Source organism: Neltuma alba, unplaced genomic scaffold (genome assembly GCF_004799145.2).
Source record: "Neltuma alba isolate B1F8T4 unplaced genomic scaffold, ASM479914v2 tig00012763_pilon, whole genome shotgun sequence".
Classification (NCBI taxonomy): Eukaryota; Viridiplantae; Streptophyta; class Magnoliopsida; order Fabales; family Fabaceae; genus Neltuma; species Neltuma alba.
Genome location: NW_021637174.1, coordinates 12,552 through 151,615, shown reverse-complemented (window position 1 = coordinate 151,615; position 139,064 = coordinate 12,552). Strand labels below are relative to the sequence as shown.

Genomic DNA, 139,064 nt, shown 5'->3' with positions numbered 1-139,064 from the left:
GTTGATGCACTTGCAAAATAAAAACAGGCCATACTTTACCGTATTTTTTTCTTTTTCCACTTTACTCTATGAGAAAATTGAAAATAAAGACCTCTAAATATATAAAATTATGATTTGCGACTCTCAATTTGAAAAATAGCAAATAAGGACCTGGTCTCATTTCTGTAAATATGAAATCATGATAAAATGTCCGAAATACCCTTTAGTCAAAGGACAAGTTGAATATGAGAAATAACAACTTCACTTTAACGAATGACACTTTCACTAAACCAAATTATAACTTGATTAAGGATGTCAAATGACAAATTGATTATAAGAAATGACAAGTTCACTTTAGTGAATGACAATTTTAGTAAACCAAATTACAATGTGGCTGAAAGATATTTCAGATATTTCACTCACATTTCATATTTGTAAAAGTAAAACCTGATCCTTATTTGCTATTTTTCCAATTTAAAGTCTTAAATCATAATTTTACATATTAGGGGGTCTTTATTTGTAATTTTGTCTTACTCTATTTTGATTTCACATTGTTTGTGTTATCCTTCGCCCTCTAATACATTACTCATTATTAATTACTAATCAATTATTAATCAACGTATTGGCAAAAAAAAAAAAACAATTATTAATCACCGCGTGAACGGAAATATCGAGCGGGATGCACGGTGGGATGCTTTGCAGTAACGGAAACAGCACAAATCAGTATTCAGTGCCATTTGCGTTTCTGTCTCTTCTGTTGACGGAGGTACTGATACTTCTCTGGCTTACAAATTCATTCGCTCTTTCTTAAATTCTCGGTATTCTGCTTGTCTGGTTTAAGTGCAGGGTGAATTCTTCTGACCAAAAGTAAATAATCAGATAAAGTGATTGAGTCAACGCAGATGAGCAATTGTCCCCCCATATTGTTGAGTTTAAGCTGCACAATTCATTTTATTTTCTATCTCAGTTTTGATTCTTTCTGGTGATTAAAGTCTGGGAATTTGCTTTTGGGTTTCATACTTTAGTGTGAATTCTTTCTGGGTTCATCCTTAAGTTCAACGTGACTTCTTCTGTCCGAGAAAATGTCATCAAATAAAGTGATTTAGTCAATGCAGATGAGCAATTTCCCTCCCGGATCGCAGAGTTTGGGTTGCATAGTTCTTTTGTATTTTCTACTTCGGTTTTGATTCTTTTCGGTGATTACTTTTCGCGAATGTACTGACTAGCCACTGGGGAGCTCCATTGGTAGGGTCGCACGTTCAACTTCTCTGATCAGGTAGATATTGGGAATCTCTAGAGGTGCCAATGTTTGAGCTTTGATGCAGGGCTTCTAACAGTATAATGTTTTAATTTAAAAATACTTCTTTTATTTTGAAAATGATCGTCATGAATCTGAGTGTATCTGTTCTTTCCCACTTATCAGCTATAATCTTGAAGCTAAAGTTCCAGGACGTAGCCTGAAAAGTTCAAAAAGATTCGGAAATCCGTAGTTTAGGCATGGCAAATAATTGTCCAATAGAGCAGCCCCTGGTGGAGGAACTTACTTTTCCTGAAGCTCCATTCAAGAGTTGCCATGCATCTACGATTGTTGAGGTCAAGGAATAGTTAAAAAAACACAAGCGAGTAGCGTTTTTCTCAAACAAATTACGGAATTTTGTGGGCATTGAATTGAATTATATCATGTTTGATTTGGCAGGTTGAGAAGGATCATTTCCTGGTTGCCTATTTTGGGGGCACGTCAGAGGGGGCCCCTGATGTCAAAATATGGTTGCAGACTTACAAAGTAATTGTAAACAAAGCTCCTTCTCTCTTTGTTTTTTCCGATTATGCTCTCGATTGAGTCTCAAGCTAGCGTCACCAAGCTCGACAAGCTTCTATCTTTAAATCCATAGAAATTGATTATTCCCATGCGGCCGTGCTAATTCTGGTTTCTAATTTGTATTCTTTTAATAAAAAAAAGTAAAACCTTGTCTCTCTATCTTAGAGAGGAAAACTTCAGCAAATTTATGGATCCTCAAATTCATAGGATCCAATTCTTCATGTTTTTGTCATAATCTACTGTCAGAATTACTGGTATAGTTTTCTTTTCCTTTTTTCTTTCCCCTTTTATACTGCTTAATCGTCTATCTGCTTTGCAAGCAAAGTCAGCATGATATAGGAAAGTTTAATCTGAAAGATCAGACATTGAATTCATCTTCATTTTAAAAGTAAATTCAATGTTGTTTTCTGTCTGTTTTGCGGAGACTGAAGACATCTTGATTACAAAAGCAGTGATATTCCTGCTTCCCTTGTCTTATCATAAATTTTTGAATGGATCATTAACTTTCTAAATGCAAATTTGTTGGGCAGAATGGCAGATGGCATCCACCTGTAATCGCAGATGAACAACCAAATGTTCCTATGTGGAACCCTGTACTGTTCAAGCTCCCATCAGACGAGATACTGCTATTCTACAAAATAGGCCAAGAAGTTCAAAAGTAAATTCTAACCTTTATGATCTTATCAGATCATTTTCCCCCTTCTGTTTAAGCAGTCATTGAGGCCACTACTCCACAGTGGAAACTTTATATTTGTCAAAGTTTATTATTAAAACAATTTCTCAGTGTTAACCAAAAAGACAATTTCTAAGAATGACAGATAAAACAATTAAACAGACATACTGGATAACTGCATATTAAATAGTAACTCATTGTAAAAGACATTCAGAGTTCTAGATATAACAAAGGAAGACTCAATCAGTTATGATCCCCTTGCACATAACAATGTAGAAGTTATTTCACTTTTAAGTTTGCTACTTGTTCCCTTCTTGCATATGAATGATATGATGGAAGGAATGGGCTTATTTAATGTCAGATGGAGTGGATTTATGAAAAGGTCGTATGATAAAGGCATCACCTGGACAGAAAGAGAACAACTTCCTCCTGGCATATTAGGACCAATAAAGAATAAGGTAAAACTGAAGCTATTTTATTGTAATGTGTTTTGAATTCATGGGCATCACTATTTATTTGGCATGTTCTGAAGTCTTATTATTACTATTTCTCAGCCCATTTTGCTGGACAATGGCCATTTACTTTGTGGATCATCTGTTGAGAGCTGGAACTCCTGGGGTGCATGGATGGAGGTTTTAACTTCTGAACAAGCGCATCTTAGTTGAGCTTCTGATTGAAAAATCGGCTGAAACTTTATTATTGTTGTATAAAACAGGTCACTACAGATTTTGGTCGGTCATGGACGAAGTATGGCCCAATTTACATTGAAAACAATCCCCTGAGTGTAATTCAACCAGTACCTTATCAGACTTCAAATGGGGCAATACGAGTTTTACTACGATCCTTTGATGGCATTGGTAGAGTGTGTATGTCAGAATCTTCTGATGGTGGCAAGACTTGGGGATATGCAAAACCCACTAAGCTCCCAAACCCGAATGCAGGTCAAGTTCATCTATTTAGTTTCTTAATCTATTTAATCCTGAGGTTCATCACTTCAACTTTTAGGCATTCCTTCGTGTTTTTTTGAAGGTTAGCAAGTAAGACCTTCCTTGATCTTCGTCAAAACCTGATGATCTAGTGGCTTATCTCTTAAAATTTGTTTTTCTAGGCATTGACGGCGTTAAGCTGCGAGATGGCCGTTTGTTGCTTGCTTACAATACAGTTTCAAGGGGTGTATTGAAGGTTGCCCTTTCTGAAGATGATGGTGATTCTTGGCGTGAAGCTCTTACGTTGGAGAATAACTTGGGAATGGAGTTCTCTTATCCTGCTGTTATCCAGGCCAGTGATGGACGTGTGCACATCACGTATACTTATAACAGGACACAAATTAAGGTATATATCGCCTTCTTCTAATTTGAGTTCTATGTCTGTGTGTGTGTACCCAACTATAAATAAGGACTAACCTCCTCATTTTTCGTTGTTGGCAGCGTGTTGTTCTTGAGCTAAAGTGACGTGGGTTCGTGAATTAAATTATCTCGAACGGCAAATGATGTTTCTGGTCATTCTAAGTTAATTATAATTAATGACCTTAAATTTTGAAATTTTCAAGAAAAGATCAAGGTTCTTTGTTGTAATTGAAGTATTTTGAGTGAAATTTTTCAATAATGATGTTTGATTTTTGTTTTTTGTTTTGAGGACTTATTTTTGGATATTTTCATTACTAATCCTTGATATTATCAGTAGTTCAGTGCTCATTCGTTAAAGAATAATCTGGAAGATCTGAGCTTGAAGCCTCACAAACAAGTGAAGAATAATCTGAAACTTGGTGGACGATGGGGTCTCTTTTAGTGTTTATCTTCAAACGGATTTTCCTCACAGCAGTTCCTCTTGTTTTCTCACAAATTTCCGGTTTCCAATTTTGCGTATTCATGGAATAGAACTACAGTAGTACTATATCCTGCACAGATTTTGCCTTATTTTGTTATGTTTCAAACGGAATGAAAATTAACCCGTGGCTGGTCTCGTCCACTTGAATGGGTAAAATTAAATGTGGATGGGGCAGTCATTGCTCATTCGAGTGATGCTGGATGTGGTGGAGCGATAAGGAACCATAACGGTGAATGGCTTGTGGGGTTCTCTTGTAAGATTGTAAAATGCAGTGTTATAGATGCCGAAACATGGGCTATATTCAAGGGCTTGAGCTTGGCCTTGGATTATGGATTTAAACAGATCATTCTGGAATCTGATGCTAAAGGACTCATTGAGATGCTGACATCAAAGGAGATTACTTTAAATAGCAGCCTTATGATACTGCGAATTCAGGATTTATTAAAGCGAAGTTGGGAAGTCCATCTGAGATATACAAGTCGAGACAGTAATGGTGTAGCAGATAGTTTAGCCAAGAAAGGAATTTCCACTTCAACTGTTTTTGATATGTGCCCTCCTGAATTGAGGGTCATTGTGGACAAGGAGAGCTTGGGATCTAGTCCCCATCTAGCTTGGGATTTACAAAACGAACTCCTCCATATATTATCTCGTATACCGTAAAAGTACTTTTAAAATTATGATTTTTTTTGTTACTTTTAAAATTATGATTTGGTTTGCATCTAAACACTCTTAATCTTACTCTGGACGTGGCCCCCTCTTATATCCTAAAAAAAAAAAAAACATATATTATCCGTTGTGCGGATGAGCAAGAATTTAATTCCTCTCCAGGGAGAGATGGATAAATTTAATCATAGAAACACCTGAAAAATTTAGCTTAAAACTGTTTTAAATCCTACATATAAAAAAAGTTAGTTGAAAGAATTGATTTAGTTCTAGGACTTTAATTCACCCAGTCTTTTAAATTTATAACTTTCTTTCTAAATTATTTATATTATCACGTGTTAAAACAAAATTTTTTATCAATATAATAATTTTCAATACAAGTGATTGAAGGTGTATTATAGAAAAATATATAATTTTTATAAGCAACAAATTTAATCCTAAATATAAAAATTAGTTGAAAGAACTGATTTAGTTTTAAGACTGTAATTCACCTTATCTTTTAAATTTATAACTTTCTTTCTAAATTATTTATATTATCACATGTTAAAAGAAAATTTTTTTATCAATATAATAATTTTGGATACAATTGATTGAAGGTGTATTATAGAGAAATTATAATTTTTACAAATAACTAATTTTATTAATATTTATAAATTAGTTATCTAATTTTTAAAATAATAAAATGGGAACAATGAAAGTAATGACTCCATCTCACGGAAAAATTAATTAAAAGAAGAAAATGCCAAGTCTTTACTTCAAAGTTCAAAGCCATTTAAGAAGCATGTAAATGTATCCCTATCGAATGCGGGCATATTCAGTAATGGAAGGCAACCGTTAGCTTATGTAGCGAACCACATGGCTAAAAGATGTATGATAAGTTTCTGAACTTGGAATGTTTAGCTTCTTCTTTTCTTTTTCTTTTTTTTTTCTTTTTTAATTTTATTTTGAAAAAATCGCAAGAAAAGACCATCAAAATGAAAAAATTGCAAACAAAACTCATGACGATATTAATATAAGTTTTGGGTGTAATTTTTTTATTTCAGTGACTTTTTTTTTTTGCGATTTTCTCTTTTATTTTTCTGGCATATATGGGATAGACAAGAACCACTTCAACTAGCAGACAACAGACAGAAATCAACGGCAGATGATAGCCGGTGAACAATTCAACGGATGACACTGGGTCAACTAACTCGACTCGCTTGAACTCAAATGAGCTATTTTCCTTTCGACGAGTAACAGTTTGGAAATCAGTGGAGATAGTAGCAGCACAATGACCTCTCTTCTCTCTTCTTCTGTCCATTTTCTGTTTTTGATATCTGTTATCATCGACAGGACCTACTCATTCTCACGGTTCGTATTCTTCTTAGCTCTTTCGCATTCCCCTTTCACTATTTTGTTCTTTCGTGTTTTTGATGTTTTTAATGGTGGGTTCTGTTTATTTTCAAACAAAATCCTCGGTGCCTCAGTCAATGAGCTTCTATAAGTATACTACCATAACACTATAATGTATAGTATACGTGATATGTCTGATTCTACTGGCTGTTCTTTTTGTTCCCTACTTTTCCTGTTATTATTATGAGCTAAAAATCGGAAGAAAATTCTGCAGGGCGAAATCGACAACTTCAGAAGCACTTGGGTTAAATGGACTAGTGTTAGAGGAGTTCACCTTTCCTGCAAAATCAACTCCTTTCAACAGTTGCCATGCTTCTACCATTGTTGAGGTAGTAAAATACAATAAGCGATTGTTCTTTTTCTTCTTATTTTGTTTTTTTATTTCATAACCCCTTTCGTTGGGGAAAGCTAAGTATTCATTTCGTCATTTAACTTTTTACGTAGGATTTCAATTTCATCCCTTAACTTTAAAAAGTATACTTTTAGTCCTTTGATCCTAAAATTGTTAGTCTTAAATAATGAATTTTTGTAACAATCATGATTATTTTGAAAATTAAACTTAATATTATAATATTTAGTAATGTTTTATCAACGTTTAAGAGCTCAATATCATTGTTTTTTGTTTGCAGTTCTAAGGTTAGAAGACTAAAGTTTACTTTTTAAAGTTAAGGGACTAAAATGAAACCTTATGTAAAGTTAAAAAACCAAAAATATACTTTAGCCAATAAAAAAAATACCGTCATCAAAATGTGAGACTATGAGTTTCTTTTATTTTCTCAGGTTAGAAAGGGTCATTTTTGGTTGCCTACTATGGTGGCACAACAGAGGGAGCACCTGATGTCAAAATATGGCTGCAGACTCACAAGGTAACCCAGTCCTTCAATTTATAGGAAACTGGGAATCCTTCAATTTGGTGCCATTTGAAAACTAAATCTTATGGATTTTGCGAAAAGGTGTTTGCTGTTTTATTTTTGGGCCCTCCTAAGGAATTGATGTTACTTAGCTTTAAAGTTTTCATTGGTAACTCTAGTTTGTGAGATCATTTGGTGGGCAGAATGGCAGATGGAAACCACCTGTAATTGCTGATGAAGAACCAAATGTTCCAATGTGGAACCCTGTGCTATTTAAACTTCCATCAAATGTGTTGCTGCTATTCTACAGGATAGGCTTAGATGTTCAAAAGTAAAGTTTCTGACTTACTATCTCCTTAGATGGCAACATATAGTTATGAAAAATAGCGCAAGTTTCTCTATAAAATGCTTAATTTTCTTTTCTGTTGGGGTTGACATGCTTCCAAAAGGGCTTTTGACCTAGTATTGAATTTTTAGTTTTCCCTTCTAATGGGCAGAATTGGCTTATTTGAGTTCAGATGGAGTGGATTCATGAAACGTTCATATGATAAAGGCGTCACGTGGACAGAAAGAGAACAGCTTCCTCCTGGTATTTTAGGACCTATAAAGAATAAGGTAATAAAACAAATACCAACGAACTCTATTTTATCTTTTCTTCAAGTTTAAAATTCATGGGTTTGACAAATTTATCTCTAGCAAGTGCTGAATTCTGACCACTATTTTCCCAGCCTCTCTTACTGGAAAATGGTCTCATGCTTTGTGGGTCATCTGTTGAAAGCTGGAACTCTTGGGGTGCATGGGCAGAGGTATTGACTCTTAAACAGAACTGATCTCGATTGACCAGTTGATTTAACTGCTCCACAATATGTTAGATGCTTGACATTTATTTAGCTTCTTGCATGGGATATAGGTAACAACAGACTTCGGTAGAACATGGAGAAAATATGGACCAATTTGCATTGAAAATAAACCTCTTAGTGTGATTCAACCAGTGCCTTACCAAACTGCCAGAGGAACCTTGCGAGTCCTGCTTCGATCCTTTACCGGCATTGGCAGAGTCTATATGTCAGAATCCTTTGACAACGGCAAGACTTGGGGATATGCAAAACCTACTCAGCTCCTAAACCCAAATTCAGGTTCTACATTATAGGCTCCGCAATATTTGTGAGAGATATCAATAAAATTACTTTGTGAAGAAGTCCTTGACATTGGCATGACTGTATTTGACCGAATTTCAGAAAAAAGCTAATTGTAATTTTTGTTCTAACTACTAATCTTTCTGATATCCTCATGTTAAATGAAGTTAGGTGAATGATTCATGAATAGTTTTATTATAATCTCTAACATTGTGCATTTCATGAATCTCTTTCACTAGGTATTGATGGGGTTAAGCTGAGGAACGGCCATCTATTGCTTGTGTACAACACCATTTCTAGGGGTGTGCTTAAGGTTGCCCAGTCTGAAGATGATGGAGATTCCTGGGATGAGGTTCTTACACTGGAGGATACCTTGGGAATGGAATACTCGTATCCTGCTGTTATCCAATCTACTGATGGACTTGTGCATATCACCTATACATATAACAGGACACAAATTAAGGCACATCAATCTCAAATCTTTGATGTAGTTTGGTCTACTTTCATGCATTTCTTTTATTCACTAATGCTTCTTGTCCTTTCTTTCATTTGGACAGCATGTTGTTCTTCGGCCGAACTGATGCAGAGCAACCTGTTTCAGATAAGCAGGGACCAACAAACCCTCCTGCAGCACTTAGACCAGAAATAAAGGGTTGTGCTCCCAATTGAATCCTTTGATTTTTTTTTTTTTGGGGTAATTTTTGGCTCCACCTAAAATTTTGAATTTAATTATTAATTTGATGTAAGTGCTTGTTGAAGGAACATCGCTTACAACCGTTGTTACCTTTGGTTGTGTTGGGGACATGGAAATTTTGCAGTCAAAATAGAAAGAATCTATAAATGGATCTTTATGAGAGTCTCATGACCATGCTTGCAAGAGACTAGTCATAATTACACGCGCCCATAGAAGCACAATGGGAATTATTGTTACTTTTTTTTTTACCTGTATTTTTACTTATTATTTAGGGATGTAATTAGTTTTTTTTTCCCCATTAATTTTCGTGGGATTGAAACTAAAAGTTTACAGATGTAATTACAAGTTGTTCATTAGCAAAATCTTTACGAAAAAGAATTTGAATCCACAACTTTGTGAATTATAAGTCAAATTCTTATGACCTGGACTAATCTTTATTGGTGGATTGAAGCCAGTTTCTTTTTCTCTTCTTTTTTTCTTTTTTTGTTTTGGTTACAGATTGAAGTGGTTTTGTTTTTTGGGTATTTGAAGCGAAACAAAATCCTTATGAGTTGCCATCTTGCACACTAATGGGCTTTTATATCTTTGAAGGCCTACTTCTTTTAAGATCCAATTGCCATTAGCCAGGCTCCTTATGACGTCTGCAAGACCGGCATGGGCCCACGTGAGGCCCAATTACTTCAGGGGCAAAAACCAAAAGGAACAAACTCTGACATTTCGGAGGCATACTGTCAACATTTAAGACGAATATAGTGGACCAATGTTTCTTGCCCTACAGTGTCGTATAAAAATCATCAACAATCATCTCCTTACTTTTTTTTAATATTGCATGTATTTTTTCTTTCTTGTTTTATACTTTCATCCTCAAGTTGACTAAAATTTTCAAAACATTTTGTTTGTGTTCCTTAATTCCCAATCTTTTCTAACAAACAAAGCTAATCATTAGCTCATAATTATAAATTTGTCAAACAGACCATTAGCTTAAACACTTGAGCACTTGAAAATCGAATGATTCTATAACTGCAAACTTCGAAATAGATGAAGTTAATCAAAATCCAAAATCACAAAATGATAATGTGAGGGTGACTTATGAACATCAATTAAAGTCAATAGTACAAGACCAATACATATTCAGCCCCAGCAGGAAAAGGGCGCCAAATTCTGGTGTTTGCTCTTCTTCTGAAAGCATAATGTCACACACCAACTCACTTCACTTTAATTCATATTGGATCAGTACATGCTTCTTGTTCTTCTTCTCCTTGCTCTTTAAAATGGGAACGGTTTAACAAAGAAGAAAAAGTCAAGGGCATGGTACACATGACAGCATACATGCATGAGCCTATTACTATAGACTTATCATTATGATAGTTGTTCAAATAGAAAACTGTGGGTTTTGACCAAAAAATAGAAAACTGTGGGGATGGAAAAAAAAAAAAAAGAGTCTCTTACAGTGTACCTCTGTGTCTCTTTTCTGTCTCTCTAATCTCACTTTCTTATATCTCAGGCCCTGAATGACTTTACACGATTCCCTCCTCCTCTACTTCTCCTTCTTCTGCCTCTAATGTTCCTCAATCTTCTCACCTTTCATCATTATCCATGTTGTTATTTTCTTACACTTAATTATTTATCTCACAATAGAATTTACACCTGAAACTACAGCATGCAACTTAAAGTTTCCCACTGAGTTTAAGTTTGGGCGTGTCAAAGAAATGGTCTTCATTTTCTACGACAGCCTTAATTTTATCACACACGAAGCTAGATAAATTTTAGAAACAGTTCGCAATGGAGAATATATATATATATATATATATAGATGCATTTTTTGCCTGGAAAGTGACAAAATATCATTTTTCTAATAAGTTCACAGAGACAATCATGCGAACCAATAGGATTTATTTGAGATTTACATATGTGCATACGAAGAGGCAATAACAGATATCAGAACCAGAAGGGTGGGAAGAAATTTGGAAGAAGCTGGTCTGAATCAATATATAGATTGAAAGTGAGATGAGATTTGGTGGTTTAAGAAGTGACAAATACAAAGCATAGCAAGTAGAAACTGTTTATATCATTTTAGAAACGGCAAGAGAATACTGAACAGTGAATGAACATTAATTTTCTGAGAAGTTTCCTGATTGATGCCGCTGTGTCAAGTTATAATAGTCTTCCATATATTGATGATGTTGAATAATATACTCCTCCGCTCCTAAATGTAAGACCCTTATACTAGTGTGTATAAGGGTCTTACATTTAGGACCGGAGGAGTACTATTTATCAGTTGTGTTTTATGCAGAATATAATCCTTTAATATCTATCACAAAATCATAAACACATGTGGTTGTTATAACGCTATCATTTATTGCCCTAAGGACAGGAAACTGCATACTTCACATGGGGATTATTGATAAATATTTTATTCGAGAAATTAGATGTTTTATTAACAAGAAAAATGAAAAATGAAAAATGGATATAGGACCACCTTGAAGGTGACATTCTAACCAATGAGCTAATCACTTCGGATAATTTCTTGGCAAATAAACCTCATTTACGAACCCCTGAAGATCTGTACCACCTTTTTTTTTATTGAAATCAAAACAAAAGTTGTGTTTTGCTAACTAGGCCACGCGATAAAACATTTGTGTCTCCTAACAGCATATATAAAAATATGTAATATATATATTCTCATCACAAAGTTTAATTGAAGCAAAATTTAAGCCTCAAATTCTGGTGGTCTTTCATTTGAAAACTTGACATATTTGTAACAATGCTGGTGCAAGTTGGCCCTATTGGTCAAGGATTCAGGAAAAGCTCCCACCTCATTCATACATGTAGATTCAGATATCTTAAAATCATCCAAAGTCTTATTTGAGGGGCGATAACTTCACAAAAAGATTCTAATTCTATCTCTGGTTCTTAATATAAGATATAATCATTTAAGGACAAGAGGTAATAACATTTAGGGATTAATGAATAGCTACAATGAGATGAAAATTATACCATTTAAGATTATGAAGTAATATAATCTCATGGGTTTGTATATCCATAACATGCCAGTAGCATCATGTCCTGTGGAATTGGAGATGCACATCTCCTTCCTGCCATTTTTTGTCAAAAAATATTAGGTGGTGCGTAAAAATCTGATAAAGTAACAGCATAATATTTAATATGAATTTAACTATAGGAAAACACATTTGCATGTAAGAAATAATAATTTATTATATGTACTGGTTATACAAAATAAGAACAAAAGCAAATTATGGAGGCTGGCTGCAATATTTAATATGATTGGAAGACAAAGTTATGGATGCTGTCCATGTCAAAGGTCCGGTGCTACTAAATATGCCACCTAAATCCATAGATGCATTCGACCCAGTTGGAGATCAGATAACTAAGTAAGAAGGGGGTGGGGGAGAGAGAGAGGGAGAGAGGGAGAGATGACAAAACAAGCAATTATGAAATTAGTTGAAACTGTGTTGGTACACATATTGTATATTCAATGCATTTCCAATTTCTGTAGGTCCTTAAGATGAATAAGGCGACAATGATATGTCCCTCTTCAAAGTAAATTTATATACATAGGGCCTACATATATACTAGATAAACATGACCATATATAATGTCACTTAGTTTATTACTTTCTCCACTAAATGCTAATCTCAGATATTCTAATGCGCGTACATCAGATCAGTCCCAATCTTAGCTCAAGACACACTTTACTGTTCATAGTTGTATTTTGATTCAGTTATACGCATCACTGAATAATTGGAACAAAAGAAATATCCAATTAATAACAAATTATTCTTCGAGTCTCACTATTTGACATATATAAAAATTTAGAGTCGTACCTGAGGAATTGCTTAAGAAACACTACTGTGCCTGAAAAGCTACGTGCATGCACATTTTGGGTTGCTTTTACTATTGATGTTTGCGATAATGATGAACATATTTAAAGGAAAAAAGATTAAGACACAGTAGAAAGTGAAAGTTGCACGGTGAATATACGACCGGTGATTAAATAAAAGGAGGGTTTTTTTTGGGGGGGGGGGTTACTGTATCGTACAATAATGACTAGGTATATATGAATTAGGGTAGGGTCCTTGAAGGGATATATGTGTGGGAATCTGAGAGATTGCTCATAACTTAAATGTAATCACAGTGATTAAAACATGGCTTTAAGGGATATTAAGTGAATCTGATTACAAGTTCTGAAAAGATAATTACGTAGGCATGCTTGCTTTATTCATCATCAACGTGGGAAAGCCAGGGGAAGCTTTTAGGTTAATCTTGTGGGGTGGAAAGCTAGAAAGCAAAGCTTGTGTGTAAAGTAGGCTTGGGGGTTGGGGGGATTGACAAAATTCAACAACATTAATAAGTGGGAAGAGAGAAAATAAATGGGGAAAAAAAAAAAGTAGCTTTTCATGTGTGGCTTCATCTAAGTGGGATTTTCTATTGTTAGAAACGCTTTAAGGATTCGACATATAAACTTGGGGGGAAAAGGGGCTTAAAAAGTTAAAAAGAATATTATAATGAGGAAGGTGTGGCTACTTTTTAGAAGCAAAAGAAGCTTTTTGAGATGGGAATTTGGCATCTTCTCATCGTCCCCTCTGTGGAGAAATTTAGCATAAGTGAATATAATTAGTTGGGCAAATAATATTAAGAGTTGAGATGGGGCGGTGCCTGCCTTGTCACCCTAATCAGCTAAAAAGCTTTGGCTAGGCTTTTGCTTTTGTTAATGAAAATACAAGTCATATCATGCTCTACTATAAAAGCTGAAAACCAAGGTTGTCTTGCCAGGCATCTTTATCTCAGGGAATTTCATGCGTGGAACAATTCAAATCTCAAAAAAAAAAAATTCAATATCAAATCTCCAATTTACATTTTCATAAAAACACATCATATCAAATAATTGGTCTATAAAAGTTTCGTTATAAAAACCGTCTAATAAGCTGCCAACAACTCGAGTAATAAGAACAAAAATAATAACCGTCAAATATGTTATTTTGTTGCAGGAGCAATGGTCAAATTTTCGATAAAAAAGTAAGTACATGTATTGTGCAACCAGGGTCTTTAGTAAAAACTCGAAGCAACTATATATATAAATATATATATATATATATATATATATAGTCCACGCTTTATTTTGGGAATTAAGTGCAGATATAATTTATTTTAACACCATAAAAAATAAACTTAAATGAAATGAATAGTACAGGTCATAGTACTCAGAATAATGAGTTAGCATTACTAAAAGCTTTAATAATTGTAGAAGCTGCCGAATGATGACAAGATACAGCATTCACTAAGAGTCCATTCAATCACTATCTTGCATATATATGCGTTTAATCAGCAGCGCATTTGCACTAAAAGGCTCCCTAATCAATTGAGGATTGAACAACAAGCAAATATATTTACATGCATATGCTTGCTTTTTATTCAACATTATTTAGTGCTTCCCTTTTTTATGGCTAAACAATACTCCCTCCGTTCCTTATTATAAGAGACATTTGATGTTTATGGCATGTTCCTATCTATAAGAGACACTTAAAAGTTGTCTCTACTTTTTTGTGTTAATTTCTTATTTTACCCATATTTATTGTCTCCAACTCACACTCTCTCTCCTTCCCACTTCTCTTTCTTTTAATAAGTTACCATTGTTCTCTTTTATGTTCTCTCTCCTTATTAATGAGGGCATTTTTGAAAAAAAATTTATACTTTTTACACATTGATTGTTCTTAACTAATTTTAACTGTTTTTTTTATCAACGTAATTCGGTTATTCGTCTCTTATAATAAGGAACGGAGGGAGTATTAAACACATACTATCGTCAACTCCTTTCTTTCTTTCTTTTTCCCTTTCTTTCTTGAAGAAGCTTTAATTAATTAAAAATACATACAAACACATCTAGCTATAATCTAGAAAGATGGTATATGGTGTGAGTGAGTGGCTAGAATATTTCTTTTGAAGGAAGTAAGACTATAAGAAAAAAAATATATATATATATATATATATTATGTACATGATGTTGAAACTTTTTTCCAGTGGCTTCTTTTCTAAAAGGAAATGATGGTACAATTCTTCTACTGAAAAAAGGGGAACCAACGGTCTACTTTTTGCTTGATTGATGCTCTCTGCTATTGTACCCATCGATTTCATCTCTTGAAAAAGCAACATCACTTTCTTTTATTCTAAACTTAGAGAGCAAAAAGAAAAAAAGTTTGTGGGGTTTGCCAAGAAGAAGAAGGGAAAAAGTTGAGAGCATGAGAGAGAGCTTATGAGCATCCATAAAATAAAGTCTATATTGTTTGCTTGGAATACAAGAAGCTACCAAAAGCTTTAATTTTTACTGAGAAATATATCATATCGGATCCCTCCCGTCAATATTTCTTCATCCCCAGCTGTGTTATTTGTGTTTGCTTAAACTTTGACCTTTGATGGCATGATTATGTGTATATATGTATGCTCTATAATTATATCCGATCCCTCTCTCTCTCTCTATATATATATATAGTTATATATGTGCAACAAAAAGCAAGCTTAGCTTCGTGGGGGTGTGGCTTGCAATAGTGAAAAGTGTTCTGGGACCTTATTAAGACCTTTTGCCTCATTATATATTTATATATTCCTTCATCAATGCATTTGCCTTTGTGGGTGTGACCTTTTTATTTGTCATGGTTTGATCAGTATTGTGTTTCTCGTCTTGGGTTCGCATAATTTTGATTATGGAAGTGGTCCCAGAAGAAAAATATACATTTTTCACACTGTGAGGGATCAATATATAGTGGCGTTGAAGCTAACGTAACTTAGGCGTGCATCCTTCTTATCTCTATTAATATGTGTTCAGTTAAAGTAGATTGATCTTGTGGAAATTAATCTTTAAAATTATCAAAATAGATAACAAAATCCAAACTTGTAACGATATGAAATTTAAAAAAAAAAAAAAAACAGAGAGAGAGAATATTTTATGTTGCGTGAGGGTTTAGAGTCTAGAGAAGCACGGGATGAAATCTAGGAGTTAACTTTTGACACAAACCAAAAGGTAAAATAAAGTATTGGAAAAATTGGGGAAGTCCCAATTGAAAATTTTATTAAGGAGTAATTGTTAAATATTTATATGTAGAAATTAGTACCCTTAAAATTTTATGCACACAAAATACTGACGATCTTATTTAAATTCTCGCGCTAATACAATTTTGAATAGAGTTTTTTTTTTCTTAATTTTTTCTAAAATATTTCGAATTCTCCTGTGGATGGTTGAAATTTTGAGACATGATGGTTCAACCTAGATCTGAAAATTTGTCCTTGTAAAAAAAATATATGCAGAGGGTAAACTGTCATAAATTTATTGAAATTAGGCTAAATAACTTCTAATCTTTAACTTCTCTATAACCTTTGTCCCTAAAATCGTATTGTCATCTTGGAGCTTCATATTTACTAATTACTTCCTTCCATAATAAAATCCCAATCTCATTATGTAATACTCCTTCGGTCCTAAATATAAGACCCTTATACTAGTGAGTATAAAGATTTTATATTTAGGACCGGATGAGTATTATGTATAAGAGTTGACTGGAAAATGAACTTGAGACCAAAAATTTTGATAGAGACTTCTGAAATAGTATCAGACATTTTTTTTCCATCAGACTTCAAAAAGTTTGGCTTATAAATTTACTCAGATAATTATATAATATATTTATGGGGCCAAATTTTCAAAGCTTGATTCCTTTTTTTGGACAGAAAGATCCTTGTGATTGAATCAAATAGTCTAAATAAGTATTCAATTGTGGGAGGAAAAAAGAGTGTCCTTGAAATCATTATAGCTTCTCTATTATTGGTGGGGGATGGAGATAGATTTTGAAAATTTTTATCTTATGAAGAAACCAACTACAAATTAAAGTAAAAACACTTTTTGATAATCATGCTCTAAGGTCAAATGATTCTCTCTCTCTCACAGAGAGAGAGAGAGAGGTAAATCAATCTTGAATCTAAGGAAGAGGGAAGAAATGAAGGAAAGGAGATGGTGCTAAAAGGAAAGGAAAAAAAGTTAAAACCAATCAAGAAGGATTAAAGTGCTAGCTGATGAAGTCACCTAAAGTTTTTTTTCCTTTTTAACGGAGAACATAAGTATGCATCATGCTTACGGTATACTCCATCCAATTCTAAATATAAAACCTAATTAATTAATTCATAAAAATTAAGAAAATTGATTTTTTTATCACACAATCATTATGTGTCATTCTCTCTAAAATATACCTCTTTTAATGATAAATGAGAATATTAAACGTGAGAGAAAAAATTAGAAAAATATGAAAATATTAAGAGTAATACAAAAGAAAAATATGGTTCATTGAATGAATCTAAGATCTAACGGCTAAAAAAGGGTCAATCTAATAATTATACAGTACATGATATATGCTAATTGTTAGGCCAAAATTCTCTCATTCAATGAATAAAGTCAAAAAATCACATTTTAATTAAATAGAAAACAAGCATAGAGTTTTTGACGGGAAACGAACTGATCCAAAATCCATAATGACTAACGCATAGATTTGTCTAAAAACGAATGAATAGTGAAGAAAGTGATAGAGATAGAATAGATAGATTGGTCACAGGTGCTTATGAGAGGCAATGAGACGTAGCCAAGTTTTCTATTGTCAATATAAAGAATGATGGCTTCTTCTTTGTTTTTTCCCCCAAGCGAAAGTTGATTACTAGCTAATTAAAATGGTCATTTTGACGACGTTTAAGACTAATATTGTTAATTACGAGTCAAAACAGACTTCAATTTTGGATTCTTTACATACACTGTTGTTTCTTTTTTTTCTTCTTTTTTTGCTTTCATTGCCCCTCCCCCAACTCGGCCTTTCTTGATGACCTTTATCTAACTTGCCTTATTTAGAACATGTTTTAGCATATTAAATTGTATTAAAAAGAAATAAATCGTACAGTGTTGAGTAGCTAAAACATAGTAAAATACTATAACATTGGGTGGACATATCCCTCTATTTTCATCATCCTTCCATTATACTAGTATTAAGGCTGGGAACATTCTTTGCATAGCTTAGTTAGACTAATCCACTCTCATTTTATGTTGCGCAACCTAAGACTTATTTGAAATGATATATAAATAATTTTTCAATCATAATTTATAAAATATAAGATAAATAAACTAAACATTTTGCTTCGACTCACATAAACATAAACATGCCGATTCATCCTGGCTCCAGAGAAGCCTGCAGATTTTAAAGCTGCAGGATGATGCATGTAAATAAATTAAACGACGTCGTATTGGCTCAGCGCGGAGGAGAGAAGTAGAGAATGGGGGACACGTGGAGGGGAGTGAGGGGGGTGAGGAAGAGACAAAGATGGATGGGGATGGGGTTGGGGTACAGGAGAAAGAGGGAAAGAGAAGTATCGTAATAAATGCTCAAAGCTGAAGCTTGATTTTTCTCTCTTGGTCCCCGCAAAAGCAAAGAACCCCAGTTTCACGCCTCAGCTTTTCTCTTTTATTATTTACCCACCGCCGAACCCCGCCTCATTCATTCACTGTCATCTTTATCTTCTCTCCCCTTATTTTTCTTGCCATATTTTCCACCTATTTTTATCTCAATTAATTACTTCTCTTTTTTATTTTTTTTACCCACTCGTTCTATTTATCAAGCTGAAAAATATTTCCGGATGTGGCCTATAAATCTCAACCCATTTTTGCATAAGTGTGAATAGAGTTGGAAATAATTGCATGAGACGAAAGAAACAAGGAAGAGAAGAGGAGTGTGTGAAAAAGAGACAAGGAAAGGAAAGAGGGGGGGGGAGTGGGTGCGTGAAAAGGCAGAAGTAGTTGTTGGGGAACTCGAAAAACGCGTAAAAGGCAAGTGATGAAGCAAGCAAAGGAACCTTTCTCTCTGCTACACATATCGCAACAAGAGGGCGTGCGTTACCAAAAGCTCCCCTCATCATGCCCTCTCCTTTTTCCTCTCCTCTCTCTCTTTCATATAAAGTTGGGAATCCCAAAAGTCATTACCATCTTCTATTTCTGCCTTTCCCTTTAACCCTCCCACTTCTCATTATTATTTTGCTTAATCCCCACACCCACAATTATCCCATTATTATATATTTCTCCCCATAATCTCCTCTATCATTAGCCTCCTATCACTCCTCATCATTCCTTCTTCTCCCACCCATCTCCCTTTTGTTTTCGGCTCCCTCACTCAAATCCCATTCCAAAGTGATTCTTGTGTGCAAAGGATGTTCCTTCGTGTACGTGCAATTATTGACTATGACTGTTTTTGTCCTTTTTCCCCCCTCTTTTCCTTCCATTAAATTAAACTCTTTAATTTAATGCAACATTGCATTGCGCCTAAGAATATACCCTTTGCCTCTTCTCTTATGCCTTTTAGCGTGTGCCTATTAGCCTCCAACGCTAATTTATCAATGAATTGAGGGTTTGACGGATTGGAACTCAGGATTTTGGCCTTGTAACTAGTATCCCATTAGACTTCACTATTAATTATTAAAAAAAAAATGTGGACTAATCACCCAGAAAAGTACACGTGTAGTCACCACTTTATACTTGTTTATTTGTGAACTAAAGATATCTAATCCCACCTGTCACATGTTGTTCGTGGATCACAGCTTTTACAGTTGTTCCTGAATAATACATGATGCTACGTACAGACTTCATAAATATATATAGATATAATTAAAACAATAAGAATAATTCTTATCTTATCCCATTAGATGGGAAATGCGTTACTTGTATGAATCGTAAAATGTCATTATATTATGTCAATAATCAAATATTTGAATAAATTCTTAATTAAAAGATCTTTGTTAGACTTTACCATTTTCTATTTTTTTTAAAATTTTCCTTAACTTTACCAGCACCGATCCTGCAGTAAAATGCTAAATTTTGTTCACATTGTCAAGGTATCAAATCCTCCAAGTGACAAGTTCAAACCCTCTTGTCCGACATTGAATAGCTTGTATAATAGAAGAGACAGGGCTTTTTTTCCTTCTTTTTTTTTTTGTGCTGCGGATTCTACAATAATTTATTTATTACAAATTAAAAAAAATTCAAATAAATTAGCCCCTCTCTAATTCTTGATATAGAAACTTAAAAAAATACAAAATCAATCACATGAGTCTTTTAAAGAGATCATATCAAGTTTGTTTCAATTGATTAATTTATTTAGTTTTTTAAATTTATTTAAATTAATTAATTAACTCTTATAGTAAAGGTATGATAAAATTAATATTAAAATGAGGGTGGGTGTGTACATGGAAAAGGAAGTTAAATTTGGGGGCAATGAAATTAATGAAAGGGCGTAATTGGACGGCTGAAAATTGAGAGAGGGGTTAGGCCATAACCATTTTCTCTCTGGCATTTAATTTAATGCCATCTTCCTTTTCCTCCTCTCACGCCTTATCTTGACTCAACCACTTCCGCAACTGTTTTTCTTTCTCTTCTTCTGCTTTTCTACTAATTAATAAAATAATAATTCTTTCGATTCTATATATAAGTTTTAAATAATCGAACGATATTTTATGAACTAACAGTTAAAATTTATTAAAAATAATAAATAAGTTATAAATATAATTTTTTAAAATTTGTTCTTATTTATTAAGAAAATAAATGGGAGAGTTAATAACTAAAATAATAATAATAAAGAATATATGAGAGTAATATTAGTGATAGAGAGTACTAAATTTAGTCAACTAAGAACAAAATAAAAAAAGAGTAATAAATACTTAGATAAACTAAAAAATAAAGCTTATATTTTAAATCAGACCTCTTTCAAAAATGAAACTTGTACATATGATAAGAGGAAGTATCATGTCCAAAAATAATCATAATAAAATAATAAAATCCTCCTCCAAGTCAAATGCAAACACTCGTTAATTAACGATCATTATGATGTGTCTCTGCCGATCACTAAATATATGCCACTTGTAGACATCATGTTTTGCTGCATTATTGGACGCGCACCCTTGGCTAGTTACTACCATCTAATTCGTGCAATGTTTTTAAGGCATGTTTGGTTGCAACGAGATGGCACATATAACTAACAGAAGTTGAGTCTAACAGAAAGGGTTAATTTCTCATAACGTGATAAACTAATATTTGAATCCCTCCGGTTTGGAAAGAGCTACTTACATTTAGTACTCGACAGTACCTCGAATAGAATTGCCTTCAATAAAAAGATATATGTGTTTATAAAAAAAAAAAAAAGAAGATGACATATATACTCCTCTAATCTTATTTATAAGTCACTTCTAACGTATTTCACATAGACTAAAAAAAATCTTAAACTTCATTAATTCTCATTTAAAATTTAATAACTTTTCAACTTTATACCTATTTAATGTAAATTATACCTCATGTAAATAAAGTCAATAATAAATGAAGGGTAAAAGTATACAACTATACAAAAAAATTTCTTTTAATGCCCTATAAATAGGACCAAAAGATATCTTGTTTATCTTCCCTATAAATAAGACCAGAAAAATATATTAAAAGCTTTTATATTGTCACGCTAACCATGTACATTTCTTATAAATAACTAATTTTAAATTAATTATTCATAATCTCTATAAATTAGTTATACAGTTCTTACCGTTCTATATCCAACATTGAAGAGAGTATATAACATGATGGTGAGTACATCATCCGGGCTTGTTGAAGGCCATTATAGTCCTTTTCTTAACCTTATATTTGTTTTAATCTAAACAGGAAAATAAATCATGTAACGTGGTCAACTAAATGAAATTAGGTAGTAGTCATTATATTGCATTGTATTTCCTTGCCTCTATCTGCTGGCAGGCAATCAAATGGCCCCTAAATTAAATTTTATGTCATCTCATTATCTAAAATACTTATAAAATTCTAAATGTAAGATCCATTTTATAGTTGAAGTGAAATTATAGGGATTGCAAAGTAATTTTTCCAAGTCCTTATAGATTTTTACCTCTTTTTATTAGGTATTTATAATTTCATCACATATATTCGTCATTTGTTGATTTGTAAGAGAAACCGCGTTGATGACGGATAGTGTGACTGTATTTCAACATACACTTGAATCAATTTTAACTACATGGATATAAATAAAATCAAAATCAATTATATTACGCACCACATCAATACAAAGAGACGGTTATGAGCATAATAATCTTTTATTTTTATATTGATAATAAATGCATTTAATTCCATCATTAAAAGAACCTTCTCATTTGGTATTTCTCGTCTACTTACACATTACTCAATCAATATTTACATTAATCACAATTAACAAATAGTTTATAATTGAGAAAATTATAAGAACACAATAAAAAATATAAAAAATACAGGAATTTAAATAAAAATCATGTGAAGTTAATAAGAGCTCCGGAATTAATTTTTTTCAATAAATTAAACCAAATTAAATTAAAAATTCAGTAAATTTCAAAATGGTTTGACACACACACACACACACAAACACTTATTTCCTGTACAAAGATGGGGACGTGGTTTTGGGGTTAGGAAGCAGAAGTCAAAGAGTAATGTGAAATCCGTTGGATGAGTGACAATTAGAGATTAGTCCCCTTTTCCGAAAACCGGCAAAGTCTCATTAATGCCACTAACTAGACATCCACCCAACCCAACCCGTGAGAACAACTAAATTAAGGGATCATTCTGGAATCAGCGCATCTGATTATGACCCTCCCCCTATTTCTGCTTATATCCCTTCGCCCACCCCCTCTCGTTTTTCCTTTTTTTTTGGTAAAGTTGCAGTATCTCTATCATTAAAAAAAAACAATAAATACTACTCCTCCTGTCCTTAATATAGGACCTAAGTCTTGAGTTTATTTTGGTCTTAAATATAAGATTAATTTCTTATATTTATCAATTTTCTCTAAATTACTTCTATAGATGATCCATCAACCATAATCAAGTAGAAGAAGGAGAGGGGGTATTAAAAAAGATGATTATGGTGTTTTAGGAAAAATATGTCACTTTTCTTATAATTAACCAACTTACCTAACTTCTTTAATCTAATCAAATTAATTAAATGGGTCTTATATTAAGAACAGGAAGAGTATAACTTTATTTCATGCTTACGTTTTAATATCCAACTACTCAACTAAAAAATGGATTTAACTGGTAACGAATAATTATAGTATTTAATCCACTATAGAGTGTGAAAAAGTAAACAAATCTAATCTATAATAAAATATACAACCATTCAAAGATCACTAAAATCCCTCCACTTATATATATCATAAAAAAATTTTATGTAGTATTTAATGAGTTATTCCAAAAATACACTTTTGACCACATTCCAATAGATTATGATAGTATTTAATGATAACATTTGTCATAGCCGTTTGATTCAACTGATATTTAGTGCTTTTTTAAATTTTATTTAAGTATATATGAGGTTGTGGGTTCCAAGCCTAATATGTGTGTTAGTTCTTTCCATCAAATAAAAATGACAAAAAAATTAATAATAATACTTGTTGAAATAAAAATGGAAAGTTATTCTAATAAGCTAATTAGAAGCAACTTATAAATATGTAAGACTTCAAGGGAGTAAATTTAGATTCCAGTATTATTAACGCCAATTGTCGTCACTCTTTCAAAAATGATTCCCATGTTTACATGCATTTAATTTCAAAACTTTGTGTAAGTCAGTCATAATTAAAACTAATCATACTTTTTTAACGTAAGACTCCATGTAACATATAAAATACGGGTCTACTGAGTATTCAAATTATTAGATATAGAAATAATATTTCTGATAAACACAGAATTTAAGAAATATTTCTTGACTATTAAAATTTAATTTAATATTGAAGATAGGAAATCAATATAAAATAAAATCCCATGGAATACCAAAAGTTTGCTTATTAATTAGTTTTAAGCGGGTCAAATGTGAGAATTCGCCTGAACAGTTTTTCTCTTAAAAAAAAGAAGAAAAGAGGTAAAGAAAGTAATAAAACCAAGGTCAAAAAAAAAAAGAGAAAGTAATAAAACTTTTTAACAGTTTTAATACTATAATATTTGAATATACAGAGAGAGAAAGGGGGGGATAATAGGAAAAGGAGTGTCCTTTATTGAAGCGGGAATGGTAAGTTGCCAAACGATCACGTACTGCAAAGATTAGAGAAAAAGCAAGAGAGAGAAAAATATTAAAAAGTAAGTTCTGTGTATGAAAAGGTGAAAGTCGTGCGATGCCTTTTGCAGCTGTTGCGTGTTAAAAGCACAATATTGGTTTCAAAGGCAACTCTCTCTCTCTCTCTCTGTCCTTCTGGTCTCTCCTGCGCGTGCTCCTCAATCTCCCTCCTCTCCCTTGCCGTCTTCCCCAGCTTCCTCTGCGCGCGTCGTCCTCCTACTCTTTTTTTTTAAAAAAAAAAAAAATTCATTACAATCTTAAGCAAACAAAAAACAAAACAAAAAACAAGTGAGAGATTAAAAAGGGAGTCAATCCAAAGACCACACACTCTCTCTCCCATCATCATCTTCTTTTCACATCTCTTTCTCTCCCTAAAACCACATGTCTCTCTCCCTCTCTCTTCATTATCTCCAATCTAATCTGTTGAGTCGAGACAAATTCCGCTTTACCTTTTATTCTTTTAAAATAAATTGGTGGACTATATTTTATTATATATAAAAGAATTAAAGAAAACATGACACAAAAAGGAGAGCAGATTGCTCTGCCCAGAGGGCTTTTTCCAGAAATCCTTGCAACTGGTAGTACTTTCATCAATCAATTCTCTGTTCACTAGAAATTCTCTCATCCTCCCTGTCTTTCTTTCTCTTGCCAAGGAAAGAGAGCCCCTTTTTACTTTTTCCCCCCAAAAAAATTTTGTTCTTCTTGCGCCTGTAATTATAATACACCATTAGCTGTGGATTAACCTTTTTCCAATTTTCACCACCCTTCAATTCTCTTTACCCTTTCCCGCGGTGATTTGTCTCGCGATATTTCTACATTTATTCCGACGTAGAGATATAAAGTAGAGAAACGAGAGAGAGAGAGAGAAGCAGTGGGGATGATCTTGTGAAAGAGGGGATCTGAAGTTTCCTTTTCGCTTTGAATTCTCAACTAGTTTTTTGGGGTCACACGCCTGGGCGGAGGGAAAGTAGATCCCATAGGAAAGAAACCTAAAGGAGATAAGCTATTACTTTCGTGATTTTGTTTGTGTTTGTAAAAGCTTCTCCGTGATTTGTTTTGCCAGCCTTGAAAATGCGATTTTGTCTATATTATCGAAATGTTGTTATCTTCTTCTCCCCCCATTAATCTCGTTTTCTGGCTGGTGGGCTTTTTAGCTCAGAAGTGTGAATTTCACACATTCGTAGCTTTTTCCATAAAGTCAAGTACCCCAGAAAGCCAAGCCGAATCCATAAGATTCATTTCCGGGTTCCTTCTTCTTTTCTTCTTCTCTTCTTCTTCTCCTCCTCCTTTTTTAATACCAGACAAACTATTTATCGTCTTCCCACATAAATTTTTCCTCTGATTTCGGTTTTTCCCGACCGGAGACTTTAGATTCTTCACAATTCTGATTGTGAAATGAGAGCCGGTCTTAGCACGATCCAGCAAACCCTAACGCCTGAGGCGGCGAGTGTTCTTAATCATTCGATCGCCGAAGCCGGCCGTCGGAACCATGGCCAGACGACGCCGCTTCATGTGGCGGCAACACTTTTGGCCTCACCGTCTGGCTTCCTTCGCCAGGCCTGTATAAAATCGCATCCCAATTCGTCTCATCCTCTTCAGTGCAGAGCCCTCGAGCTCTGCTTCAGCGTCGCGCTAGAGCGCTTACCGACGGCTCAGAACATGAGTCCCGACATGAAGCCTCCGATTTCCAATGCTTTAATGGCTGCGCTGAAGCGAGCTCAAGCTCACCAACGCCGTGGTTGCCCCGAGCAGCAGCAACAACCTCTTCTTGCCGTGAAAGTTGAACTTGAACAGCTTATCATATCCATACTCGATGACCCCAGCGTCAGTAGAGTCATGAGAGAAGCGAGCTTTTCCAGCCCGGCGGTGAAAGCCACGATTGAACAGTCGCTGAATTCGTCATCGCCGGCGGTCAATTCAAGTCCGATCGGATTGGGATTCCGGCCCACGGCTGTCACACCAGTTCCGACAGGGGCACCAGGTCGGAATTTATATCTAAATCCGAGACTTCAACAGGGGAGTTCCGTCCAATTGGGACAGCAAAGGGGTGAAGAAGTGAAACGGATTATCGATATACTGTTGAAAGCCAAGAAGAGGAATCCAGTGTTAGTTGGAGAATCAGAGCCAGAGGCTGTGATAAGAGAATTATTGAGGAGAATTGAGAGTAAGGAACTGGGCGAGGGACCTTTTTCCAGTGTTCATGTGATTTATTTGGAGAAGGAGCTTCCTTCCGATAGAGCTCAAATCCCTGCAAAGATTAAGGAATTGGGAGATTTAATTGAGACCAGAATGGGGAATTCAAGTACTGGTTCTGTTCTCGTTAATTTGGGTAACCTGAAGTGGCTAGTTGAGCAATCTGTGGATTTCGGAGTTTCTGGTTTGAGCAATATGCAGCAACAGGCACTTACAGAGGCTGGGCGTGCTTCGGTTTCAGAGATGGGTAGATTGGTGACGAAGTTTGGAGAAGGTGCTTCAGGTCGTCTTTGGTTGTTGGGAACTGCTACTTGTGAAACTTACTTGAGGTGTCAGGTTTATCATCCTTCCATGGAAAATGATTGGGATTTGCAGGCTGTGCCTATCACCACTAAAGCCCCTCTTCCGGGCATATTTCCGAGGTATTTCTTCCTTCTTTTCTACCTCAAATAAAGCTTAGATTTCCGAGGTCTTGTGGAACTATGAAGTGTTCTTCATTTAATCTCATCTGACACGTAAATTCTGTTCAGAATTTTAATTCTTGTTGATCAAAAACTTGGTCAATTTGGAGTTTTAGATGTTTAAGGCTTGTTAGTTAGTACTCTAATGATTTATCCACCCTCATGTATTCTGTTTAGGATGTAGAAGGATGAACGACATCTAGCTTGCTTCTCTCTCTATTCATGCTGTTTGAGTGAAAACTGAAGCCTTAGCGTTACAAAAATGGTATTTCTGTGTAATCATTTTTCATTTTCTGATGATTGTAGGATTGGGACCAACGGCATTCTTGGTAGCTCGCTGGAGTCTTTGTCCCCTTTAAAGGGCTTTCCATCAACTGCAATGACACAGCCTAAGCGTGTCTCGGAGAATGTAGATCCCGCTCGTAGGCCAACTTGTTGCCCACAGTGTATGCAAAGCTGCGAGAAAGAAGTGGCAGATACGGTGAAAGAGATTGAGAAATCTGATTCTGAGGTCAAAGCCGAGGCTGCTCGGCCACCACTTCCACAATGGTTGCAGAATGCTAAAACAAGCAATGATCAGACTCAGGTAAATCATCATCAAATGAGCCAATTGTTGCTTCCCTTTATTTGGGCAGGTCTCAGGAGATATAGATGGCTTAACTGTTTATTTTCGATTTGTCTCTAATAGAGTAATAGCCAAGAAGTGGTGAAGAAGAAGGCTCAGGAACTGCAGAAGAAATGGCATGATTCTTGCTTGCAATTACATCCTAAGTTTCATCAGCAACAAAACCTCAGTTCAGATAGAATGACTCCCTCTCCTTTCCCAATTGTGGGTCTGTACAATCCCAACTTGATGGGGCGCCAACTTCAACCCAAATCGCCTCTCAACAAAAATCTGGAAAGCTCTCTGCAGTTGAGCTCAAGTCCAAGGCCGATTCAGCCATTGGAACGGGCAGCCACTCCCCCCAGAAGTCCAGTAACGACAGATCTTGCCCTTGGGCAAACAAAGTCTGCCGATAACACTCCTGAACAAAATCACAAAGAGCAAGCAAAGGATTTCTTGGGCTGCATGTCTTCTGAGTCACAGGACAAGTTCAGTGAATTACAGAGCAAGAAACTACTTGATGCCGACTCCTTCAAGAAGCTCCTCAAAGGTCTCACTGACAAGGTATGTTGGCAGCATGATGCAGCATCTGCTGTGGCCACAACCGTGACCCAATGTAAAACGGGCAATGGGAAAAGGCGCGGTGGTGGCTCAAAGGGTGACATATGGTTACTTTTCATGGGTCCAGACAGAGTAGGGAAGAAGAAGATGGCAGGAGCTCTTTCCGAGCTGGTTTCTGGGTCCAATCCAATAATAATCTCTCTTAAACCACGAGGTGGGGATGATGGAGAATTATCAGATGTCCATCGTCGTGGTAAAACCGCACTTGATCGAATTGCAGACGCCATTCGAAGGAATCCGTTTTCTGTCATCATGCTTGAGGACATTGATGAAGCAGATTTAGTCCTTCGTGGGAGCATAAAACGAGCCATGGAACGAGGTCGCTTCTCTGATTCTTATGGCCGTGAAATTAGTGTGGGCAATGTTTTGTTCATCCTCACCGCAAATTGGTTGCCCGAAAACCTCAAATATCTGTCCACTGGCAATTCACTTGACGAAGAAAAGCTTACAAATCTGGCAAAAGGCAATTGGCAATTACGACTATCATTATCCAAAAGAACATCAAAACGCAGACCCAGTTGGGTTTCTGATGAAGACAGATCCACAAAACCCCGGAAGGAGATAAACGCCGGTTTAGCTTTTGATCTAAATGAGACCGCAGATGCAGAGGAAGACAGGGCAGATGGATCACTCAATTCCAGTGATCTCACAGTAGATCACGAAGAGAACCGAGTCCTTCATCATAGTCTAAGATCACCAACCATAACCCACGACCTGCTGGATGCGGTAGACGATGCCATTGTATTCAAGCCGGTGGATTTCGGCCTGATTCGCCGGAGTTTCTCAGAGACCATCACGAAGAGATTTTCTGTGATCCTCGGGGGTGGGATGTCACTGGAAGTCCAAGAGGAGGCGCTGGGAAAGATCACGGGCGGTGTGTGGTTAGGCCAAACGAGCATAGATGAATGGATAGAGAAAGTTTTGGTTCCGAGCTTTCATCAGCTGAAATCAAGCATGAATGGCGAGGAATCTTTTGTTGTCAGGCTTGAAGATGACGGAGATTCTGATACTCAGAGCTCGGAACATAGGCTGCCGACCAGTGTGAGACTGGTGGGTGCGGAAGGAAAATGAGGCGGGGACAAGAAGGGAATAATGTGTTTTTAGTCTGGGTAGAGATGTAAATAGCCACTTTTGGGGGAGGGGTAAAGTCAAAGACGGTTAGAAGGATAACAGTGAAAGAGAGAAAACCGTTAGGGAAAAATGGGGAACTCGAGGGATGTTCTAGAAAAAGGAGGGAAAAAAAAAGGTGATATATTAAATTGTTAAGTTTTGCGTAAAGTTATTGTAATTTTATAATCATCATAGGTATTTAATTATCAATTAAACGGATAATGATTTTGAATAAGATGACGGGGGGGCATTCCTGTCTTCGCGTTTATTCATTACTTTGAGGATACGCGTATGCCAGCTGCATTGTTATGTTTCCCAATCTTGTGGCTTCATTTTCTTCCCCTCGAGATTAGTCAGTTTAAAGTACCACAATTAGATATGAAAATGAAAGAATTGTTATGAAGTTCTAACTAAAAAAATAAGTATTCCAAAATTTTAATGATAAGAAACCAGCACGTTTTAAAACAGTAAATAACAACTGTTTATTTGTTATTAAAATTTACTAATTTTTTGGGACCTTATTGTAAATCATATCATTTCAACTTAATACTCAATTGTGGCTTGTCAAAAAAATGCAAACAATGGTTGGGAGGGTGTGTGTGTTCTCTGCTCTCTAGTGCTCTCAAGTATATCAAGTTCTTCCCTTCAGCCTCTGGTCCAAAAAAAAAAACAGAGTATATCAAGCTCTATTGTTAATGGAGGATAACCGTCATAATTCATTGAGAAAACAAATACGGAGATACCAATAATAAAAATAACTTGTATGTTCATATTAATAGAGAAAATAAATAGTACTTAATATAAGATTTAAATAATTAATTTGACTAGATTAAGGATGCTAGTTAAATTAATTAATATGATATATTTTTTTTAAAGTACCATAACTATCTTTCTTAATTCTTTTTCTCTTTTCCCTACTTGATTATTATCGACAAACTGTCAATACGATTAATTTGAGAAAAATTAATAAACATATGAAGTAGGTTTTATATACAAGACCCATTAACCTTCAAGTTAGGTCCTATATTAAGGACCGAAAGAGTATTTTGTTCGGCCTAATGTTATATAACCGTGTTAATTTTTTTTTTTGGCTGCTCATTCTATCTCACCCTTGCACTCTCTAAAAATAAAAATATTTTTGAACAAAAATAAATCCATTTCATGCATTTATTTTTAACTAATTTTAATCCGTTTTAATTTTAACTGATTGAGCAAGAAGCAATGATAAGACAGAACGAGGAATTTAGGGGTTTGGTTAGGAGCGGGGGAAAGAGGCCAGGTCAGCAGTGAGAGTATGTTACGTAAAAGAGGGTTTGGCGTGGGAAAGTGAGAAAGAAAGAAATGAATAAAACGGATTTTGATTAGTTTTGCATTGCTGTGTTGCTGTGTGGCCGTGATTCCACGTGCCATGCCATCCCCTTTCCCCTTTTTCTGCCTTTTTCTCTTTCCCATAATCTGTGACACAATATTAAAAAAAAAATTTAGATAAAAATCAAATCATATTTTTCAACGTGTTTTTATAATTTACGAAATAAATATATAGAAAAATTTATCTCATTTTATGAAAAAATATTTTTTAAAAAACACTTTTAAATCTAAAAAGCACTTTCAAGTGTCCACAACTCATACAAAAACTTATGAGATAAGATTGAATTTTTACCCAATTTTAAAACTCTTAATTGTTGCTAGCTCCAACCTTTTTATAAGTTACAAATAGCTGCATTATATAAATAAAAAAATTAGTTAAAATACGTTGAAGAGAATTAAATATGTAAGATTTTTTTAAACATGCTTTTATTTACAGAGAGGAAAAGTGAGCAGAACGAATAAATGAGAATAAAAATTTAAAAAAATATATACCAGAAAAAGATAACAAAAGAGAATAGAGCAGGAGATAGAATAAATAATTAATAAATAAAAAATAAAAAACATGTTAAATAATAGTCAGATGTCTCTAAAATATAGTAGCTTATAAAGAGATTAGGTTAATTTTTTTAAAAAAAAATTTATATAACAACATTATTATACATAGCAATTATTCAGTTATTAAATTTAGAAATGGAGCTGAAATTTAATTAAAAGTGGCTTAGAAAAACAATATATTATGTGCATTGCATGATAATTTTATACTTTGATGGATAGTAGCATATATCCCCTACTTCCCTATTAATTATTTTTTTGGGTACTAGGCATGCCATCTAATTTGTGATTTAATAATAATAATAATATAAACGTGAATCTGTTTTATTCCGTCTCGTACATTCATATCAACTGGATCCATGTGGGACAACTCAACCGGCCAAAAACATTGAATGTTTTTTTTTTTTTCCGGCCTCTTCATGAGCAAGGAAATTAATATCACTAACAGCTGGGTCATGTGACAATGACTCTAATTTCCTCCACATAAAATTGAATATATTACAGATTTTATGGATGAAAAAAAATTATATTTAGATGAATTGTTTTTAAATATAAAAAGTATTTTTTATAAGTCAATAAATGTGCAAATAATAATATGATTTTTTTTTGCCAACAATAATAATATGATAATATGTTTGGAAGAAAGGACAAGTGCGGAACAGGAAAGTGAAGTGACCAAAACCAAGACAAATGCGGATGCTTCCTGTCCACTTTACATTCAATTCATTCACATGCGCACACTACTTTTTTAGGTACCACAAATCTTTTATATAATTGATATTCTTATTAAAGTATTAATTATTATTAAATTTTTGGTAGAAGAATAACACACGAATATTTTACTAACAATATATAACCGTTTTTACCTTAAAAAAAAATCAGACACATATATCACATATGTTGTATTATTATTTAAATGTTTCAATAATAAATATATACAAGTGGATTTTACATTAGTTTTCCCTTATTGATAACCTTGGCAGCTGTTGACTTTTCTTGACCTCTAATTTCTTCAACCTCTTGCACGTGTCCCCATTTATTTATTCTTTTTCTCTATACCTTCATGTGTCCTCATAGTCTAGCCACACAAAAATTTCCATCCATGCTCACAGATATTTCATTCCAGCCACACACACACAAGCATATTCTTCTGGTTCACAAGGCAGACAGAGTTTTTTTTCCCTTAATACAAGCCACCTCATTAAATTTATTATATGATTCTATAATTTTACCCATAATTTATTATTTTGTAGACTGTCATTTTCAATATATATTAAACAGGAATAAAATTAAAGAATTATTAAATTTTGAGACGGAATTCAGGTGATTTAAAATCTTTCTTAATTTCAGTAAAATATGTTCATGAACAATGCTTAATTGACTGATGCTAGAAAAAGGAAAAAATAAATATGTATAGAGCTTATTAGTTTATGGGAGTTTCAAAGTAGTATATGGAAAATACGACCTTGATAAGGAATTGATCATCAATGAGCACGTAATTGTGTAGTACAAGTTAATTAAAGATAACTTAATCTTAGGTTATATAATGTGGTGTCAAGAGAATAACGTTCATCGTTTTCATTTTAGGTACATTGTATATTGTGACTTCTAGGCGAATACACAAATTTTAATCTGCAATTACTTGTACGCGAAACATATTGTAAGATCTAATTATGAAGCAATACAATGCAAGTCACTTTCAACATACTACCTGAGCTAATTAACTAATTTGAGAAAATTAAAGAAATAAGTTAGGTTAATTATATGTAATAAATATGTATTGTCTTTACTAAAATATCCTTGCTAATCAAGTATATTGGTTAGAACTACTATTGTTAGAAGGACTATCTTAGAAAAAAATATATAAATATGATAGATAAAGTCGATTAGGATCTTATATTTAGGACCAAAATAAAAATCAAACAAAATCTAATATTAAGAACTGGAGGTAGTATTTTACATAAACCAAGAAAAATTTTACATTTTATTCATTCTCATTTAAAATTCAACAACTTTCAAATTTTATCTTTATTTAATATCCATTATACCTCATGCAAACAAGGTCAACACAATAATAAATAAAAGGTAAAATTGTACATCCATACCAAAAAATTCTCTCAATACCCTTTGAAAAACCAAAAAGTATCTTTTGTCACTGCCCTATAAATAAGACCAGAGGAGTAATTGTTAGTATTCAACTACATACAAAAATGAATAAATAAACAATGCTTTTCCACACGCACACATATATGAACATAAAATAGTTTTAACATTATTTGATGGAAATTAAAGGTAGGGTGATTAATTAACAAGGAAAGGTTATTGAAATTGGAATAATAATCATTTAATCCGAGTTTCGAAATACGACCGGAGGAGTAATTGTTAGCATTCAACTACACACAAAAATAAATAAATAAATAATGCTTTTCCACATACACACATGTATGAACATAAAATAGTTTTAACATTATTCGATGGAAATTAAAACTAGGGTAATTAATTAACTAACAAGGACAGGTTATTCGAGATTGGAATAATAATCATTCAATCCGACTTTCAGGAAATGTGATGAACGCACGGACTAGTGGACTACACAGTAAAGCTTGCTGACTGCTAATTAATGGTACATTTCATTTTCTGAATAAAAATTCAGTTGATTAATTTTTGTATATGGGACTTGTCCAATTAATTGTGAGTTTCTAATTTCTATGGCTAAATAGAGCATTGTGCCCGGATAAATTAAATGGGGTGGATCCCATATCATAATTCATTACTCCGTATCCTGTTCGTATCATTTATTACATGTCGTGCCTCATGTGTGGGTTTGTGTGTCACAAACACTGGCTCACGATCTAGGGAAAAAAATGAAAACATAAATAGACTCATTTTAAAAAATGGTCAAAGTTTGAACAAAAAAGAAAAAAGAAAAATTACAATAAAGTCTCATAAAAAAAATAATTATTAAAAAGTCTTAATAATAATCTCAACAATTTATAATAACAAGTCTTATAGTGAGAATGATAACTTTTAAGATTTGTTTTTTAATTATTTTTTTAATTTGAGACTTCGTTAAAATTCTCAAAAAAAAAAAAGGTCAAGTAAATTTTATATTCATAAACTATTTGCCCCCAAATCCTACGTGTCGGTAAGTAAAAAAATTGGGGTAAGGTACGAATTTTCTCACAAAATTTAAAATCATAATAATGTTGTTTCATATTGTTTTAAAAAAATAACATTGACTATTAAAATAGTAACATTAAATATTATCATTTTAATGGTAAGAGACAATATTACTATAATTTTAAATCTTTGAAGGATAAATTTGCATTTAAAAAAATTTCAGATGCCTAATGTTTTAAAGTGAAAACTTTCAGAATAAAATTACATCTTAAACCAAAAAAATTAGTTGGAGGCAGCAAACATGCAAAACATGCAATAAAGAAAACTAAAAAATACTCTTATTTATTGAGAGAGTGTAAGAGAGAGAACTATCATATGAACAGTTTATCTTGATAAAATGTAATGACATTAATATGAGTAATTAAATGGAGTAAAATGAGAAATTAACAAAAACATTGGAGACAGTCTATAAATATCTCTTGCAAATAAAAATAAGTCATACTCAAAAATTATCTCTTATTAAAAAAAAACCGAGGAGGGACTAATTAAAAAATGTATCAATTTGTTCCCATATGCAAGTTATTTATACCTCATTCTCCTAAAACACAAAAATCATTGAATTGATAAAATTTTTCATACTTGTCCTTATTAAAGAAAAGGCGTTAAAGAAAGTATAGGGCTAAGGTGCGCCCAACACTCTGAATTATTTACTCAGGTGTGTTCAGTGGTTTAAAGTAATTTTGGGTGCATCCAGTATCCTAAACTAATTAAAATAGTGCGTCCATATTTCAGGCTAACAAAAATGATATGTTTAACTATTACTTTCCTGACTCGGCTTAAAGTTGACCCCAAATACTCTAAATGATAGACATATGGACATTTGATATGTATTATTCTTACTCAAAATTGAATTTATTTCCTTCCTCTTCTTCTAAATAAATTGTCTTTTGAGTAAAAATAATACACATCGGATGCCTATGTGTCTACTATGTAGAATATCTGGGGTCAACTTTAAGCTGAGTCAGAAAAGTAACAGTTAAACATAACATTTCTGTTAGCCTGGGATATGGACGCACCATTTTAATTAGTTTAGGACACTGGATACACCCAAAATTACTTTAGGCCATTGGACACACCTGGGTAAATAGTTCGGGGTGCTGGGGGCACCTTAACCCGAAAGTATATTGCATATTTTTTTCTCATACATATTTTTATTATATTCAATAAGTATAAAGTTAAAAAAATGTCATTAATTACTCTACAAATAACTTATGCTCCCTCCAGTTCAAAATATAAACTAAACTTTATCTATTTATATTTATCAAGAAATTAGTTAAAATTAGTTTTAAATAATAAATATGTAAGGTATATATATTTTTAAATATGTCTCTGTTAATGAAGAGAATATATGAGACAAAATTAAAAAAACTCATTAAATACTTAGATAAAAATAAATATTATCTTATAAAAAAACCAAACCCTTCCAATAAAATTTAGTTTATGTTTTGAACCGAGTATTTAAGAACATATTTTTTTCTATGAGCAACTTATGTATAAAAACAAAGTGATGGTTAATACTCTTCCGGTTCTAAATATAATATTTTTATACACATTAATATAAAGATCTTATATTTAGGATCAGAAAAGTATTATATTTAACAATTTAATTTGTGCTTTAAATTGAAATACAAATTAAATTGGGGTGGCAGTTAAAGATGGAGGATGGTTGTTAGGAACAAAATAATGTAATAAAAAGGGCGGGGAAAGCAACAGTTAGAAGAGAGGAAAAAGGCGGTGTCTTGTCATTTACCGAAGAATCCTTCTTCCCTCTTTCCGCCTTTATGCTTCTGTCTCTTTCCTATCGTCTTCTTCCTAACCTTTCTCCTTTCCACACAAATTCCCAAACCGCACCCTCCCTTTTTACTCTTTCTGTAATTTTCCCTTTTCACAATTAATATCTAGCTCTATCCTCGTCCATAATATTCTTATAATCCTATGTATAAGTTATTTTTAATATGTTTTACATAGATAAAAAAATCTTAAATTTTATTAAATCTTATTTAAAATTTAGCAAAATTTTAATCTTATCCTTATTTAATATATATTATATTTCGTATAAATAAAGTCAATATAATAATAAATAAAGAATAAAATAATATATTCAGATACAAAATTTCTCTTAGTACCTTGTAAATATGAATAAAAAATGTCTTCTAGTTCTATTCTTCTATAAATAGAACAAGAGGAGTAGCACGTAGGACACTTTTTAGAAATAAATTTTAATCCACAAAGAGTTATTAATCAATATTTTATAATTTTACTCTTATTTATTGATGATATAAATGCATTGGATATGGACAGAAAGAAAGGAGTGGTGCCGGATACATTTCAATATACGTAAGGCTGAAATTTTTATAATTTGAGGCGGATTCAATAAGTTAATATTCCTTTTTAGATTTTGGTGAAACGATTGAAAATGACTGATATTTTGAATGAGAAGAAGCATATTAAAGTTGAGCATTATTAAACGTAATTAAATAAAATTCTCCCCACGTTAATCTTTTGATTAACTGCTTCTTTACACAAATGATGAAACCCAACAAGCGTATGTGAGTCCAATACTGTTCCTGTTTTCGTCGTCATGTGTTTTCCTTCCTTTTGATTGTAGTAAGAGGTGACGTAGCTATTAAAATAAAATATCAGTTTACCAAAACCATTACATATATAATCTTGTATGAGTGTCCATCTATTCGCTAGAATTTATAATTACTGACCAAACCTGTCGTCAGTTACGTTTTTGCTGTTGAAATATATATATATATATATATATATATATTGTACTTTGATTTGTATTTTGAGGATTTGACATCATGTGAGAAGAGGTGGGTAGTTAAAATAGTAAACTACGAAACGTGAATTAAGATTAAGAAATAGTATGTCGTGAAAGCCAACATGCTTTTTATATAAACATGAATAATTTGTGTATGTAATTATATATTAGTGGAGGAATTGTCAAGGGAATCTTGAAAGGTCTTACAAGCATAAGGAATCAAATAAAAGCATAATTGACAAAATAAAAGGTGCATGACTTTGGACGCATAATAAGATAAGCTACCTTTATGCCAAAAAGCAAACAATAATTTAAAGGTAAAAACAATTCGTTCTTGGCGGCAACTCCCACTTGCAAATATGTTTATTTGTCTCTCTCAATTTCTTTTGGCGTTTAGTAGTAAATAATCATTTTTTTATATGTGGTGACTACGCACGACCCGTTTTATATCATACTATATATATGCATATATATATTTTTTAAAAAAAGTCGATGCATTATTCATTAGTCATAAGAAACGTACGGCTTTTAATTAACTTTTGACCTAAATTTTGATCGCCGAATGATTTATATGACAAAATATCAGTGCAGGCAGAATTTGAATGGGGGCTATTTTATATTAAATTTAAGTCGTCCATATTTCTATAATTATTTTCCCATTAAATTTGTAATAAAATATTTATCTCTGATTTTTTTTATTTATATACTTCACGTATCATTTATTACAAAATCCAAAGTGGCTTAAAAGAACATTAAAATTAGTTTAAAATAAAAAATATATAGAAAATATATTTTTTCCTCAAATATACCCTTGTTTATAAAGGAATAAATATATAAGAGAGAGTAATAATTAAAACAATAATAAAAGAGAATATATTGAAAAATTAATTAAGAATAAGATTAGTAAAAATGCATTTAATGTTTAAAGAATATTAAAGTGGATTTTTTTTTGGCCAACAACACCAAAGCGGATCTTATAAAAGAATGGAGCAATTAAAAATTTTGGATCTAACAAAAAGGAAGGGAGTATGAATATTCTTGACAATACAATTGTTTAATTATGTAATATCGAATATTATACAATTACCCTGCGACATTATTCACTTTTTGGTAACATAAAAAGTTGAAATCGATTTCATGCAAGTGAAAAAGTTAAAGCTGGGAATGAGCGTGCATGTGAATGCTTTGTTGAATCTATTTATCCTCCACGCTTATTCCTCAAAAGTACGCGAAGAATCTTCAGATAAACTCAGGATGATGAACATATACATCGTCGTTTTCACTTTTTACCAGAAGAATAATAATGCCATTATTTATTATGCTCTATAATATATGATCGGAATCCGAGGCATCATTTTATTTTTGTCTGATTTCACTGCAGTTACGTTATAGTGATATACCACCTGAAATCTGATCTTATGTTCCCTAATAAGCTCTTCTTCTTCTTTTTTGGTAATAGCACTATTTTAATGCTTCAAAACTGTTGATGAAATCCAAATCAAATAACACTCTTTCCCTACTGGCCAATTCTATTTCAATTTCACCACTTCAGTTCTATATATGTACAGTTATAATGAGGAAAAATTAATCTAAACATTCATCATATAGTTTCATCTTAATCAGATTCCTGCAATTTCTTTTTTCACTAATCACCTGAAATTATACGGACCTTATTAAATATCAGGTGAAACAATAGGAATTTGATGAAAAGAAGAAAAAACTACAGAACTTTGGTTAAAAATCAGGTAAAATTAATTACAGTCACGTAGATTAATTTTCACACACACATATACACTACTTAATTCCAAAAATAACATTAGACCTTGAATAGGTTGAATCGTAAAGATGTAAAACTTTTTATAATAGCGAAAATGTTTTTTTGTATTCATGACACTTGCGTTCAAAAGAAGCAAATGTAGAATCACTTAGAGCATGTTTGGATCTCAATTCGTAGTGCCAAAAACTCATTGGGAAGAGTGAAATTGAGGTTGCAAATTAAATTGGACAAAAATTGTTATTTGGCTGAGCTAGCTTTTCTAACCAATTTCTGGCCTTCAACTTCAATTGGACTCAACGGAAAAAAATCTGACTTTTCAAACTGCAGTTTCAAACAGTAATTATTAAAAATGAACATCTCATATTTACCCTCACATTTTTTTCTTTGTTTCATCTCCTTCATTAGCATAATAAGTTTTTATTTAGACCAAATAAATTTTAATTTATATTCATGTTTGTCTATTATGTATATTTAATTAATTATCTATAATATGTTTTTAAATTTTTCTTCGTAAAAAATATTTTTATTTTATCATAATAATTTAACGTATTTTTTTAAATATTATCACATTAAAAACATAAAATTTATAACACTATTATTCAATAAAATCTATATCCTTTTTAGTCATTTTGTAACTAAATTAACTTTTTTATTAATTATCTAAACAACTTTTAATTTTTTTCAATTGACTTTTTAAAAAATACCTATCCAAACATATCCCGACTGACAGCTAGAAATCAGTTTTGACCAATACAAATCCAAACATACTCTTAGAGATTATCGGATAAATTGTACTCTTAGATCTGAGTCGTGTGTGTGAAAGAGGGATAGACGAGGAATAAAAGAAAAACGCGTAAATATAATGAATGAAGTGGGCGGCCAAATGAGTTAATAATGTAATTGGCAGGGCATTAAAGAGGCTGGCAGGTTTCAAATTGTCTTGAAGAAGAGGAGAAGATGGATTTGGGTTTCGTTGTCAAAGAAAGAAACGCGTTTTTGATTGATTGAATTTGAGCGAATGAATGAAGAAGTGTGCATGAATGAATCACATATCTGTCACTTCGAAACCAACTTCAGTATCAGCAGCAGTAAAATCTAAACCATTTCAAATTAATCTTAATAATTTAGATTTAAAATTTTTAACTAATAATTTTTTAAAAAAACTTATAATTAAGAGAATATATTTATTTTAAATTATGTACTTATTAAAAAATATCTTTTTAAAAATAAAAATATTAAATATCAAATTTTAATTATTCATATTAAATTTAAATAGTTAAGATTTAATAAATCTCGTAGCACTTCATAATATTACGATGAGCATTAAAACTGTTCATGACTCCTCTTTTCTCTTTTCTTGTCTTCTTTTCATCTATAAAGTCAATAAATTAGTAATTGCAAGACGTGGCTGAGCCTTCCATGACGTGGCCTTCCATTATGCCCTGTCGGCGCCTCCCCTCTCTCTATCTCATCTCCTCCCTCCTCAACATTCTTCCCTTCCCTCATGTCAACATTATTCTTCTCCTTCGTATTCACATTTACCGTGGGATTGTTAATTTAAATGAATATTCATCGGCATTTAGATCATGCCAAAAAAAGTTTCTTAGAATATAGGAGCTTATGCCTCCTAATATGTTGTCATTACCCAGACATCGAATTTTTCGACTATTTCTCCTTCTCTTTTTGAGAGATGTATTTGTTGTGCACTAGAGTTATACCAGTCTAAGAGTCTCTTTGGGATAACAGTAAAAATCATTTATAAGTACGTTTCATGTAAATTGAGATAAAACTCTTTTCACATATTTATCTCGTATTTTGTAAATCACGATTGAAAAGCTACTTATAAGTTATTCCAAACAGACACTAAATCTTCTGTGATGGGTTTTGATATTGTTTTAAGTTCTGATAGCCTCTTCAATATTATTTAGGTTTAAGCAGTATAAACTGTGTGTGTGATTGGAACGAATCCAAACTCAATACATTCTCTCTCTTATCCCTTCATTTTTCTTCACACACACATATGAAAAATGATGAAGATTTGGTTTGTTTATATTCTAAACTAAAGGCACTCACAAGATTGAACTAGTTTAGAAAATGCATGAGCTGGAAATTAATAATGAATAATTCATGACATCATACTTATGAGAGTCGGTTTCTGAATTTTGTTAAAATTGAGTGTGGGGGATATGATGTAATAAGACGATAATAATTATTTAATCGCACTTGTGAACAAAAATGATGATCCCAGAGGTGACCTAATTTTTATACAATCTCCTTTCCAACAGTTTCCATCACTTCCATATTATTAAAGAGGGTTTTTGGCACTAGTGGCTGCTGCTTGACTTTACCTTCAACAATTTCCCATGGTCCATTTCAACCACTTAGTATAACAAAAATTGGGGGGAAGAAAAGAAAAGAAAGACAACTCGCGAAGACAAAGAAGAAGTGGATCCACGCGTGATGAAATAATGAATCATTACTTTTTATTTGTTTTTTGTTTTTCTTAAACAGACTAAAAGTTGATGGAGACGGCTTACCCATGTTCTGCCTTTTAAGTGTACTGTGTTGCAGGTCATTTATATATCTGTCATGATTTGATTTATTTATAAACGAAAACAAAAAAAAACTTAAAAAAAATTGTAAATAAAAACTCTCTAATATGTAAAATTATAATTGAGGATCCTGAATTTGAAAAACAGCAATTAAGGATTGGATCTTACTTTTGTAAATATGAAATATGGGTAAAATATCTGAAATGCCTTTTAGTCAAATTATGATTTGATCCGCTAAAGTGAACTTATCATTTCTCATAGTCAACTCGTTATTTGATATACTTTTAACTAAGTTGCTATTTGGTCTACTAAAATTATCATTTACTAAAGTAAATTTGTCATTTTCTATAGTTAACTTGTTATTTGACTGATAGGAATTTCAGACATTACACCATGATTTCACATTTACAAAAATAGAATCGGGTTTTTATTTGTTATTTTTCAAATTAAAAGTCCCAAATCATAATTTTACATATTAGAGGGTCTTTATTTGTAATTTTCTAAAAACTTATATCCTTTCAACCTAGGAAATAATTTAAACTCATAAATGATATAGCTTTCAAAAACCAGATATTTATTAGTAATAACTTAAGAATCATGCAATGGATACTTCACACGCTTTCACTAATGAATGATGATTGTGTTACTAGTCAACTACAAAAATCAACTTTCCCTAAAGTTGCTTGGAAATATCGTTCAATAAGTCATCTGCACATAGTCAAAGCTTTCCCATTAATTTAGCTGTACACTTTAATTTGATCCAAATTAAATACTCCTCCGATTTTTAATATATGACCTAATTGTTGGGTTGGTTTTAATCTTAAATATAAAATCTGTATTTATCAATTTTCTCTAAATTACCCATATGGATACACCCTCAACCATAATCAAATAGAAAAAGAAGATGAGGTATTAAGAAAAATGATTATGGTATTTTAGGAAAAACATGTCACATTTCTTATAATTAACTAACACACCTAACTTTCTTAATCTAATCAAATTAGTTAAATGGGTCTTATATTAAAGATCAGAGGAGTATACTTTTCGTATCCTATTTATAAGTCATTTTCAATATATTTCATACAGACTAAGAAAAATCTTAAATTTCATTAACTTTTATTTAAAATTCAACAATCTTTTAATTTTATCTCTATTTAATATACATTATACTTCATATAAACATAGTCAATACAATAATAAAGAAAAGTTAAAATTGTTTATCCACATAAAAAATTTCTCTCAATTCCTAAATTAATTAAGTTAGTTATTTATAATAAATAAGTGTTTTTTTAAAATATCTTTGTTAATCATACGTATTAGCTAGAAACTATTATTTAATGAAACATTTAACATGTGCAACTACTATAATGATCATCTTAAAAAAATAGATAGATAAAAAAATAAAATAAATTATAATCTTATATTTAAAACTAAATTGAATACCAAACTAACTTTTAAACCAAAAATCGAATGCGAAGACAAAAGGGCAATGGTAGTTGAGCAGGCTGTTAACATGCTCTCCTTGTGCTTAGCTCTTGTACCGTTGTTAAAAGCAGATCAGAATCCATAGTCATCGTCCCAACACCGACTGATGATAACTTTTTTAACACCCATATTTTGTTTTTAATACTTTTTTTAAGGTAAAATAAAGGTAACTTTACAATGAGCCGGAGACTAATTCTTTTTGGATTTAGAGCTGTTAAAGAATAGGCCTCCTAACAAATATTTTCTGAAATTTAAACTTGTATTCTTTTTTTTATAGAGATAAGACTACTATTACTTCAACCAATAGTTTATTGGTATTTTTAAATACATTTTAACTATACAACCATGATTAAAAAAAGCTTATACATATTCTATGTTCTTCAATGGAGTCAATTCATTAAGAGGTTTTTTGGTGTATTCTGGTGTATCATTCTTCTTCTTGGCACAACCTTGCTAAGAAAGAGATATAAACCCTATGATCCAGATTGGTATAACACATTAAAAATGAGAGGGTAAAAATTGAGGCTGGGGTTGAAAAGAAAATATTAAAAAGTATTTAATATGAATAATTTTTTATTATATAGGATTAAACAATCTCATATAGATGAGATTAAAAAATACCACGTCCTCTTATGATATTGTCTAATCTGATAGTATTTCTTAATTATATATATAAATTTGTCTAATTCTAGATAACAAATAATTATTCATATTCAATAATCTTTTAACATATTTTTTAAATTTTAATCCCAATCCTTATTTTTTATTTTTAATATTTCGGACTGTATGTGTTTCGGGTTATAGCTAAAGCTTCTGCCTATAAAGGCTAGGGATTGTGTTGGAAGCAACACTGAGCATACAATGAATCAACTTTTTTGCTGTCTCACCCCCTCAAAAGGCATCATCCTGACACCCACCTGAAGCTATGCTCCTCCCCACTTCCTAAATTAGCCCCCCTTTTTTTATTTATATCTATTTTTTAATCTTACTACTCTTCCGGTTCTTAATATAAGACCCAATTTTTGAGTTGGTTTTGATCCTAAATATAAGACCTATTTTTCATATTTATCAATTTTCTCTAAATTACTCCTATAGATACTCTCTCACCCATAATCAAGTAGAAGAGAGAGATGGGGTATTAAGAAAGATGATTATGGTATTTTGGGAAAAATGTGTCACTTTTTTTATAATTAACTAACTTATCTAACTTCCTTAATCTAATCAAATTAGTTAAATGGGTCTTATATTAAGGATCGGAGGAGTATTACATAAAAGGTAAGCAGCTTTTGTTGGGGCACTCGCCCGATATTATTCTTCACCCTCCTTTGTTACTTCACCAGACCGACGTTATCTATCCCTTCGCTCTTTATTATTCATTTCTTGCAAATATTACTTCATCTGGGGATAAAGTTATTCATTGCCCAAATTATTCATTTTAATAAGGCAGGTTTCTATGGGCTTTTAAAAATCCCTTAAAAAGCCAGTTCAACAGTCTAAAAGCTAATTTGAGTTAAAAAAATTATTATGTCCAGATTGGCATAGGAAACAAAAGAATTTCGTTCAGGGTTAGACTTGAAATCTCATTTAAAACTTTTGAGAATTACAAAAGTTAAATGGGTATTCAAACAACCTTTTTTTAGCAAAATTTATGATTGACTTTTATTTTAATTTTATATAATACAATTATAATAAAATTTATTTTTATAAACGTTATTCCAAATAACCTCTCAACTAAGAAAGGTTGTGCGTGTTTGTGTGAAGTACATAAAATGGGTTTGTTTTTTTAAATGATCTTATGTATGCGGACTTCATTTGAGTTAGTGGGTAATATTGAATATTATATAATACTATTACTTTTATATAAAGAAAATGAAGGAATATCGGATGAGAATGGAGGAGAACAAGTAGATGACACAGAAAGGACATGGCTTTTGATAAGTTTCTCGTCTTTTGGTAGAAATGCAGGCTTTTATAGCCCCATGCTTACCTGTTCCCCCTATGCCACTTTACATACACAAAAATATATATATGTATATGCTTTGCTAAATTAACAATTTAATCGGCTTATTTTTTTTTGTCGTTCACTTGACCTTTTTTGATTCTTCAAAGTTGATGAGTAAAAGTGGGACCCCATGGTTGCACGTCTCGCCATTGAAAGTGACTTTTTTTCTGATCAAAACTACTCCACAATTGACCACCCCTTTAACCCAAAAAAAAAAAACCGAAAGAAACTTAATTCTAAAAAGTTTAACTTTTGCATGTGTAGTAGGTACGGCATGCTTGTCATCATTTTTATAATGTAATTTTGCATCTGCATGACATCATTATCATTATTATGGTAATTTTATATTTCGGGAGATAATTATGACCACTTTGATTATCTCGCAAGTTAGAAATCAAGCATCACGACCAACAACTCTTGCATGTGACAAGCAGCCACAATTGTGTATCTTCAGCTTCAAAGTTGCCTGCTTGTTTGGTTGCTTCTTTTCCAATTCAAACTTCATCTTATTATAATATTCCTATATATCACCCTAAAAAGGCAAAAGGCATAGAATAATAATATTATTATTATAATAATAATAATTAAAGGGCAAAGCTATATATAGCAGAAGTTGATGATGCACATATGACGAGAGGAGGATATTGGGGGAAGGCGACAAGAGGGAAAGGAACATGCACAAACTTCCCTGCACTATCCCATCTTGATAGACTCGAATTAATTAAATTCAGTATTATCTCTGATCTCACCACCCACCAAGTTTTGGCCTTTTTTAATTCAAGAGAAATAAAAGTGCTCAGAAGATGGCATGCCAAAAAGCGGAAGATTTTTTCTTTCTTAAAATGAGAATCTAATAAAACGATGCGTGTCAGAAAGAGGCAGCCTTCTAAAGCTGGCAAACTTGACCATATATGTAGGTTTGGAGTTGGATTGGATGCCACGCAGGTTCATGTTGTCCCATCTTTCTTCAACGTTGGAATCTCTCTTCTTCTATCAATGAGGTTGGTTCTAACACACCAAAAAAAAAACAAAGTAGTTACTTGTAACACAACCAACCAAGATTCAAATCCCTAATATAAAAAATATTTATATTTAATATCTGATAATATTTTAAATAGGATTGATTTCAATAGAATTTTTTTTAATGTTTGATTGTTTGTCTTTTCATAAGAAGATGTCTATGTATGCTTATTAAAAACGGATTTTTATTTTTGGTCTTCATTAACCCTTTTAATATAAATTTGAACCAACTCTCTTGTCACTTACAGTGGCCACATTCTTTTTGTCTCAAGGCTCTCGAGCTTACTCTTTTTTACAGTTGTTTTTGTCTTTTTGATTGATTACTCAATGCATATAAATATATATATATATATAAAATATGCCGACATAGTCGACATATTACTCCTCCAGTTCTCCATGCAGAACATAATTATTGAATTAATTTTGGTTCTAAATGTAAAGTCTATTTTTTTATTTATCAATTTTTTCTAAATTAATCTTACTGACACTTCCTCAACTATGATCAAGTAGGAGAGAGAAAGAGAATATTAACAAAGATGATTATGATGTTTAAAAAAATATATTATATTTTTTATAATTAATTAATTTATCTAATTTTTTTAATGTAATCAAATTAGTTAAATTTATCTTACATTATGAGTGGGAAGAGTATTTTTTTCTTCTTGTTTTGTGGCTGCAAACACCTAATAAAAGCTTGGCCAAGCCCATACTGGTGGTGTTCAAGGAAGTGTGGCCTTGTGAGCCCATTCAAGGCCCATATTTGTTAAATTGGGCCAATGAGGGTTACCAAACACATTTCGGGCATTTTCATTTTTGAAAGCCCATGATGTTCTCTCTGGATCTAAGTCCAACAAGCCAGATATGCTTTAACATTTTAGATACAAAGGCGGGCCGAGTGATGAGGGTGAGACCGATGATGTGAGGTACAAATAAATACTGAAAGTTTTTGGGGAAAAAAAGAACAGAAGTTTGAAAAAGGTTTTAAATAATGAAATAAATACTGGTTTAAAACACTTAATTAAAATATTATAATCTAATATATTCCTCCCGTCCTTGATATAAGACCCATTTAACTAATTTGATTAGATTAAGAAAGTTAGGTAAGTTAGTTAATTATAAAAAACGTGACACATTTTTCTTAAAACATCATAATCATCTTTCTTAATACCTCATCTCCTCATTTATTTGATTATGACTAAGGGAGTATCTATAGGGATAATTTAGAGAAAATTAATAAATATGAGAAATAGGTCTTATATTTATGACCAAAACCAATTTAATAATTGAATCCTATATTGAGGACGGAAGAGCAGTAAAATATACTGCAAAAAAAAATATTTCATTAATGGTTGCAAAGATTAAAAATAAAACTAAATATATCGAGTAGTGTTGGGCCAAAAAAAAAATATATTGACAATAATATCTCAGATTTGACTAACACTACAAAATGAGTATTGAGGGAAAAACACAATTTAACACCAAAAAAGTTACATCTTAAATCATAAGCAAGCTTTGCATATTCAATTCCATGTTTCTATTAACCAGAATTAACATGATTTTAAAATTATATATATTGTCAAAATGCGTTATTTGTTTTCTATGCGTAATATATAATTACATATATTATGACGATCGTTGTATTATTCAATTATCATTTTCTTTTCTTGGAGAGGACGGATTCGTGATACAGCACATCCACAAGCCAAGGGAAGCGAGCTTCGAGATAAAAATGGTGATAACGGTCGGAGAAGCTTCTCTTTCTCCCCTCTGTTACAGTCGTCTCCACTGCAAAAACTCTTATAGATTCAGAAGTTGCTTCGCCCGAGCTAGTATCTCTATCCAGAGAAGACCCAACAACACTCACTCGTGGAATCCTGGGCACCTCTCAACCAGGTAGGTGCACTGTGCCCATACGTCCCTCTCCTTCCCCTCAGGAGTAATCATTTCAGCTTTACCGATAAGGTTTTTGAAATGTGTATCCGTCATTTAACTAACTGTGTAACTGATTCATAAAGCTGGTGAGGGAAGATTCCATTCCACTGGACCAGTTCCCCCTCCCCCTTTTTTGGGTTTTTAATGTTTCTTTATACGCCGAAATTGAGCTTGAGTGTATTCATCTTGTTAAATTGGATGGATCTCTCGAAGAGACCGGTTTGTAAAGGGTGACTGAGTTTCCAACTGTGCATAATTGAGCGGTTGGTATCAAGCATAACTGGAATTTAGCTCTCACACGAAGTAACAATTTAGCAAAAGGTGTACAGCGGCTGAGCATGTGCTAGTTTGCATTTCCAATCAAACAGGTCTAATTCAGTGTGGTAGAGTGAACCAATATAAGCTGGAGATATATTTCAGAAGCTAATATGATTTTTCAATGTGTTCAGCTGAGTATTAGTGCAATATGGCTAATGTGTAGTAAGGGAGACACTACCTTCGTTACTCTGGTCGGAGGTCTGGTGTTAATATGGATAACAACCATAAAATTCTTTTTGGCATTGTTTTATTAACTGTAGCTATTTTAACGCAATTTTGTTGACTCTAATTTTATGCAGCAATGACGCAGCAAATTTTGATCCCTTGGGTATTAACTCGGATTTATCTTCTGCTCTGAATTCTTCTTGGGAAAATTTGGTGTGCCTGTTTTCACAAACGTTTCAGAGTTCTTCGAGTACTGAAAAGGGAAAACCTAACTCTTCCAGAGGTGTAGCAGGTTTCTTTCTTGACTTTAATCATTAAGCAGGTTGCATTTGTGTTCAAGCTTACGTCTTTTAGCTAGTAATTAGCACAATTTGTCATTGGCAGCTGCAATAGAGGATAGTTCAATTGATTTTGGGGACTTCTTCAAAGGTCCATTACCAGGAAAATTTCTCAAGCTTTTAGGACTTCTTGCTTTGTCTAGGCTCGGTGTATACATACCACTGGGTGGGGTTAATAGGGATGCTTTTGTTGGCAATTTGGACCAGAACAGTTTATTAAGCACTCTGGACTCTTTTTCTGGTGGAGGTATTGGCAGACTTGGGGTATGCTCCCTTGGCATTGTCCCCTTCATTAACGCCCAAATCGTGTTTCAACTTCTTGCACAAGTATATCCCAAGCTGCAAGATCTTCAAAAAAGAGAAGGTGAGGCAGGAAGAAAGAAAGTTCTTCAGTACACACGATATGCCTCAGTTGGATTCGCTGTTGTACAGGTCAGGAACTTATAGTATAAAATTGTATGCCAATTTTGGACCTTTATTTCATCATAAATAAATAACCGACTGCTTTCCTACTAAAATTCCTTAGTATATAAAAAATGTAAGTGGGACATTTATGATCATCCAAAGGAAAATTATCAGGACTATACTTGAGAGAATGACTCTTGATTTCTACTAATCATGACATGACCAAAACAGCAGGTGCACAAAGGATAATTTGAATTTGTAAATAGGATAAAATAGCACAGTGAAAAGTAAGAAGATACACTGAGGATCTTTTTTCCCCCCCATTTGATCGTTCAGCCTTTATAGTTGTCCCCTTATATGCCAGGGTGAATCTGGTAGTATAAGGAGATAATCGTTTTGTCAGTGCCATATTTAGCCTAGCTTTCTTATTTTTGTCCTGATATGCTTCCCTTTACTTTCTTTACAGGCAATCGGTCAAGTACTATACCTACGTCCTTATGTCAATGACTTCAGTGCACAGTGGGTTCTATCTTCTGTTGTCTTATTGACTCTTGGATCTGTATTTACAACATATATTGGTGAGCGAATTTCGGACCTAAAACTTGGGAATGGCACATCGCTTTTGATATTCACAAACATTATCTCCTACTTGCCTGCCTCGTTTGGAAGGACATTTGTACAAGCATTTAATGATGCTAACTACGTTGGACTCATCACCTTGATTGTGTCCTTCTTTTTGTTGGTTCTTGGTATTGTTTATGTTCAGGTAAATATCAGTTATATTGTTAGATGTTAAGTACTTCAAGGCAGTAAATAAATTTTTACAATTGGTTTCAAACATGGCTTTTCAGGAAGCAGAGAGAAAGATTCCTCTTAACTATGCTTCAAGATACACAAGCAGAAGCAGAGGACTTGATAAATCTGCTTACCTACCCTTTAAGGTTTTCCTCTTTCCCCAACTTCTTCTATCGAGTCCCATAACTAATTATCTAATTATATATCATCTAATATATTTGGTTATTCATGAAACTTGTTCCTTGTAATCATTTATGCTTCAAACTATGAATCTTTTGCCCATAAAGAGCTAAGCTCACTAATTTAGATTGTCTTGTTTGTGCCTTTTTGATTGTCAGGTAAATAGTTCTGGAGTGATGCCGATCATATTTTCTACGTCATCATTAGCCCTTCCTGGTACTTTGGCACGTTTCACTGGCATAAATGCTCTGAAGAAAGCTGCACTGGCTTTGAATCCTGGGGGTATGTGGTGCTTATATCTTTTGGCTGTCGCCATTATACAGAACTGGGATTTAGTGCATTATCAAGCGGAGATTACACACACACACACACTAATTAGGATGCATAGACATAGCAAGGCCTTGGCCTTGCTGTTGGCGTCAAATTGATGTAATTAAAGTCCTATCAAGTTCTGTTGCCCTAATATTTGACTGGATATTAATCTGCAGGTTCCTTCTATCTGCCAATGAACATCCTTTTAATAGGATTCTTCAACTATTATTACACTTTCCTACAACTGGACCCTGATGATTTGAGCGAACAATTGAAACGTCAAGGTGCATCAATTCCACTTGTCCGACCAGGAAGAACTACAGCCCTCTTTATCAAAACAGTAACTTTCTGCCTTATCTGGTTTCACTTTCCATTATAACTATACTGATAGATCTCTCTGCTTTACTTAAATTATTTTGAAAGAAATGCGCCGTAGCATGCCAAGAAGCTTTAAGTTTGTACTGGTTACTGTTGATGCAAACTGGTCAGATTTTGTGTTTAAACTAAACTGATATAAAAGATTGCCTGCTAATAACATCTCATTAGCCAAAAACTCTATACAATCCTATCCTACATATGATTCCCGTATTTCCGTTTAACTAGCCTCAACCCCCTTGTAAACACATGGAATGTAGAAAAAATAACTTACCACAATAATTAATAATAAAGGTACTTCCGTTCTACTTTTATAATGATGATTCTAGTCATATCACTATGAAAATCAAAGTTGAAACTATCACTGATCAAAGTTCTTGCATTTGTCCTAGCTGGCAACTGTTAACTTTATAGCTGCCTTTTTATGAATAACGAATGAGCATTCTGCCCTTGAATCTAAACAGAGGAGTGAATCAGAATAACAACCTTCTACTAATAAATGCTTGGCTTGGGGAACTAAGAATGTCATCAGTAAACAAATTCATGTATACTTTAATCATATCGCTGGTTCTGTGAAAAATTAGCTCAAGCACCTATGCGTCCGCCATATTCCTTGCAGCATAATACTTCAATGCCTCAGAAGATAATGTTCTGACGTTTATGAACTGGCTAAGTTTTGACTTGAAACGCTGATGTTAACGAAAACTCTGTTAGATTCATTTTGCCTTTTTTGGGTGAACATCGTTTTACAGTCTTTTAATATATGTTTGGAACAGGTTCTTAGTCGAATATCAGTTCTCGGTTCAACATTTCTGGCGATTTTAGCTGCCGGACCAGCTGTTGTTGAGCAGGTTACGCACCTGACTGCATTCAGGGGATTTGCTGGAACATCTATTCTTATTCTTGTTGGTTGTGCGACAGACACAGCAAGAAAAGTTGAAGCAGAGATTATATCCCAGAAGTACAAGAACATAGAATTCTATGACTTCGACAAGTATTGACCAAGAAAAAAGAATTGTTTGTGACTGAAAACACGGAGGTACGACACATGAACTTGCAAAAAGATATGCTCTTTGATTTAGGCTTGTAAATAATGCTGTAGAGCAGGCAGGCGTCATCTTTTTGATACTTTTTTTCTTGGTAACTTTGGTTCCTTTTCAATTTACAACGATGGTAACCAGAAAGGTAAAAAGAATATCTTCTCCAGAGATTGATCATAAAATCGATCATGTTGCGCATCCTTGTTGCATTAATAACCACCAACATAAAGCATAAAATCTTATAGATGATGTTAGAATTCGTTGCTTATGGCCAGACTGACCTAACGATCCTTGACGAGATCGTTGCATTGTGAGGAATTGGGGAGCTATCATTCGATTATTATTATTATTTGAAAATTTTTTATTCCTTTTTTAATTCTTACTAATATTATTAATGATTAATAACATAAACGAAATACAAATCATAACACCTTTCTAGAAGTTTATTTATGCCTTTTAGGTTGGATTAATTAGATAATAGAATTAATAACGTTATTGGTGTTTTTTTCTTATTATTACCTCCTGTCCTTAATGTAAGATCTTGTTTAACTTTTATTTTGGTTCTAAATATAAAACTCTAATCCATTTTGTCTCATATTTATGCTTTTTTCCCCCTCAAATAGTCTTTCTAATAATGATGGTTCTAGCTAATATACTTAATTAGGAAGGATATCTTAGGAAAGGCAATATTTATTTATTACAAATAATTATATTAACTTATTTCTTTAATCTCCTCAAATCAGTCAACTAGTTCTTATAATTAAGACCGGAGGTAGTATCATTTAAGCAAGAATCTCGGTCAAGAATATAGATTTATTCTAAAATCACAGCCCTCGAAGCGGGCACTTTTGTTAAGATTACAACAATCCCAATTAATATGACAATTATATCATAAAAAATATTTGATGAGTTTTCAGAGACACGCTCATTTGGCCCTTGCGAGAACTAGCTGACAAGTTTGAAATGTAAAGGTTCTTTCTTTTAAAAAGAACATCGAGCAACTAACAGGGATTGGATCTAACAGAAAGAGCTAGTTCCTCACAACGTGGCAAACTAAAGTTTAAATCTCCACTTAAAGATGCACTCACATTTAGTGCCCGACAATACCTCGAATAAGATTGTCTCAACTAGAAAGTAGTTAAGTATTATTCCTCTTATCTTTAATGTATGATTTAATTATTGAGTTAATTTTGATTCTAAATGTAAGATCTATTTATCATATTTATCAATTTTTTCTCAATTATACTTATTAATACTTCCTCAATCATAATCAAATAGAGAGAGAGAGAGAAAAAAATATTGAGAAAGATAATTATAATATTTTAAGAAAAACATGTCATATTTTGTATAATTAACTAGCTTATCTAATTATCTTAATCTAATTAAATTAGCTAAATAGGTTCTTGATAAAAAAATGTCTTCTTGAAAGTCGATGAATGAGATCAAGGAGACGAGAAAAACAGGGAAGGAAGTTATTTACGGTTTGCACAATGACTCAGCATGCTGATGAAGATTAAATAACGTGCTAGTGTTCATGCACCAGCAAAGAAATTAACAGAGAACCGCCAAGTCTGCCTCCCCATTTACCTGCTTCCCTAAATTCAAGATATATTTACAAGTATCAGCAATCAATACCGACGCAAAGTTGTAAAAGGGTAAGCAGGGTTCATGTGAACAATAGGAATCATTATCCCAGGGAAAGGGTAGCAGCATGCTTCTGTATAGACTTAGCTAGTCATCATCAGCTTCAGAAGTAAAGTCAGGTTCTTCAGGCTTTTGTAGTTTTGGCAGGTCATCTTTAATCTTAAGAGCTCCCCTTCTTGTGTTTGCAGCAAACCTTGACGCAAGTAAAGTGACCCCAAGGTTTAATTTAGTTTGAGAACAATTTGAATCGGCAGGACTTTCATCCCCGTGTTCTCTCTCATTGGCCACATTTGAATCCATAGTGAAGGATTCCCTAAAAGCAATATCTTTGGCAGACATCCGTTTCTTATATCGGTGCCATGCAGCCTGTATGAAGCAGGCTGCCCAAGTCCTCCAGTGATGGGAATAGAACCGGAACGTGTGCTGCAGCTTCTTGCTGTGGAGGCGCCTAAATTGATTCGCCACAAACTTGAGGTCTTCAGCCCGGAGAGCAAAAGCTTCAACCTCGGTAAGAGATTTAAGAGTCCTGGTTGAAGAAGGCAGGTTCACGGTTGATTTTGGAAGCAATGCCCAAGCAAGTAACTCCTCGCCACAAAAATCTCCAGGTCTCAATATGATTGAGTTGAAGAAACCACTCCGACCCCCATTTGTAGTAGAACTATCTAGTCTACCTCTAATAATAAAGAGCATTTCCGTCACAGGGTCTCCCTCTCGAACAATGTAGGTTCCCTGAGTGCTCAGAAAGGATTCCAGCCGCTCACATATTGCATCTAGCAGCGGATCATCCATCTGTGAGAAGAAGGGAACCTGAAAATCAAAAGGGTGGGATAAGTGTTTATATGAGCACCATTCGAGCCAAGCTGCTCACTCAAATCATCATGTGTTGAAAGTAACATTGTGTGGCCAGTTACGGGACTCTGGTCGTCAGTTAGTATGAAATGGCAGTAGTAAGAAAACTGGAAATCGTTTTTTGTTGGGAAGAGAACTGGAAATCCACAGATATCTGAGGATCAATTATGCTCCAGGGAATATTTTTATAAACATAGGCATAAGCAAAGGTTTTTCAAAACACCATCCGGTGTGGCTTGGCTACAATTTCATGAACCCTCATACTAAGAATTTGGATGGCCTATCATAGTTCGTAAGAAATAAGAGTAAAATATGTCTTGGATAGCAGAAATCATACTCGTCGAACAAGGTCTAAGAACAGGTGGCGTTGGATATCACGACGAAGATCAGCAGGTAATCCACGTAGAATTGTTTCTTCATCAACTCCTCGTGTTGCAAGCCACTTATACTGAACAAATCGTCGAACACGTCGTTTCAAATCTTCAGGTAGTTGGCGATGTCTCATCCATTCTTCAGTGTCTCTTCGCTTGAGCCTCCACTCCTCACGCCTTATGGTGGTTGACTGCAAATATGTCTACACCAAAGAAATAACCACAAATACAGCCATACTATTAATGATAACGACATGTTACAGTTATGATACAAGAAGGTAGCTAATTATTTTAAATACACTAGTCTAATGGCCTATTTGTCCTCAAGTGACGCAAGAATTACACAGATCACACAGTAAATCAGAGAGCCATTGAGATTGAGAAAAGATAGGACACTGGTTTGGTCAGGAATAACAAGAAACAAACATATTTTAATACTCAAGCGCAATCAGTGATTTTTTTTTTTTAAAATATGAATCAAGCCAAAATTATAATCAGTCAGAAAGTACAACAGAGAAATTCATTGAAGTTTCACATGGTTTGAATAATAATTAGAGTACATAAAGGAATTTTTTTCCCCAAAAACACAACTCAAATACCTGCATGTTCCCAATCAAATGGGAAAACAACACAAGACCCAGGATGGCAATCAGAATAGAAAATGATGTCTCGCCCATAAAAGTGCTCGTCTCTAAGTTCTGCCCATAAGAACTGAAATAAAACCAATAGGACTAATTAATAATATCTACCATTTCCCTGCCATGGACAAGTTAAGTCTCACATTCTGCTATCCAGAGTCAGCATTTTATAGTTGAAGACATTTTTAATTTCTCAAGGAAAATAAAAATTCACAGAAATAAGAATAAGTGAGGGGTCGTATTTTTGCCACTTCTACCCCCCCTTTTATTTTGGAGGGTTTGGGGGAAGTAATGACCAGTATGTAACGTGGCATTGGCCTATTCAAACAGCACCGAATTTATTAAATTTAAATCTAATGCCATTTGAATAAAAAAGTGCCACTGCCGCCTGTGGAATTGCTTAGAAAATGCAACATGTAATGACTAAGCTTCAAGACGTGAAGAACTAACATGAATTATTGAAATGCACCATTTACAAAATCATTTTCCATTTCTGTTGGAATGGAAATATTGATTCATACCTAAGTTGCTGCAAACCCCACCATAAACAATAGAAATACTTTGACATGAAGTTTGTGGAGACAACATGTTTTGACACTGCAGATTCGAATATGCCAAAAGCAAAAAGTTTTTTGCTGGGATCGCAGTTGTTGAACACACTTGTAACATTTGCCCATATTTTGCGCTGCTCACGGTTAAGAGAATCACAGTCCAGGTAAACAAAGCAATCTTTAGGACTAGAATCCTTTTTGCAAAAAGATTTCCAACAATAGGTATAACGGTCCACTGATAGAAGATACCATGCCGCTCCTGAAACCTGCAACAGAAATAAAGGCGTACATTTGGTGAGGCAGAAATTTAAAACTACTCCATATGATTATATGAGTTGCAAAAGTGCAAAGTAGTTGCCAAAAATTCATACATGACTGGCCAGCATATACAAAAGCAGATTATACGCAGCTCCCGCCCATGCAGTCTTTGTAACCACTCCAGTTGCTTTAATTATTTCAGAACTGAGTGGAAAGATCAAATACAATCTTGGAACATATTGGAGCAGAACAATCAATGCCAGAGCATTATTATTCTGATCAGCAAGAGGGCTTCTTGTTGCGGGTATAATAAACCAAATGAGCATCTGGAAAAGAAAATTGCCATCAGCTAGGATCTCTCTGTCTCACATGGTAAAAGATTTCTGAAACAACTCAGACACTCCAGGTTTGTAACTATAGCATAGCACATAGAAATTAAATAGGTGAAAACCGCGCCTTGGGAAAATCATTTGACTAATGAGGTAACTATACCATGTAAAGATGCCATCTTAAGCCAACACTGAAAATAAAAAGCATACGGCATGTAGAAATAGATGAAAGTTTCACTATGCAGAGTGGCAAAGTGCTCAATGCATTCCCAACTGTAGTTCTGTACAGGAAAGAAATGGATAAATTTTGGCCTGTTCAACTTTATTTATCCCATTCATTCATAAGAATTGGGGGTACTGTGACATCTCTACAACTAACGTGACTAGAAAACTCCTTCTATTTTCTGAAGGTGCTGTTCTGCCAAGTCTTTCTCCAAATCACTTTACTTTCATTTCTCTCCGTAAATCAAAATTGCCAGATGCGTTTATAGGAGATTTATATTGAATATAAGACCATACTTGGGGAAGAGGCAGAGTAGCAATAAAATCAATGAAGAAATCGGATCTGATATATCTTCTTGCAATTTTCTTTGGGTCTGTGACAAGTTCACCCCGACCAAATACCCGCGAGCTAGGTGCCACATATGCTGTCCGGAACTTAATTATCAAGTGTAATAGATAAAAAAAGTCTGTGACGGTCCGTAAAAAGGTCACAGCAATCCGTAAATTCAGGTCTGTCCTCACACATGAAGACCTTGCAAGTCGGCTCACGCTGGGCAAGTAAAGATACAACGGGTCTACAAAAAGAGCCATCAAGCACGAAACTATGAAGACCCGGTTCCATTTCAACACAATCTCACTAGATGGATCCAGTATCCTTTTGCGCCATGGTTCGGGGTCCTCCGGAAACACCTTAGATCCCCCAACTTTAAATGTTTCAACCAATCTATTCTTCCCCCACGTTAGTGCATTGTCTTGCTTTAGCGAGGAAGCCGACGAAACACTGTATCCAGATGATGGCTTTTCCAGCGTTGAAAGTTCAGTTCCTCGCCACAGTGGTTCCTCTTCCTTATGATTTTTACCATCCGAGAAGAATCTATAAATTAAATTTAAAAAATACGTTAACGCAGCGTCAAGATGTTTACAAATATAAGAACAATAAAAGCCAACATTGATTATCATCATCGTCAAATAAATGAAAGAACTTGGTTAAGATTCATCATGGAGTTGATTGAGGAAGCAACGAGCTTTCAAATTCAAATGACTGCCTTTCAGCAGAATACAACACAGCTCGACTAGGTCAAACTATCATAGTGATGACATCATTTTTCAAGTCTTTTTTTAATCATTCAACTATAATAATAATCACTGAATCTAGAATTTCAAAATTCAATCGACTCTAGCTAAGCAGAGATCAGTTGAATCCGCCGGGACCCAACACGACCCTTGCCCTCTTCTGAATTCTAAAAATAGGGAGCACGCAGAGAATCAATGGATGTCCTCAGAAAATGGTTCCAGACATCAATTCAAGCATGGAGTACCTGACAATTTTCCCCTTCTCGAATTCCATATGACGGAGAAAGTTGAAATTGGATCCTCTAAAACCCTAACATCGACAATCTTCACTCCGTTCTTGAATCTTCCTGTCTTTGACTTGAAGCGAAGCCGGAGCTGAAGCTCACAGAATCCCCGGGGGGGGGGGGGAGATCAGAAGTGAAGGCTGCGGCGGTAGGTGCAGATTCGAGTGGGAACTGCGCAAGTCCAGTGGTGTCCGGGGTTGTTCACTGGGGCGGTGTTGAGAAAGAACCAACCAATCCGCACATGACGGGACGAGTCAACAATGGTTGACTTCGTTGCAGCGTCACTCACACGCGCTACAGTGGGCCGCACAACAAGACACAACTCACACAAGCAACGCACAACATGAAGGCACGCAAAGGAATTGTTAAGTTTAAAAATTGTGAATGTTGTGAGAGATCCTCGCCGGTGCCAGTTACCAACATTAACGTCCACATGTGCGCTTCTTCAAGGCCAAGCAATCTTCTATGGATGGGGACAAACGACAATCTTCTGTGAAATTAACAACAAGCAGAATCATATTTAAGTCTCAAGTGTTTAAAAAGGGAATCAAATAAAGAGCGTTCAGAATCTTTCTTATTCAGGTTTTATAATCTGATGGCATAAATCTTTCGGTAAATAAAAGGTTGCAAATCGGATCACATTTGTTATCTTATGCTTTTAGTATCCATCCCTTTAAATTAAAGGGGGGGGGTTCCTTCCTCTTAAGCTTAGTTGTCTCACCCATTCCAAATTTCCAATGTATCACATGCATTATAGAGATCTGTGAAGATAGTGAAAACAAGTAGGAAATTCCCAGAGGGGTATCCGGAAGCTGGAAGAAAGGTGCAACTAGTGAGATAAAAACCTTCAACTTGGTAATGAAGTTTTTGCTTTGAAGCTGTGTGTTGGGGTTTAATTGCTAAAAACTGAGCAACTTAAATGAGATTGGTTACAGCAAAGTATGGTGTGGGAGATGAGATTCATCCTAAGAAACACGAGCTCCTTTTTCTAGTGAGATTGGTTGATGGTAAATAGTTAAATGTTGATGTAATCTGTTCAGAGTTGCTGCTACGTACAAAACTCATCAGCTTGGAGGTCACTTTTCATGGGGAATGGATCTTAGTTTTTCTGAAGTTGTATTTTAATAATAAAGTATATGTATTTTTCACTTAACTTTTATATAGTGAAAAATAATAATGCCCTTCTCAATTGACGGCTAAAGAAAAACTGGTCATTGTAACAATCTATAATAATGCCCTTCTCAATTAATGCCCATAAAATTAGATTTATCAAAAAAAATATCAGAGGGAATACAAAGAATTTAAGGGTGTTTGGATTCAAGTTTGACCCCAAAAGCAACTTCGGGTGTTTGGCACCCCTAAAAATGCTTCTCAGAAGTACTTTTTCGCAAAACGGGTAAACTCCTCACATATTTATCGTAAACCGTAAAAACACTTTGAACATGGTTTGGTTCCATCCAAAACCCCCGAACTACACCGCAAAAAACAACTTCTGACTATTTCTCTTGTTTGGATCCACAATTGTCTAAGAAGCCCTTTTTCTCTTCTATATCGCACGTGGAGCAGAAGCCACAAAAGTAGCTTTTCCGATGCATCATGATGCGGTAACATCATGAGCTCCTTAAATTTGTTACCTACCCAAGTTGCCCTTCTACTAAGACAGGATGAAAATTAACAACCTTTTTCTGCAAATGATTATGAGACACACTCTGTTTTTCTTCGCGGGGTAGAAGCAAAAGAATCTCAAATACATGGTGGGTTTGTGAAATTATGAGATGCTGAGATGGGGAGAAGCCATGAATGATTATTGTTGCTGTCATCACGATGAATTAACAAGGCAAGGTTGGAGGGGCGGAGAAGGTAGACAGTGGAGTGAGGAGAATTGATTAGAGATTTTGGGGTTAAAAAAAAAAGCCAAACCTTCTTTATTTTCTGTTAAGATATCTTTGTTTTTATTTCATTATCTAAAATCTTATATTCAAATAAGTTAGTCCAAATTACTCATCCAAATAAGTTTTAGCTACTCAAACTGACTTCTTTGTAAAAACTAATCCAAACATAAATCATTTTATATTACCTGACTTTTATCAATCTGACTTCTGTAAAAATCAGATTACAAAAAAAGTTACTTCTCTGTTATTAATCCAGACACACCCTAAACTTCATGAGCTTCTCTCTCTTTGGTTTGCGTAAATGGATTTGGTGGGTCATAATGCAGAGCCTTTTCTGCTTCAGTCAACCCTCATTAGATTCTCTTGCACCATTTAGTACATCAACGAATTGCTCCTTGTTTAACTTTTTTCCAGTTCACCCTTGGTGGCCTTCAATTTAATGGTTACTTGGTTATTATTTTCGAAACTCATTTAATATTACTGTTACAACGAATTCATAAATTATTGCAGCCATGCATGATATATAACCTGATTTCTTAGCGAACCAGTTTGTAATCCCTTGTCCTTGATACAGAAATTAATTAGAGAGTTGATGTTGATCCTAAATAGAAGACTTATTTTGTATTTTCTTTTTTTTTGAAATTACCCATATTACACAATGAAAACCAGAAGAAAAATAAAAGGAATTAAAGAAGATTATTAAGGCGTTTAAAAAAAATGTCAATTTATTATAATTAACTAACTTACCTAACTTCTTAATATAATCAAATTAGTTAAATAAATCTTACATTAAAACTAGATGAGTATAATATAAGACATAAATAAAGCCATGGATCTCGAGTAAATTTGTCAGTTTATTTGCCTTTCTAGCTGATTAAAAGATTTTTAAGCACATATAATCCTACTTTTTTGGTGAATACATATAATACCGCTTAAACTGTGTGTTTTTTTAAACAACTGTCCAAATATTTCTTCAAATTATGCTCTAAATTAAAATTAATATTCTAAGACATTTATAAAGTCAACATTTTCTTTTGTTTTTTTTCCTCTATGCATAGGTATCCTCTTATTAGAGGCACTAAATATAGACACTTCTTTTAGCTGGATTTGAATTTTGGTTTATCACATTGTGAAGGACTAGCCCCTTCTATTAGACTCAATTTTGTTGGTATATTTTTTTTTCATTATTATATAAACCAGAAAATGTTACAGAAAACCATAAAGACATATAATGGGCCAAACCCAAACCCTAGATCAACACCCAAAACCCAAGAAAAAACCCACGCATCGAAGCCCAAAATGACACCATCATTACAAGCCTTGACCCTAAACCAGGTATACAAAAAGCCAGATCCACCACCACTGCGAGCAAGCCCAAAAGTGAGAAACTTCAGCAGCTATGGTGTCCAAATTGTCTCCCCATCCTGCTATTTTTTTTTCCTTTCAAAATTTATCTCTACCATTAGATCTAAAAATAAATTATTTAGGGTTAATATTTTAAAAAACTATTACTAAGATATTTTATCCATTGAATCTTTTAAATTTGTATACTGCAATTGTAAATTATTTAGTCAAATTTTAACAATTTAAATTTAATTATTTTTATGAAATATTTTAATAATAATTTCTTAAAATATTAAATATCAACTATTTATTTTTTAATCTAATAATGAGATGAGGTACTGAGAGAAAATGAGCGAGTGAGATATTTAGAGAATCTAAAAACATAACTATAGGGAAAACAAGATGAGATTGGCCTCTTTCTTTGGTTGTACTTTCATACGCATTGGTATGAGGAAAACGGAGAGGAGGGAGGAGAAAAATTTTTATGAGTTTAATTCAGAAAAATAGAGAAGTTGGTTTTAAAATTTTAATAAGAAAAATATGTAAGATAAAATAGCAATAAATTCAATTAAAAGCTTTTAACTCCATTTTTTTAATTTTTTAAATTAAACTTATTAAAATTTTCCTTCCCTCCCCTTCCTTCATTTCCCTCTTACCAAATAAACCCTTAATAGTAAATATAGTACTTTTTAAGATTATGAATATAGGATCTCAATTTAATTTACATCCTAAAGTTATAATTTTTTTAACTATACCTATTAATTACATTTATTTTGGTGAGACCTATTACTTAATATTTATCAACGAGAATAATAATTAAATGGGGTATTTTTGAAAAACTAGTAAATATTTACAATAAATAACTAATTTAACTACTTTTTTTAAATATATAAATTAGTTATCGAATTTTATTCAAGATTAAGTGAGTTGTAACTTCTCGGTGTGGGGAAAAAAACAGTAACAATTTCCTTACTCCATGCTTTGTTCTTTTTTCAATGGCCGGATTAGCCCTGTGAGTTAAATCAGTCTCTTATGCGGTATTATTATATATGTATGAAACCAAATGCTAGAAAATCTCATGGCCGGGTAGATTGACTCTCATAACCTAACTTGGAACCATATCTTCAAAATTAAACATTCTTTATTCCCTGGCTCATCAATCAAATGCCACAACCTCAAATAAAACGTGCCCATTTTCTCTGTTTCTTTTTAAGAGCAACACGTTAAGAAGAATCATTGTACTTACTTCATTTTTTTCAAATTTTAATTTTTAATAAAATACCTATGTAAGATTATATTTTTTTGTCGGTTGAAAATCATACACTTAAATGCATAGAAACATTTTTTCCTTCCCGCAGAAGTAGACGGAAGTAGATAACATGCATGTTTGGTTGGGATTTTCAAGGATGAAAAATAGCTTAAATTGGACATAAATCCGATTGTTATGACTTATAACTTTTGAAACATGGATAGAGAAAAGTTAATTAAATTTATTACCTCCTTGGTTCTTATTATAAGCCTAAAATAACTAATTTGTAGATAACAAAAATCAGTTAAAATTAGTTGAAAGTAGTAAATAAGTTAGAAATATATTTTTGTTTTTAAATATGCTCCTAGAAATATTCTTTTATTTTTTAATTTTTCACTTTATATTTAAAATATTTTTTATGATTTCTCTAAAGTTTTAAAATTTAATTCACTTATTAAATTTGACTTCTTCATATTAAATTATTTTAATTATTGTATTATGTGAAATTATTTTTTAATCATGTTTCATTATTTATTAAAAACTCATACTCATTTTGGTCATTTTATGACTAAATTTACTTTTACTCAACTATAATCCAAACAACTCTTTATCAATCTCACTTTTGTAAACTAATTTTTCTAAATTCTAATCCAAACACAATTCAGTTTATTTAATTTAACTTTTACCTAATTTTATTTTTTCATAAACTAAATTGACAATAAGCTATTTTTTTAATCGTTGATTCAAACTGATCCGACGGAACTAAAAAATTAAAAACTCATACTCATTTTGGTCATTTTATGACCAAATTTACTTTTACTCAACTATAATCCAAACAACTCTTTATCAATCTCACTTTGCAAACTAATTTTTCTAAATTCTAATCCAAACACAATTCAGTTTATTTAATTTAACTTTTACCTAATTTTATTTTTTCATAAACTAAATTGACAATAAGCTATTTTTTTAATCGTTGATTCAAACTGATCCGACGGAACTAAAAAATCTTACCACTCATAATTAGCATTAAATAAAAAGAAAAAGTTACGTTGGGAGCTAAACCTCTACCACACAACAACCCAGAGATGCCGTAGGAGTATGAGACTTCTTAATTGTGGTGTTTGCGACCGCCACCTGCTTCTCCCACAGCTTTGTTGCATCTTCCCCAACATTATATACTGTCCTCCTTTCTATCTACATCCTCCTACCTCCTAAATGCTGCCTCATATTTTCCACACACGTTTTGTCACAAAGATGAGTTCAAATCCTTCTAGAGTTGTCTCAAATCCCACGTCATAGGTATGCTTTATGAAAACTAACTAATCAGCTGCAATTTAGAGCGTGTTTAAGTTTGTGTTAAAAATTATCAGTCATAATTTTAACAAAGCACTGAAATTAGAGTTTTGATTATTTTTCAATTTCAACGTGAAACCAAACATATTTTTAGTTCATATGCTCCTATCAAAATCATGATTCAAGTGTTGAGTCCAAAAAAAAAAAATCATGATTCAAGTGGTTTTTGGCATGAGTTTTAAGATTTTTGGTTTAAAGAAGTGATTTTTTCTCATTTTGAGGATGAAGAAGCAATTTTTTTCTATATTTAGTGCATAATAATATTTTAAACAGGATTATTTTAATAAGAAGATACATATATTTTATAAAAAAATGGTCAGGGAAGAAACCATTTTATGCTCACATAATAAATATATAATATACATGGATATGTCCCATGGAAGCAAGGTTTGATAGGACAATATATTAACCTATTATGAATTAGTTCTCAGTGCATCCAAAGTCTATGCTTATCCACTTAAAATTTGGTTGAAATTTTAAAGGATGGTTGAAATACTGACACATCCACCAAGTTAGCTTGCTGGCACTTGTCCTCGTGTACGCCAGTCTTATACTTCGTACGTTCGCCACTTGTCTTCTTGCCAATTGTACCTTTGGGATAAACTCTGAGCATAGCCTTCGAAATTAATGAACACAAAAGAAGTCAGAAAAAGAGAGCTAGTAAGAGAGACAAGTTGCCCGCAACTTATAAATGCTGGACTTAGGCCAAACCATAGCAGAGGAATGGTCCAAAGAAATGATTTCTAGACCCAGATGGGACTCAACAACCACTTCACAGGGTCTCTCCTCTTGCTGCCAAGTGCCACCAAATCAGAAATGGCTTTGTCCTTTTAAAGTTTAAAACTTTACGTGACAGATTGGTACAGAAGTTTGAAACCCTATTAAGTCTTTGGCGTGGCGGATTGATCAAAGTTTTGTACTTGGTTTACCTGGACAACTCTTATTGGCTCACCAGTACCCAGAGATAACACTTACACATAGTAAAATGATAACGGAGCTTCCAAGCCACTTCTAAGTAAACGAAAAAAAACAAAACTGCTTCTATGTGAGATCCAACTCTTCGCTTGAAAATTATCAGTTAATGATCAAGCCAATGCAAAATTGGTGCTGTAATTGGAAATACAGAGGAGATCTAGCCAAGTTAACGTTAAAAAGAACATCAATCAGATAATCTGTAGATTTCTAAGTATGAAAACTCTCTGTGAATCAACCTATCAGAGTAAGTATCATCTGTACAAGATTTTCTTTCCCGGCTCTGTGAGTTTATGTATCAAGATCCTTGCAGTTCCTGAGAGTGCAGGGACCTTGTGGCTGATGATGATCATGATGCAGAGGCTAGTCCTTGGAGCAAATTGATGACTTCAACCGTGTCATCCAGATAATATTTTGCCATGCTTGGCTTCTGACCCACCGTGCAGGCATAGACATGTGTTATGGCTTGTAGGGTCTGATCAGAGGCGGAACGAACAATGCTCTCAAACATATCTTCATCTGACCTATCATCTCCTATGCACAAAAGAAAATCTGGTGCCTTTCCTTTACTCAGCATCGTTGAGATTAGATTCCCCACTACTATGCCTTTGCTCACGCCCTGAAAAAAAATCCCAGAAACATAAAACACATTGCCACATTGAACTCAACTCAACACATTGGATGTTCTCAAGTTGTTTTCAAACCTAGGCACAAAATTAGGACAAACACTTTAGACTAGTTTAAACTGGCTAACATTTATTAATAACAATTCCATACCTGAGGTTTTACTTCAACGATGTGTTGTCCTCTTTTTACTACTACTGGTTCATTGGCTAGCACGCTTTCGAGGTGATCAAGAAGCTCTTTTTCTTGGCAGGATCCGAAATGAGGATCTGCATCTTGGTGGTGCCAAACCAAAGCACTCTCTTTTATTTCAATGAAAGAACCATCGGTTGCTTCTGTATAATGCGCCATCACAGGTTCTACAGCTTTTTTCCACTCAAAATCCATTCCTAACCCACATGTTTCCCAAGGACTATCACTACTCCACCTGATAGACCATAATAAATAAGTAAATCACAGTACAGAATCATTGAGAAATGAACACACATTAATAGACGGATTGCGTAATGTATGTTCTAGGTACCTGGTGAAGAAGCCATGTTCTGCTGAGAGGCCCAACCTCTCGCATGGAGAAAACCACTTGCTGAGACAATTCTTATCTCTGCCACTTACTATAAACACTACGTTTCTGGGGTCACCACATAAACGATTCAACACAGAAATAACCTCTTCGTTTGGGGTTTTGTCTACCGAAACCTGGGGCATCATAGTACCATCGTAGTCTAAAAGGATCAACCTGCTGTGTGTGTTTCTATACGAAGATAGAATGCCTTCTGCTGAAAGCTTCCTGAACGTAGGATCAAGAGCGACGACTCTAAACCCCAGGCCAAAACCAAAACCCCAACACCTTTTATGATAATGCTCTCTACAAGCCCTCTCTAAATCCTGATCAAAACTCCTGGCCCAGTAGGCTACATCATGCGAGCTTATGTACTTGTAATGCTTTTCGTGACGCAATTGTTTCTCTTCATCTGACATCGTAATCGCCGAATTCATAGCCTCTGCGACGTCTTCGATGTTCCATGGGTTCACTCTGATTGCTCCGCTCAGAGACGGGGAACAACCAATGAATTCAGACACTATGATGACGCTTCGTTTAGGACTCGTGGAATCATTTGCTTCGATTCCCTGTCTACAAACAGTGTACTTATAAGGAACTAAATTCATACCATCTCTCACAGCATTCACAAGGCAGCATTCGGAAATGGCATAGTACGATGCTTTCTCCTGCGTCGAAACAGGGCCGTTAATGAACACGATTGGCTGGTATCCAGGTTCGCCGTATTTGTCATTGATCTCATTCGCGATGGAATTGGTTTCATTCTGAACATCTTGAATGTCTTTCCCACTGCTTCTTGCTGGGTTCAGAATCTGGACTAGAACTACTTTACCCCTTAAATCTTCGTGAAGTTCCAGGAGTTGTCCCATAGCCAGTAACTTCAAGCTTAAACCTTGAACAAATCCATGTCGTCCACTCCCAAAATAACGATCTTCCCCCCATATTGTTTCTTCAATTCTTTGATCCTATCTCCAGTATGAGATAACGACAACAACGATTGGAGCTGACCCATGTGAATCCCTACCGGCAAGATCTTGATCGTCACTGTACGACCGTAATAATCTAGCCCAATGTAACCCCTCTTCGACTCATAATCCAACCCCAGCATTCTACTGCAACAGGACAAGAAATGTCTGGCGTAATCAAACGTGTGGAAACCGACCAAATCGCAATTTAACAAAGCCCGAAGGATATCATCACGAACTGGAATTGTTCTGTAGATTTCAGAAGACGGAAATGGGCTGTGAAGGAAAAATCCGAGTTTGACCCTGTGAAAACGTCTTCTCAATAAGGTAGGCAAGATCATGAGATGATAATCGTGAATCCAAACGTAATCCTCCTCTGGGTTTATGACCTCCGTCACCTTATCGGCGAAAATCTTGTTGGCGTAAACGTAAGCTTTCCACTGCGAGCGTTCGAAACGGGCACCGTGACTCGGCGACATAGGTAACATGTAGTGAAACAGAGGCCAGAGGTAATGCTTGCAGAATCCATGGTAGAACTTGTTCTGAATCTCGAGGGGTAAAAACGCAGGCACGCATCGGAACTTTTCGAGCAATATTTGGGACACTTCTTCCTGTTCCGATGGATCGATGTCGGCTTTCAACGAACCCACATAGATGACTTCGACGTCGGAAGGAAGCCCGTCTTTGAGCTGCAGATAGAGACTATCACTATCCAATTCGAAACTCAACTTTCTGGTTTCGTTGTCACGAAACGATTTTATCGGCAACTGATTGGTGACGATGATTCTGCGTTCTTGCGGAACAGAGGAGACGATATCGTCGGAACCCGCACCCGAATCGGCATCATCCCGGCCTTCGAATCTAGGCACAACTCCGGGGAGCATCACGTCGTTTGGGATCCGGCTCAGAGTTCGGTAATCATCGACGGAGACCAAATTCAATAAGTCCAAGCAAGATCTCGAGAGCATTATCCGAAATGAAAAATGTAATCTTTTTTCGCAAGAAAGGAACTAATTGGGGTTGACGAAGAAAGAGAAAGGATCGGAATTTTCCAGGCTTGGGTAAGGGCGGAAATTATAGGAGCGTATTGCAGAGAAACATGAATCTTTGAGCGAGAGGAATCCAAGATAGTGATACAAATTCCATAACAACGAGCTGTGTCTTTAAAAGAAACCAAATAGTAGTAATTACTACTAGGAAGCGGATAAGAACGAAGAAGAGACCGACCGGGGATTATATATGAGGTACGTGATGAATGAAACGGACGGTCCAGATTGATTCCAGTTACGATCGTTTTTAAAATATAATATAATATAATTATTATAAACCTGAAACTCTCCCCGTTACTCTCCCCGTTTATCCTTCATTTGAAGTTTGTATTTTGTAATATATGTTTTTCGGTTGGCCCCAAAAAACACCGGATATTGTTTACCGGTTATAGCCGGTGGGGGGGGGATTGTACATTTGTATCTAAGAAAATAAAAGGGAAATTTCAAAAGATCACGTGATTTTTACGCTTGGACAGATTTTTCTTCGTAATGATTCAAGATTTTAACGTGATTCCAATTTGAAAATAAAAATTAAATGCCGACCTCGAAGTTTGAACAAATACTGTGTTTTCGGTACATTTACTTTAACCTCTTTTTTGCCCTTTTAAATCAGCCCATAAATCATTAAACAAAACTGAACCCCACCCCTTATTCAACGAAAATAAAGGTCATTAGGTTGAAAAAAAAAAGGAAAGTCATTAGGAATATAAATATGGAAGTAAAATACATGGCATTTAGTTGTAATTATAAAATATCTAAAAACACCTTTGTATACTTCAATTTCTTAAAATATTCAATTAGTATTGTTTGACAAATAATATTATTGGGAAAGGTGATTTTTGAAATCCAAATATTATAAAATTCAGATTTAGATTATTGGTAAGAAAAGGAAGAATTAATACTACTATTTAAGAGGATTCTTATGAATTTTAAGGAAAAGATTTAATTATTAAAAAATTTTAATAACAACATGTTAATGACAATGCTACTAAATTATTGTCAGATTTTTTATTTATTAAAGCCCTTTTTTCTTAGAATCTACTCCTAATACTTTATTATAAATCATAAACTACGGAAAACGGTATACATTTTGTTTATAATAAGAACAAATACGTAATAATTTATTTTTCTTTTAGGGGAGGCAGACACGTGTGGAATGATGCAAGTAGGTAACAGAAGAACAGGAGCACTCGGTCACGAAGGGGATGGGTGTTCACACAGGTGGCGCAGGCTTCCTGCTAAGACCGTTTCTCTGTCTCTCTCTCTCTCTCTCTCTCTCTCACAAAGATTGTCTTCTCATATCTCTCTCACGGTTTTCAGTCCAAAAAAAATTTTATGTGTATATATATATATATCTCTCTCTCTCTCACGGTTTTCAGTCAAAAAAAAATTATGTATATATATTTCTCATATTTGCTGCTGTCCTGCTGAGCTGTGATGAATAATATGGGAGCTGTTGGTAAGGCCGTGAGTTCTAGAAAGTGTCCGCGTGGACCTCTCATAAAGGGTACGTGGCGTGTGGAATTCGTCTCCGCCCCGTGTCACGGACCTCTTTGACTGCTGACCTGGCACCGTTGTACCACCCCTTTTTTGCCACCTCATCCTCCTCACTATTTTTGCCCCCATTGTCTTCTTATAATCTTATTTATCTCCTCACATGTTGCTCCTTTAACAGATGTGCGCTAATGGGATCAACCTTATCTAACCCACATCACTTCATCAAAGCATGTCACTCATGAAATAAAGAAAATAACCTATTAGAAGTTAGTTAGAAAGTTAATTTTAATTTTTAATGAGTTAATATAAATTTGGTCTTTTAAGTTTCTCTTTCTTTTAGTTTTGGTCTTTGAAATTTTAAACTATAGATCACTCAAATTTCTTTTCATTTAAAATAGTAGTTCATATAATTATTTTTATAAAAATTTGAATAATTTAGCTTCTCCAGGAATCAAAACCTATGATTTGAAATTTAAGAAATTAAAATAAAAAGGAGAACAAATTTGATAGATCAAAAATTATAATAACCTATTTTTAATATAAGATCTTAATCAATTATATCTCTCATGTCCATACTTAATATGTTCAAGTTATCTAAGTAACCCGAGAAATATTAGTTATTTTTAGCAATTTTGATTGCACGTAAATACAAAAAAAAAAAGGTTCAGATTTAGTTGATATCAATAATAATAACTCGTACGTAAAGGAGGGGCAGAGGCATACAGGATCCATTCAAACTTCTATGTGAGTGGGAATCGCCTATGGCTTGCTGGTAAAATCGTGTGTTGACATTTTAAAATTATAGTTAATACATAAAATTAAACAAAAAGGTTTTGAACTTGATTTGATACGTACTCTCCTCCTACCCATACTCTCCCCTACATGTGTCAACTTTAAAATACTTTATTGCTAAGGTATCATGATTGGTATTTTTATATTAAGTGGTATGAAATTCTCTAAGTGTATCATGACGAGGTATATATAATACATCTTTCTTATTTTATAATCAACTTTTGGCTATTTTTATATTTAGGTTATTTTGTAGTTTAAAATGAATTAGAACTTATCTTTTGGGGGGGGGGGATCTTTTTTCCCAGACAACTTCCAAATTCTCAAGCAACAAATTGAAAGAGCCGCTAGTGAGGATAATTGGCAACAACCATGACTGATCCCCCCGAGAGAAAATCAAAGCCACAGCCAGTCTAAAGAAAATCCCACAGGACGGGCCATAAGGTTGGAGCTCTAAGGTAAAGGCCCCAAGAATATTCCTTCTCTCGACTCCTTTTTTTTATATTATTAATACCTTAAATTAATAATTGTAAATATACATGATTTTGGTGTATTAATTTTATTATCAAATCAACAAGATATTTTATAACAAAACCAAAAGGTCACCTGTTAACTCGATCATTTAAGCAAAAAATTCCATGCCACCAGCAAATCAAATTAAAATCCAGCAAAGGAAAATTATAAATCCAGTTCACATAAAACCTTTCATCTATATTTTTCATTTAATTTAATATATGGTTGTGTCACACACAATATCCAAACTTGTATATTTTCAGGAGAACATTATATTGCTAATAAATACTAGTTACTCTAAGTCAGAAAATTTGTTTCCAATCGATTTAAGTTGCCCATTTTACCCTCATTAAGAAATATGATTGAAAAATTCTCTTTCATCTCATATCTCTTGCATCTAAAACCCTCTTTACTCCTTGTAACTAAGGTTAAAGATAAGAAACCATAATTAATTATTTTATCAACTCATTTTTTATATCAAAATTTTTTTAACCAACTTGTTAGAGGAGATCGGAGGGAGAATCGTGTGCTTGTGGAACCTTCGTATTTCACGAATATAATAGAGAGACAGGGACTGGGGAGGGCACGTCACGTGAGTGTGTGGGGTTGGATGAATGCCGCGTTGGATAGATAGGGACTCATTCATTGCGGAGGCTCAGGCGTCAGGGGATGGGGCTGGAGGGGGGCCCACTGAAAAGGCTACGTGGCCAGGATGGGCCCCACTTTATCTAAACGGAAAGATGGCGCCGGGTTTTTAAATGCCTCCATGAGTTCCGTATATATACGCGGGGCCCACCTACTGGGATTACACCGATTTTTGTGCCCCTTTTCTTCGCCCCCATCGTTTGTCCCCTACGCTCCTCAAAAAAAATTTTTAAAATAAAAAACTTCCCTTCCCTCAACTTTAATTGATATTTTAGCGATTATTTTCGTTCCATTTTAACCATGGCTTCAATTGGGCTTATTTTTAATTATATTCTTAATAAACACCTAATGTGTAGCTTTTGTATACTGTGCTTTTTTTTTTCTTGGCAGCTGCATTTTCTTCCAAATTATTTCCAGTTCTGATGCATTTATGATATTACTCCCTCTAATTTGTAACAATTAGTTAAAATTTATTGCAAAAAGAAATATTAGTTAAGTTATTAAATTTGTTTCAAATTGATAAAAGTTACTCATTTTACTATTATTAAATAATGTGATTGGAAAATTCTTTTTCATCTCTCTTTTTCTACATTTAAAACTCTCACTCCTTTTTGTAATAAGTGTTAAAAGTAAAGGACTATTATTAATTACTCTGTTAACCTCTTATATTTTGGATCCAATTTTTTTTCTAACCAACTTCTTATTTTTTGGACCGTATGAAGTGTTTTTTTATAACCAACATGATTTTAATGAAAAAAATTAAACTTATAATCTCGTACTTAAAAGTCAAGTAAGGAAGGCATTAGATGTTATTGAATTATTTCTTAAGAAATCCCATTTTTATAATAAGAAAAAATTCCTTACCTTGGGACCCACACTTTAGAAAAGAATGGTAGGAGGATAATTTGGTATATATTCTGCCTATAATCACTGTCATTCTTATTTAATTTAAATTTGATAACCTCGTCTTTTATATTCAATACTATTCAATAATTTAAATTTGAGTCACTAATAAAAAAACAATTCGTATTGATATTTAATTTATCCTTTTTGTTGGAAAAATGTTTTAATATTTTGTTCACATTGATGGCGACAAACAAAAAGTTTTGGATGTGATGTTACGGAGCATGGATTATGCTTCCCCACCGATTTTAGAATTTGAAGCATGCTCTTCGTCACATTTCTGATAAATATTATATAGATTCCGTAAAGATAGAATTTACACATGATCTTTTTTTTTTCCTTGTTGAATTTAACATGCTTTCACACTACTTTACCACAAATTGTATATTCGGTATTTTAAAACATCACGTAATTAAATTAAAGAGTAGGACATACGGAAATTATTATGGCCACTGTGTTTGAAAAGAATTATCTTGAGTGTTGTGTACTTTTTTTGTCTGCCAAAGAATAAATATTTGAGAAAATTAATCCACTACTCCTAGTAGTTTATCTCACTTTTGAATTAAATCTTGTAGTTTATTTTATTTAGATTGGATTTAGATTATTTGGTCTTGTAATTTTAATTTACAGTTTCGATGACACTTTATCTATAAAAATCCATTAGTCTTACAACAGTTTTAAACAAAAGGAAAGAAACTTTACAGAGTCTATGAAAATTCTACAAGTTAAAACCAATAGGTCCTCTAGCCGAGGATGAATGCCCATATGATGAATCAAACTATAAAGACATAATTTTAAGAACATTATTCATAAACATCTGATTTAAGATTGTGGTAAATTATGAGCACCTACAGGTTAAGTTTTTTAGATATTTTTTTAAAAAAAGTTTGTATATTAATTAAAGTTTTATAACCAATTATTTCTGAATTCCAGATAAATCTTTGATTATGATAAGGATCTTTTATTTCGGGGCAACAAAAATATGTAATTGAGTTAAAAATAACGATGATAGTTATTAAAGACGCATGTGATTGAATGAGTCATAGTGATAGAAATTGAAGATAACCTCAGCTTGAATGTTCGTAGAGAAATTAAAAGGGTCCTAATATGGTAGTTAGTGTAATGTATATGTCGTTATTTCGATGCTAATTAACATTATAGCTAATTAATGCGAGATTAATCATCATATCTTCCTTCATGGACCAGCTAAGCATATAGTGATATTATCGGGAGGGAGGATATAAGGATGCATGCGTCTCTGCAAGAATTTCTAACCCATGGACCAATTAACCGTTGCAGTAATTATTACTTAATTATTTTCCCCTTCTTTTCTGGGGCCTGACTTTTCCTCTCGTGATTACCCTTTGTTTTTATTATTGTGGTTTTGAAATTAAAATCCACCTGGCTCATATCTATTGGATAGCCATCAACTGAGATTGTACGCAGGAAAAACAATAGTAATGGCATATAAGTGGAATTGAGGAATTCTTTGGAGTAAAGCGTCACCTCCCAACTCTAATTTAATTTTTGTTACGATAATTAAATTATGGACATTGTTATATTATACATATATTGATTATAAAAAATTGAATTTTATTAAAATTTGCATATTTATTATGGTGGTATGGTACATGTTTTATTATTTTTATTTTTTTGTCAAAATTATACTAATTTTGTTTATTAAATATACATAGATTTGAGGTCACATAGGTCTTTCTTTAATTTTTTTCAATTAATTAATTAAAGCTTTTGTTTATTTTAAAATATATTAATTTCACAAGAAATCTATATGATCCGCTTTTATATTTTTTGTAAAAAAAAATCTATAAATGTTTTAGAGTAAAAAAGTATGTGTGATTGTGATCAATTTTTTTTTTAAAAAATATCTGTATATAACTTTTCGTCAAAAAGTTTGTGTATGATCACTAATTGACAATTGACAGGCTAAAGATGAACATATATATCCCCAACACAAGACGTATCCAAACGGCATTTATTAAATCATCTCTTAGAAGAAAAGAACAAAAATCCAAACAATAAAGTGTTTTGGAGCTTTCTCCTAATTAATATAAAAATCAGATCCGTAGGACAATATTATGCTTTTAATTATTTAAATTGGATTGATCCAGCTGCGCACAAATAATATATAATTGGATAGCCATCAACTTATATTTTACGTTGGAACAACAACAGTGGAATTATTTGGAGTAAAGCATCCTTTCTCTCAATTACATAAAGCGTTATTTCTAGAAATATTACATAAATTTCTTGAATTCTCTAAAAATTAAACACACACACACATCTTTATTTCAAAATTATTTTATTTTTTCGTAAATATTGTTGTAGTTATACACACAACCAAGTTATTTTTAATTCGGCTTAATTACATATGAATCAAAGTTTAAAATAAAAAGAAAATTCGTACACTTTTTTCTTATAAAAAACATAATTTACTCTAACAGTAACATATATGTGGCTGATCGCGAACATCATCCATAAACTGAAGCCAAACGAAAAGAAATTATTTTGAAAATACAGAGAAAAATATGACTATTGTTTTCGAACTCCTCCGGTCCTAAATATAAGTATAAGGGTCTTATATTTAGTACCGGATGAGTAATATATATCTTGAGAAGTTAGAACAATCTAACCTAATTTATATAAATAAATATGAAACTACCATATTCATAGATCATAACCAAACAGATAAGCGTTGATCTTTGTTGTCTCCAAAATGCTAAGCCTCAAAAAAAAAAAAAGGACACACATCCACCAACCAAAATTTCACAAAACCCATCACAAGTGAACAGTTTAATTAAGGAATTAATTAATGTAACCTTGACGTACGACATTATCAATTAAGCCAAACCAAAATTCCAAAAAAGTTGAGTCCTCAAAGTAGGGGCCAGCCTGAGCCAATTATGAAGGTCTCTTTCCAACCTATGCAGAAAATGTTTCGTGGCCATCTAGTGGCGCCAAAAATTAATTAATTTTATATTATCCAAATAGATAATACTGATCAACAGCTCTGGATTATATTTGACTCGTTCTATATAGGAATATTCAAAGCACATATGTATAAGGATTTGGTGGACCAAGCCATGATGTTTCCATGTACCTAATTATTATAGATAATTTATGGTTTTATACCCAAGAATATTACTTCTAAATATTAACTAATCTCAGTTTTTAATTAGCCATGCATTATTTATATAGGTCGTCTATCTTTGTCTTTATGGTCTATGTGTTTCCTTGGACTTGCTCGCATTTTTTTATTATTTAATTTAGTTTGAGAAGGGAAAAAAAAAAGAAGAAGTTGCGAATGCTCTTGGAATTTGGTGGATAAGGCTGCTGACAAAGACTCGTAAAAAATGTCTTGGTCTTTGGTTTTTATGATCAACACGATAATAATAGTAGTTCTTATCTGGAGAGACGGGGCAAATTGAGTTTCAAAAGTACATCATTATTTGACAATTAATAAAGTTTTCATTGTTTGTATTTATCGTTTAGTTCAACTTCCATGGATTAATTAAATATATAATTCGAGATAACTTTCAGTGAAACACATGATCCATTAGTCTCTGTGTTGTACTTTAAGATGGAAAATTTTATCGACTTTGATTAGTTTATAGTTTATTTTCATTTAGTCGGTGCATGCTTGTTGAAATATCATCTATTCTCCTTTTCTCCATAACCTCTCTTTAGGTCCTAAGCAATTTGTTAACCTAACAACCAATGCAAGGATAAATTTCATGGCAATGATGATTTATTAATGATTAAATATAATTGCTGTTCAGCTACCCAAATACTTTCACACTGAGACGCACTTATCTTTTAGGATATATATCCCCTGTCTGTTCATCTTATTATTCTCTAACTATGCGGATTTGAACTTAAAACCTTGTACTTAAGCAGTCAAAATCTTTTGGCCCAAAAAAAAAAAAAAACAGTCAAAATCCCTTTCACTAAAATCAATGCTATTAGTGTGGAGGCCAATGATAATATGTATGAGCTTCCTCTCAATTATATCATTAATATTCAAGAAAATTAATTTTGTCACCAAAAAAATACTACTTCGTGATCTTAATTTTAAGAGTTGGTTTGACATTTAGTTTAGTCCTAAATATAGTGTCCTAATTTATTTTGTCTCTCATATTTATTCATTTTTTTAAAGATAATTTTCTAGTAATAGTTGCACATATTAAATGTTTCATCAAATAATAATTTTAGCCAATACATATGGATATTTTAGAAAAGACAGCATATATTTATTAAAAATAAATAACTTAACTAATCTCATTAATTTATTCAAATTAGTCACTAGCTTTTATATTAAGGATCATAAGTAGTATGTTTTTTTTTTTTTTTAAATTTGGTTGTGAATAGAGTAAGGAAGGAAGCAAAAGTTATCCAAAGGAAAGGAAGAGTAGGAAATGAAAAATATTGCGAAGAATTAAATACGAATAGTTATAATTAATTTGTCCTAAACTGGGACAAACAGAAAATAACTGGTGGACATGGAAGGCGGGTTCCCATAGTTAAAAACTACGGCGACCATTTAAAAATGGAAAAGAAAAGAACAGAAATTTAAAAAAAAAAAAAAAGACAAACTCGGAGATAATTAAGTGCCAAAAGGGAGAGGAGCCCACATGGGATTGGATAAGAGATTTGATATTATTACTTGTGTTTGATCGATCAGATGTTTTAGATAAGAAACTTAAAAAGCAATGAAGAAGATGGGCTTGAAAACCAGCCAAACAAATTAATTGGAGATGCAATTTGGCACGTTTACGAGAAAGCTTCCTTGAAAACGAAATGCTATAAATAAATATATAGCATACCAACATCAACTTTTTAAGATATTATACTGGTATTAATTATTTATTTATATATATATATATATATATATGCGTCTATCTATTTCTATCCTTATCCTGGCTTCGTTTCAATTCAGCAATAATGCCTATTTCCTTGGAAGCTGCTTCTCTTGTTCTTGTGTGTTTGTGTGTGTGTGTGTGTTTTTTTTAACCCACAAATTCAACATACCATCTCTCTTCTCTTCACATTTATCCTTGCTATTATTATAATAATTACATATATATATATATCTTAAATTTTAATGATTCTATGACTTTGATTTGTGGTGGGAGGTTGGCGTGGGGAAAATAGACAGAGTCAAAAGCAAGACATTTGTCGTTAAAAATAATGTTATGCGAACCATTAATTCCTTCTTTTTGTTTAATTAATAGAAAAAACGGCACATTATATTCTATCCGCATCGCCATTATGAATGAAGTATACCCGCGGCCAAAGCCAAGACACAAGAAAAGGGTTGCGATTGAAATATATATATTTATTGGAAGAAACCATAACTCCTATCAACCTTTTACAACCATAAATATGCCTTTTTTTGGGCAAGATCTTAATTCAAAATGCAAGATTTAATCTATACAAAATGAAATCTAAAAGTCGATTCATTTTTATTATTCATTTGAAAAGAAAAATAATAGCATATCTTAAACTTTAATAGCGTATCTTGATTAATAAAGTTTAAGATGAAACCTTTAAATTAATACATATGAAAGGTAAAGAAAAAAATAATAATATTTAAGGACTCAGTTATTAACCCATAATAAGTTTTTTAAAAAAACCATTCTCAAAGATTATAGAGAAATACATTATTAGTGACACGTCCTAAATTTGTTACACATGTGTGAATTATGGTAACTATATGAATATCTGTCGTTTGACTATAAAAGTCATTAACAGACATTTCATTTTATAAAAAGGTATATAAAATTATTGGAAGATATTTGAATAATGGTGTGCAGATAAGCATACCAAAGAAACAAACCATATTCAAACCCCATGTGGGTAGCACGCCAAATAAAAGAAGCAAAGGAGCTCGTAAAAGGGCTTTGTTCATTGATTCAACCAAAAAGAATATTTGGCCAATTCAAAAAGTCAAATGGGGGGACGACACATTGACCAGTGGGAAAGAAACCTCAATTTCATACGAAAATGCAAAGGAAAGTGTCTGCCAAGGCAGGTAGGTTGGTGTGTTGAATTGAAGCATTCAAAGTTTCGACCATCAAATGAACCCCCCCCCCCCAAAAAATAATTAATTAATGAATTAATAAAAAGTCAGATTCCGTATCAAGGTCCTAATTGGGAGGAGTTCAAATTGCAGTTGAAGTCCTGAAATTGGGGATGCTTCACACTCAAAAGTGGGCCTTTCCCTAATTCTCATCCTCTTTTGTTTGTGGGATGATATGTCTCCATTGTTCCCTTTTTAGGTGAGTTCCAAATAAACTCCCATTAAATTCATCACCACTTATTCTCACTTTCATTTTCACTCCATGCCCTCCATGTAATTTTAAACCTTTATATTCTTCATGACTTATGGAATAGTATGATTCTTATATTCTAATGACATTTTTGAGCAATGTTAATTCATACTCACATAAAATCTTCTTTGCTAAAGCACCTCCACGTGATTTTCGTACTCGTTGCTATGATGATTTAATTAAATTGAGTAAATTAAGAAAATTAAATAATTTAATTAATTACAACAAATGTGACTCAATCTTTTCAAAATCGGTTATTTCTATATACCACTAGGTTATGTATCAGTATATAAAATAGGTAAATTAATTTGAAAAAAAATTATACATATTAGAGAAGAAAAAAAACAAATTGATTTATTGTATTTAGGACTAAATGCATCCTCATAACTAGCTCTTATGTTAAAAATGGAGATATTACACTTATCGCTAATTCAACTCAGATGTAAATTATAGTTTATAGTAATTTTTTCCAAGTGGTTTTTGCTGCCTGACTCAATTTCACTCCATGTTTTTTATAGTAGTTTATTGTTGAGGGGAAGATAATATGGCCCAAAATCCAAATGGCAGGAAGGATAAGCTTAAAGTTAACCAGGGTCCTAGCCATAATGATGCTAATTAATGTGTGGCGCAGAAGTTGTGCCGGTAAGAGACTTATTTTTTTCCAATTTCCCACAATTAACGCACAAAACATGTATAATTAAAAGTGATTACAAGTACGTTGGCAAAGGAAGGAAAAAAAACATTTCAATCTATGACCCCAGAACCCACATATATATGTTTTTCTTTTCCACATTTGCCATTTACCTTTTAAATTTCGATTTTCAAAAATATATTTTGCGTATAATGTAGGGAAAATTAGAGGAGAATAGATTCTACGTTTGTGAAACTCTTCTTCGGTAAAATCCTTTCTTATTTTTTGGGGCCAAAAGGCTTCTTTGGTAAAATCTGAACCCTTTACCTTTCACATCCAACGTTTTTCCTTGTTTTTTCCCATAACAACACCCAAAGTTAGATGTTTTTGACAAAAATAATTATGTCAGTGCACAGACGTGATTTTATAGCCTTAATTGTTCCCTCCGAATTAGTGTTAAATGTATTTAAGGCTTATTTAATAATGCAACAGAAAAAGATTTCAGGAAGAAAAAAAAGTACACATCAAAATAATATTGGTATTCTTAATTTTAAAAAAGGATGAAAATTTTCCAAAAATAATAATATAATGTATATAGAGGAATAGAAAATATTAGTTTTAAAAAAAAGAAAAACTTCCAAAAATCCTTATCAATCTGTTTTTGAATTTAGGGGAATAGAAAATATTAGTTTGAGATTGAAACCAAAATTAAACTCCCGTCCTCCCACTTAGAGGGAGATTTCAAACCAGTACGCCATGCCACCAAAAACCAAAGGCCATGGGCCATTAGGCGTCTCAATCAATTATTATTTAGAAACCGAACATGGTCCAGTTGATTTACATACTCAAATGAATAAATTACTGGCAATCTCTTTTATGTTTTGGACAAACATTGGGCTGAGGCCCATTTTTAGTCGATGCGGGCCATTCTTTCACCTCTGGCCCTTGAACGCCAACAAAGACCTTTCTGTTCTGTGGACAATTTCATCCAGCTCCAAATCACTAGGCCGAAAAAATATCTAAACCCAGTACTCGTAAAAAAAAAGAAAAAAATAAAAATGGAACTCATAATATATAATATCTATTTTAAGATAGAATAGTAAATGGATTGAAATAAAGAAATAATTTACAGATAAAAGCATTCTTTTTATACTCTTTCATAAAATCTAATTAAAAAAAATAAAGTATTGCTGAGTAGTACTCCTCCGGTCCTAGTTATAAGACCCAATTGACTTATTTGAGGAGATTAAGGAAGTAAGTTAAGTTGGTTATTTATAATAAATAAGTGTTGTCATTCCTAAAATATCCTTGCTAATTAAGTATATTGGCTAAAACTATCATTATTAGAAGGATTATCTTGGAAAAAAAATGCATAAATATAAGAGATAAAATGAATTGGGGTCTTATAATTAGGACCAAATAAAAAGCCAAATGGAGTCTTATAATAAGGATCGGAGGAGTAATAAAACAAATATTAATAAATACCGCACATCTTAATTCTGGTGCGATGCGGTAAGATTTTCATGCGACGAAAGGTCCTAAAGCATGTCATCACCAAACCAAAGGGGGGAAAAGCTGCCTATTTATTTTACTTGGTTTGGAAGGAAGGTGCTAACCTTTTTTTTGACCGGAGAAGGAAGGTGATAACTTGAAACAAAGCAACCATTTTTTTCTACATATAATAATTCCTAAGCAGAAGCCAAGTCTCGTCTCAAAACAGTCAAATACCAAACTAGACTTTTCATTTGAAATGTCTATTATGTTTTAATTCTAATTTTGTTTCTTAGGTTTGTATGAAGTAGCATAAGCAAAGTAGACGCATTTGTTCAGTCCCAAAAAAAAAAGAAGAAAAAAGTAGACGCATCTGACGCCAACGAATCTGCCTTGAGGATAAATGCCCATCAAGATTTAAGCATAAAGCGATGCTTCCGCTCCCTGTGCCAACCCACAATTGTTACTCATTTTTTATTTTTTTTGTTAATGAATTAGTGTTAACATTATATGAATACGGACTTATCAAATTAATTATGTCTGTACATATATATAGTAAAATTATAGAAACTATGATATCTCCTATCTTTTACAGTGTACTTCGCTCTATCCAATATAAACATTTTACACACGTTTTTAACTCTCCACTTTTGTCTTCAATTTTTCCCCGTTGGAACAGCTTGTTTAAAGTTTATACTCTCCCACTCCTAAATATAAAACTCTTGTAAAGGTCTTATATTTAGAACTAAACGAGTAATAAATTTTATTTCCAACTTTTTTTTGCCGTCATTTCCAAGTTTTTATTTTTTTTTATTTATATCCAACCGTGGTACTTACCAAAATATTCATTTTGTCAAATTATTCAATAAAAATTATTAGAGTTAAGTTAACAAGGAATGACAAAGAACTTCTTCAAAACAGTTAATTCAATGGTGTTTAAATTAAAAAAAAAAAAAAGACAAGATTTGGAAAAAAAAATCAAAAGACCTATGAATAAAAAATTCGAAGAGCTGTATTAAAGGACATTGATGAATAACTGTCATCTTAGCGCCAGGTAAAACTCGTTTTATGTACTATGGTTAATAATTAATTTTAATACATAAGCTCTAAAACCAAGTTCCATCAGCTTCAAAACTATTACTCCTCCGGTTCTTATTATAAGACCCAATTTGATTTTTTATTTGGTCTTAATTATAAGACCCCAATCCATTTTGTCTCTTATATTTATGCATTTTTTCCAAGATAATCCTTCCAATAATGATAGTTTTAGCCAATATACTTAATTAGCAAGGATATTTTAAGAATGACAACACTTATTTATTATAAATAATCAACTTAACTTACTTCCTTAATCTTCTTAAATAAGTCAATTGGGTCTTATAATTAGGACCGGAGGAGTAATTCTTTGGCTTCTTTTTAGGCAAGATATAAAGATGAAATAAAAGAACTCAGTTCCAAAAAGACATGCAATAAATTGAAGCTTGTGAGAAGATTATAAAAATGGAACACAGCTCATCCAAATGTACACAATTAGCTATACTTATTTGGTTGGATGATACAAAGATGAAGATGCATCTAAAATCTGATCCAATAAAGAAGAAAACAGGAAAAGAATTGGAGAAAACAATAATTACAGCATCGAAATACCCGTTTCTTCGTCTTCTTCGTGTTCAAGTTCTTTGACCCCATGCCGTCTTCTGCACTCACAGTAAAACACTGTGGTCACCACGTAGCTCCACACCACCGCCACCCCATATGCACATATTATTCCCATTTTGCCCTTAGTGCTCGTCGGCGATAGAAACCCCGACGACGTAATCGGACCCTCCATCAACACCTCCATCTTTCCTCGGATCAGGCCCGACACCAACACAAGCAGACCCGATAACACCCATCCGCAGAACTTTCTCCCCTCCATCAAACCCGACCCGACCTTAATCGCCTCCCAACCGAACCTCTCCTCCGAGATCGAAACCACGAGACCTAAACTCAGCACCGCAATAAGGTATACCTCTACACCCGACCCGAGTGTCAGAGTTATCAATCTCAGCTCCGGCGTCGGCGCCAGCAATGCGAATATCCGCTGAAGCGGAGCGAGCGCGAGCAGTATTGCGTAGATAAAGATCGCGGTGATTGTCGGACGCTTCCAATTCTGTTTGAAAGCCGTGGCGGCCGATTGCAGAGTTGGAACTTTACCATTATAAGATAGGGCGGTGGCGTGCACGGCGGCTACGGCTGCAAAAAGAGAGAGGACGAAACAAGGGATGGAGAAGAGGGCTTTGATTCGGAGGAGGTAGATGGCGTCTTCGCGGGACTCCTGCCACACGTGCCGGGCTTCGAATCGGGTCGGGGCAACGAGTGCGACAGCTTCGAGGTGGTAGATTTCGGCGCGAAGAGGGTAGGTGGAGATGAAGAGGAAGAATGTGAGGAAGGAGAGAGGGACGGAGACAAAGAAGAAGATTGAGAAGAAGAAGCGTTTGTTTCTGAGGAAAATCTTCAGAGAATCGATGAGGATCTTGAAAGGGGAAATAGAACACCAGAACACATCGCGGACTTTGGCTCCTCCACACATTTTCTCGCTCTTCCTCTTTCTCTCTCCCCCTCTCCACCGTCACACACTGTTTCTATTTTAAGGGCATGCGAATTAATTTTTCCTGTGCTTCATTAATATTGGAACCAGTATTAAATTCTCTAACGAAGACCCCCTGAGGGCTTCTTCCTTGTTTGATTGCTGCTGCATGTACCCTTCTCCTGAAATTTAATAAATTTTTAATTTTATATAGTAAAACCTACACAATAATAAATTAAAAGCAAAATTATATATGTATATAAAAATAATAATAATATGACTTATACGACATATGGTAACACTTTTCTCTGAGCCTTGTAAATTTGGCGGCTCTTGCGATGCTTGTAGAAGCCAATCAGATGACGGCTAAGCAATAACAAAGCCCCTAGGAATTGGCGTCTGTTTCTGGTTTGGCAAACAGTTGGGACACGAATGGGAGCTTCAGCCGTTGGTAATATTTTGTGGAATTAAATTAATATTAACAGGTCTCCCTAATTCCGTTCAGAATTTGTCATGATAATCCCTTTGACAAATTGTGGATTTAGGGTGGAAAATACGTACTACTACATTGCATCCTCCCCTTTGGTTAGTCCGAGTGCTTTGATTAATATTGGTTCATTAAAGCTGGGTTTGACTTGGGAAATTACAATCTCTAATTCCTTAACATAACAACTAGATAATTAATTTATAACTATTAAAAATATTAATTAAAATAGGTATTTGTAATAAATGAAACATATCTAACAATGTTGTCTTCTTCTAAAATATTATTATCAATCATGTGTATTGAAGTCCATCCCTTATAAAAACTTTTTAATATGTGCAATTACTATAGAGATTACTTGAGGACAAAACAAATAAATATTGAAAACAAAATAAATTATCATCTTATATTTAAAATTAGATTAAATTTTTAACTAGTTTTTAGATTAAAAATGTGTTTGATAGCGCAAGAAAGAAGGCATTGACAATTCAACAGTAGAGGAGGCCGGGCGTGTGAATTCCATTGAAGTGAGTATGTCACCGGGGGCCGCCATGAACAAGTGGGCTTTAAGATTTGAACAAAATAAATATGGAAGAGGAGCTTGCTGCTTACAAGAAGAGTTCAAACCTTAGCTGCTGTAGGTTCTCTAAGTCATAAACGATCAAACTAATTTTGGAGGAAAAGCGCTCTGATTATGTATGGGATCATATAAAATTCCTTATTGCTTACTTATTTGTTTTAATAAGAAAGTGAAAAATTTCTAAGTTCAAACTTGATTATATACAATAAGATATATACAATAACGACAAGCAAACTGAACTTGTTATTTTTAAGTCAACATTTATTATTTCTCATGTTAAACTTATTATTGGAAACTAAAAGTAATTTTACTTTTTGGTTAAATTATAAAATGTATTTTTAAACAATTAAAAAGTATTTTTAATCTATAATGAGTTATGCTATTTACAAGCTTAAAATAGAAAATTATAAGTCTGTAATAGGAAATTACAAGACTACAAAAAGAAATAACAAGTTTGAAATAGGAAACTGCAAGTTTAAAATAAGAAATTACAAGTCTGAAATAGAAAATAACAAGTTGAAAATAGAAAAATATAACACTACAATAGGAAATAACCAGTAGAAACAACAAGTCTAAAATAGAAAATTGTAATTTTAAAATGAGAAATGACAAGTCTACAATAGAAAATAACAAGCTTAAAATAGAAAATTACTAATCCGTAATAAAAAAATAACAAGTTTGAAATAGGAAATTATAAAACTACAATAAGAAATAAGCCTGAACTAGAAAATTACAAGTAAGTAATAGGAAATAATAAATTTAAAATTGAAAATTATAAGTCCCTAATAGGAAATAACAAATCTAAAAAAATTATAAAATTGTAATAAAAAATAATAAGTCTAAAACAGAAAATTACAAGTTTAAAATAAAAAATTACAAATTTGTAATATGAAATAACAAGTTTAAAATATGAAGCAATTCTCTCAAGCAAGTCTACACAATACACAACTACACTTATCACCAAGAAGCTCACAAACTCGTGAGACTTGACTTGCTGATTTTCATACACATGTGGTGGAGTATTATGCTTGAGCTTTAACAAAATTTGGCGCATTCTTTATGGCTGGCACTTCATGAGTAATAAGTTCACCAATTGCCTTCCGGTAATTTTCCTTAATTTCTCCCGGTTTGCCAAAAATAAATGTCAAATTCAGCAACGAATAATACTCCTCCGGTCCTAATTATAAGACCCAATTGACTTATTTGAGGAGATTAAGGAAGTAAGTTAAGTTGGTTATTTATAATAAATAAGTGTTGTCATTCATAAAATATCCTTGCTAATTAAGTATATTGGCTAAAACTATCATTATTAGAAGGATTATCTTGGAAAAAAATACATAATATAAGAGATAAATGGATTGGGGTCTTATAATTAGGACCAAATAAAAAGTCAAATTGGATCTTATAATAAGGACCGGAGGAGTATATATTTAAGACACATTGTCTTCGAATTGAGAAGCTCATTTAGGTATATCAACGTTGCATCAAAATCATCATCTTTTAGATCTTGCAAATATTGGCATCACCGCATAGCCATAGCCAGTGATGCCCTGCTAATCATGACCTAGTTCCTTGTTAATACAATACACTCTGAACATTTTTTGCTTGAAATCATCATCGTCGCTATCAACAGTAAATAAAGTGTTGAAACCCTCAAAAAAAATATGTTGGCTTGCTTTAATAGAGAAGAGAACGTTAGAACAAAAAGAAGAAGGAAAGAGAAAGAGACAAGGTGATGAAAGAAAGAGAGGGGAAAAAACATTTTAATCTCCTAACCATCATTTTATAATTACAATTTGAAAACCGGTCTTTTCAAATAATTTAATTTATTCAGGTGTTCATTTTGTCATTTTACTAATTCAAAGATTTTTTTTTTTGCCATTTTTCCATCCAAATTGAAACTCTTCCTACGCGATTTTTATATTCAGTACAACCGAGTTAAATTTAAATATTGCCAACCTAAAAACATCTTTGTGCAAACATGACGAGTCCTCACATTTTTTTTTTTTGACCAGAGTCCTCACATGTTATTTCATGATGATAATTCGTTTCCACATGGCATGAGCGCCACCTAAAGGCTTTAAGGCAGTAACATATCTTTGACCAAACTAGGAAATGTTGTTAGTGCAATTATAAGTTTCGCCATCATAAAACGGATTTTGCCCATATCTGAACAAGTACACGGCTGTGGCAAATCAAAAGGGAAATAGAACCAAATGACAAAAATAGTTTTTTTTGGGGGGCCCGGGGGGGGGGGGAGAAGAGACAAGAAATTGCTAGGAAACTATCCCATCCTCCAAAACTCCTTTATTCCTCAAAGTCGTCTATACATTGTCATAGTTAAGACGCATGGCTCACACCCTGCTAAAAATTAATCACATGACAATTTATCACAAATATACCCAAAAAAGGGGTGGCGCAATGCTTCTTGTATAACGTTTATCACAACTTTACAAAAGAAGAAATAATGTTTTCCCTTGATTGTTGACAAAATATAATGATACCATGTGATTCATGTAACTCTACCAACAGGAATTCTATTGAGTGAATAATACAAGCAATTGGAGGGCATAATTTATTAAAGATGGGATCCAGCTATTAAAATTTAGATAAAAACTTGGACTTGCCTCAAGCAACCCAGTAAACTCATCAAAAATATCTATGATCCTACTTCACTCTAGCCGCCCATTGTAACCATGGAGAAACACAAGAATATATCTTCAACAAGCCTGACCAAAGCAACTATAAAATGAAGCAACCAACTTATTGCATAAATTACATAAAGCAAGTCATTTGAACAATACAAGGTATCTCATATTAACCACGTCCAGGAAGCAAATGACGTATCATCCATCAACAAGTGAAGGCAAAATTAAATACCAGAGGCTGATATGACGATATCGTAATGACGATTACCATTACAAAAACCTAGCCGTAAGACCTCAAACAAAAAGGATGACAAGTTTAAAGAATTTCCAGTGAGAACAGCATAAAAATTCTCTCAAGAAGCAAACTTCTACCGTAAAAAGACAAGCAAGAAGGAAGAGTCAGAAATTCTATCAATACACATTCTTTTAGACTTAATTTAACCAAATTCTCTAACCAGTTTCCCTAGATGATTGAGTAGGCAGACTATATATTGGATCATGAACGGATGAACTAAAGAGTACTCCTAAAAGCTTGACCATTTGTCTTGCAAGTTATAATCAGTAATTATTGCCAACAGGGATTAGCTCAAGTAGGTGAATAAGATTACGCCTCTCCTCTTCAGCTCAGGTCGTTTATCATAAAAGCACTTTGGGAAGTAAATTCTCAATACACCATGTGGGAGAGAATACTTTTAAGTCCGGTTTGGTATTAAACATTAAAAATGAGAGATAGAAATTGCGATTGCAATTGAGAAAAATCATTAAAATAATATTTAGCATGATTAATTGCTTGTTACATGAGACTAGGCAAACCCATAGAAGTGGAATTAGAAAATACCACTTTCTATCATGATATACTCTAATCCCAGGTTCATAGGTTTGGCTACTTTTATATAACAAGCGATCTATTATACTAAATATTCTTTTAATAGATTTTTTTCTCAATTCCAATCCCAATCCCAACTCTATCCGTAATTTTCAATGCCCCCTACCAAAAAAGACCTTAAAGTGCTGCTGGATGCTGATGCAAGAGAAAAGGTGTGATTGGATGGACCTGGGGAAGGAATAGAATAAAATGAAATGGCTAGAGTGGGTTCAGCCACTGTAAGGAGTTTTTTGAAGGATGCAGTGGTAATGGAATGTCAAAAGGATGGCCTCCAAGACCGCTCCCTCTTATCTAAAAACCCAATTTATGTGTCTGGGGGATGAAAGATCAAATGTGATAGACATACAATTATATCCTCATTGCTAGGATCACATAACAGCTACTAAGGAAATTTTGGGAAAATAACGTGCAAGTCATTCCATTCCATTAATGAGTCCTTTCGTTGCCATATTATAATCCCAAAACAATGGAATGGCGAGTGAATTACCATTCCACTCGTTGTCATCCCATTTCAATTCCATTATTTGCCATTTCATTCCCTTCCCTCATATCCTCCAAAACATAGCCCTAATATTGGAGAAGGGAAGAATTCAAGCCGGACAAGATCCAAAAATACTTCTGATAGCTGAACCGGGGAAAAACAACTGCAATTGTCAGATAATCAGAGTTTAAAATCAAAAGCAATCAGCAAGATACTTCATTGGTGAACAGATGAGTCCTCAGTCAGATCAGAGGAGTTCATCACAGAAGAAACCTAAACTGAGGGTTGGGCCTTCCAACCAACCTCGGGGGAGTTACGCCAACATCTATAATCTACACTTCTGAGGCGAACTGCATAAGGCTTTTTGCGAGTAAAAGTGAGAGAGTTGACAGCCATGGAACCAGGTGACTTCGCAGAAAAGTGTCATAATTCAATTTTTTTTCTTTTGGGGATTGTTTTGAATTGGGGGGTGTCAGTTAAAGGCATCCTCTATTAGGCATCAAGCAAATACATACTAAATTACCATCAAAGGAATCATAAATTGCACAAGTGAGATTTCCACTACATAGCTGAAAGATAGTAGAGATGAGATTAGCCAATAAAGGAGGAAAAGGGAGCAACTTTAAGCAAAGGTACAACAAAAGAGGGGAAAGAGTGTCTCCGCAATTTGTATGCACAAATAAAGAAACTCCTTTTATCCTAGAACTTGTCGTGCAGCGATAAAGACGAGAGTCGTTGTCCTAAAACTTAGAGTAGCAAAAAGGAACAAATGATCCTTAGTGTTGCATAATTACGATGCCACTAAAACAGAAATCAAGACTACCAATAATTTTCTTATCACTAGCCTTCGAACGCAAAGTCATACCCATATATACATGTGGATAAACAAAACCCCCCCCCCCCAAAAAAAAAAAAGAAAAAGAAATACAAAGTGGATAACCAGCCAAATCGAAGAGAAAGTAAAACAAAAATTTAGAAGATGAAATACGTATATCATACTGTACATAGGGGAAAACTTATTATCCTTACATAGCACAGAAATTGAAAATATTCGAACTTACAAGCTAAAAAATCCTGTATGCACTGCCCCTACTAGATGTTCGATGTCGCATAGCCTCCTCTCTATTGACATCTAGAGCCGAACCTACAGCGCTCCCTGCATTTGATCGAACAGGCGTCCTGCATGTGGGGCACGCGGCCACCTTCACCAACCACGTATCCACACATCTCCGGTGGAACACATGGCCACATCCGGCGAGCTTTCTGCACCAGTGGCCGCTCCTGAAGCCATCCAAGCAGACAACGCATTGAGTTTCGGGTCCGGGTTCGGTTCCGCTAGCAACCCGGAAGTGGGGCAGCTTCTTGACGTCACGAGGAGCGATTCCATTGGATGAAGCACCGAGTTGGATGGTGGGGCGGGAGCGGATGCGGTGGAAGATGCCGCCGATGAAGCAGAGATGGAGAAGGACGAAGGCAGCGAAACCGAGGAAGATGAAAAAGACGGAGGTGAGAAGGGTCATGATGACGGCTTTAAGGAGGATTGATAGGAGCTTGGGGCTGGGCTTAGGTTGGGTTTGTTCATGGTGATGAATAGGAGGACTAGGAGGAGGCATGGGATTGAATTAAGATTGAAGAAGAAGAGGATAATGAAGGAAGATTGATCGAAGAGGGAAGAACAAGAACCGGAAACGTGATATTTTGGAGAACTGGGAATGGAACTAAATTAGGGATCAGAGATTGAGACAGGGAGAGGGAGAAAAATGGCTGAGGAAATTGCAGGAGCAGATCGGCTAAGGATTGCCGTTTAGGGATCAGAGAGAGAAAAAATCAGGGGGCGGTCCATAGGTTATGGTTCCAATTCCAAAAACAGGCGTTACGTCGGCGTTCCTCAAAAATAGATATTTACTTTTCGCCCGAATGAAAAATAAATATTTACATTCTAACTGAAAATAAACGTTTAAGCGAAACTAAAATATGAATGCAAAGATTTGCATTTATATTTGTAAATTAAAAATTATTGCAAATCTTAATGATAATATGAGTTTTTTGTATTATACTCTTGCATAAATAGATGGCCTAATATTTTAGTTTCACTTAAACGTCTATTTTCAGTTAGAATATTGCATTCAATTTTATTGCATATTTAGGTAAATGGACTTTATTGCAACCTCTTGACAATTTCATTTGATATAAAACCAATGGGGAGGGAATGAAGTTAGATACACATCGTTATTTAGATTTCTGAACAGTTCATATTTAATATTTAATATTTTTATTAAAATAATATTTTAATTAATTTTTGAAAATGATTTTTATTTGAAATTAATGAATTAAAAATTTTAAATTTGAATTGTTTAAAATTTTGAATAGCTGAGATCTATTGCTTTGGATGAACAACTAAACTGAGTCCCCAAAGCACTGTAGCCCAAAGTCATTAAGCAGAAGAGTAAACTTTTTTTTTTTTTTGGACTCAAGCAGAAGAGTAAACTGCGACTGGAGGAATTCGAGTCCGAGATGATCAGTTTGGTGGACCCAATAAAAGTGTGAATGAATCAGTCGAAGGTTATATCAGACGTCTTAGAATGCTTTACGTGAGATTGAAAAATTTCTTATGAAGATATTTTCGAAGAAGTGGATACTCATGCCAGCGGGCTGATAGCAAAATTTTTCATATAAATTTACATGTTTATCCTTTATTTAATATTATATTGATTTTGTTCTAATGACGTATGATATATGTTAAATGAGGATAAAATTAAAAACTTTTTACATTTTAAATAAAAGTTAATGAAGTTTAAAATTTTCATAGTTTGTGTGAAATATGTTGAAAGTGATTTATAAATAGGATCAGAAAAGCCCATTAACCGTCTTAGAATAAAGAGTCTTAACGACATTATTTTTGTTATGATGTCTTTAAAAATAACAGTCTATATAGTAATAAATGAGAGGCAAAGTAAAATAAGGGCAAAAATAAGTTTTTTATTTTATCCCCTGATTGGGTGGCCAGATTCGTCTCCATTAACAGGGCTATATTGGATTGGACATTTGGTCCCAATTAGTGCAAATTTACTACTTGTTATATAATTTGGATTGGATAGAAGAAATGGTATATATTTTTCCAGTCCTAGATATAAAACATTTATACATACTAGTATAAGAATTTTATATTTAAGATCGGATGAGTATCATACCAAGTTTGAACCCGAAACCTTGTAGATTGTCCATAAGGAACGTGCCAGAAAGCTACGGGGGAGACTGGCAATTTGGATCGGCTATTTTCAAATAAACTAGACTTACAAGTTCTTGCCACTTGGACCATATAGCTGGAGCTAATCATTACTTGCTTAGTTTTATGTTGAAAGCCAAAAATATATGTATAATTTTGAATTTGTTAGGCAAACACATGCCAAGTCATTTGCTTCACACAAGTGCTGACACAGATTTCCAACTACTTGAATGATGATCTTTGCTTGCCTCTGGCTATACAGAATCCTTCAACAGCAACTTTTCAATTTATAAAATATGATATTAGTATATGAGTGGAGTTTTGTCTCGAATTATAAACATATAACAGAAACAGTTCCAAACAAACACTCAGATTCTATTATGAAATGAAGAAAATATAGGGTATGTGAGTTTAATGTCAATTTCGAATCAATAACTTTTAAGGCATTACTGTGATTTTATAAACCTTTCTCCATTGATTTGTCCCTTCTTTGTAATTCAAGTTATTCACGAAGAAAATGTGAGTGATAATAAAAAAGGAAGCACGGAGTGGATCCAATCCAAACCCGTGATGGGTCTGTGAATATTGATAAATCATACATATGATATGCTATGCCCATGCCTACTCATTTGCTTTCATTTAATATATTTTCAGGTTCATCACTTTATTAGCAATTTATAAGCATCAACTCTATTTCTGTCGCCCGACATTTTTATGGGTATCTATTTATCTTCGCAACCGGAAGTGTATCTCTTTTCAGATCATGGGTGATTTATGAGGGATATCATGATCGTTAATTAAAAATAATCCTCGGGAACATCAAAATATATGTTCTATCTCTTGCTTCCTCTCCTGACTTGAGCTCAATATTGGCGTCTTCTTCTTCTTTTTCCCCCCCACTGTAACCAAAAAAAAAAAAGTTTATTTTCTCATTGCAGCGTCCAACATTCAAAGTCAATTTACAATGTTGAGTTTTCAAAATGCACGCGTCTAGAGGTTTAACAAAACCCGAGTTTTTCCTGGTCTTTAAAAAAAGAAAAATTATTAAATACTGAAACCTATTATCATATACTATTTCTGATCCTAATTATAAGACTTTGTTTATAATCTACAAACGGGATCTTATAATTAGGATTGGAAATAGTACCATTTTTTCATTCTAAAACTTGTTACTAGTGACTGTTTAGTTGTTATAAAGACTTTTTGTGAATATGTTCATTTCTTGAGATCTTGTTACTATTTTCACAAAAAGCTCAGTCTTCCTAATTTCGTTTGTAGAACACTCATCGTTATAGAATTAGTTACAAATTGCTTATCAATAAAATTCCTACATTGATAGTAGGGTTTTAAATTACAACTTTATAGGTTATAAATTGATTGTTAAGTATTTAGACCTGGGTAAACTTAATATGGGAAACAAATTATTGAGGATAAATAGGAGCATACCGAAGTGGGCTTTCTCAGAATTTATTCATAGGAAAAATAGCAAATAAAGACCTCTTAATATGTGAAATTGCGATTTGGGACTTTCAATTTAAAAAATAGCAAATAAAGACTCGATCTCACATTATAAATATGAAATTTTAATGAAATATCTAAAATGCCCCTTGGCCAAGTGACAAATTGACCATGAGAAATGACAAGCTCACTTTAGCGAATGACAACTTCAGTAGGCCAAATTATAACTTGACTGAGATTATGTCAAATGACAAGTTGACTATGAGAAATGAAAAGTTCATTTTAGCGAATGACAATTTTAGTTAACCAAATCACAATTTGACTGAGAGACATTTCAGACGTTTCACCAAGATTTCATATTTACAATATAAGACCGGGTCTTTATTTGGTATTTTTTAAATTAAGGGTCCCAAATCCTAATTTTATATATTGAGGGGTTTTTATTTGCTATTTTTCTTTATTCATAACATGTTTTGGTCCAAATTCCTCATTGATCTATGTGATCCCTCTTGTATCTATTTCCTCCCCTTTGGGCCTTGCATCTCTTCCAGCATTTCAGATCCACAAACTATCCCCAAAGACACTTATTGCCCAAATAACCAATCAAAAAACATATTGCTAAACTTGAAAATATGGTATGCCCCGTTAATTAGACATAGACATTCACATGTGCGCTGAAAGTTTCATTGCTTGGCTGGGGGACCAGCAGAGGGAAAATGGGAAAAAACGAAAAAGCTTCAAGAAATAATTCTTCATATATTCATGCATACGCATTATGTCTCCAATCATAAAGATAATAGGTGAATATTGTTGTGGAGCACAGAAGTAACCAGCAAACGAAGGTAATAACTTGTAACCACAAAAAATAATCAATTTTAAAACTTTGGGTAGTTTGGAAATATGTTTATGTTGTTGACAATTCAATAGGAATTTTAGCTCACTTTATTTATTTATTGATTTTGGGGTGTGATACATAACATGGGACAAACTCAATTATTAGAGAGTAAATGTAAAAAGACAGCCTCTTCCATTGTTCAGTGATTTTGACACATGCTGCCCGGTCTCAACAAAAATCTCCCCACATTACCTCCCTGCCGCTCTAAACATTATATATATAAATATATATATATATTTATTTTATTATTTAGTAAAAAGCCACACAAATTTTATGTTATACTACCTCCTGTCCTTAATATAGGATCTAATTATTAAGTCAATTTTGATCATGGATATTCTTCCAGCCATAATTAAGTAGAAGAGAGAGATGGCAAACATATCATATTTTCTATAATTAACTAACTTACCTAACTTCTTTGATTTAGTCAAATTAGTTAAATATGTATTATATTAAGGACTAGAGGAGTATATGACCTTGTTTGACTTTTATTTTGATCCTAAATATGAGACTCCAATTCACTTTGTTTCTCATATTTATGTATTTTTTTCAAGGTAGTCTTTCTAATAATAGTGGTTTTAGCCAATATATTTGATTAGCAAAGATATTTTAAAAAAGACAACGCCTATTTATTATAAATAACTAATTTAACTTATTTTTTTTAATTTATTCAAATTACTCAACTAACTCTTATATATTTTCTGATACGGTTTTTATATTGTAAACACAGAACTTACGTCTAATGTTTAAACAAGCCACACACAAAATGTGTAAACTTACATTTGCTTTTACCTATTTATAAAAAATTACTTGATAAATAAACAGCTTTTTCAGGAAACATCTTTTGCCTTCGCGGGAATTTTACCCCAAAACCTTGCGTTGTAGCTGTTTCCAGCTAGAACCAACACTTGAGTATTATCTCACAAATATGCCTTCACTGTTTAATATAAAAACTAGATAATTAATTTAGAGAGATTAAAAAAATTAGTTAAATTAGTTAGTTGTAACAAATGTGTGTTTACTTACTTAAATTACCGTCATTCAATCCTGTATATTAAAATTACATTTGGGTGGAAATACCTTATAATTATTAGGGATATTTTTTGAAAACACATTATAAATTTGAGAGACAAAGTGAATTGAGATATTATATTTAGGACCGCTAATTAGTTCTTATATTTAAGACTAGGGCTAGTAAATCAATTGTAAAATGATACCGGTCTTTAGTATAAGGACATTCTGCATGTTTCATAAAGAAAGGTTAATTTTTCTAATATATTTAATTAAGTATAATTTTCCTTAACTAATTAAACAAATTCTTCAAAATAATTATATTTACAGACCGTATTTTTTTAATATTAAAAAGCAATTAACGCTGGTTCCCATTTTGGTGTAACAGGGTAACAAGGAAGTACAGGCAAGCTGTGGTGGGCATACGCGTCATTGGCATTATCGGGCTCATTTAAGCAAAGGGTGGGACGCGCTTAAGAGGGAGGGTTAGGTGCCCCAAATTACACCACGTACGTATCCAACCATTTTCCATTACCTTATTTATCTTTTTTCCCCCCTTAACCTAATAAAAGGGCTTGTTTTAATGTTTGCATACTTACTGGGCATCAATAAAACGGTGCAAATTAAATCAAATCAATTAGCAACAAATCTCTACGCCTCAAGGGATTGGTTATTATGGGACCTAAAGTCAAAATACTTGAGTTAACTTTTATGTCAGTTCAATTTTAAATTAATAAACAAACATATTATAAATCTCCTTTAGTGCAAAGTATTAAAAATTAAAAATAAAAATTAGGATTGTAATTGAAAAAAAAAAAACATACTATTGTGCACGGAGATATGTGTGCGGCGGGTAATGAAATGTTTACCTTGTATAGTTATTATTCATATGGTTGGCCCAAAATAAATGCATAGTTATTTTTGGTATCATTTTCTTCTTAAACACATAAATATGAATGAATATCAGAAATCTAATTCCTTCAATGATATTTGATCAGCTTCCATATTTTTGCTAAGCTTCCCAATCCAACCAAATATTTTCTCCAGTACAAAATATAAGATAAATTTTATTGGAGGAGTTTGGTTTTTTAAATAAGATACCATTTATTTTTATCTAAGTATTTAACCAGTCTTTTTTAAATCTCACTCCTTATATATTCTCTTTATTTATTTATTATATTTTTTATTTATTCTCTTTACTAATAAAAACATATTTAGAAAAAAATATATACCTGACATATTTATTATTTTAAAATAATTCTAACTAACTTTTTTAATAAGCATACATAAATAAAATTTATTTTACATTTGAAATCCGATTTTTTTTTTTTGACCAGATATATTTGAAATCCGATGGAGTATAAAAGAGCATCAATATTGATTAGTTCACACCTGTCACTTCAATGTCGCTTCCACACTCTCTCGCTCCTCATAAATAAACATTCATGGCTTTCTGCTAGCGCGTATGGTTATCACATTCACATTCAGTCATTTATTCACAAATTCAATTCCACGCGTCAACTATAATTTCCCTCATATATCTTCATCCCTCCCCCGCCTTTATAATTATTTCGCGAAATTACCGCAGAAAATTTTATGCTGCTAGTTTATACTTCAAAAATCAAGATCCACTTTTAATTTTAATCCATGTGGTTTCAAATCATTCATTTTAATCCCTATAATAGAGTTTCACAATGGAAAGAACTTGTTCTAAATTTAAACGTAGGAACTGCGACTAAAACTCACTAATAGCATGAACTATGAAGACTATTTGTCAAAGTCAGTCCAAAAAATTATGAAACTATGGTATCATAATCAATTATTTAAAACTATAGAGATTAAAACTAAAATTTTATCAAAACTATAAACACCGGCAATGTCACTAACCCATAATTATGAATTATTGAAAAAAATATCACAACAAGTGAAGATCATGATTATGAGATTTCATGTAGAAAATGATAACGTGTGACTCAATAGATTTTTTTACTGTGTAAATTGCTTATGTGATACTGTAAAGTAATATTTAAAAAAAAAAAATTGACCCATGAACAGGGAACGGTGCAAGGTGCAGTACCATTTTCTTCCAGTGAAGTGGCTTCGTGCTCAATGGAACAGAAGAAATAGGGTATTGGATTAGAAAATTGAAATTTCATAGTCCATTCATGTCCCTGTCTTTTCTTTTCACTTCTTTGCTGATGTACTACTGTAATGATGATTCATCTAGACTGAATATTCTAACATCCAAGGAGCAAAAAATGATTCAAAACTCTCAAAAGAAGAAACTAACTACAAATCGCCAGAAGCAGAGGATGAATGAACAACTCTGCTCTGTCTTCCTGTGAGCCAAAGCAGTGTTCTTCTTGCAAAAGAAGGGGCCCTAATCGCCTGCGAATCTACGCTGTAACAACTCTGGTTTTCATCATCATATCCAAATTCACTACTCCCTCCTCCATTCTCCCATTTTGTAATATCCATCTCAGAAATCGTGCTTCTTGATTCCAATTTCCCATTCCTCTCCTTCAAGGCATCGCCATCATCCTCGTTTATCTGCAATGGAAACCTAAACGACACAGCCCTCCTTGACGAATCCTCAAGCACATTATTCCGCTTCTCTTTCTTCTCCCGAAGCCAAATCTTGGACACCGAAAAACTCTCCTTTCTGGTAACAACCCCAGAGACTGAATTATCTGCAGTTTCTTCTTCAACCCTGTTCCCATCCAAACCTGAGAATCTGAAATCCCTTCTCGATTCAAAGTCACACTCTGACATTGCGAGTCTGTTTCCTGTAGTTAATCGCAAAGCGTGCTTCTTTTTTATTTGTGCTCTAATGGGTACATGAAGCAAAGAACTCTCGTCCATCACATAACTAAAAGACCCCATAGAGAAGCACCTTCTTGCATCCGCATTATCACCAATACTGCTGCTACCTTCACCATTGTTATTATCCACATTTCTGATCTTTCCCAGCTTCACAGTGACCACTTCACGCGAATCGGGATTCGAGTCCAACCGGGTGGACCTGGATCCGATTTCGTCTGTCTCTGGGGCAATCTCCCTGGAGTTGTTGTCACTTCCAGATTCGAGGACCAGAACAATGGGGGAACAACCGTTGCTGGAGGAGAAATCATTGAGCAAGCAGGCTCGACAAATGGGGCAGGTAGAGTGAGACAAGAGCCAAGTGTCGATACAATCCATATGGAACGCATGGCTGCATTTGGGCAACAATCGGAGCTTGTCCTCCGGCTCGAATTCCGACAAACAAACGGCGCAATCGAAAGGGTTCTTGAGTCCGATGATGGCCTTGTATGGGAAGACAGGGAGGGTGTCGATGAAGGATTGGTCGACTCCCGAATCATGGAGGTGGAACAGTTGCTGAAGCTGTCCCTGAAGAACAGTAGTGTCTAAATCGTCCGGGTCTCTGGTTTGTGGCCGCCATAGATAGCGAATAAGAAGGTGGAGCAAACCAGAGACGAAGAAAACGATGGCGAGGATGATGATGATGAGGAGTACGCTGGGGCTGACGCTGTCTTTTAGATTCGAATCTTCAGATCCAACAACGTTGGGAGGCGAAATCAAGTATGGTGGCGGCGGGGTTTGTGAGGGAGACAAAAAGGTTGCTCCTTTCACTTCTAACAAAGCTCTGCTTCTGCCCATATTACAATGTCGGAGCAGGAATCAGAGAAGATTGAAGCTTTCAAGTTGAATCATGGTCTTTGAGCCGAGACAGAGAGACAGGCGAGGGAGCGAGGAAGAAGGAGAGAGGATCGATATAAAAGCAGACGTTTGTTTTTTATGTGAACTGGGCCTGCGAGTCAAGCTGAGGTTGGAAGGATGTAAGAGAGTGAGAGGGACCCGCCCGGGGGGGCGCGGGAAGGAGGGTACTACTAAATACTCATAAAGTATTAATATTAATTAGGTGAGCTTCCAAAGTGTTGACAGATATTATTGACTTAAACATCAAACAAAAATGTCCAAATAAAATTATTTATAGTAGAATAATTCAAATTTTATATTCACATATAATAAAAAATTAATGAGAGAAATTTATTTCTTGTTCTGAAAATTAAAAGTGAATAAAATGCTAATTAAGAATATTATAATAAATTAGTAATTCAGGAAACGGAGCTGTAATTTTGTGAAAAAATCACGTAATGTTGGGTGGTTGACTTTTAAGGAACGCTTGCATCAACCCCAAGGCCGAGATCCATTCGGATTTCCGGAAATGAATTATTTAATGGGTGTCAGGAGATTTATTATATTTATATTGAAAAATTAAAACATTTAAGAGACCACCTAGTTTACTAAAAAAATGAGTATTGAAAAAAAGAAGTGAAAATGAGAAGCCTAAGGATAAGTTTACTAATTTTCATGAATTGGGTCATTCTATTCTATTCCATTCCGTATCCATTTGGCAATTCAAAAGAAGGAATGGTCCCGAGCGTCAGAAATCAGAATTGAATAGGACCAGAATCTAAAAAGAAAGATGCAGGTCACGAAAAGTTCTGGTCTTAAAATAATACATAGCCCAATAATTTGACGTGAATTGATTTTTTTCCCATTTATATAGTATTTACCAAAAAAGTAAAAATTTAGCGAAAATAACATTCAAATTCCAAGAAATTGAAATAATGAAAATTAAGATTCTAATTTAAAAAAATTACACAAGTTGATTCAAACCATTCCAAATATGAATCTAATTGTATGAACTGAGAGTCATACCTAAAATTTATCCACATTTTTCGTAAATACATCTTTTATACTTATTTCTGCAAATAAATGGATATTAAAAGTTTGTTTAGTTACTTATTTGTCATAATTTGGTGTTATTTTTTTTAAAATATCATTACTAATCATGTATTAGTTAAAACTACCATTTAATTAACTATTTAACATATACAACTATGATAATAATTACTTTGAAGAAAAAAAGATAAACATGAAAAACAAAATATATTAAAATCTTATATTTAAAATCAAATTAAAAGTCAAACTAGATTTTATATTAATGATAGAATATTGTAAAACAGAACATGGGCATAAGCACTTCAAGAATAGTAACAAGCAATTGTTATTGAAAAGTACTTCCTCCCATCATAAAATATGCTCCATGCGTTTTTTTTTAAATAACAAGGCCTTCTAGAATTTCTTTTTGTCCTATAATATAAGAAATTATACCATATTTATTTTTATGATGGTGGTACTTGTTAGATTTCAAACAAACTAAGAATTTCAGTATATGCAGTAAAAAAATAATTATAGTTTGGAAACGGGTATTCATTAATTGACTAGAGTCGAAGTGAAAAGTCAAGCGACTTTCATGCTTATTGAATAAAGAAGAACATCCGGATTTCTTATATCTATATTATCAATTTTTCTAATTAAACATAGTTATATGTTTTATTTTTCCTGCCGAATTATAATTTTAAATGATAATACTTTAAAAATAGGACATATGACTAATTAAAGAATTTAATATAATAAATATTAAAAAAATTTGATATGAGCATTGTCCTTAAATAAATGATTACCCTGTATTAGTTTGTGTAGAACAGTTGAAAACATTATATAACATGGGATGGAGAGGTAAGACCAATAAACTGGTTCGAAAGGATTAAAATTGATTAAGTTGATTATTTTTTATTATATAAAATTATGTGTTATTTTTTTATGTTGACAAGTTGCCGGAAAAATCACAAAACACGATATTGAAAATAAAAAATTATAAATGAGGATTCATTATTAGTTTTGACAACAAATGAGAACAATTTTGTACATGGGTCTTCTATGTAATTTTTTAATTTTAAAAGTCTTTATTTGTAATTTACTCCGAATCATTATGAACAGTATGTGTAGGGCTCATGTTGGGTTCATTTCCTCCTCTCCGGTGCATATTTTCGAACAGATTTTACTTTCTCCACCGCGATAAAAAGTTTCTCATGAGGCCCACTCTTTTAATTTTCTTTTCTCCTTCTTGTAGATTAAATTTATTTTGACTGTTTGACGAAGAACTCCCAGGACCCGCGTTCATATTTTCTCTCTTAATTTCCCACTCGTACATATTAAATTGATCTAGACTATTTCTCATTCGTTTTTTCACTTAATATTATATTACTTCCGGTCCTTAATATAAGAACTAATTTAACTTTTAACTTGATCCTAAATATAAGATTATAATCTATTTTGTTTTTTATATTTATTTAGTTTTTTAAGATAATCCTTGTACTAGTTGCTTATGTTAAAGATTTCACCAAATAGTAGTTCTAACTAAACACATGATTAGTTAGAATATTTATGAAAGATAGCATATATTAATTACAAATAACTAACTTAACAAATTTTGTTAATTTACTCAAATTAATCAACTAACTCTTATATTAAGAGCAGAGTATAATTTTTTTTAAAGCTCATGTCAATTATAATTATAATATGATCACTACCGCTATTATTCATGTAAGCCTTATCACAGAAATAACAGTCTATTGCTTTACAGAAATATAATTCCTTGTTTGTTTGAATGATACTCTTCCGATTCTAAATATAAGAAGAGTCTTATATTTAGGACTGGAGGAGTAGTACAAAAGACAATAAAATTGAAGTAAGAAAATAATTTTGAACATTAAAACTTCTGAATCAAACTCATATGATAGAGTACTCTCTGTATCAATGCCCCACAGCTACCCCCGCTTTCAAAAGCCAACTCACGCCTGCCTCCTTTAATCCGCAGATAAATTAAGGTTTGCTTAAAGTAATTTCTGACATCAAAGTTATATATATATATATATATATATATATATAGTGTTATTCTTCTTTATAATTTACACTTTATTTCTTTTTTAAAAAAATTAGGTGGTTCTGCTTTACTTAACGCTTTTGACTGGTATGGTTTGTTTGATTTTCAAAGGTTACAACAAACAAGTTGAATTATGAAGTGTTTGTTGCTTAAAAAGAATAATGTTTTGGAGTTGGACAGTAGTACTCTCATGTGTAATCATTAAGTCAATGATAGGCCATTTAAGAGTAGACAACAGATGACAATATAAAAATATAAGCAGGGCTAGGATTGGAAGTTTATTGGTTACCTAACCTTGAAACTCTTGATCCATTCCTTTTCCTTTTGCTAATTATATCATTAATTAATCTCACTGTTAATATGGATGTATCATTATAAATTTCTCTCCCAGGGTTCTCCATGATAATATATATTATATGCAATAATTGAATATTCTAAAAAGAAAAAATTGGTTAAATTTTGTGTGGTTGTGCGGCTGATTCTAACTAAATTGTTGAATTTGCTGGCCTTCGGTTTGGTGTCCACAAGATTTTTACTAAATTAAATTGGCCATGTTAATACGTGTTTGAAGTCGACTAGTTTGTTCATGAATGATTTTTTTTGTTTTGTTTTGTTTAAAAAAGCATACTTTTCTCCCTTTTTATTATACATATTGATAATACACTGAAATTGCTAAAGTAGTGATTATTTTAAAATGGAACTGCGGACATTATGTTAAGGAGAAAAATGTCATCAACAGATTTGATTCTAGAATCACATTATATAGGCTTTATTCAATTGAATGGGAACTCAACAATTGACACATATATATAATGTCTAAAATTTGAAAATTTGAGCAATTTGAAACAAAAATGGTATCAATTTGATGAAATTTGGAATTTGCGTATTTGGTGGAAGAATCTCAAGACTTTGCCTGGAAATCAGAAGTCAGATTTGATTTGGGGACTAAAGTCAAATGGATATAGGTGTAAAAAACGAGGATATTCACATGCAAATTCAAAAGCATGGAAACATTAAAAAGGAACCTATCATCCGGTGGCATAAAAACTCAAGCTGTGAGCTCAATCTCATTCATTTGTAAACTTAAGTTACTTTTTGGTAGGAAGCATTATAAATTAGAAATAAAAATTAAGGTTGAGATTGAAAAAAATTTATGCAAAAAGTATTTAGCATAATATATTGAATTAGCTAAACTCATATGTGTGGGATTGAAGAATACCATACTAAATACTATTTTAATATTTTTTTAATTACAATCCAAATTCCTATCTCTCATTTTTAATATTTCATACGACACTGGACATTAGATTATTAGCATGTGCTCTGTTAATTAAAGAAGTATTAAAAAGAATGTGTGTATATATATATTGAAAGTAAACTTTTTCAAGCCGAGAGATGAAATTTAATCAAACATATTGGTGACTTTCGAATAGATAGGTTTGGATTTGAAATTTTACATATAAAATTAAAATTGTAAGTATGCATATTATTTTTTGGGCCAGAATATGCAAATGAGATATCCATTTTCATAAGTCATTACATTTTAATATTATATTTCTTCTAATGACAGTCATTACTCTGAGCCTTAGGGCCTTCTCCTCCTACTCTGTTTCCTTCCTCCCCTCTGGCCAACAATACTAAGGTTCGTCAGAGGTTGGGCCAATTGGAGCTTTTGGAACGGGTCAGAGGAAAGATAAAACGTCTAAGACACCCGCAAAAATTAACTTAATTAATAAAAAGTCAGCTCATAGTTTATTAAATTGTGAGTTCGAATCTTATTGATAATGTGATAAATTTGTTGGTGAACGATCTAACTAATCCGTCATAACATAATAAAGAAATGTTTGAATTCTAATAAAAAAATGTGCCTATATTTAATGTGCAACAAAAAATAGTACTCTTTCAGTTTTAAATATAAGATTCATTTTAAAAAAAACTAATATACAGGTCCTTGTAATTTTATCCCATTTTGAATCAAGTCCCTAAAGTTATTTTCTATTTTATATGATCCTTAATGTTTCAACCGTTCAATCAAAAAACGTCAAACTAGGATTAAACGCCGTTGATGATGCTAATATGGAGGACAAGTGGATTAGACGTAGCATTGATTTCCGACACGTGGCAGTGAACTGCTCGCTGACCCTCCTAAACATCTCGTAAATTGATGCCCAGTTCCCAATAAATGTTGATGACATCTTCGACTTCGGGTTGAATGTCACCCACACTTGATGTTTAAGGATGCCCATTAAAATCCTACCTCTCCTTCCTGGACTCTCACATCTTCTCTTTGTTGTCTCTGCTATTCATGCAATTAACAGCAAGCTTCTAAACTCGCCAAACCTCTCTTTATTTGCGTTGCTTCAAACAAACATGCGCATAATTATTGTTTCTTGAGCATGAAAGTGAACTGGAACTTAAGAACTAAGGCTAATAAATTGACAGATTTGGAGTCTAGCCAATTGTACTTTTCTTGCTGTGCGGCTATCTCAAGCCCCTTAAAATGAATTATCCCTCATTTTCTCAATAGCCAAGCTTATAATATACTCCCTCCGTTCCTTATTATAAGAGACATTTGATGCTTATGGCATGTTCCTATATATAAGAGACACTTAAAAGTTGTCTCTATTTTTTTGTGTTGATTTCCTATTTTACCCATATTTATTGTCTCCAACTCACACTCTCTCTCCTTCTCACTTCTCTTTCTTTTAATAATTTACCATTGTTCTCTCTCATGCTCTTTCTCCTTATTAATGAGGGTATTTTTGGAAAAAAAATTATACTTTTTACACATTAATTGTTCTTAACTAATTTTAACTGTTTTTTTGATCAACGTAATTCGGTTATTTGTCTCTTATAATAAGGAACGGAGGGAGTATATTCCAAGCTGGCCTTGACATCCTTTTTGTCTCCTAAAAAAGTTCTTCTTTTTGTCAACTTAAAGAGTTGGAGACATGAAAGCTCACAAATGGTGAGATGTAGGAGTAGTTTGATATGGACGAAGGATTTATAGAGATAAGAAGGATGGCTTTTGAAACTCAAGAAAGTGGAGGAGGGGCTGAAGCAAGTACGGTTCATGACCTGAAAATCCCAGTATAAATCTTTAACTCCAAAATCTACAATTTGGTCAAAGAGGCTGGTGGTGGAAGTGGTAGAAAGGGGGCTTGATTAGGTACTTGATTAGCTGTGAATGGCAAAAGAGACCATGCCAGAGCCACCAACAACATCGGCTGCATCTGGTGGGACTAGCATTGCCATTAGGCATGATGATGTTTGGAGGAGCATCGAACTTGAAGTTGCCCTCTGCAGGTGATGACCTTTGGAGAAGAAGGTTCTTAGAAATCAACGGCAGTAGTTTTCTACAGTGATGAAAGAAGATGGGTTGCCACATCTAATTTACTTGTCTTCCATATAAGCATCTTTAATGGCATTTAACCCCAGTTTAACATTTTTTAAACAAAAGGATTAATAAATGAAACAGTTAAAACATTAAGGATCCCATAAGATAAAAAATAAATTTAGGGATTTGATTCAAAATGGGACAAAACTATAAGGACCTGCATATTGGTTTTTTTTTTTTTCATTTTATAGTGTAACTTATTATTATTTTTTTTTAAAAAGGGTTGAAGCAGTTGGGCTCGAGTGTGCCCATATTTCACGCCATATTGACTGTAAAAATTAAATGCTCAATCATTGAAACGTTGGTTGACCTTTTGTTTAAAAAATTATTATGTAAATTCCGCCGACATGCCAAATGGACTTATTCCATACAGTAACGTCAATATGACAATTTTAAGGTAAGTTATCCAGACCACCTCCACATACTTGCACTGATCAGAGCCATGGGTATGTATATACTGTTCCAGTCCTAAATATAAGACCCTTATACTAGTTTGTATAAGGATCTTATATTTAAGACCGAAAGAGTATTATTTATGTAATGATCATGTCTTTTTTTAAACCTAAGTTGTGTATTTAATACAAAAACAAAGTAAACATAGTGAATATAATTTTTTTGGGCCAACAATAGTGAACAGAATTATGCATATTACGATGAGCTGTTCCAAAATCAAGAGATATCACTAGACCTGATTGATTTTAATTAATTTGGTCAGCAAGGAAATAATACTTTATTTTTAGACATGTGCAATCAGTTGACAAAAATAATTTGATTGTCGTAACCAAATTGTGCCAGGATAATCCGCTGGCCGATGGCATGATGTCTATAATAATCTTTAATTTCTAAGTTTCCATAAACTTAACCAAAAAAAAATCAGCCGATCATGAAGGCTGGAATATTATCGATTTTTCTTAGTACTTTCTTCATGTAAATCTAAGCTGGAAAAAAAATTTAGAATCTTTTCAAAATATTTGTAACAAGAAAAAGTTGTGTAATTAAAATAAATAAAAGGGTAAACAAAGTATTCACAATATAAAACAGGAGATGATGTGTACACACACACCCAATCGCTGAGCGGAACGGAAACACTTGCGCCTCGATTCCAATATCTGGCGATGATAAATTAATTAAATTAATAAATAGCAAATAAATAAGGAGGAAATATTGAAAGTGGTACGGCACACATATGATGTGGTGGGGTTAGACAACGCATTACCAACATAAGCAACTCATCTTTCACGAACAAACATGTCGGCCTAAATCCGTGGTGCCTCTCCTCCACTTTATTAAGGACAGCCTCTTGCTTCTTGTTTCTTGGAGTTTTCATGGTTGGCAATATGTGTGTGTATATGTATAAATATGTTAACGTGTAAATAATAATTCCTCTGGGCTTAATATCCAAAGGCCCCACGAGGAGGGCACACACTTAATTTTTAATACAAGGATGAGCTGAGCATAAGTAGTAATTAAGCTTTAAACCGTCATGATTTAATATAAAAAGACGAGTGGAATCACTTTCTTTTTCAACCAAACTCCCCCTTCATTAAATACTCTATAATTTGTGTTTTGGTGTCAAGAAAGTTATCCGGAAAAAAAAAAGAAAGAACTTTTTTACTTGCTATGTTGAATCATAGATGTGCCCACTTGAAATGAGAAATTGCTTGATTTATGACTGAAACTTAATATTAACCAAGTCAAGATTAGTTAAAGAATTAATAGAAGATGAGCTAGCTGGGGTGGTTTCGACAATGGGGTCTGCAAATTTTGCTGCGAAGAGGGAGGGCGCGAGCAAAGAAAGGAGCTTAACAACAACCACTTAGTTGACTCTCTAATAATACCCAATCAATCATGCCCCCACGCATCATCATTTATCAAAAGTTTGCCTTCTTCAATTGCGCCTCTCATCTGTCCCTCTTTTTCCATATTTTTGGCAAATCCCACTTTTAACCAAAATTAAAAAAGCCAATTAAAAAAATCTAGTCTTTCCTTTCGCTTTCTTCTCTCTCGTCATCGCTGTAAATAAGTTTCTCTCTCTGGGGGCTCATGGAGGTTTGATCAATATTCCCCCATAAACAAGATTTCTCATCCTTCATAAAAACAACATTACGTATTCCTACCAGAAGGAAACACTTTCGAGGTGGTGTTTGATGGGGGCGTATTGATTCTTTGTGGGATATACCTATTTGGGTTTTCTTATTCCTCCTTCAAGAAATATCTAGAACGGGGTGCTCGATTCATCGCATTCTAAGGGATTGTTTTTTGGCAGATTGGGGATTCAACAGAAGTTCATCGGAAGGTACATCGGTTTTATTTTGATTGTGCTGTTTTATCTTTTGTGTGTATGTATTGGGTTTCTCGAAGTTCACGAGGGAATCACCCAATCTGTAAGAACAACTGTTTTAATATTTAAACGAGTAGTTTAGCTTTAGAACTCTGAGTATTAACTACTTCCTCTGGCTTCGATGTTTGCGCAGGCAAACCTGCAGAGACTAATTGGTTTTGACCGTTACAACCAATTCGTTTCGGGGTCTCAGAAACCTCGTTGGAGTTGTTGGTAGTTTGGTGAGAAGGAAGAAACTCTGCGAAGACATGTCGATTTCAGTTGAGTGATTTCGGATTGATTGAGGTTTGACCAAACCTTCTGCGGATATATCATTGGGTGAATTGTCTTGACGTGTGAAGTTTTGGACCCTTTTATGAATCTGATTCCTAAGTGAGGCTGATTTGCTTAAGAGGGAGCCATGAGGTTTCTAAGCCTTGTGGGGAATTCTTTCGGCTGTTCAGCCTCTGGGGAGAGATTGGTTTCTGCAGCAAGAGATGGCGACATTCAAGAGGCCAAAGCCTTATTGGAATATAATCCTCGACTCGCGAGGTACTCTACTTTTGGAGTTCGAAATTCCCCTCTGCATTACTCTGCAGCTCATGGCCATCATGAGGTATTTGCAATTCTCTAATGCACTCGATCTTTTTTCTCGTATCAAGGTCGCAGATTGTTATTGTTCTTGATTGTGTTTTGCATGCTGTGCAGATAGTATATCTCTTGCTGGAATCTGGAGTTGATATAAATCTCAGAAACTATCGGGGTCAGGTGAAGTCATGTTCTTTTTCTCGAATGATTTCTTCTTTCACATTTAAATTTCCTTCTCTATAAAGCTGTGTGCTTTTGGTATGAATAACGTTATGTTTTGATTCAACGATTGTTCATATAAACAGACTGCATTGATGCAAGCTTGTCAACATGGTCACTGGGAGGTGGTACAGATCCTGATTCTGTTCAACGCCAATGTAAATCCAATAGTCCTGGACAATTTGTGTTTTTTATTACCACCAGTTAAAGGTTTTTTTTTTTTTGGATGAAATGAGTGGTGAAAAGATGTTTGTGAAACGGGATTGCAGATTCATAAAGCGGATTATCTTAATGGAGGTACGGCACTGCACTTGGCTGCTTTAAATGGCCATTCCAGGTGTATCCGTCTCCTCCTTGCAGACTACATACCCAGCATCCCTGACTTTTGGAGTAAACTGCAGAAAGGTGATCATAAATCGATCCCTGACTTTGATGACAGGTACTTTCACTCCCCCCCCCCCCAAAAAAAAAAAATCCTCTTGAAGTCATAGATCATGTGTTATGCTGTTAGATTGAGTTCGTTTTGTCTTCATTTGTTGGATACAAGTGGTCTTCGCGAGGTAATTAACAGAACTTCTGATGGAGGGATCACTGCTCTGCATATGGCAGCATTGAATGGCCATGTTGAAAGTGTGCAATTACTCTTAGACCTGGGAGCTTATGTGTCTGAGGTTACTGTAGAGGATGGAACTACAATTGATCTAATTGGTAATTTTCACATTCTGGCATTCTCTGGTTTTTGTGATTTTTTTTCCTGGAATGTGATATTTTGACATCAAACATTTACTTTGGAGATGCGCTTTTTCCCCCAAATCTAAACAAGTGAATTATATAATCATGGTAGAGGCAAACATGCATTATATTAAACAGAATATATTCATGTGTATCGGAGAAATATTTTGAAGTTAACAGAGACATAGTATTCCTCTGTCGGCATCTTATAATAAATCTCTGGAATGTAATCTTCATACAGAGATATTACAGTTAAATATTCCTTCTTATAAAAGAAAGGTAGTCACTGCTGAAGAGTCCAGTCTCCCCGCTTGTATTTAGCATTTTAGCCCGTTGTGCTTTTCAAATATGGCTGATAATATTAAGCTATAAATGAAGATAAAAAATAACAATAAGCGAGGGACGATTTTGTCACTTTGCTTCTACTAATTGTGTCTATTCTTACTTGCAGGTGCTGGGAGCTCCCCCCTCCATTACGCTGCGTGTGGCGGAAATGCTCAATGCTGTCAAGTATTTTTCTAATAATTATTCTTCCTAATGAACTTGCAAAAAAAAAAAGAAGAAGAAGACTATATTGCTGGATTAAAGGTTAATTTTCTTTTCTATTCTTTGTTTTACCCTTGTTTTGTAACCTTTGTTTGCTTCAGCTTTTGATTCTCAAAGGAGCCAGTCTAACTGCTGAAAATGCAAATGGGTATGTGTCCTAAGTTTCAATTCGTTTCTGCATGTGTGATAACATCATACATATATCGCCTCTTATGGTAAAGATTTGGATAACATGGTCCTCTAGTTAATAAGTAATTGAATGATCCGCCGATGGAGCTAAACAATTCACTAAGGGTTCTGGCAGAAGCTTAGGTTGAATTTACCCTCGAAGTTTCAAATTTTGGATCATTCATGTTGCCATGATTTGATGTATTGTCAAATTCATATTACTCACCTTTTACATTAGTGCTTATAATGTTTTGTTGCATCTTGATGAGGAAACCTGCAATTTATACTGTTTCAGGCACTAGTTTATCTGGGTTTTAAATTTGCTAGCTTACTTCTGACATGTTATTTGGTTTGAAGATGGACCCCCTTGATGGTTGCTCGTTCATGGCATAGAAATTGGCTCGAGAACATGTTGACCAATGGGCCAGAAGAAGACTTGCAAGTTCTTCCTTCGCCATATTTATCTCTTCCACTTAAGAGCATTGTGAAAATTGCTAGGTATGCCTTGTCATTGCTATCCATTTACCGTTGCAACCAATTTTTCCTCTTTGTTTATACATGATTCTTTCAATGGATTTAGACTCAAAATGACGTGACAGGAATGATCATTTAAACAGTTTTTGATGGATTTTGCAAATTTGGGATCTCTTGGAGGCAAATCCCATTGCTTTTCTGCCTCTGAGCCATAAGAATTTTGTCTCATTATTTCTATTTATGTCCTAACTAAATAAATTAAGTCCTTTTAGTGCTTTTATTTTCATGTGAAGTCACCAAAATTAGATTACAGGCTAGATACGTAAAATTTGTCACTGATTTTGCGAAATTAAGGTGTATAATTAGCTTCGTATTATATTGACTCAATTTGATTAAGCAAGCTGACCAACCGTAAATATCCTCTAATTTCTCACTCCGTTTTTTTCCTCATTATGTCATGATCCTTGACAGAGAATGTGGGTGGAGGGCAGTTGAAACAACAGCACCATGTTCTGATCCATGTTCTGTTTGTTTGGAAAGGAAATGTATGGTAGCTGTGGAAGGTACATGTTCCCCAAATATGACAAATTTATATATGATGTATCAAGGGCTCTCATTCATAAGCATTGCGCTTTTGACATGCAGGTTGTGACCATGAGTTCTGCACACAATGTGCTTTGTATCTTTGTTCAACAAACTCAGCTCCAACAACTAATCAAGGACCGCCAGGCTCAATTGCATGTCCACTTTGCCGGCACGGCATTGTGTCGTACGTCAAGCTTCCTGACACGAGACCGTTGATGAAGGATGTGTCCCGGATCGCAAACTTGTCCCTATCGTTTTGCACCTGTTCCAGTGAGATATTGGAGCCTGAAGAGGAGCCTCCCAGCATGAAAACCCCCTTTTGCAAGCCAACTCACCGGGTTTCCCATTCTGCTGCTTCGTTCCGCTCCCTGAGCTGCCAGAAGTTCCCTTCTTTCAGGCTCAACTCGAGCCTGTGCTTGGGAGCCGATGTTAGCTCCTCCGTGGTTCCTAACCGGAGTCTGAGGAGCCACTTGCCGCGATGTCCTGGTTCTGGTTTTAGAAGAACATCTTCTGCCCAAGAGGGAAGAAAGTCATCCTCTTGGTTTTGTTCACTGAATCAATCTGTTGCCACTGGAGATGGATTCTGATTTTATTTTGGGGTCTCTTTTCTCTTCTTAATTCATTCCGCAAGTTTTAGCAGTGCCCGGCCTACAAGCCCTTTAAAAATCCCATGATGCAAAGCTCCAAACCTCTATTGATAGTCCATATTGGCTTGTAAATACAATACCACCCATTTGTTCAGCAGAGGAAAAAAAATTGCTTCTTTTTTCGACCGAAGTTCACACTTCAGTTTCTAGACAACCCCCCCCCCCCCAAAAAAAATTTCTGTAGGGAAATTCAATGTTTAAGGATAAAACCTACGTAGTGCAGAGACATTATTCAAAATGTGCTACACGCGCATGTGGTGTTTGCCATGCGAGAAAGCTGCTGGTTACACGCGTCTTATGTATTCTCTCACAGTTATATTCTGCAAATTCCTGTACTGGTCTTCAAGATTATGTCAAAATTACAGCGTATTTTTGGGAAATCTTGAATTTGTTACCAACAATTTCTTTTAAAATATAATTAAGCTTTTGGCAAACACACAAATGCCAAAAGAGGTAGTACATTCGCCGTACTGTGGAGAACTCTCAGTCTCTGGCTCAGCATCTTGCGGTCCAGGTGTAAATTTTATCATGCTACAATCTGAATGCTAGACTTAATATATAAAACTAAACCTTTTCTTCTAAGAAAGAATATTCGTTCGCTGGATTCAACTGTAAACATCACGCGCCTACTCGCTGTTGTTTGCATTGTGCTTGGCGTTTTGGATCAGGATATCTACATGAAAGTTTTTTTTTCCCTTTTTGAAAAAAAAAAAAAAAACTCGAAAACTAAGTGATTAGAAAGTCTAAGGCGGCTGAATTGCCTTTATTTTCTTTTTGGATGATTAACAAACTGCGGAAGAAGACTTTACTGGAGAGGAGTGGAGAAATACAAAGAACACTAAAGTGGAACAACCATATTAAAGTACTGTGTGCATACAATAATCAGAAAAACGCTTACATGGATGCCATTTCGAATAACCAGATCAAAGCTGAAAAGCTCAGGAGGAATAGCAGAAAAGTGTTGAGCTGGGAGTGGCTGACACATTGAAAGTAAAATATGAAGAAAGTAATGGAATACTAGGCTGCGGTAACAAATTTGCAAGAGCTTCCAAGTCTTGCAAGGTCAAGAAAGAGAAGGATTCAAGTTATAAAAAAAAAAAAAAACATCAACATATAGTTAAAGCTCAATTGGGATATCGCCATCACAGTTACAGTCCAGCTGCCACCACCTTCTTCTTCTTCTTCAGTCTCCGTTTGTTGCAGTAAAGAAGGCCAATGTCACCGATGCCGGCACGGGAGAGAGATTGGATGATTGAACGTCCCGGAATCATTTGAAGGGACTCTAAAGACAAGATTTTGAAGTGATATAAATGGGAAAGAATGGGTGCTCGCAGAGGAGAAGGATATGGGTTTGATATTTGATAATTTGACATAGTGAAATGAGAGAACGGTGGAAATAAGAAAGCCATGAGACTGCAAAAACATTCCAAAAATGTGTTCCAGTTTTATGGAGAGAACCTTTGAATTAATGACTCTTTCGGTGTTGATGTGTCTGTCTGCCCTCTGTCACTTTCTCTGCTCCAGCGAGAGGTCATGTTTGGTTTTCATGAAAGAAAGAAAGCAAAAGTGGGAAGTGATGTGAGAGGAGAAGGCATAAAGTACGCATAAGAATTAAGCAATGTGACTCGACCATCTCTCTCTCTCTCTCTGCTTCTCTTCTGTCCTCACATCTTTTACCCCCTCAGTCACGTAAATTATTGAGAAACCCATACGCACATATAAGAAAACAAACACGTATGTGGGAACTTGGACTCAAATTTCCAAGAAAGCCAAAGTTGAAACAGTATGGGGCATGGCCGCAATCAATTCTTACGAGAGAAGGGTAAAACAAATACTGCTAAATTTCATCCAAAAAAAAGAAGAGAGGAGAAAAAAAATAAATGAAGGGATTAATGATAGGGAATCGAAAATATGCAATGCACTTGGTCTTGTCACTTACTTCTCATCACTATATCCTTGCAGCTCCTCGTGGGATTCTTAATTTTAATCTTTCTGATACACTCACATGGTTGCTGACTTGAGCTTTAAAGGTTGTGAGCAAGATTGAAACTTGTTTCCATGAAAGACAAGAAACCAAACATAAATGCAATATGGGGGATATACTCTGCCTTATTGGTATTAGCCTTTTACCATAACAAGGAGCTAGAAACCTGAAAAACAGGCCAAGGGATCAAAATATACTATAGATATACGGGGTTGAGCTGTGAATTTGGAGAAGAAGCTATATGTAAACGAAATGAATGAAAGGGAGAATTTTGAGTTTTTTGGTTTTTGGTATTGTAATGATGATGCATGGGAGGAGGGTGATGGGACAAGACATGGGGAATCCAGTAGGTCTTAAAGGTGAGAGGGCAGAGTCATATCTCTTTCAAGCGTTGAACTTTGTTGCAGCCGCCTACGTAAGACAAACATAAGATCATGCAACACCTACAGTACCATGCTTTGCTCTGTTCTGTTTCATCCTCTAATTCCTTCCTTCCTCCTCATCCTGAAAACCCATTTTCCTCCACCTACCTCCTCCTTCACACTCTTCTACCAATCCTTTTCTTCCATTATTTTCACTGGCCCCCAGATTTTTATTTTCTTTTTCGTGTATAAGAAAAGCAGATATCTGCTATTTATGCTTTGTCAGCTCGTCCTTCAGCCTTTGCCATTAAACTCATCGCTGGTTTCGGACGTGGAAAGAGAGTTATCTAAAATCTCTTCTCACGTAAGGTTAAGAACGGCACTAACCTATTTAGAGCTAATTTGAAAGTGCCATAATAGCCTTCACCAATGGCAAATTTTAGTTCTAATAAAAAAAAAAATATAAAGCATGTATATAAGAAGAGTTTTATTTTAGTATTGTTGGAAAAACAGGCCAAACATATTAGGCCGGTCCATTTAAAAAGAGGGTCAACTTTATAATTTGGGATCTTCAAAAATAAGTTGGATTTAAAATAATCGCCCTATAAGGTTGAAAATTAAAAAAGCTGACTTGTTTAAACCTGCATTTTGATTTTTTTTTCTACTTTCAAAATTTAAAACTAATCTAGTGGCATGAATATTATAATATTTATTTTTTTAACCTCAAAAAGAAAACCCTGAGTTAGAAATAAAGAAGCAAAACACTCCGTTATTCACAACAATCACTTAATATATTTTAAAAAATGGATAATTTTTTTTAAAAAAAAAAACTATGATACGTGCATGGTCTACACGTTTTACGGAAAGTATAGATTTACTATTAAAAATTATTTTTCTTGACCACTATTTTTTTAATTTTAGTATAAATAAAATTTTTTAATTTGAAATTAAGAAATAATCTACATCTTCAAACTAAGAAAACCAAAATAATTTACATCTTCAGATAAAAAAATGTGAATTAGCACAATAACAAATTCTTTTTAGAAATTACATTTTAAAAAAAATAAAAAATGGAAAAAAGTTCAAAGAAAATTAAATTTAAAAAAATTTATTATGAACAAAAAAATTCAAAGCAATTCACATATCTAATTTCTTTCTATTTGTTTAGAAAAGAGGGAACGAGACGTGATTCGACAATTCTCTTTATTAATATTCCCTCCAACTTTTTGTTTATATGACCACTTGATTAAATTAAATTCAAGTATTGTTGGGCTTAATTAAGGATATTTCGCGGTGGATTTTCTAAAGGCATTTTTAACATTTATACGAATCCGAATACAAAACTCATAATTAAGTAGTCAAAACTCCTTCCACTAAATTTGATACCTATTATTGGTAGTCCCTCCAATCCCATAATATAATAAGTTTTGTCTAAAACATTAATGTTTTTCCTTATTATAAAACTTTTCAATCCATATGATTAACCAAACTTCTTTAACTAATGATTTTTATTCATGATAATTTTGATATTTTACCAAAAATAACTAATGCTGACTAGATTCATTAATTGAAGTAAAAAGTCATTAGATACTTATGATATGATAGGGATGAGAGAGTATATTTCTGATTTTTATTGTGGCATTGGTTTTAATAATTATTGTCAAACTTATGAGTTAACTCTTTTATGGCATGTTCAGTTAGTTACAAAAATCAGGATTATCTGTAATCTTAATATAGATGGCTGATTCATTTGTTTGGTTTGGTCTTTATAATGTAAATAGGATTACATTTTCTAATGTTGATTATCTGAAGTAATGTAAAAGGGATTGGACTGATGGAACATATGAATAAGGATTACAACATGTGAGAATATGGTAAAAAAACATTTTTCGCCCCCACCTGCTCCATAATCTCCTTGACCACACATCTACCTACTCACATATCTCTTCATCCACTACCCTCCTCCTCCATTTCCATTACCACCATCAAGCTTCATCATTATGGGTGTCACCGCTTCATCCCTAGTGAGTGCCGCCACTCATTAAACTCCTGCCATTTATCGACTTCGCCACCACCATCAATTTCCCTACTTAGCAATGGTGATTAAACTCAGGAATCAAGTTATTTGGGTCTTTCATGTAGATCTTGAAGACTCGTCCTGAATTCTCGATAAATACCTCCCACGGAAATGACTTGAAGTGAAAACCACAAACAAAAGTAGACTAGAAAAAGTGGGTAAAATAGTAGCGGCAAAGAAAAGCTGTGGCCACTCACTTGAACAAACTTTTTTTGCCTTACAAACCATTAAGCGATGAATCAATTAGATAGTGGCAATGCTTGACCATTTTCATTTGGATCAGAAGGCAACGAAACATACTAATGACATTTAGGACCGGCAATATACATTAACTTTAACGGCCCTCTACCTCGTTTGTCATTGTAGTCCTGATTTCTCTTTCGTCTTCCACCCAATGGTTCTATTTTTGTTTTTAGCCTTTCAAATCATTTTGCCTTGATTATGTTTCTAGACACTAGTTATGGCGACAAGCGATGAAAAAAGAGGAGGAGGGAGACAATCATGGAAGGGAAGGGGGTAAGGGAAAATACGATAAATATATTTTAGTCTTTTTTCTGTTTTTGTAAATTATTAAAATTAACATAAAAACTATTATCTTGTTGAGATTTCTAATATTAAAGCAAACAAACTTAGTGTAATCATTGTTACATTGCACTATATTCCATCAGTCACATTTGAATTCACGATGAAATGTCTCTTTGTTCCAACTACCACGCAGATCCCTTATAGAAGATAGGCTAGTTCTCTTGAAGAGAATCTTTTCTATGATCATACTCCATCATGTTCTACATGTTACATTACATTTCATTACTTATAATTCAATGAACCAAATGTTTTTACATTTTAACTTATCAAATTGTGTTGATTCGTTGTTAAACTTGTGTTAGCTATAAACTTGGTTAAACTTATGAGGTCACTCATTGAGTTTATTACTTTTATTTTTTTAACTTATGAAATTGTGTTAATTCACTTTTAAACTCGTATTAAATTTTTTCTTTAATTATATTTAGTGACTTTATATATGAATTTTATGAAAAATTATTTGTTAGATATGATAAATTATGAATGTTGATGAATTTAATTTCAATTATTTGGATTTAAAATATATTTAAATGAAAGTACTCCTCCAATCCTTAATATAAGACATATTTAACTAATTTGATTAGATTAAGAAAGTTAGGTAAGTTAGTTAATTATAAGAAATATGACATATTTTTTCTAAAACACCATAATTATCTGTCTTAATATCTTTCCTCTCTCCTCTACTTGATTATGGTTGGAAAAGTATTCACAGGGATAATTTAAAAAAACTGATAAATATAATAAATAGGTTTTATATTTAAGATAAAAATTAACTCAATAATTGGGTTTTATATTAAAGACCGGAGGAGTATTATCATTTCTTATATATTAATTATTTAATTTTATATTTTTAATACCAATTCTTTAATAAAAATAAAGGGAGAATTACAATGAGGTCCCAAGTAATTAAAAAACAAGTCCCAGAGGTTGTCATTCTTACTGTAGGACTTGTTATTACAGGCTGTTCAGGTTGTTACTTGGGACTTCGTAGTGATTATTTCTCTTATGTGGGACTTGAATGTAATTCTCCAAAAATAAATTCTTGCGAATAGTATATTCAAGTTTATACCCCTATCGATTAAACTCCCGCGTATGATCAAGAACCGCGTCACTGAGCTTTGAATTGAGGCCGGGAGGTTCATGCTTTTGCGGAACAAGAGAATTAAACTTTACCAGATCAAAGATTTTATCTGTATATATGAATATATGTAATTTTTCGTAAGATTATACATTAATGATTAATAATTAATCGTTATGTTGGTGAAATTTTGTCCAAATGCTTTATTTCCATAAAAACTCTCGCCTTTTGTTAAAAGAATAGGAGGAATTGACTTCAAGGCTTTATTTGGTTGGAGGATTGTTGAGAGGAGGGGAGGAGAGGCTAGAGGGGAAGGGAGGGGATAAGTGTGTTTGGTTGAGAAAAATAAAGGAGAGAGGAGAAAAAAAATTTGTCTTTTAGTGCTCCTCTCTCTTCCCTATGCTCCCTTCTAAATTTAGAGTTTTTTTTAGAATGGAGAGAAATATTATGTCTTATGTTGACCAAACTACCTATATTAACTTTTCAATATTTCTAAGTTTGTCCATTTTATTAAAAATCTTTTTTTCACTTCTTTATCTTTTTAGCCACTAATAATATTTGATAATGATAATATATTATAATTATATAATATATAGATATCATATATATTAATATATGCATATCATAATGTGTGTATATAATTATATATGATAGCCTGTGTGTATTATAATTTCAGATGATATGCATATATTAATATATACATATCATAATGTGTGTGTTATAATTTTTTTAGTTTTATCATTTTTTTTATTGCATGTAAGTGAGGTAATTGGTTTTTTTTTAAATTGATAAATTAAGAAATAATAATTTTGATATAAATATTGTAATAAAAAAATAAATTAGTCTAAATATAGAGATAAGGGCATATTTGTCAATTTATAATTACTTTCCCTCCCCTCTTCTTATGAACCAAACAAGAAATCTTCTCTCTCTTCCCCTCCCCTCTAACCAAACAAAACTATGACCTCCCTTCCCCTCGCTTCCCCTTTCTTTAATTAACCTCCTCCCGTTAAACCAAACAAAGCCTAAGAGAATATGAGTTACTCTTTCGGTTGTAAATATAAAACTCTTTTTATAGTGTAAATTACACTATAAAAAGGGTCTTATATTTAAGATTGGATGAGTATTAAATATGATAACTATTTAATAGAAAATTTTTTTTACAGTAAAATACAAAAACACTTGTTTTAAAGTAATTTATACTATTATTTCCTCTGACTCTATATACATAAGCAAGATTAATTCTAAACGTAAGCAAAGTTTTTGTTTTCCCTGAAATTATAAACCATATGTTTATTTTTATGCTATTAAAATGCTTTTACCTTCATTATCGCGCATTCTCCCTCACTTATTCCTGTTATATACGAGTATAAATATAAAAAAAATAGATTTATTGCTTTTTAGCTCATTTTACACGACTTTAATTACTTGCCTTGGTTAGTTAATTAAATTGCTTTCCAAGAACCAAGAGTGTCGAGTGGACTGGAAACCAGGAGCAAGGAGAGAGGCAAGAGCCAAGAAAAGATTGGATAGGGGAGAATAAAAGGAAGTGAAGTGAAGCAAGCAAGGAATCATAACCAAAATGGCTCTTCTTTCTTCGATTTCTTCGTCCCCTCGTTCTCCTTCTCCTTTTCTATTCAACCATCTTCTGCATTCTCCTCCTCCTCCTCCTCCTTCTTGCTCCTTCATTTCCAGGCTTTGCTTCACTTCTTTCAATCTCAGCACCCAATTCTCTTCTTCACCCATCTCTGCAATGCCTCCTTCTTCCCCCAAAATCGATACCTCTTTGCTTACCCTCGACGAGTCTTTCTACGACGACGATCTCTGGGCCGCTTCCTCCCTCCGCGTCCGCTCCTTTCGCGAATTCCCCCCCGACACCTTCGGCCTCCAGGTCAGTCTTCTACTTCCATTTCTTTTATGTTTACAGTTTTCATTATTTAATCACTCAGAAGCAGGGAAAAATTGGGACTACATTTCTGAATTCCCATCTGAGTAGGAATAGCTGAGTCCTCGCACATGGGACCGTCTTTGAAATTTCCCCTTCTTCTTTTTTTTTTTCGATGGTTGAGTGGGGTAGTGGTTCTTGGAATCCATGTAGGTAGTGACTCATTACATTTTCGTACAACGGGATGCATAGCATATTACGGATTCAATGTTGTTTTCAGTTTCTTTTTCCTTTTCCTTCGTTATCAAGGTTATAATTGGTTTCCCGATTTCATTTCATCTTCATTAAGTTTTATTAGGATCTTGTGAAGTGCTTGACTGAGCGCGAATTTGAAGCACTCAAGGAACGTGTTTCAGGGACAAGAGCAGGCCTTAGAAGAGTCTCTTGCATAAATGCTTCCCTTCCGGAATCGCTTGTATCAAGGATTTGCAGTGAATTATGCTCTGCATGTAAGGTTTGTTTCTTTCGCAGATTCTTTTGATCTATCAATTAACGTTTTTCCAAATAGATTTCCTCGAGCCAACTAAGGCATATATCTAATGGCGAGTGTCATTTATTGACATGCATATGTATAGACGTTGCTCGGTGGTTGGGAAATAAACAAGCTGCAAAATGGGTAACAGAGAATGGGAAAATAGTACTAGTAGTTAGTCTCACTCTTCTGAAGCCAGCAGACTCCTAATTTTAAGAAGTGCTAACCCCCTCATTCTTTTCCTTCTCTATCTGGACGTGGTATGAAGAAAATATGTCATAGCTTTGTTCTATCTGCTCGAATAGTATGTCAGATTTTTGATTCCATGTACTAGTTTGTTTGCACAACCTGTGGAATGATCTATGGTTCGCCAGCATAATGATGTACGGCTTCGATTGCAAGTGCAAATGTGTGTAGAATCAAGATATTTCTTGTGTAGTGGACTTTTTCATAATCTGCTAAGAAATCTCCAGTCTGCAGGCTGTTCGTATTCATTAGACAGTCATGGATTCTGGTCCGCTCGCAGTTGTACTTCCAGCTTTTAACCTCAAGCTTATCATTTTAGCATTACAGCGTATTTCTTTGTAGACTTAGCAATCACGTATTAACTTCGTTTAATGTGCTTCCGCTCTGTCTGTCTGATTAGATATTTATATCAGTTTTCAGGTTCTTGTGTCTTGACAAAATTAATTTTATTTTAGTTAAATTTGTAGTTTTCTGCCAATGGAGAAGACAGAATTGTAGTTGGTACACTTGATTTAAATCAGTGCCTCTGCCTACCTGATGAAATTTCAGGAACGAAGCCAGAGGTATATATTCGGGAACATTGTTAATATGAACATCCACATCCACACACACCCATATGTAAATGAGGTCACATTAGATTTCTGCTAGGAATTCGTTAATAATTATTCTGTGGTTGCTAATTCGAATCCATTGATCAGGTAATGGGATCTGATATCACAAGGGCATACCTCAGTAATGTCTGTGTTGCCAAAGAGTTGCAGAGAAATGGGTTGGGCTATGCTCTTCTTGAAAAGGCAAAGATGGTTGCTTATGATTGGGGTAACTTGCATAATAAACTGTATGCTTAATAGATATTGATTTTGTTAACATTTTCACTTTTAAAAGAAGAGTAGTAACTATTTATTTGCACTGTTTTTAAAGTATCCAATTGCCAAGGTAATTTTCGGAGCTTGCTGTTTGGTGTAGTCAGATTTGATTAGATATCAGGGAGCCTTTTGTTCTAATCCAGTGAGGCAAACAAGATACCTCTGTCGATCGGAAAGTTTTCTATTGTTTGAAATTCCTTGGTTCTACCTATTTCTTTCCTAACAAGTAAAGGCGTGTATGTTCTCTGGTTCACATGTGAGAGAGGATAATGAATTGTTTGGAGTTCTTCTGGGCAAATATGTGAAGCTTGGAGATTATTATTATTGTCATTAGTGTAGTTACATAGCTGATTTGATTCGGTTGCTTTCTTACACCTACCAATAAGTTGTTTTTCACATCTCATTTAGGTATATAAAACTGAGATGGATGAATCAGCATTAGCTTTTCCTAGTGGAACAGAGGCACCTAATTTTGAAGTTGCTTACTTATTCTCAGGCATAACAGATCTGTATGTACATGTTGCTGTGAACAACGAACCAGCTAGGAAATTGTATGTGAAGAGTGGGTTTGTATATGAAAGTGATGAACCAGCATGGCAAGCCAGGTTCCTTGATCGACCCCGAAGACTCCTCCTATGGACAGGTCTCTCAAGGGCCTAATTTTACTGCCAAATTTTTTCTGTCTATACTATAGAAGCTCACTTTGTCGACAACCTTTCTTCATTCATATTCCATTCTTATTCTTCCTTTTTCATTCCAAATCCAAATGTAAATTTTTGTCATAGTAATAATTCTGGATGACCAAGGAATTCTTATGTGCTGATGAATTGAAGTTTCTTTAGTTGAGGAAATACTTAGATTTCGAAGTCCGTTTGCATTAATGCATTATTGTATCGATTCATGAAGATTTTTTTTTTTCCAAGAAAAGAAAAGAAAAAGAATGGGGAAGCGTTCTCTCTTGTTCGGGATAGAATCCGGGCCTTCACACCCAATGACAAAGAAGGTTCTACTCCTCCGGTCTTAAATATAAGACCTTTTTTATAGTGTAATTTATATTACAAAAAAGGTCTTAAATTATATTACAAAAAAGGTCTTATATTTAAGACCGGAGGAGTACTATTTTTCGGTTGCCAAAGGAAATAAAAAACTCTTTTTTCCGCTGTTTGGTTAGATTAGAGGCTATTGATCATGAAATCATCATGCTTGATTATTATTTATTTTTATAATAGATCAAATATTTGATTCATCACAGAACTTCAAATTGAAAGTAAATCAGGAAAAAAAATATCACTATGAAGAGAATATATAATAAAATTCGTTACAGGTTATACTATTTATGACTAGTACATAATAAACTGTACTTATTATTTCTTAAACTACAACAGTGTTTGTAATTTCTCAAATGATAGAAAGTATGTAACTGTACATACTGAAGCGTCACTATCGTAACTATCTTGAGGACAAACCCTTCTACATTAATTATATTAGACATTGTGAATGTGCATTTAATCTATAACTTTCACGAAAATGCTAGAAAATAGAAATATTCTCTTGCTATTTTATATATATATATATATATATATAAATGTCACCCAATGACAAATGTATAATAATACTACATGTCCACCCACTGTTTTATTTGAAAAGTTAGGCAATATATTAATTGACCATGAAAGCACTTAAGGCGTGCACCTAACCATTGATCAAGAAAGTGACAACTCCACAGACCATACACTTGACAAACATTTAGTTTATACTCTTTCGGTTTTTAATATAAAATTTAATTAACTAATTTAAGTAGATTAAAATTGATAAAATTATAAAATAGGTCTTATATATAGGATTAACATCAACTCCCAAATCAAGTCCTACATTAAGGAAATGAGGAATATATCTTAATGAGGATTATGATTATACTTTCCATTAATTCTTATATACGAAGCAAAAGCTCAGTATATTATTTAAACGTGCTTATGGGCACCAATTAAAATGATAACGTGAAAGATTTATAATAGGAAAACAATTAAGAGTTGTTTATTTAAAAAATTTCAATAATAATAATAATTGCATTGATTGGTCATGTATCTAACTTGAAGATTTGAAAGCTTCTCATGACCATACAAATTAATTCAGAAACCTAATGCATATAATTAAGTAGTTAAAATGAAGCATCGATCTCGTTGGCCACACAGAGCTTTCCAGCTTCTGATAAGGATCTGCCAAGTACGACTTACTACCATACACTATGTGTTTACTCTCTCTTTAAATCCATTCTTTATATATTTCTTCGCGTGTGTGTTGCTTTGGCTAGTGCATCTTTGTGATAATATTAGCATAAAGAAGATAAAGTAGGCAATTTGGCTTCCCTTGTCCGATAAATATATATATTGCACCGCGATGTCTCTCTCTGTTTTTTTTTTTGGAGTATATTTTTTCAATAATGCGAACAAACACAACTGGTTTATTAGGTAAAACCAGATTAGTTAGAGAAAACGTCATTGTCCTTTGTAAATAATAACCAATACATATAGTACTTCAATTAGAACACGCAAGTCAAACAGTGAAACAGCGCTCATCATTGAAAAAAGGCCAAACTGATCATAGCATGTTATTGAGCATGGATGCCAGAATAAATCTTAGTAGTACTAATGCGTTTGACATATCTAACGTTTCTAACTGTTCTCTTGATCTTAATTTGATTTTCTTACATTTACTTGCCAAGTTGTCTTAAACCCACTTGAGCCACACACACACACACACACACACACACACACACAAAATAGATCCTTTAGTGACTGGGAAATCATATTATTTTAGAATTAAAATCTTGAATGCATTTGGTGGATCCATATGAAGTAATTTTGGAGAAATTTCAGGAATATATGTGTGAATAGTAATAATAGCAACAACAGTTACAGAAAAACAACCAACAGTTAATGACGTACGTATATATAGATAACAGTGAACTTTATCAGACACGTACGAAAACTCTAATACATATAGCAGATTGAATTTCTACCCAAATGAAGGCATCGATTTGATTAATTTGATGTCATCCATTTGCTTTCTTGACTTTCTCTAATAATAATTCACTGGATGATCATCATGTAAATTAAAGAAATTAAGTAGAAAGTTGGAAGAATCAAATATATATATATATATATAGACAGAGAGTCACAGACAGTCAAAACTCAAGCATAAGGAAAAACAAAAAGCTTTGATTGACAGTTTGCATATGTTTCCCCTGTTCTGTACATATATAATTGCCAAAGGAGCCTCTTTTCCTCCTTCTCAGTTACTACCCTCTCCATTCAAAATCAACAAGAAAATATATAGCTAGCTACTATGTATATATATTGATAAAGAGAGAGTAATTAATGGTGGCCACATTTTTATATATGATTTGATTTGATTTGATTTATTATGCATTTTTACGAATTTCTGGTGAGCTCAGAGGCGGTGGCAAGACATCGCATGACTTCAACTTGAGCTCTCAGATATTGTACATAATCTAGGGTTTCTTCGATCAAAACAACGTCGTCATCCATGGACTCTCCTCCTGGCAACAGACTCTTGAGCATTTTCGTTCTCTTCTTCACCAACCTCTTCGCAATCCAATTCGCCATCACCTTTGGTGACCCTATTTTCTTCTTCTTCTTCTTCTTCACTACTTTACGCACCAGACGGCTGCGTTTCAAGATCCCTCTGCTTCTGCAAAGGCTAGACGACGACGTCGTACTCTGAACTTTCCCTTTCGGCCTCTGGTTCTCCGGCGAGCCAAATATGTGCTCCGTGAGGATTTTGTTGTAGCCGTCGTCGTCTGGTGAGGAGGCTTCAGCGATAAGGGCTCGGCTCCACCGTGCGGCTCCGCTTCTGGTGGAAGCCATGGCTAAATCTGCAGACAGCTTTATGGCTTTCTTTCTCTCCAAGAAGCTCATGTTGTTCTTCAACAACCTGCATTTTCCAAGACCCTTTATCCATTTCCGGAGGAATTCTCGCTTCACAGAACTGGGGTTTCGCATTCTTCTGTTCAAAGATTGATATATGGAGATATGTGGCGTCAGAAAAAGAAACCTCATGCGATCACAGTACAGCTATAGATCATCTTAAATACCAAAACTTTATGAGGTTTCTTAGGGTTTGCTTTTAGGTTCTGCGGTAAAACGATGGCACACATATAAGTAAAATGACCTTATTGATATACCTATTATTTACCTGTGACTTTTTGTTTCTTTTAAAGAACATATGTGTGTGTGTGTGGGTGCGCAAAAGCTAGCCGTGTCTCAAATTGCAGAAATCACGGGATGATGTATAATCGCAATTATTACAGATGCAAAATAGTATCATGTGAATTTTCAAAAGCAATTACGAAAAATGTCATAAAGATCACATGTAATGTTTGCTTCGATTCAAGAAGCTAAAATGGAAAACATAATGAATACCTTGCTGAAATTCTTGTATCAGACTCGGAGAGGAAGTAGAAGAAGGAGGAGGAGGGAAATGAAGTTGTTGCAGATGGAAGAAGAAAGTATCATGAGAAGAGAGAGGAACGAGGAGTGGGAAAAGCTAAGAGAGAATGAATGAGAAGGAAGAGAAAATGAAGTAAAGGGAATTTATGTGTGGTAGAAGGAGAAGAGTGGTGGGGCCAAGAAAGAAAGACAGGGCACATGGTGGCACATGGAGTGGATGGCCCACAGCCAAAACCCTAGAGAATCATGTTAAAAAGCAGAACGAGTCGTATTCCTTCGGATTAGTATGTAATAAAAGAATATACATCTACGTATACACACACATATATATGTTAAAAAGTCGAACCTTTATAAAGTGATAATGCTGCTGGTTTAAAATTAAATAAAGTGATAACGCAAACACACAGATTTTTGTATCTTAGTCTTCCAATACAAACAAAAAACTCGCTATAAAATACGAATCACGTCAAAGCATTATTCTCACACTCACATATGTCCCCACCAAAGGATGGCAAGTTGATGCCACACCCTCGTTTGTATTATAGAAATTCAATTAATCTCTTGTAACTTTTATACATATACACTACTTCTAGTCTTTAATATAAGACTTAGTTGACTAATTTAGAGAGATTAGTTAAATTAGTTATTTGTAATAAATAAATATTATCTTTTTTAAAATAGGTATTAGACGGGAGGTAGTATAAAATAATTGCGACCTGATTATGACCAATAATACAATAATGTTCATTAATGTCCATTGAAGTCCTTCTAGATGTCTCCTGATGAATACATTGAATTGGGTGTGTGTGTGGACACCAGACAATGAACATGTGTATGGAATTTGTATTATTCGTGGGATCCCATCGAAATAGCTCGACCAACACAATTACGTATGATACTTTGGTTTCATTATTTGAATTAACTGGGGGGAATATATTTATGTATTTGATAAATATGTATATAATTGATGATTGTTGAATTGGTTTGACGTGTCACCATAAAATACTATACAGAAACAGTCGCGTGTTTGTACGCATGAGACCTGCACAATTCTTTATAAGAAAAGCAAGCGCGCGCGCGCACACATAGGATCGATTGTTTGATTATTGTAGTTGAATTAATGAAGGACAAGTAAAATTTCTTGCATGCGCAATAATAATTATATGTAGCACTATTCATCCCATGCATAAAGATGCCCGTCAGGAGTATGTTGGGATGGCAATTATGTGCCTTAAGTTTCAATATAATTTGTCAAAAAAATTATGTGTGTGTGTGTGTGTGTGTGGCTTTATTCTGTATAAAATTACTTAAGAATTAAGTCAAGGCAGCCACTAGCCAGTAGCCATGCATACATTAATTATTATTAGTTATTCTATTAAAAGTCTAGTAGGAAAGTGAGAAAAATGTCAGTTTATAGACATATGTAGTAGAGGATCACTAGCTTTGTGCGGTAATAATGTGAGAAGTATAATAATAATAGTAATAGTAATAATACCCTTGACATGAATGCACAGATCTAGAAAGTTACTAAACATGTTATAATAAAATTTAAGGTACCCTTGACATGAATGCTCTTTTAAATTATTGGAAAATATAGGGGCTATGAAATGTGATATGCTCCTTTTATTTGAAATAATACTACCTCCGGTCCTAAATATAAGATTCCAATCTAATTTGTCTATCATATTTATATATTTTTTTTTCAAGGTAGTTCTTCTAACAATGATAGTTCTAGCCAATACACTTGATTAGCAAGAATATTCTAGAAAAGACAACACCTATTTATTATAAATAACTAACTTAACTTCTTTCCTTAATCTTCTCAAATCAGTCAATTAGTTTTTATAATTAGGACTGGAGGTGGTATTAGAGATAATGGTTATCAAATGGAAAAAGTTGTATCTCTCTCTCGGGTGTGGTGTTTTAATTTTGCTGTGTACGTACACTACAAAAAAATTGACTTTCAGCGGCGACAAGTCGTCGCTGAAAAGTCGTTGCCGTAGCAGCCGTGGCTAAAAACTTTCAGTGGCAACTAAAAAGGTCGCCGTTAAAAGATACTTTCAGCGGCGACTTTTAGAAGTTTCAGCGGCGACAAATGTCGCCGCCGAAAGTGTTTTCTGCAGCGACTTTTTTGTCGCCGCTGAAAGTAATGCCTAAGAAGAATTGGCTTTACCAATGCCACGTCATCACCGCCGGTGCCACGTCATCGTCTCCGGCCGCCACGTCAGCACCGTCGACCTCCACGTCATCGCCACGTCACTCCTCCTCGCCACGTCATCGTCTAAATATTTTCACCTTAAATGTGTCTTCTTCCAGGTTCGAACTTGTGACCGCCTCCCTTCGTGTCCAACCTTCTTGTCGCTGAGCCAGATTGAATTTGTTTATTAATATTGTAAAATAAAATATATATTATTATATTATACTTTCAGCGGCGACAAAAAAAGTCGCCGCTGAAGGTCCACTTTCGGCGGCGACAAAAAAAGTCGCCGCTGAAGGTCCATTTTCGGCAATTTGTTTATTAATATTGTAAAATAAAATATATATTATTATATTATACTTTCAGCGGCGACAAAAAAAGTCGCCGCTGAAGGTCCACTTTCGGCGGCGACAAAAAAAGTCGCCGCTGAAGGTCCACTTTCGGCAATTTGTTTATTAATATTGTAAAATAAAATATTTATTATTATATTATACTTTCAGCGGCGACAAAAAAAGTCGCCGCTGAAAGTCCACTTTTGGCGGCGACAAGAAAAGTCGCCGCTGAAGGTCCACTTTCAGCGGCGACACTTTTGTCGCCGCTGAAAGTCTTGGTTTCAATGGCGAACTTTCTGCGGCGACTAGAAAAGTCGCCGCTGAAAGTCCACTTTCGGCGGCGACACCAAAAAGTCGCCGCTGAAACCAAGACTTTCAGCGGCGACTTTTCTAGTCGTCGCCTAAAGTCTATTTTTTTGTAGTGGTAACATGAACAAAAATTCGGATAATAACTTTGTTTTATGTGGGTTTTGCCTAATTACTTGTATCATTGGATTACTGCTGGTACATTACTGATCATTATCTTACACAAACATGCAAATTCCCAAAGATGATGGTCGTTTGGATAATTTAAGGGAGAAGGAAAGTAGGGTTAAGGTTATTGTGGTGTGTTAGGATTGGCAGCATCCGCGAAACATGGCCTATCACTCATCAATAATTCTCTCTCTTTCTCGATCACTTTTCTCTTCCTCCTTATTTATTTATTTCTCTAACAAATTAAACTTGTCATAAAATTGATAAAATAATAATAAGGAGAGGGCCTACCACATGCGCCTTTTCCTAAAGCCTCTCCTTTCATTCTCTCCCATCTCTTGTTTCTTAACTATTCTCTTTCAGACTGCATACGGTCCTTTTCCTCTCTACTTATACATATTCTTTATTCTTATTTTCTTCACTTTCTCCCCTCCTTGTTATAATTAATCACCTTATAATCCCTTCTTTCCTATATGTTCTGTTATCAATCTTATCTTCTTCTCTGTTTTCCCTCTTATTTTACTTGCCCTGTTAATTTTCCATGGCTCGTTAAACACTCCCTCCGTCCCTTTTTTATGAGCAACAACTACTATCTCGTTTGTGTCCCTAAATATATGCAATATTTGTAAGTTGTCTTAAATTTTTGTAACAAATTTTCTATTTTGCCCCATTAATTACTTATTTTAATATCCAATATATTTATTATTTTATTTTTTCAAACCATCATCTCTCTCCCTACATTCTCTCAATTTCATAATTCTCTTTATTATACTCTTTCCTTTCTATAAATAAGGATATTTTGGAGAAAAAACTTTTAATTTCTACTTATTTATTTTTTAACTAAATTTTTTATCTACATCATAGAATTCAAGGTCGCTTATAAAAAAGAATAGAGGGAATATTATGTACACACACATAGATTAATCTCTTTCTGTGTGTAATGGTCCACATGTACGCATTATAGAAAGAGTTTGTATGAGGTTGACTGTCGCACACGTAGTGCTTGCATTATTTTAAAAAAAAAAAACAAGATTTTTTTACCAGCATTTAAAATAAGGGATATGCACCATTTTCTTAAAAGAAAAGATATTGAGCTTTTATTACTTTTTAGACGATATTTGTCTTCGCATTTTATTTCTTTAATTGATGAATGAGGATGGAAACACATTAATTTATCCTTTTAAAACTCAAAACTTTAGAAATTACAATTAAAATTAATTAAATTAAGACAGTACCTTCAAATTTGATCCATTCATTAGTCATCTATATATATATATATATATATATCCCAACATTGCATTATATTGGAGTCTTTCTACATTCCATTATACTACTTTCCATCTTTAATATAAGAGATAGTTGACTAATTTGAGTAAATTAAGAAAACTAGTTAAGTTAGTTATTTGTAATAAATATGTGTTGTCTTTCCTAAAATATCTTTACTAATCAAATGTATTAACTAGAACTACCATTATTACAAGGACTATTTTGAGAAAAAATAAATAAATATAAGAGACATAGTGGATTGGGTTCTATACTTAGGACCAAAATAAAAGTCAAATGAACTCTTATATTAAAAACTGGAGGTAGTATTATTATTGAGTAGTCTAGGAATACCATTGGCGTCTTGGCGACAACGATTTGAAAAATCACTTATAAAACACGATTTTAATTTCCTTTAGCTTTTTAATCGGTAGGAATAACTATAATTATAATTTGGTAGCTAGACTTATTTTTCTTTTTAATGTTTGAATTACGCTAAATGCTTGTGATGTGATCTCTTTTATTCTTCACACTATATTTGATGAGGATATTGATAAGTTTGATGTTAAATAATTTTGAATAAAAAATCCAATTTGGTTAATGCAACAACAACAAAAATTATTACATACGTTTTAATCATTGACATTAATAATTTGGTTAAGGAAGTCAAAGAGACTACGTGTATCCCAGTCATCCACTTCAAATTTGTCAATATATAATACTCTTCTGATCCCTTAATATAAAACATATTTGTTGAGTTGATTTTGATCCTAAATATAAGACCTATTTCTCATATCTATCAAGTTTTTCTAAATTACTCCTATAGATACTTTCTCAACCATAATCAGGTAGAAGAGGGAGAGATGATATTAAGGAAGATAATTATGGTATTTTAGGAAAAATATGTCATATTTCTTATAATTAACCAACTTACCTAACTTTTTTAATCTAATCAAATTAGTTAAATAGGTCTTATATTAAGGACCGGAGGAGTATTACCATAAGACCATATGATTTTATATTTAATTATATGGAATAGAATAAGTACTTGGGCAAAAATGAAAATTAAAAATAAGTAGACAACTTTATAAAACAAAAAAAGTTAAAACGGAAAGTCTTCTCAACATAGATAGAATCCAACGATATTTCCTGAGATCAGAATAGTACTAAATCTAAGTTAAGATATAAAAATTGCAAATAATGTAATCTACACGTGGATGGGACCCACCAAGTTGGAAGAAAAGCCTCCGTGACGAGGCATTCCCCCTCGTAACAAAATTTCATACATTTTTTACGAGGTTAAAATCCATCCTCCTAAATATTTATATGTGTGTGTATACCTTGCACCTCTTATATATATACACACCTTGCACCTCCTAATTTTTCTTCTCACTCTTTCACCATTCTATTTTTTTTTAATCAGAATTTCATCATTCTAAATTAAAAGTGAGATTTACACTCACTTGATTTTTTTATTAAAAAAAAACTTATTTGAGCTTGATAAAGAAAAGATACTACTACTTCCGATTCTGAATATAAGATATTGTTTAACTTTTATTTTGATTATAAATATAAGATATCAATCCACTTTGTCTCTAATATTCATGTATTTTTTTTAAAATAGTCATTCTAATAATGATAGTTATAACCAACATATTTGATTAGCAAAGATATTTTAGAAAAGATAACACTTATTTATTATAAATAACTAACTTAACTTATTTTCTTAATCTCCTGAAATTAATCAACTAGTTTTTATAATTTGTATTATATAAGTGGATTTGATGCGGTATGTCAATGTACTAAAGGATACTGGATTTGCAAAACTTGATGAAACCTGCAAGAATCTCAAACATAATCAATATATAAATCTATCGCAGCTACATCGTGATGTGACGAAGCAAATGCAGGCATCATCATTACTTTTCAATCCTTTTTTTCTAGCCATCCGTTAGTTTATGTGTTTAAGGTTTTAGAGCTTCACCACCCCCTCCCAAAAAAAAAAAAAACAAAGAATGTACATATTTTCAAACTGTTTAATCATATTCATCTTTTTCAAGTCAATCGAAACATACAGACATAATTTAAGAGTCATTGTTTGCTTTATTATTAATTATAATTCAAAATGCGTGTAACATATGGCCATAGTTGTTCGAATACGTTGATATTTCCTCTAGAAATGTTAGAAAATGATAATCTTCCTATGTTCATATATCCAACATCTCGACCAGAGAGTGAGACAAAATAATATAACTATCCATATGCATTGATTCTACAACTCATAATTGCACCCACACAATCATCTTTTCTCTATGTTTTTAAAATGCGTGTACTCTATTTTCTATTTCATGAATAGAGGATCCAAACTTAAGACGTCTTATGCTTTCACTTAAGACAAAGCATATATAAGATTAATTTGCTACAACCATATATAATTTGCGTTAAATCCACTAATTATTTTCAACATATCTTGTATGGAGCCAGGAAAAAAACCTGGATATAATGCACAATATTATATTAGAATAATCATGATCCATAGTGAGTGAGAGCGTGAAAGTGGAGAATAATGACACATTTGGTTTTGATTGGCGAAAAGGAGAATAATTGGGATTGATTCGGTGAGATTAGAATGGTCAAAAGGTAGGCTTGTTTAATTGAAAATAGGGAATTTTTAGAGGCAAAAAGTCAAATAAATTAAGTGTGTTCACGTTGATTGATTGATTGATTGATTAAGCATTAGTATTATTATTATCACACCCCTTTTACACTAATCCATCATGGCCTTGAATTGAGGATTTTGGTCGCTTCTAACTTACTCTACCCTTTTGCCTCTTGAACCCACCTTTATCATTGTATTACACACAACCAAAATTTATTAGTTGCTTTGCTTAGCTTGGTTGTGAAAACCCTATATTAAATGATTAGGCAATTATAAAAAGTTGTTAGTCAGTGGTACTTTCCAAATATTTTCTCAGCTTCAAAGTGATTATTCACTTAATAAAATTTTTGTTCTTGTTTTCGAATAATCATTGTTAATTTGTCATCTTAGGATTCCACTCTCCCTCCTCTTTTTAAAATTTCTATCACTTTTGATGAGAGTATTTATTATTTGTTTTGTTTTGACATTACTTGTCGTCACTTTAGAATTTCAATAAGGCATTGAAATTTAAACCGCTTTATCCTTCATTAACAAAAGCAACGGCATGTGGGGTGTTTCTCTATAGAATAAAATGAACTCAAAAAAGGAATTTTAATCAAATTGCCATTAGATCTTGCTGACTAAAAAATTAATATTATATTTTCTCAATATGTGTACATAACTTTAAATGACATACGCGTGCGCGCGCAGAGATGGGAACAGTGATCAATCATGTATTAGTTCATACTTCAATAAATCTCTAGTTAATTATATTCTTGAAGGGAGATGAAATATATATATATATATATATATATAGTGATAGATATGAATTAATGAGGAAAAACTGATCATCCTAACACACTAGAAATGTTTCGCTTGTTTTCAACGGATATGAGTTTAAATTATACAACTGATATAAAAACTTCATCATTTGATAGATAATCTGTAAATATGGAAGTGTTCTTTAAGATATCAGACTTATCTTATTAACATACAATAGCGTAATCCTCTAAAAATTAACTTTACTGACTATTTGTAACATGTAAACCTGTGTTATTTAACATCATTTTGTCTTTTTCTAGAAAAAATAATTTCGAATTCCAAACACTACTCCTTCCATATTCAAGATCAGGTCATCATCAATTAAAAACTTAATCATGTCTTGTGTCAAACCAAAAAAAAAAATCAAAAAGTAATTAAGGAGCGAAAAAGCGCCATAAGCTATCTAAATTAGCTCTCTCTCTCTCTCTCTCTCTCTCACTCACACACACACACACTCTTAATAGGTAGTTCAATTAGGTAAAACCGAAACGTAGGACCCTAAATAATGCCGAGTCAGATACAACATAAAAACATTGGACATGCCTAAAAATTCCCGTCGTAATTTTTTCTTCCCATGCATTATCTCATTTCATATATACTAATTTCACTCATTAGTATAACAGCTAATTAAAAAATTAAATTTACTTATAAATATAAAACCTCAATTAACTTGGTATCCTTAATCTATAATATTTTATCTAAAATATTCCTAATAATTATAGGAGTTTCACCAAGAAATAGTTCTAACATATATAATTAAAGCTAGTAAATTACGGAAGTTACCATACATTTGTTACAATTGACTAACTTAGCTAATTTTATTAATATTTATAAATTAATTATCTAATTATTGTATTAAGGTAAAATGAGGACAGAAAACTTATGTCACCACCACGCTTTTGTATTTAGATTTTTATGGACTCCACATAAATGGCAAAAATACGTTGCTGAAAATGATTGGTGTGTGTGTGTGTGTGAAGTTGTTTGGTATTGTGAACGTAAAATCATCAGTCTCTTTCACGCTCCGATGTGAAATTACATGTGAGGTTGCGTGAGCTAAACGTACTGTGATGCAAAAAGTAAAAGATAAAAAAAGATAATTATATTCGTGTCATTGAGAGAATGAGTTGGAAATTAGTGATTCAAAAGTCGAGGATTGTATTGGAGGAGTGAGTGTGGGGAGAATGATGAGATCAGCTGCCACAATGAGAGATTCTCGGACTTTGTTCTTCAGTTTCGGGTCACCTCGCTCCATTTTGGGCCCATTTTAGTACATTCTAGTTTATGAGCCTCCAAGGCCTTTTGTTTAATTAATATAATCTCAGATTTAAGCCTTTACGTACATAATTGCATTAAATACTACTCTTCCGGTCCTAAATATAAGGATCTTTTCGTACTGTAATTTATATTTTGAAATGAGTTTTGTATTTAGGATCGGAGGAGTAGTTGGGAAAATTTTCTCATTATTTATATCTAAAATATCTAGCCATATTAAAATACTGCTCATTTACATCAAAGAATAGATATTTGCAAGTAAAACGTGGCATTGTTTTGCGACAAAGGGATGATAAAACAAATTTTTTTAAAAAACGACTTTTTTAAAACAACTGTGAAGAACCCGTTCCGGCCCATACAAAAAAGCCCAAGCCCACGGTATGACCGACTTCAGGCCGCATATCAATGCGTACAAAAGAAACAATTATCCCTTCCTGTGATAACTAAATAATCCTCTGGTCAAAAAAAAAAAAAAGATAACTAAATAATCCCAATAACTTCTTTAATCAAGGTGACAAGCTGAGAAAGTAACATTTCATATGGCTCTCTTTCATATCTAAATCGCATTCTACGACCCCCTACATATGCATCTTAGAGTCACCGCCTAATTAGGTGATTAACACTAATAACTAACTAATTGCCTTAGACTAATTCAAGCTCCCAATTGACATATTATATCGACTAATCTCTGACAAAAAGAATTAATTCCAGGTTCATCTTAGTAATTTTTCTTTTTATGATAGCGAGGTTCATCAGCTAATTAATAGAGTTTGGCATAATGTTTATAATAGATCTATGGAAAAATGTGGTTCTTAATTTTGGATGAGATCGTTCCGTGCCAACTTTATGAGTTGATCGTGATTTTATTTAGTGTTTAATTTCACCTTTAAAACAGATCGAAATTGTGATCATGAAAGTAATTAAGTACTCCCTCCGTTCCTTATTATAAGAGACAAATAACCGAAATACGTTGATAAAAAAAACAGTTAAAATTAGTTAAGAACAATTAATGTGTAAAAAGTATAATTTTTTTTCCCAAAAACGCCCTCATTAATAAGGAAAGAGAGCATGAGAAAGAACAATTAAATTATTAAAATAAAGAGAAGTGAGAGGGAGAGAGAGTGTAAGTTGGAGATAATAAATATGGGTAAAAGAGGAAATCAATACAAAAAAGTAGAGACAACTTTTAAGTGTCTCTTATATATAGGAACATGCCATAAGCATCAAATGTCTCTTATAATAAGGAACGGAGGGAGTATCACTTTTAGGTCTATTGATGCTTTTAATTAGATTCATTTAAAAAGTGCTTACTTCCTATATATATATATATATATATATATATATATATATAAGTTATTTGTACAACATTCTTGCATACCCAAAGAATGCATTAAAATCTTACACATTTGCCCTCTATAAAAGAAAGGGTATTAAAAAAACATGTTGTACATTTTCTCTCACCTATGTTTTTTACTCTATTCATTAGGTATGAGTAAAATTCAAAAAAGATCATAAATTGCCCTATAAATGACTTACATCTAAGAACAAATTTTTCTCCCACAAAAATAGCTTATATATAAATAGAGTGACATTCTTTTGGTCTTATTTATAATGTAAGAGCCGTCAAAACGGGCCAAGCCCATCGGGCTGGCCCGTTTAAGTCCGTTTATGCGAAGGGCCGGGCTTGTATTTTAAGGTATTAAAAAAGAATTGGACTTAAAAGGGCCAGCTCTATAGGGCTCAAAAATAAAAGGGCTAGCCCGTGAGGGCCAAGGGCCAGCCCTTTTAAGCCTATTTATTTTTTTTAAAAATAAATAAATTATTTAAATAACCCACTAACTTAGATTTTAGGAAATAATAGATAATAATAATTTAAATTCTTATTCAAATCCAAATCTAACTTAATAAAGAAGATAATGATAGGAAGAGTTGGCTAATTTTATATATCATATTTTATTAAAACAACATTAAGAAAGATAGAGATAAAATATCTAAATCAATCGTAATTAATATAATAGATATTTCAAATATCCTTATTCAAATAATTTTAATAAGATATCCTAAATATTATATAGATAGAACCTTAATTATCTATATCTTGTATTCTATTTATAGTTCACTCTCTCCCACACATTCACATCTCACTCATACGCAGTTTCAATTCTCAATCAACTCTACTCTTGCTCTTGTTCTGCTCGTCTCAGAGTCTCAACGTGATCAAAGCTTGTTATTGCATAATCCTTGAATTCGGTATGATTCTTATTGTCCCATGCTATGCCTCTATTTTATAATTAGTTAATTACGTGTTTATAGCTTTTATGAATTAAAAGCCAAGAGGGAGGAAGTTTAGTAGTTTAAATGAAAATGTAATATATTAATATGCAATAGTTTTATTTTATAATGAATTTTATATTACTTTATTTGACTATTTTAGTATGATCTTTGATGGCAGCATGTCTTCCTCACAAGCTAGAAGTAAAGAAATCAATATGATTGGTAATGATCCCATAGCCATGAGTGACGATAGAACACAAAATAAGGCATCACTCGAAGAGATAAGTGAATCAAAGCTCAAAAGGCCAAGAACTTTAACATCTGATGTTTGGAAATATTTTACTAAGGTTGATGTTGATGGGATACCTAAGGCAAAGTGTAATGGTTGTAAATCCTTATTAGCCACAGGAGGGTCTAAAGGCACTTCACATCTAGGTCGACATGTTAAGTCTTGCAAAGTTCTAGACAAATTTCATGATGTAGGGATCATGATGATGGATAAAGAGGGCAATATTAGGTCTAGAAAAACTGATCCTAAGCGTATTAGGAAGATTATAACTATGGCCATAATTGAGCATGATCTTCCTTATTCATTTGTTGAATATAGACGGATTAAAGAATTACTTTTGACATTGAGTCCCGATCTGAGACTCATTACTAGAAATACAATTGTAGCTGATGTGATGAGATTCTTCCATAAGAAAAAAGAACTTTTGAAACAAAAACTGCAAAGAATCCCAAGTAGAATATGTTTGACATCTGATTGTTGGACTGCTGTGACTTCTGAAGGATATATATGTTTGACAGCTCATTTTGTAGATGAAAGGTGGAAATTAAATAGTAAGATCCTTTCATTTTGTAAAATGGAACCTCCACATTCTGGAGTAGAGTTAGCTAGGAAAGTCCATGAGTGCTTGATAGAATGGGGGATTGATAATAAAATATTTTCAATCACTTTAGATAATGCATCGGCAAATGATAATATGCAAGACTTTTTGAAAGAGAGGCTTCTTCTACAAGACAACTTTAGCTTGATTTGTAATGGGGAATTTTTTCATGTGAGGTGTTGTGCTCATATCCTGAACCTGATAGTTCAAGAGGGCTTGAAAGTGACAAGTTTGGCTGTTCATAATATTAGAGAGAGTATTAAATACGTGAAGGCATCTCAGTCAAGGATGACTCAATTCAAGCAATGTATTGAACAAGTTGGTGGTATTGATACTTCAATGGGTTTACGATTAGATGTGCCTACTAGATGGAACTCTACTTATGCAATGCTTGAAAGTGGGCTTAAATATCGTCGTGCTTTTGTAACCTTAGCTCTAAATGATAGAAATTATAAGTTTGGTTTATCACCTGATGAATGGTATAGAGCTGAGACAATGTGCAATTTTTTAAGGCCATTTGAGAAGATTACAAGGTTAATTTCTGGGTCATCATATCCAACTGCAAATTCTTATTTTATGCAAATATCAAAAGTTCAAATGTTGCTGGATGAAAATATGGTGAATCAAGATCTTGTCATTCAAGAGATGTCCAAAAGAATGAAAGACAAGTTTGACAAGTATTGGTATAATTATAGTGTCATTCTTGCACTTGCAGTGGTTTTTGATCCCAGATGGAAGTTTAATATAATAAAATATATCTATACAAAGATTGACTCTCTTACTTGCCATGATAAGATTGCTAATATCAAGAGCAAGTTAAATTTCATTTTTAACCAATATAAAAATATGGGGATGTTGTGCACTAATCTTGGAGATGGGGGTCCATCAACTTCTAAAGCTTCAACACTTACAACTCATCATTCTTCCCACACTTCAGGCATTTCAACAACCTCCTCCTTTGATGATGCATTTGACGTATGTATGCTTTAAATTTTTTGTCAATTAAATTTTTTTATTTTTATTTAGCTAGTATAGCAATATATTTACTTGAAATTTTGAATGCTGTAGGATTATCAAGATATTTATACAATTATGGATCAATCTTTTATGGACAAATCTGAATTAGAAAATTATTTGGAAGAACCAGTACTTAAGCCTGATAATTGGAAAGACTTAGATGTATTGAACTGGTGGAAGAACAATCAAAATCGATTTCCAATTCTTTCAAGGATGGCAGCTGATATTCTTAGCATTCCAATCACTACAGTAGCTAGTGAATCAGCTTTTAGCATTGGTTCACGTGTGTTAACAAAGTATAGAAACTCTCTTCTTCCAA

General features: G+C 33.5%; 12 protein-coding genes across 13 annotated transcripts; 6 read left to right on the top strand and 6 right to left on the bottom strand.

Moving 5' to 3' along the window:
- The first annotated feature begins 1,214 nt into the window (after positions 1–1,214).
- LOC114730789 (uncharacterized) lies at positions 1,215–4,112 on the top strand. The gene is made up of 9 exons (XM_028917900.1): positions 1,215–1,255; positions 1,403–1,572; positions 1,676–1,762; positions 2,329–2,456; positions 2,833–2,929; positions 3,026–3,103; positions 3,187–3,412; positions 3,580–3,803; positions 3,899–4,112. The coding sequence occupies exons 2-9, from the start codon at positions 1,477–1,479 to the stop codon at positions 3,920–3,922; spliced, it is 960 nt and encodes a 319-aa protein (XP_028773733.1). The 5' UTR covers positions 1,215–1,255; positions 1,403–1,476; the 3' UTR covers positions 3,923–4,112.
- Positions 4,113–4,243: 131 nt separating this feature from the next.
- On the top strand, positions 4,244–9,231 carry LOC114730721 (uncharacterized). The gene is made up of 10 exons (XM_028917829.1): positions 4,244–4,319; positions 4,474–4,954; positions 6,568–6,682; positions 7,139–7,219; positions 7,408–7,535; positions 7,723–7,819; positions 7,933–8,010; positions 8,115–8,340; positions 8,580–8,803; positions 8,898–9,231. The coding sequence occupies exons 1-10, from the start codon at positions 4,244–4,246 to the stop codon at positions 8,919–8,921; spliced, it is 1,530 nt and encodes a 509-aa protein (XP_028773662.1). The 3' UTR covers positions 8,922–9,231.
- Positions 9,232–24,761: 15,530 nt separating this feature from the next.
- Positions 24,762–29,406, top strand: LOC114730761 (protein SUPPRESSOR OF MAX2 1). The gene is made up of 3 exons (XM_028917866.1): positions 24,762–26,795; positions 27,141–27,420; positions 27,523–29,406. Exons 1-3 carry the CDS (start codon positions 25,576–25,578, stop codon positions 29,128–29,130), a joined length of 3,108 nt encoding a protein of 1,035 aa, XP_028773699.1. The 5' UTR covers positions 24,762–25,575; the 3' UTR covers positions 29,131–29,406.
- Positions 29,407–47,535: 18,129 nt separating this feature from the next.
- LOC114730715 (preprotein translocase subunit SECY, chloroplastic) lies at positions 47,536–51,933 on the top strand. The gene is made up of 8 exons (XM_028917821.1): positions 47,536–47,768; positions 48,425–48,582; positions 48,675–49,060; positions 49,500–49,799; positions 49,885–49,974; positions 50,167–50,290; positions 50,497–50,660; positions 51,472–51,933. Exons 1-8 carry the CDS (start codon positions 47,605–47,607, stop codon positions 51,694–51,696), a joined length of 1,611 nt encoding a protein of 536 aa, XP_028773654.1. The 5' UTR covers positions 47,536–47,604; the 3' UTR covers positions 51,697–51,933.
- A 1,251-nt stretch (positions 51,934–53,184) lies between these two features.
- LOC114730782 (cyclic nucleotide-gated ion channel 17) lies at positions 53,185–58,265 on the bottom strand. The gene is made up of 7 exons (XM_028917895.1): positions 57,917–58,265; positions 56,895–57,471; positions 56,160–56,372; positions 55,759–56,054; positions 55,199–55,310; positions 54,566–54,802; positions 53,185–54,186 (listed from the first exon to the last, which is right to left on the bottom strand). Exons 1-7 carry the CDS (start codon positions 57,943–57,945, stop codon positions 53,467–53,469), a joined length of 2,184 nt encoding a protein of 727 aa, XP_028773728.1. The 5' UTR covers positions 57,946–58,265; the 3' UTR covers positions 53,185–53,466.
- A 6,551-nt stretch (positions 58,266–64,816) lies between these two features.
- Positions 64,817–68,091, bottom strand: LOC114730703 (probable alpha,alpha-trehalose-phosphate synthase [UDP-forming] 11). Its single transcript, XM_028917813.1, is given in 4 exon segments — positions 64,817–65,384; positions 65,543–65,816; positions 65,913–66,843; positions 66,846–68,091. Coding segments are annotated over 4 exon segments (2,511 nt in total). The 5' UTR covers positions 67,882–68,091; the 3' UTR covers positions 64,817–65,114.
- Positions 68,092–82,230: 14,139 nt separating this feature from the next.
- On the bottom strand, positions 82,231–83,406 carry LOC114730799 (uncharacterized). The gene has a single exon (XM_028917914.1). It carries the CDS (start codon positions 83,348–83,350, stop codon positions 82,409–82,411), a length of 942 nt encoding a protein of 313 aa, XP_028773747.1. The 5' UTR covers positions 83,351–83,406; the 3' UTR covers positions 82,231–82,408.
- A 5,835-nt stretch (positions 83,407–89,241) lies between these two features.
- LOC114730803 (RING-H2 finger protein ATL56-like) lies at positions 89,242–90,239 on the bottom strand. The gene has a single exon (XM_028917917.1). The coding sequence runs from the start codon at positions 90,037–90,039 to the stop codon at positions 89,491–89,493; it is 549 nt and encodes a 182-aa protein (XP_028773750.1). The 5' UTR covers positions 90,040–90,239; the 3' UTR covers positions 89,242–89,490.
- A 7,001-nt stretch (positions 90,240–97,240) lies between these two features.
- On the bottom strand, positions 97,241–98,799 carry LOC114730805 (RING-H2 finger protein ATL13-like). The gene has a single exon (XM_028917919.1). It carries the CDS (start codon positions 98,671–98,673, stop codon positions 97,306–97,308), a length of 1,368 nt encoding a protein of 455 aa, XP_028773752.1. The 5' UTR covers positions 98,674–98,799; the 3' UTR covers positions 97,241–97,305.
- Positions 98,800–107,138: 8,339 nt separating this feature from the next.
- Positions 107,139–111,883, top strand: LOC114730757 (E3 ubiquitin-protein ligase XBAT32). Its single transcript, XM_028917862.1, has 11 exons — positions 107,139–107,502; positions 107,681–108,142; positions 108,235–108,294; positions 108,420–108,491; positions 108,603–108,772; positions 108,881–109,041; positions 109,517–109,575; positions 109,713–109,759; positions 110,137–110,277; positions 110,725–110,816; positions 110,899–111,883. Exons 2-11 carry the CDS (start codon positions 107,948–107,950, stop codon positions 111,423–111,425), a joined length of 1,524 nt encoding a protein of 507 aa, XP_028773695.1. The 5' UTR covers positions 107,139–107,502; positions 107,681–107,947; the 3' UTR covers positions 111,426–111,883.
- Positions 111,884–119,073: 7,190 nt separating this feature from the next.
- LOC114730758 (uncharacterized) lies at positions 119,074–121,978 on the top strand. 2 transcript variants are annotated; one of them, XM_028917863.1, is made up of 5 exons: positions 119,074–119,459; positions 119,812–119,967; positions 120,699–120,794; positions 120,930–121,050; positions 121,594–121,978. In XM_028917863.1, exons 1-5 carry the CDS (start codon positions 119,151–119,153, stop codon positions 121,755–121,757), a joined length of 846 nt encoding a protein of 281 aa, XP_028773696.1. In that variant the 5' UTR covers positions 119,074–119,150; the 3' UTR covers positions 121,758–121,978. The 2 variants fall into 2 exon arrangements, with proteins under 2 accessions (XP_028773696.1, XP_028773697.1); XM_028917864.1 differs by lacking the exon at positions 120,699–120,794.
- Positions 121,979–124,290: 2,312 nt separating this feature from the next.
- On the bottom strand, positions 124,291–125,672 carry LOC114730760 (transcription factor IBH1-like 1). Its single transcript, XM_028917865.1, has 2 exons — positions 125,540–125,672; positions 124,291–125,123 (listed from the first exon to the last, which is right to left on the bottom strand). The coding sequence occupies exon 2, from the start codon at positions 125,117–125,119 to the stop codon at positions 124,529–124,531; it is 591 nt and encodes a 196-aa protein (XP_028773698.1). The 5' UTR covers positions 125,120–125,123; positions 125,540–125,672; the 3' UTR covers positions 124,291–124,528.
- Positions 125,673–139,064: the final 13,392 nt, after the last annotated feature.

Excerpts from the sequence above, each read along its gene's own strand:
- LOC114730758 (XM_028917863.1), top strand. The coding sequence starts at position 119,151 with ATGGCTCTTCTTTCTTCGATTTCTTCGTCCCCTCGTTCTCCTTCTCCT. Across the intron at positions 119,968-120,698 it reads AATTATGCTCTGCATGTAAG|TTTTCTGCCAATGGAGAAGA; the intron begins GTTTGTTTCTTT and ends TTAAATTTGTAG. Across the intron at positions 121,051-121,593 it reads GATGGTTGCTTATGATTGGG|GCATAACAGATCTGTATGTA; the intron begins GTAACTTGCATA and ends ACTTATTCTCAG.
- LOC114730721 (XM_028917829.1), top strand. The coding sequence starts at position 4,244 with ATGGGGTCTCTTTTAGTGTTTATCTTCAAACGGATTTTCCTCACAGCA. Across the intron at positions 7,536-7,722 it reads ATAGGCTTAGATGTTCAAAA|ATGGAGTGGATTCATGAAAC; the intron begins GTAAAGTTTCTG and ends ATTTGAGTTCAG. Across the intron at positions 8,804-8,897 it reads ATAACAGGACACAAATTAAG|CATGTTGTTCTTCGGCCGAA; the intron begins GCACATCAATCT and ends TCATTTGGACAG.
- LOC114730803 (XM_028917917.1), bottom strand. The coding sequence starts at position 90,039 with ATGCCTCCTCCTAGTCCTCCTATTCATCACCATGAACAAACCCAACCT.
- LOC114730761 (XM_028917866.1), top strand. The coding sequence starts at position 25,576 with ATGAGAGCCGGTCTTAGCACGATCCAGCAAACCCTAACGCCTGAGGCG. Across the intron at positions 26,796-27,140 it reads CTTCCGGGCATATTTCCGAG|GATTGGGACCAACGGCATTC; the intron begins GTATTTCTTCCT and ends TGATGATTGTAG. Across the intron at positions 27,421-27,522 it reads CAAGCAATGATCAGACTCAG|AGTAATAGCCAAGAAGTGGT; the intron begins GTAAATCATCAT and ends TGTCTCTAATAG.
- LOC114730782 (XM_028917895.1), bottom strand. The coding sequence starts at position 57,945 with ATGGAATTCGAGAAGGGGAAAATTGTCAG. Across the intron at positions 57,472-57,916 it reads GAGAAGGGGAAAATTGTCAG|ATTCTTCTCGGATGGTAAAA; the intron begins GTACTCCATGCT and ends TTTAATTTATAG. Across the intron at positions 55,311-55,758 it reads TGGGGTTTGCAGCAACTTAG|TTCTTATGGGCAGAACTTAG; the intron begins GTATGAATCAAT and ends GTTTTATTTCAG.
- LOC114730715 (XM_028917821.1), top strand. The coding sequence starts at position 47,605 with ATGGTGATAACGGTCGGAGAAGCTTCTCTTTCTCCCCTCTGTTACAGT. Across the intron at positions 48,583-48,674 it reads CTCTTCCAGAGGTGTAGCAG|CTGCAATAGAGGATAGTTCA; the intron begins GTTTCTTTCTTG and ends TGTCATTGGCAG. Across the intron at positions 50,661-51,471 it reads CAGCCCTCTTTATCAAAACA|GTTCTTAGTCGAATATCAGT; the intron begins GTAACTTTCTGC and ends TGTTTGGAACAG.
- LOC114730805 (XM_028917919.1), bottom strand. The coding sequence starts at position 98,673 with ATGGGCAGAAGCAGAGCTTTGTTAGAAGTGAAAGGAGCAACCTTTTTG.
- LOC114730760 (XM_028917865.1), bottom strand. The coding sequence starts at position 125,119 with ATGCGAAACCCCAGTTCTGTGAAGCGAGAATTCCTCCGGAAATGGATA.
- LOC114730799 (XM_028917914.1), bottom strand. The coding sequence starts at position 83,350 with ATGTGTGGAGGAGCCAAAGTCCGCGATGTGTTCTGGTGTTCTATTTCC.
- LOC114730757 (XM_028917862.1), top strand. The coding sequence starts at position 107,948 with ATGAGGTTTCTAAGCCTTGTGGGGAATTCTTTCGGCTGTTCAGCCTCT. Across the intron at positions 109,760-110,136 it reads ACTGCTGAAAATGCAAATGG|ATGGACCCCCTTGATGGTTG; the intron begins GTATGTGTCCTA and ends TTTGGTTTGAAG. Across the intron at positions 110,817-110,898 it reads ATGTATGGTAGCTGTGGAAG|GTTGTGACCATGAGTTCTGC; the intron begins GTACATGTTCCC and ends TTTGACATGCAG.
- LOC114730789 (XM_028917900.1), top strand. The coding sequence starts at position 1,477 with ATGGCAAATAATTGTCCAATAGAGCAGCCCCTGGTGGAGGAACTTACT. Across the intron at positions 1,763-2,328 it reads TATGGTTGCAGACTTACAAA|AATGGCAGATGGCATCCACC; the intron begins GTAATTGTAAAC and ends TTTGTTGGGCAG. Across the intron at positions 3,804-3,898 it reads ATAACAGGACACAAATTAAG|CGTGTTGTTCTTGAGCTAAA; the intron begins GTATATATCGCC and ends CGTTGTTGGCAG.